The sequence below is a fragment of the Sceloporus occidentalis genome, unplaced genomic scaffold (genome assembly GCF_023333645.1).
Source record: "Sceloporus occidentalis isolate IW3139 unplaced genomic scaffold, rSceOcc1.0.p SCAF_6, whole genome shotgun sequence".
NCBI lineage: Eukaryota > Metazoa > Chordata > Lepidosauria > Squamata > Phrynosomatidae > Sceloporus > Sceloporus occidentalis.
Genome location: NW_028316986.1, coordinates 80,033,906 through 80,178,084, shown reverse-complemented (window position 1 = coordinate 80,178,084; position 144,179 = coordinate 80,033,906). Strand labels below are relative to the sequence as shown.

Sequence of the window (144,179 nt, the reverse complement as noted above, 5' to 3'; positions counted from 1 at the left end):
GACTTGCCCAAAGTTACCCAATGGGTTTGCATGGCCAAGGCAGGATTCAAACCCTGGTCTCTAGAGTCATAGTCTAATGCTCAAACCATGAGCCCATGCTGGAATCTAGCAGTGGCCAATTAAGCTGGTCTGCCTTGAGTTACACTGGGTAAAATCTATCCTCTTTCCCACAACACAGATTTACAAGGTCCCCAAATCCTCTTTCCCACAACACAGATTTACAAGGTCCCCAAAGGAAGAAACTGACAAAACTACTACTAGGTATTCCTTGCTTAAGAGAGCCCAATGATACATGTGGCTTGAAGAAACTAATTCTGGAGGCCAAGGTTTGATTCCTGACTCAGCCATGAAACTCACTGGATGACCTTGGGCAAGTCACATGTTTTCAGCCTCAAGAAAAGGCAATGGCAAACTCCCTTTGAACCAATCTTAGAAAACCTCAATTCTTTTATCTTAGAGTGGCCATAAGTTGGAAACTACTTGAAGGCAAACAACAACAACAACAAACACACATCAATATTCCAGAGCAGACGACAGGAGAGGGGAACAGGGGGATCACCCCCTTCTCGTTCCATTGAATTTGTTCCATTAGAGGGAGATTAACTATTCCCATTAAAAAAATACAACTAGTCTATTTATTAAGTGAATAAATTCCTAATTTAAAAGGTGATGGGGGGTGGGGGGGGAGAAGCTGGATGCTGTTTGGGGCAGCCAAGTACAGTTGTCCCTCTGTTTATTTATTTATTTAGATATTTATATCGCGCCCTTCAGCCCTAATGGCTCTCAGGGCGGCTTACAATATTATTTTTAATCAGACAGTTCCCTGCCCTCAGGCTTACAATCTAAAAGACACGAAACAAAAGGAAAAGGGAATGATGGAGGAAAAGGGGATGAGGTCCAGTGGTTCTTCTCTCCCTCTAAGGCCTGGACCAAGTCAGATGGATTGGAGGGAGGGCTCTTCCTTCTTCCAGGCTAGTCCTGATGGAACTGGACTTGCCTGGTGAACTCCCTCTCAGGCCAGCAGATGAAAGTCTGTTTGCACTGACTTTGAATCTGCGTCTCATGCTTACTCGCAAGGGGCAAACAGAGGGACTTAAAAAGAGGTGTGCTGCTATTCAAGCCATTATCAGCGCATTTCTGTTTTCGCAGGGGAGTCCAGAATGGATTCCCCTCAAAAGCGGAGGGGCAACTTTACAAGGATTGAAAGGACTTGAACAGAACAAACATCTTCACTGAATGACCATACATATTAAGTTAGTAATGTTCAAAGATGCAAGGTGACCAGATGTCCCCACCACAAAGATGACAAGGCCTTGTAAAATAGACATTCAAGGAAATAAAATAAAGACCAAATAAAAACTAGAAACACCCATATAAATAAAAATCCATGCTTCTTAGTCCTGCTTGAAATGCAGGACATTTGGGAATTCCTCCTGGACAGAAGGTTGAAATGTAGGACATGTCCTGGAAAAGGAGGATGTCTGCTCACCCTGCCAAAGATGAGTTCTCAAGCATCTGCACGACTCTCAAACAGTCCAAAGGGAAAGTGGTTGAATGCAGCAAATCTGCTGAATATACACTGCTGAAATGTGAGCATACATCTTCAGGATTACTGAAAAGGCAAGTAGAAACTGGATGGACATCTAACAGTGGGTTTCCCAGTGTTCCCTTAATTTATAGATTGACCAGGGTTTCTTTCCCTCCATTACCCAACAATTGCAACAACAAAAAATTCTCTACCCCCAAAATTAAAGCGTTCAAAAAGAAAGTTGGATTTTTTTGTGAAAGGCCAGCTTCGGCCCAAATATGGTAAATCTGCCATATTTACTGCCACATTGAAACTTATTAAGTTGTTCCTTCTATCTTTAAAACTATCTTCAGGTTGGTATTTTCACAAGTCTTGTATTTATGTAGGATAAAAAACTTAGCAATGATTCCAACCCAGATAATGATCACCCCTTAATGGGCAAACCATGTGCTCAGATAGACAGGTTTATTAAGCTTCTCTGCTCCAGCCAGCAACGTGGCTCCTGCTGGTGGATCTCAAGCAGCACAAGAAAAGAGGAAATCCCACAAACCATCTGCTGTAAATGGAGAAGAGCAGAGGCTCCTGCAAAACAGCACCACTGCCTCAGTACAAATAGTATCGCTCTCTCCCCAGCCATCCCCATATAACAAATATATGGGTTGTAGCTGTGGGAGAGATACTACTACTACAAACACACCATATACTACACTATTATATATATATATATATATATATATATATGGGGATGGGTGGGTAGGTGGGAGAGTGATCCTATTAACCAGAGAATGTATACCACACACAGATGCATACAGTATATATGAGAAATGGGTGGATGGGTTGGTGGGTGAGAGATCCTATTAATCCCATATATATATATATATACATACATACATATATGGAGAGAGAGAGAATGTATGCTCTCTATACCTATCTATATATGGGGATAGGTGGCTTGGTGGGGGAGAGATACTATTATCTCCAGAGAGAGAGATCCTGGTGCGCTATATATAGATAGATAGATAGCACTCTGGGGTTAATAGAATCTCTCCCGATCAAGCCATCCATCTCTACACACACACACACACACACAGAGAAAGAGAGCATATATTTTCTCTCTCTCTCTCTCTATATATATATATATGGAGTTAGTAGGATCTCTCATCCACCAATTCACATATTGTGTGTGCATGAGAGGGTGGGTGGGTACGTGGGAGAGCATCCTATTAACCATATATATATATATATATATATATGTGTGTGTGTGTGTGTATAATATATACAGACTATATGTCTCCCTGCAAGTGTATCCCCCATCTCTCTCTCTCTCTATATATATATATACACACACATGCACATACACACAACCTTAAGGTGCCCTTTTCAAAAGAAGCGCGGGAGAGAAGGGAAGGAGGAAGGGGACAGGCAGGGAAGCCCGCGCATTTGCCACCAGGCCACACAGACAGACAGACAGACGGACGGGGGGGGGGGAGAGAACATTTTAAAAAAGCTAACGCATGCCTGTCTTGTGTAAGCATTAAAACTCGACCAAGCCCCCTCCCCGCCTGGATCAGCCAGTGAGGGGCCAAAGAGGACCCCCTTCTTCCTCACATACAATAAGCTCAGGAGAAAGAGGGAACCCACAACCTGACAGAGACATACACACAATTCGTGGGGACCCCAATTGGTGGTGGTTTACACACACACACACACACACACCCCAATATATATATCCAACACAATTCGTGGGGATCCCACCTAATACATGCACACAATTCATAGGGACCCCAGTCCAAATACAAGACACACATTTCAGGGGACTCCCTTCCAAAAACACACAACTCCCTCCACAATATATATATATATACACACACACACACACACACACACACAATTCAGGGGGACTCCTCCACATACACACAATTGGTGGCCCCCTACAAACACACAATTGAGCACCCCCCCCCTTTATCCATCCTTAAAATGCCATTACAAGGAAAGAGGGGGAACCCCTCAAAGCCTTTCTTTTGGGGGGGGGATATTGGGAGGCTTCACCCCCAAATACACACACACACACACACTGCTGTCCTTCCTTCCTTCCTTCCTTTTCCCTCTTCTTCCTCTCCTTCCTTCAGGCGGGAGAGCAGAGCAGCAAGGTTTTCTCCCGCCGGCGGGACAGGCGTCCAGCCTCACCTTCCCGCTGCTTCCCTTTACTTAGAACAATAAAAAATAGTACAATAAACGGGGGGAGGGGCTCCCTTGAGATTCCCCTGCACTTTCCCTCCAAAAATCCCCACAACGCTTTCTTGGCGCCCCCAAAACCCCAAAACCTTGCTCACAGGAGAGCCTCCTCTCCAGATACCTGGAAGCACTGCGGATGGGTGGGTGGGTCGGTCGTTCTTATCTGCCCCGGCTTCTTCCTCTCCTTTTTTCCCCTCCCGCCTCCCAACGTGGTCCGCTGCTCCCTGACCGACTACCACCAGTCCCTCTTTCTCCCTTCCTTCTGGGAGAGGGAAAAAAAAACCCTTTTTTGAATTTGGTATCCAAAACCCAGGCGCCCAATTGGAGGGAGCTGTTAAAACCCCTCGGCCAATGAGTAAAGAGACGGAGGGGCGGCGGCCAATGAGGGCTCGCGGGGGCGCGGCTGCCGTTGAGGAGGGTGGCTGCCAGCCTTCCCCTCTTTCCTTTCCTTGCCGCCCTCCCATCCTCCTCGAGGGCAGAGAAATTTAAAAGGGCGAGTGGGAGGGGCAAGCTTGGCGCGCGCGCGCTTGTCTCGCGAGCCTCATCCTCGGAGGAGACGTGTTTCGTTGGAACGCGCGGGAGGCGCTGAGGCAAGGGGCCGCGCGCTGTCCCTCTCTTTCTCTCATTCTATTGGACCGGAGCGCTGAATGGTGCCTCCTCGCGCCCTTCCGCTAGAGGGCGCGCGCTCCCTCTTCTTATTCACCTGAGTTTAGAGAATCATAGAGCTGGAAGAGACCAGAAGGGCCATCCAGTCCAACCCCATTCCGCCATGCAGCAACTCTCAATCAAAACACTCCCTAGATGGCCATCCAGCCTCTGCTTGAAGACCTCCAAGGAAGGAGACTCCACTACACTCTGAGGGAGTGTGTTCCACTGTCAAACAGCCCTTACTGTCAGGAAGTTCCTCCTAATGTTGAGGTGGAATCTCTTTTCCTGGAGCTTGCATCCATTGCTCCGGGTCTTAGTCTCTGGAGCAGCTGAAAACAAGTCAGCTCACTCCTCAGTATGACATCCCTTCAAGTATTTAAACAGGGCTATCATATCACCTCTTAACCTTCTTTTCTCCAGGCTAAACATCCCCAGCTCCCTAAGTCTTTCCTCATAGGACATGGTTTCCAGACCCTTCACCATTTTAGTCGCCCTCCTTTGGACACATGGCTCCAGTTTCTCAACATCCTTTTTGAATTGTGTTGCCCAGAACTGGACACAGTATTCCAGGTGGGGCCTGACCAAGCAGAAAAGAGTGGCACTATTACGTCTCTTGATCTAGACACTATACAGTACTTCTACTGATGCAGGGAAGGAAGAAACCATGCCCTATTGTCAGTGGTTCCCAAACTGTGCCCTTTGAGAGATTTTTGGACTCCAGCTCCCAGAAGCCTCAGCCATTTTGGCCAATAGTCTAGGATTCTGGGAGCTGAAGTACGAAAAAATCCCTTAAAGAGCACAGTTTGGTGAGCCTCTGCCCTCTATGAAGAGTGGCTGAGGGAGCTGGGTATGTTTAGACTTGGGGCGGGGAGGAGGAAGGAGAAGGGGTGTCATGATAGCCCTGTTTAAATATTTGAAGGGATGCAGGGTGACCACATCTCACCGCAAAGGAGGACAACAAGCAGAATGTAGGACGTCAAAGAATGATGCAGGGACATGACCAAAAGCTGGACAAAACACTCAACAGTAATGTAAACTATGCTTTGATTGAGAGTTCCTGCATGGCAGAATGGGGTTGGACTGGATGTCCCTTGTGGTCTCTTTCAACTCTATGATTCTATGACATTGACAATTCTTAGGTCCAACTGACGCTGCAGAAATAATCCAGTTTCAGACCTGCCCTGGCTCAATGCTATGGTTTGTGAGGCATTTAGCCTTCTCTGTCAGAGTTCTGGTGCCGCAATAAACTACAATTCCCAGGATTCCTGAGCACTGAGACAAGACAGTTAATGGGGTCTCACACTGGATTTATTTATTTATTTTTTGCAATGTGCAGTGGACCAATGTCGTGTTCTAAATTCAGAGCATTTTGGAATTCCTCCTGGACAAAAGCTGAAATGGAGGACAAGTCCTGGAAAAGGAGGGTGTCAGATCATCCTTGAAGGGGTGTATTGAGGATGGAGCAAGCTTGTTTTGCTGTTCCAGAGAATAGGACCTGGAATAATGGATTCATACTACAGGAAAAGAGATTCCACCTGAACATCATTATTATTATTATTATTATTATTATTATCATCATCATCATCTTTTATTTATAAGTTTATAATTTTTATTTATTTATTTATAAAAGTTATTTATACATTAGGACGATCTTCCTGACATTATGTGCTGTTTGACAGTGGAATATGCTGCCTCAGAGGGTGGTGGAGTCTCCTTCTTTGGATGTTTTTAAACAGAGACTGGCTGTGGCCATTTGTTGGGGGTACTATGTGAGTTTCTGAATGGCAGGGGGTTGGACTGGATGGCCCTTGCGCCTCTATGATTCTATGAAACCTTGCATCCCCTTGACCACTTAAACTGGGACACTGCAGCCAGAATCCCTTTTCCCCTGCCTGGCTTCACCCCAAGGTTCATGGTGGGTTTTTTTTGGGGGGGGGGGGGGATTGTGAGTGTTAAGTCCAATAGTTGAGCTGTGTTCTTGCTTGAAAAGAGATCCTAACTTGAACACACCCGTCAAATTAATCTATGTATAGTGATCATTGATCACTAAGGCTGCATCTGCACTACAAAAATAATCCGGGTTGACACCACTTTTAACTGTCATGATTTGTAGTTTGGTGGGGGACCAGAGCTCTGTGACACAAAACTAAATGGCTTTCAAAATGGCAGCCCAGCTGCTATTTTCTGTCTCCATGTACCTTACATAAACAGATTTATGAAGAATTCCATAGCGCTGAGCCATGCTAGTCGTATCACTTTATTTCTGCAGTGGGGAGGCAGCCTATATTATCAATAGTAAAATTATAAAAATAAAAACAGGAAAAAAGACCATCAATATTTTTTTTTAAAAATGGCACTGAATAGAAATCATTCCACTTGTGAAATCATCAGAGAGAAAGGAAAAGAAAAAACCTTCAACCATAGAACCAGTGTGATGAGATGGTTTGATGTTGGACTATGACTCAGGAATGATGTTTGATTCCTCACTCACCAATGGCAAGGCACTGGATGAGCTTGGGCAAGTCACACTCTCTCAGCCTCAAGAAGGAAATGACAAATCTGCTCTGGACAAATCTTGCCAAGAAACCCCTGGAATTAGGTTGTCATAAGTCCAAAATGTCAAAGGAGCACACACAAAAGACCAACCTATCATAAATCTATGCTGCAATCCTACAGGGTCTTAATTAAAATAAATTCCACTGAAATGAGAGCTGTTTTCAGAGGTCTCTACAATGAAGATCTGTGTCTTCTAAACTTTTTACCCAAAGCAGTGTTGGCTAAAAACATGAAGCTTATACCAGCGTGTGGGCTTGAAGCCCAGCTGCCATTTTTTGTCTCCATATACCTTACATAAACAGATTTATGAAAATTTTCTATCAGACTAATAAAACAATTTTCACATTACAGTAATAAGGTGAAATGAACCTCCCACTTGAAATAAATACCATATCATATGTTTCCAGGGGTGGCTGAATAAGATTAAGCCCAACTATTAAATAAGCATTGACTTATCACCAACGCATATGTACATTCCATTGATTCAATGGAAGACTAAATTCCTCTGGCAGAAACAAATCGTGGAGGGCATTAAAGATTTAAGAAATTTTATTTAGCACAAGATTTTGTAGACTACAAAACATTTCTTCACACAAACATTCTGCACTGGTGAGCTGATTAAAACATTCAGTGTGAGAAAAAGCCTTTGTGTCTATTCAGTACAAAGAAGATAACACTGGAACATCTTAATGAATTCTTATTCACCTCCTTTGCATTGGAATCTTGTTTTTAATGTTCTTTTGTTCAAGATGGAGCAGGATGTCCTGAGAGACAGGAGTGTTTTCTCCCTTAGGCTTCTACATGTATTGCTATTACTCATATCAGATATGCATTCTTTTTTCTTTTTCACATACTGGCCTCTTTTTCCAAAGCAAAAGACAGTGGGGCACTGCTGGCAGCTAATGGCATATACACCATCAGAACAAGCTGTATGCACCATGGACTTGTGTGCCTTAAGTTATTAGGGCAGACCTAAGGCCAACTTTCAAGAGATTTAGCATGATTTATTCAGTGGAGGTTTATGGTTGCCTTTCTCTAATTCTGAGACCTTGTGACTTTTCCAAAGTCACCTAGTATATTTCCATTCAAACACTCAAACCAATATACCACACTGGTTTTGACCATTTGGTGACTGTCAATGGAAACTGCTAAGGTAATGATCATTTGAAAACCAGCCTGGTGTAATGGTTTGAGCATAGAGCTATGACTCTAGAGACCAGGATTTGAATCCATTCTTAAGCATGGACACCCAGTGGATGACTTTGAGAAAGTCACACTTTCTTAGCCTTAAGAGGAAGGCAAAGGCAATCCCTTTGGTTCAAATCTTGCCAAGGAAAGTCCACGAGTTTGCCTTACAGGCACCATAAATCAGAAACAACCCCAAGGTACACAACAACAAATGACCACTTTGTACATTTTAATTCTCTTTCATTCTACTGAGTACAGTCCTCATGAATTTAACCGTCAAAGCATATGTACTAATACAGTTGAGTATGTCCTCAACTGAGGAAATATTCCATGAATCTGAGAAAACAGATTACAGTCCACAAGATAACAACAAACGTTTTCATTTATAAGGTAAGATGACTTTGTTTCTGCCACAACTTGCATTAATTTCTGGAAGCAAATCTAAACCTGTTGTCCAAGGTTCCTTTCAGACTGACTGCCTACATACAGTGGATAGTGCTGTAGCAGATGATTCCACTTGCTACATTTATTAAAATATTATTTTCCCAGTACAGTTGGCCCTCTGTTTTTCCGGGGAATCTGTTCCGGACGCGCACACACACACCCTGCGAAAAGGGAGGCTCGTGCATATTCATGCCTGTGTGTGCAGGCTTGAATGGGGTGTGTGCTTGTGTGCGCAGGGGCGCGCCCCATTAAGAATAGTGGAAATCGCCCCTAAGAACTATTACTGAGATCTTAGCCATCTTTAGAATACACAAGGTAAGATTCAAACACAGCTGCTGTAAAACAGGGACTCAGGATCTATTTAATGTTTCACAGCAAAAGAACCAATTAAATAAATTATCACAAAATTGTTTTACACGAGTACATGATCTTCCTGTTAGTTTGTTAAATTATAATTTAAAGTTTCAACTCTTTCATTCTTCCAGTAATTTCCACCTAGCACTGCTTTTGTCACATCCTGATAGTTTTCCACAGAACTCATCTGTTTAGCAGGAATGGAAACGTGGCTTTCATGTATTTTAGACTATAGCTCCCACAGCTCTTACCACTGGTCATGCTGACTGGGGCTTATGTAACTTGTAATCAAAACCATCTGGAGGACCTTAATTTTCTTCATGAAGTGCAGGATAAAAGTATTTTCATAGCATCTGTTTAGAAACATTTATCAACTTTGGGACATTCAAATTATACCATCACTTTACTTCCACTAACAGAAAAGGGCTTTTGCCAGTTCCTCTCCCCTACCTCCTTGCTGTGCACCTTCAAATCCATTTCTGACATGACAACCCTACCACAGGTGTTGTTGGGTTTTTTTTTGCAAGATTTGTTCAGAAGTGGTTTGCCTTTCTCTGAGGCTGAGAGAGAGTGAGATGCCCACAGTCACTCATTGCATTTCCATGGCTGAGCATAGATTCACACCTTGATCTCCAGTCAAACGCCAATGCTCAAACCACTCTGGAAATCTCTGGAGATGTGTATCCCAGCTGGAACAATAGGAAAAGCCTGGGAATGACCCAGTATCTCCAAATCAATTGATTTCATTTGCCTTCAGATAGCAGGATAACAATTTCCCTTTGCAAACGTCAGCCATATTTGCCAGTCCATAGTTTTGTTGTGCCCCCTAGTTGGGCAAATTAAAAGTTATCACCTTATATCTACCATCCCATGTTCTAACTTTGTCTCATTAAAATATATATATATATATATATATATATATATATATATATATATATATGCCAAGATCAATACAGAAATATTATGCATCTCTTAATGCCTTTATGAAAGAAACAACATTTGATTTAATGTGTTGTTTCTTGAAAACAGAGAGGCAGTTGCTTTCACTTCCCTTTTCTAAACATGAATTATTTGGAAGAGCCTCCCATATATTTATTGTCTGAAAGCTTATATTAAAAAATATACATCTAAATATGAATAAATATTGTGGTACATTGTGAAAAACGTAAAATGCTCAAGTTGTGTACATAATCATGTTAGCAGCTATACAACTCAGTTTTTCTAAATAAATCACTAAACAAGAGTTTTCAAACTGTTGATAAAATTTTGTACAGCTCTTTGGACAGCTACTAAATACTGCAAGATGACTTCAGTCTAAAACACAGAGGATAAAATCCTATTGTATTACACTCTTCTGAATCAGTTATTATTCAAGGAGGAACAAAATAGCGTGGAGAATGAGTTAGGTACATTAACACAGCTGTCCTTAACATTTAGAAGTCTGCAGAATATTTCCATTTTAAGTTTTTGAACAGTAGGACACTTGAACTGTCACTTACTGATGGAGTAATATGTAAAATGAGAGTTCATATTTTAGGACTTTTTATTCTAAATCAGGCATGCATCTATAATCATACAAAGCTCTCATTTTTCCATATGTTTAAGTTAGGAGAGATCAGAGATTGTCTCTTTCTGCAGAATGTGTTTTAAAGGTGGTAACAAAACTCTGAATGCGTTCTCTGTATATGGCAGACAGATGGGCTGGGAGAGATGAAAAACAGCATATTATGAGGCAGACAAGTGTTTTTAGACAATATCATGGGTTACTGTATATAAAACTAATGCACATCAAGTAGAAATCCAAATGCATAACACTAAACTAAACAGAGCATGAAAAAACTTTTTATAGATGTAAACAGTGCTACAAAGATATTTTATCTGTCAGCATGCTAGACCTTAAAACCCATTAAAAACAACACTTTTACTCTGAATCTTTGGATTACATTATCAATAATGTAATAATTCAAAACATGCACTAACTTTGTTATAGCATGCATATGGGTGGAGCTGAACTTCTGCTCAGGGGACACTCTCCCTGATATATGGGAAAGGGTAAAATATGATTACCAATTTCTGCTTCCTCTTCAGTCCCTTTTGCTTTCTCAAAATTGGTTGTGTACAATCAGGAGACTACCCAGAACAGGGATGAGAGGATAGTAGGTAACAGCTCTTCCCACTTCTACCAGTAGCATCTCTTCACTACATCAACAGCCTTCTATAAACAGAAGGGGCTCTTTGATTCAGATACTGAAACCTAGATATGTTTTTAATTATAATACACACTTAAAATTGGTGAGTTTTCAATTTTCTACCTGTCTTTGAAAAAAAGCAATGAGATTGCTAATTCAGAAGTGGAAACTACAATCATTCTAAAGCTTGTTAACTTGTTTAATACTCTGTAGTTGAAGCTGTGTTTTTCTTAAGAAAAAACTTTCCCCTTCAAATAGTGGTTTGAGGACTTTTTCACAGGCAGAGAAGGACTTCTAAATCAGATAGGCCCAAACACTACATTGTAGCAAAGGTGTTTGGATGCACTTCCATACCTGTTATGCAGGATAAAATGAAGATCACCTTAGCTTGGTTGGGTTGCTTTCTGAAATCACTTCTATTAGTGCTTCAAAATCAGCATATTCTCTCAGGGCCTCTATCATTTCATCTAGCAGTTCTTCCCCCAACATGAATTGTTCGATATGATGCACCGATCTGCTTATTCTGTGGTCAGTGACCCGATCCTGGGGGAAGTTGTAGGTTCTGATTTTCTCAGATCTTCCTTTGGTGCCAGTCTAAGCAGCAGAAGGGAAAAAAAACCATGATGACTCTTACTTTCCACACAATATATAGGTTGAATGTTTAGGCACCACCATTTTCCCCTCACCCAAGAGAAGCTCGTGTTCTTTTTCATGGAAATGGTTTAATACAATGAAGGTATACACAGCACTTAACAAAGTTCACATAAGCAAAACCAAGAAGCCACCCTAAGTAGAAGGTACCACCTTCCTGTGTAGAACTAACAATCTAAAATGTTCAAGTAAAGAAAACAAACAGAAGAAAGAAAAATGTCACAGGAGAGGCTTACAGACCTATTCATTATTCTTGCTATTAAAAAGCAGCTACTGTAAATGAAAGTCACATATGAAATTGCTATCTCCTTACATTTCTGCCCTGCTCTGGTCTCCTGGACACTAACTAGATTATTGTGCAAATAGAGATCAAATCTCTGAACATCCCTCCACACTCACCCCAGTACTCCCTACACTTATAAAATTTGCAAGTCATGTAAATCGGTCCCTCAGGAATCCAAATCTGGTAAAACCCATCAAAAATACATTGTGAGGCTCCTGTCCTTCCATTTCCAATACAAAGATGACAATAATTTTACATCATTGTGATTTTGAGAAACCTATTTTCCTCATGATAAGGGATCTTGTAGTATCTTTGAGACTATCTGAAAGAAAGAAGCTGGTAGCATGAGCTTTTGTAGATTTGAGCCTACTTCCTCAGATGCATGCATCTGAGGAAGTAGGCTCAAGTTTACAAAAGCTCATGCTACCAGCTTATTTCTTTCAGATAGTCTCAAATGTGTTGCAAGATCCCTTTGCATACTGATTTTCCAGACTGACATGGCTATGTCTTTGAATATTTTCCTCATGTGCTTTTGTTCTTCTATTTATCATTCCCAGCTTCACTTCATGTACCTGTTTCGTAGGTCTCAACACATACACCTGCTCCCAGTTTCATCATATGCTGCTCATGCTTTTCACTATGCTATATATAGTTGTCATTAGAAATGTGGTGCTGGAAAAGAGTTCCAGGACTATTGTGAACTATGAAAAAGCCAGAACGAATGGCCCTAGAACAAATCAAGTCTGAACCCTCTAGAAGCCAGGATGACTATATGAAGCTGTCATACTTTGGCCACATTGTGAGAATGGAAGACATGATTCACTAGAAAAGGCTACTAGGTAAGACAGAAGGCAGTAAGAATGAGGAATACCGCATTCCTAATTGATAGACTCAATCAAGGAAGCTACAGCCCTGAATCTGCAAGATGACAGAGTGACTGGGATTTCTCTCAGTCATACTGTATGTTGAAGATGACTTGACAGCAGTTAACAACAACAGGTTGTTGTCACATTAGAATTCAAATTCATTTTTCAGTCATAAGAAATAATATTGGGAAAGAATAAAATTACTTGAATCTTTCTGGCAGTTTCTCTCTTCCTCAACTCTTCTTCAAGCTTCTTACTATACAGCCTGGCACGAAGGATCTGCATAGCCTTTTCTTTATTTCTTATTTGAGACCTTTCTTGTTGACATTCAGATACCACACCTAGAGCAGGTACAAGGCAAAAATAAAAATAGAGATAAGCAATGGTTAAAAACTAACAAAAAAATCAGGAACATATTGAGAAGCATTTAAGAAGCATGCTGGACAAATATATAACTTCAGTTGTGGGTGCTTAACTTGCATAGGATTGGAACCTTAACAAATGTTGTGGCTACAAGTCTTTATCAGTTCCCTCAGTGCAATCACTACTGAAGTACAGGGCTATACTATTAATTCTTTATACAGAAATATGAATGCTTCAGTTTTGCATGATATACAGACATTATACTTCTCAGATGCTTTAAATTCTTATGTACATAACAACATTCATACTAACAGTATTTCACTCTTTCTGAAAGAGAAAATATTTTAGTGAAGCTCCCATTCTCCCTCTTCTTTCTTTTCATTGGGGAAATAGCCCTTGGGGTGGAAGGAGCTTTCTTTCCTGGGTATTTTTTTTCCTGACTTTTGCACTGCTAATCACTTGGTTCTGTAGACATTCAAAGGTGGCCCAGCATTGTCACATAGAAAGATGCGGCCATGTTGTTTAAAGTGATTTTATTCTATGCCACCCTAAGATCACTGGATGTAGGATGAAACACTAATAAATAAATATTAGCACATTTTGGCAGAGATGACTAAAGACCTTGTAAAACTGTAAATCCCAAGATTTCATAGGATGCAGCTATATCACTTAATAGTGGTGTTGAGTTGCATTATTTCTACAGCAGAGATGTACCCTCAGGCAGCAAGATCCTTCAAGTGATGTTTCTTTCTCATTTTTAATGGTGATTCTATTGATATCTGGGACCTTCTGTGTATAAAAGCATTTGCCTCACTACTGAACAATACTCCCCTCATGAAACATTACAATATAGAGTCTTTAAGGGGAAAAAGATTTAAGTATAGGTGAAATAAAATGGAATTTACCTGTGGGAATATGGACTATACGTACAGCACTATCAGTGGTATTTACATGTTGACCACCAGCTCCACTGGCTCGTTTAGTTTCAATACGTAACTCTTTAGGATTAAGTGTCAGATTTATCTATAACCGGAAAGAAGCACACTTTGATTATTCTTTACATGCTGTAACAGCTCATTTAAGTTACCGATTGTTCTCAACTGCATAACATATTCACACTGAGCAATCATACACATTTTACAACACTCTGACACAATCAGCTTTCAATCTTTAAACTTGGTGAGGGCATATCTGGACCAGAAAGTCTGAGCAGCAACTTCTGTTTAACAACATTATACCTCATTTGGTTGTGGTAATATTGCTACAGTCATTGTGCTGGTATGAATGCGGCCTTGCTTCTCTGTTTTAGGTACTCGCTGTACACGATGAACTCCTCCTTCAAACTTCATTTGCCTATATGCCTCAGGGCCTGCTATTGTGGCAGAAGCATGTCTCAATCCACCTTAAAAACAAAGACAAGGGAAGACTCAAATAGCCACATGACACTTTTTTTCATACTGATTGGTATAAAATGTAGACTTTCTCCATTCGATTTGTTGCAAAGTGTCCAGTCTTTAAAGTAGCTATAATAGATTTGGACACTTTGCAACAATCATTTCAGTGAAAGGCTATCAATCAGTGCTACTCCACTGAGTAAGACACAAACTGCAAACATACAGTTTTGGTGTCATTAAACTATAAACAGTCACAGGGCATGGCTAGGGTTTATCCACGCACTGTACAGAGAATATGGAGAGAACAGTCTATCATCAGAAAGCTATTTGCTTAAAGTTCAGTAGCATGGTGCTAGACAACAATAAGCAACAATGTGAGAACAATCTTTCCATTCACAAGATGTTGCAACCATATCTCTCTTTAGTACCAGGGTACCAACAATCATAGTTGCAGGAAAAATGGTTTATCTGTAATGCCTGTATCTGACTAAGTGTCCTCTATCTTGACAAAGGAGGAGATGCTCAGGTTACCTACCTATATCACTGGAAGTATATTCCAAAATGTCAAAATTCCAGTTTTTATATGCAGCATACTGTTGATACATATCAAACACCTCTGCAGTGAATAGCATTGCTTCTTGCCCTCCAACTCCAGCAGTCACTTCCATTATAAGATCACTTTCATCTGTTTCTTCTGAAGGAATCAAATGCAATACTATCTGCAAAATACAAAAATAATGCCCTATTATTTTTCTTTTTAAAAAGTACTTCACTTAATCTCATTCTATCCCATATCTTTCTGGAAAAGCTTATACAGCAATATAAATTAGCAAATAAATTGGTGTGTTTTAGCCATTTTTCAATGCATTTTTGATATTTATATCTAAAGATATACAAAGTAAAATTCCCTATGGCCTGTTACAGACTGCCAAAATAAAGCTGCTTCAGGTCTCTTTGGAGGCATGCTATTTAAATGATGCATGGGTCCTAAGAGTCCGGAGGTTGCACCAAAGCCACACTCCATTCCTAAGCACTGGAGTGCAGCTTTTGGTGCAGCTTCCAGATTCTTAGGATGCATGCATCATTTAAATAGCATACCTCCAAAGAGACCCGAAGCAGCTTTATTCTGGCAGTCTGTAACAGGCCCATCTGTCTAGCATTTAAAGTAGATTTCATCCCATCATCTATCAGTCTTGGTGCTCCTAAATGTGTATTTTTTTGTTAATGTACTAATGACTGTACTGTCACATTCAATTCACAGATGGCTTAATGGTGGGAGAGAAGGGCACAATTTAAACCATCAGCTACAGAAGCATTTCCTATTTAAGTACAGAAACATCCAAAAATATAATTAAAACAACCTGCAGCTGGTGTCAATTCAAAGTAGTTCTCAAAAGAGACCTTAAGGACCAAATTTATTATAGCTACTTTAAAGACTGGACACTTTGCAACAAATCGAATGGAGAAAGTCTACATTTTATACCAATCAGTATGAAAAAAAATAAATAAATCCAGTTACCACATAGCAATTCCTATGTGGTGATGTTTAAGTTGAAAAAATACATGGACCTTCAATCTGTTCAATTTCTCTTCTCATACCATCACTGGATGTTCTTGGCAGTGGCATCAGTGCACTATGTCCTTTAGAAAGCCGCTCTTCATACTGGGGCAAGGAAGCATATTTTCATACTTTCAGTTATAATTTATCTCCTTTGCTTCAGTAGGCCCTGTAGTTTACAACCATGCCTTCAGAACTAACTCATGAAATACAGGTATACCTCAGTTAATGAGGCAGATGTGTTTCTGGGCATTCCTTCTTTAACAGAAAATATGATACCATAGGCAGAAATAATATTGATCGAACAGGGATAGGTTTCTACACCATAAAAAAGAAGAGCAATTCTAACATGTTTCAGCAATTATTATTTTTTAATCCAAAATTAACAAGATGTATGTCAGAAATGAAACAAGCAGGTCACTATATAAACAATCAATTTTACAAAAATAAACATTTCTCAGGGGCTAAACAGATGTGGCTAAGGAGTGGCCTGCCGCCTCCTCTTTGCTAGCTGGATTGGGGCTGAGGAAACTGCACGCCATGCCCCTAACCCAGTTGATTCCCAGCGCAAAAAGAAACAGCAGAAGACCACTCCTTTTGGTGCTGGGAAAAGGGTGCCCTTGCCCCAGTGGTGGGTTGTTGTTTGTTTGTTTGTTTTGGCATTTCTTCAGCACAGTGTGTGCAAATGTTGTGCTGCAGAAACACTGCAACACTTCCTGCTGTGTGGTCAGGCATGTGGTGTGACAGCACTCTGAGGGTGGAGTCGGGGCAAGTGGCATGCCCCCACTCCACCCCAACGCTGGCTCATAGGGCTGGTCTGTACAGCCTCTTAATTTTTTAAAAAAATTATCAAGGATTTCTCCCTCCCTGATCACAATTGTCAATTTATCAATTTCAGCAAGTTACACTGTCTTCATCAGCCAATTTTCTCCTGTTGGAGTAACATTTTCCTTCAGTCTCTGACCATAACAATTCTTGCCACCATTAGCATATTCTCCATTTGACCATACAACATTCCAAGTAAAAAAGTCTCTGGTTTCAGCTGTATTTTAATTTTAAAAATGTCTTCCAATATTTTATGAATCGAAGTCTAATACTTCTAAGCTTTATCACATGTCCACCCCATTTTAAAATGTAAAGTCTTTGAAGCTTCTAGACACCACTCAAAAGTATCTTTCTGTATGCACTGAGGGGGTATTTCTTTCTTTCTTTCTTTCTTTTGGTAGCCTCCATTTTTCTAATGATTTCCCATTTGGTGGCCAAACTTCTAGACTTAAGCTTTTTTAAAAACAGTCTGAGCTGGGGTGATCTGGTCAGACAGGCATATCTGCTCTCCCCTTTTCTCTCTGCATTGCTGTTCATGCATGCTCAATGAGATATTCTAAAGGCAGTTGCTATTCACTCTGTCTGTTGTAAGCAGGTACAGTGGAACCTCGGGATACGAAATACCCGGGTTACGAATTTTTCGGGACCCGAAAAAATCCAATTGGAAATTATTGATCCGGGTTACGAACGTTTTTTCGGGTCCCGAAAAAACTTTTGGTGCTTTTTGCCGCGATTTTACACCAAATCGCGGCTTTTCCCCATTAGCGGCTATGGGGATTCGGCTTGCGAAAGCCGTTCGGGTTACGAAAGCGGCCGCGGAACGGATTACTTTCGTAACCCGAGGCTCCACTGTATAGACAGCTACGGTAGGATGAGCTAGAGCAGGGGTTCCAAATCTTTTTGATTTGCGGAGTGCTTTTTAGAATCAGTTTCTATGGCAGAGCCCCTAAGAGGTCTACCCTATGTTCACGCTTTTTTTCCACTTTCTGTTTCTTATTCTTTAATTTCATTCAATTTTTATTTCTTTCACTTTCCTGGAGCAGCTGTGGAGCATCTGGGGAGTGGAAGTGAAGCCCTAAGGGCTCCCTAAAATACAGGTTGGGAACCCCTGAGCTAGAGTATTCCATTCTTTCACAGCTCAAGATTTAGTGCATTGTTTAATGCAGACAAACCGCTCGATTCTGACACCAAAACATCTATGTTTCTACAGCTTTCCATTACCTCGCAGTGCATATATTGCTGAAAGACTTCTAGCTAAAGAGAGAGCAAGAAAGAAAAGTTGAGGTCTGGGTGAAGATAAAGACTGTATTAAAAAAAAAAGGGGGGGGGTTCTTTATTAGAGGCTTTGTTAGTTGGGGTATGCCTGTAATGTAATAGTGGCGGGTTATAGACCGCCCATTTGGGGTGGTCTGGACCCGCCCCTTTCCCCGGAGTATTGGGGCCTCAGCGGCTAGAACGGCAGCCGCTGAGGCCACGATCCGTCGCTTTTCAGGCTGCGGGGAAGCAGCAAAACGCCGCTTCCCCACAGCCTGAAAAGGGGTGTCCCTGGGGCTTCAAGCCCCAAGGACACCCCGCGGCGGCGGGGAGAAGAGATCTCTTTTAGTCCGCTGGGAGCAGCCTTCAGACGGCTGCGCCCAGCGGACTAAACCAGGAAGGAGCTCCGAAACGGAGCTCCTTCCTGCTCCGTGTTCAGGGCTCACTAAGCGCCCTGGCGTGGAGCAAGGACGTCACATCCGCACCGCCCCGTCTAGAGGCGGCGCGGCCGTGACGTCCTCACGGCGGCGGCCGTATGGAAGGGCTGCCGCCGTTTAGTGCGTGACGAGCACGCACTAGGGTTAGGGCGGTGCGGAAGCACCGTCCTTTTGTAACCCTAGTGCGTGCTCGTCATGCACTAAAGTGCCGGTCTGTAACCGGCCAGTATTAGGAATTGTATGTGACAAAGGGGAAAGAAAATCTGTGGGGAGGGTATTTTCTATTCCAATTGACTGGCAGTAGTAGATAAAATAGGCTTAAAATTAAACCTTACATTTCAATGGTGACTAAATGAGTGTGATCTTCCAGTGTGCATATAGCATATACAGTGCGCCCGCACCATGTGCGGCCTTCAGCTTACACTGAAGCTGCAGCTGGGAGGAAACAATGGTGAGTGCACCCATTGTTTTTAATGGGGCTTAAGCATATGCATTTTTCCCTGCTGCGGGGGAGGGGGGGTCCAGAATGGATCCCCCATGAAAGGGAAGGGCCCACCGTACCACCATATTTGAAAGTATACTATTCAATACATCATACCTGACGTTTCAACTCTGCTAACTCTTCCTGACAGGAAATAATTTCTTTTTCTGCAAGTTTTCGCAAGTCTTCATTTTCATCTAAAACAATATATTATTAATTATTATGTGTCATATTTCAAGGGATTATAGATAAATGTAAATGCAACACAGGTTCTGTTTGTAGGCTCACAATTTGATAGACACAAAACAAACAGAAAAAGGGGAGAACATGAGAAGAGGCACATTCAAGTACTAAATTTTACAGAAAATTATATAGTAGCCAGGCAGATCGGTCAAGACATAGAAGACAGTCCCAAAACAAAACAAGCGGCAGCAGATCCCAGAAAACTGAAGACTTTAATACCTCACCCTGATGCAATCAAGCAAAACAGCACAGTCTATAAGACAGTGGGCCCACAAACAGAACCTGTGTTGTATTTATAGTTCTGGATGAAGGCATCTAAACCACATTTTGCCTCAGATGAGTTAATGGAGGGAGACTTGCTGGCTCATCTTTCTTTCATTACCCTTATTAATTTTTTGTCTGTCCTGAATCCTGCATCATTCAGCTTCATTAGATGACCCCAAGCACTAGTATTATTAAAGAGAGAAAATTTTTTCCACTCACTTTTCTTCCTACCACTTTCATGTTCTTCACTCTCCCCCCCTCTATTTACCTTTCCACCACAAAATTAAAAAACCCCAAACTTTGCAAACATTCATAGGGAACTCAAAGACACGGCCATGTTAGTATGCTAAATATGTTGGTACACTAATCAATATGCTAAGGGATCTTGCATCACCTCTGAGAATAATTGAAAGATAGCACTTGGTAGCATTAACTATCAAAGACTTGAGTCCACGTCCTGAGATGCATTCATAGGGAGGTTTATCAAATTTCCTAACTGGTATGTCTCTCTACCAAACAAGGATCTTTTGGGTGGAAGATCTTTTCTGGCCCTCACATGTGGATAATTGAATACATGTTTTTATCTTTTAGTGCCTTCAGGAAAAATACTTCTGCTTCTTGAATTCTTTATCAGAATGTACTTCAGCCACCTGCTTCCAATTCAGAAATTGTTTTCTCTCAGGAGAAAGTGCCCTAGATCAGTGGTTTCCAAACTCTGGTCCTCTTGAACTTCAACTCCCAGAAGCCCAAGACAGCTTGGTCAACAGTCAGGAATTCTGGGCGCTGAAGTCCAAAACATCCGGAGGCCAAAGTGTAGGAACCACTACCCTAGTTAGATTACTGTTTTGTCCTAAAAAGATAAATGGCTGATGTGTTTTCTGTCATCGTTCAGTGACACCTATTCTCTGCTGAGGATACAGAAGACCACACGCATCTATTAAGTCATGGATGAGGAACACCAGGTCTCAGGGCCAAACTGAAGACATTTTAAGCACACCTCAATCCAGCATTACCTGCTTCCCAGCATAATTTGACCACCCATTATTTAGTGGTTTTCCAGCTTTTGTAGTTCCCATTCCAAACTGGGAAAAGTTCAAGTTCTTCTCCTTGGTCTGAAGTTACTGGAAGTTAAAAAAAAAGCTGAAACGTTTACTCCTTCCCATTTCCCTTTGGTACACCCAGTGGCACTGTGGTCCTTGAAAACATCTCTGAGATTTAATCTGACCCTTGGGAAGAAACAAGTCCTCCACTCTTGGGAAGGTGGGCAGCAAAGGTTGGCCTGCAGCCTTTCTACCAGTGAAGATCCAGTGCCAGGAAGGTGCCCATCCACCGTGTGTGTGTGTGTGTGTGTGTGTGTTTGTAGCTTTCCAGCAGCTGCTGGAGCAGACATCAGAACACATGGCTAGAAACGAGTGTGTGCCTTCAAGCCACCTGTTGATGTGTGGCAACCCCATGAATTCCATAGGGCCTTATTAGGCAAGGAATACTCAGAGGTAGGTTTGCCAGTTCCTTCTTCTGAAATGCACTCTGCTGCACCTGGTATTCGCTGGTGGTCTCCCATCCAAGTGCTAACTAATGTTGACCCTGCTTAGCTTCTATAGGATCAGGTGCCCTGGGGTATTCAGGCCCTTCAGGAGTGCGCCACACCCTTTTTAAGAGCATGATTGGCCAAGGCATCTTTAACATAGATGCAAATCACACTGCAGAAATGATCCAGTTTGAGAGCGCTTTAACTGCCCTGGCAGGGAATCCTGGGAATTGTAGTTTGTTGTGGCACCAGAGCTCTCTGGCCTCAGAAAAATGTCAGTCCCCAGGATTCCCTCCCTCGCATTGAGCCAGGGCAGTTAAAGCGGTCTCCCATCAGCCAGGGCTGGCACGTCCCACTGCAGCTCCCATCCTCCCCGCCGCTTCACCTTCCCGGGCCAGGCGCTCCGTGTCGCGCAGCTCCCCTTCCTTGGCCCTCAGGAGGCGGGTCAGGGCTGCCACCTCCGGCGCGGAGCCTCGGCGGTGCTGCTGCCGGTCCAGGAACCGCTGGAAGGCCGGCGTGGCGAAGAGCTCGAGAGGCCCGGGCTGGCTGCTGAGGAGACGCCATCCCCGCGGAGGACGACGGGCCGCCCGCAGCAGAGCGGACACTAGGCCAAGCCACATGCCAATGACAGCCTCCTCCCCTGCACCGCCGAGAGGACCGCGACTTCCGCTTCCGGAAACAGAGAGCCCTAGGCATTCCCTTCTTCTCTCTCATAAGTCATAGAGGAAAAGAAGCTGAGTGGATACCCATCACTTCCGGTTTCCGTCTGAAGAGGGAGAAGTAAGGAGGCTGGGCGATCTCCCTTGAGTCCCTACGCAGCCCTTTTGTTTCAGGGTTCACTCAGGCGCTCAACTGGGAACCGGAAGTGGGAGAGTTCTGCAGGACTCCTGTAGTCTCTCATTGCTACTTCGGAGTCCGGCCTTTAGAAAAAAGACGAAAGCATTCGGCTCATGGCGGCCCTTGATCGCTGCGCATGCGCTGTTCTGCTTTTGAAGCCTTTTAAATCTTTGATGATGGGGTTTTTTGTGTAACTGCCCTCAAGAGTTCTCAGAGGCCCTCCTTTGCCAGGGTTTGCCCTACATTTCAGCCTTCTGTCTGTCAGTCCAAGGAAACCCAGAATGTCCTCCATTTTGAGCATGACAGAAAATGTTTACATTCCTATCAGTGGGTTTTAGCTTTTGTTTTGGCTATGCAGAAAGAATAGAGGGCATGCTTAGCAAATTTGCAGATGGCACCAAACTAGGAGGAGTAGCTATTACCCCTGAGGACAGGATCAACATTCAAAATGACCTGAATAGACTAGAAAGCTGGGCCACAGCTAACAAAATGAAATTCAACAGGGAGAAATGTACGGTACTACACTTAAGGTGGAAAAATGAAATGCACAGATATAGGATGGGGGACACTTGGCTGAATGAGACTACATGTGAAAGGGATCTAGGAGTCCAAGTAGACCACAAGTTGAACGTGAGTCAACAGTGAGATGCGGCAGCTAACAAGGCCAATGTGATTTTAGGCCGCATCAGTAAAAGTATAGTATGTAGATCAAGGGAAGTAATGTGCCACTCTATTCTGCTTTGGTCAGGCCCCACCTGGAATATTGTGTCCAGTTTGGGCACCACAATTTAAAAAGGATGTTGAGAAACGAGCGTGTCCAAAGGAGGGTGACTAAAATGGTGAAAGGTCTGGAAACCATGTCCTATGAGGAACGACTTAAGGAGCTGGGGATGTTTAGCCTGGAGAAGAGAAGGTTAAGAGGTGATATGATAGCCTTGTTTAAATACTTGAAGGGATGTCATACTGAGGAGTGAGCTGACTTGTTTTCAGCTGCTCCAGAAACTAGGACCCAGAGCAATGGATGCAAGCTCCAGGAAAAGAGATTCCACCTCAACATTAGGAAGAACTTCCTGACAGTAAGGGCTGTTTGACAGTGGAACACACTCCCTTGGAGTGTAGTGGAGTCTCCTTCCTTGGAGGTTTTTAAGCAGAGGCTGGATGGCCATCTGTCTTAGGGGATGCTTCAATTTGGATTTCCTGCATGGCAGGGGGTTGGACTGGATGGCCCTTGCAGTCTCTTCCAACTCTATTATTCCACGATTCAATGACTCTATCACAGAATACAGTCATTCTGTCTGTGCTATGGGCCAGTTTTGGAGGCATTCAGATTATTTGCCTGTGTGCAATTTCATTCTTTCATCCCAGATATTTGTGGGAGAGGTGTGTACTAGGATCATGACATACTGGGAAGGGGATCAAATCTTTCTCTCCCACTGTGGCCCTGATTTGGACCAAGCCTTCCCTGCTTGTTGGTTTGTATCCAAGAAAAGTCTCCATTTGCTCCAATCTATGATGCTATCCATCTATTCTGCAGTCTTCCTCTTTCCCTCATGCCCTCCACCTTCCCAAGCCTTATGGCCTTTTCTAGGGAGTCAAGTTATGAAATGGCCAAAGTACCACAGTCTGTGATTTGTATTTATTTATTTAAGAGTATTTATACCCTGCTCTTCAGTCACAAAGGCTCTCAGAGCATTTTACAGATTGTTTATTTGACAGTTCTCAGCCCTCGGGTTTACAGTCTAAAGGGAAACCTCTGGGGCCGTGGGCACCTACTCAAACCCTCATTTCTTGCTTCACCCTTTCTCCTCTGCTTAAAAAAGAATTCTAAAATAGAAAGATATTAACCTTGGCAGACAGTGCAGACTATTTGTTGTTAACTGCTCTCCAGTCAACTTTGACTTATGAAGACTCCATGAACGGGAGGCCTCCAAGTTCCTCTACATGATCAACAGTCAGGCCTTGCAGGTTGTGGCTTCCTTGATGGAGTCTATCCACCTGCAATGTGATCTTCCTCTTTTCCTACTGCCCTCTACTGTTGCCAAGAATTAGTGCCTTTTCTAGACAGTCATGTCTTCTCATGGCCAGAGTATGGCAATCTCTGTTTTGTCATATTGGCTTCTAGTTTGTCAGTATTAAGGCTTCTCTTCTTCTGAATATACCCAAAGAATCTCATACCTCTGTCTTTCCACCTTGCCCTTTATTCAGCAATTATCAGAAGAAGCTTCAGTGGCAGCCAGAGAGAGGAATGGATTAATGATCTGATATCTAATGCAGGGTTGAGTAACTTGTGGTGCTCAGATTTGGTGTGTACCTACTATGAGGGCATTCCCACTCCAAATAAGAATTCTGCCCCCCAAATGGAATATTCCCTCAGTTCCCAAATTTCTAACCCTAGAGGTGAACCAGTGAAAACCATTCACACTTAGCGCTCTTCTGTTTGGGAAGTTTGCCTCTCTTTCTTTGGATACCAAACTGTATTTCCAAATACTCAGTTGATATTTCAAGCTACTCCAGTACTCAAAATCTGGGGACTCAAGTGAACTGTCATATGGGGGACAGAATTCTTATTTGATAAGTAATATTCTCATTTTATCCCCCCACCTGTAGCTGCAAAAAGTTATCGTTCTTTGCACTGCAACTTCCATTGGCCATGTTGGCTGGGAGTTTCCGGAAGTTATAATCCAAAGCAATGATCTTTGATACCATTAAATTCCAACTTCCATTGGCCTTAGCCAGCTTAGTCAATGATAAGAAACTGGGATGATGAGGTTACAATCTAGCCATATCTGGAGGACTACATGTTCCCCATCCATCCCTGCTGTACTGGCAATGGTGGATGCAGTTATTTTTAAGGATTCAAGCTGTGGGGTGGAAGAAAAAAATCTGATGTGAGCCTTTAAATATTTAGATCTACTCAAGTGTTCATGGTCTTTGGGTGTAAATGCTTCCCTCACTCCACATACTATTCCACTCCTAATCTTGATGAAGACTGGAAACCTAAAGTAATGAAACCAATTTTGGGAACATCTTGGGTAAGAGAGACAACAGATTTTTTCTAGAAATAAATCCTGGCACTTGTTTTTATGGAAACCTGAGGCAGGAGGCTAGTTGAAACATTATACAGGGCCTCAAACATCTGGTGCTCTGGGTAGTGAATGGATAAAGCAGTGGGATGACTGAGAAAACTTCTTATTTTTTTCTAATGTTTGGAAATAAACGAGAGCCAGTGTGGTGTTGTGGTTTCAGTATTGGACTAGAGCATTGGAAGACCATGCTTTGAATTCCTTCTTGGCCATGGGAATCTACTGGGTGATCTTAGGCAAGTTATTCTCTCTCAGCCTCAGAGGAAGATAGTGGCAAACCCTTCTGACAAATTCTGCCAAGAAAACCCCATGATAGGTTCAGCCTAGATTAATGGGTCAGAAATGACTTAAAGGCACACAACAACAATAAAAAAGAACATGGCAGTAGATAGTTGGGTAATTCGATCCAGCAATGTATCCTATATAGAGCTGAGGCAAGACTCCCCTTCCTCGGTGTTCAAGATAAATGTTATAGCTACAAGCTACAGTGGTACCCCGGGATACGAATTGACCGCGTTACGAAATTTCCGGGGTACGAAAAAGTTAGATTTAAAAAAACTGTTCTGGGTAACGAAAGATTTTTCGGGTTACGAAATTAATTTCGGCGCGAAATTCAAATCGGAAGCCGCGGCTAGCAGCTTTCCAGCGCCTTTTCGGGTTGCGAAATGTATCGGGTTACGAGCGGCGCCACGGAACGAATTAATTTCATAACCCGAGGTAGCACTGTATACTGACAAGTGTGTGTGTGCTGCCCTTAGCCACTGATTCAGTTTTTTGCTTCTCCTTTTTCTGTTACATCAGATCTAAATCTCAGAACCCTTTTAAATAGTAGTTAATTTTAGCAACAGCACCACAGCAAAAAAGGGATTTGATTGTTAGCCATGGTTTTGAAAACCAATTCTCCTTTTAAAAAAACTTTTAAAAAGTGTATGTTTAAAAATTATGGTAACTTTTGTAGCGTAACTATTAAAGTATCTGTTATCTGTTGAAGTTACACTGCAAAGAGTCAGGTTACTCCTTGTTACATTACTGTAAAAAAAAACCTTGTTATACAAGGTGTTGTTCTGTTTTCTTAAACAGTAATGTAACAAGGAGTAACCTGGGCTGTGGGTGACCATAGCTATTGGCTCCAGCCTTGCTCCAGTTACCCTGACTAATGAATTCCAGTCTGCATGGAAACAGACAGTGATGACTTCAATTTCTTCACTGAGCTTATTTCCAGATCTTTTGCTCAGTATGGGATATGAAAAGGCTAAAGCAACTACCAAGCAATGGGTGATAGATATGGAGCAACAGCTAGACCTAACTAGTGCCCCAACTTTTATTGTTAGTGACTCCAGCAGATACCTGGCATCACCTATGGCATGTTTAGCAAAACTCTAAGTACCGAAACACTGGAGAACTTTTACTTTGGCATGATGCCATGCCCTTCCCTCAGGTTCTTGAAGGCTGATACAAGAAGATCCCCTTCAGACAGATTATTCCCCCAAATGCGGGAAACTTGAATGCATAATTTGTGGTAAACAGATTATGTCCCTGTGACCCTGACCAAATAGAGACAACAGAGCATGTATTACTCCAGTACTCATACTACAGGGACATCTGCCTCAGTCTTATTTCACCTCTATTGTATAAACAACTAAGGCCTGTTACAGACGGGCATAAAGTACGCACTCTGCATGTGCTAGGGTTAGGAAGGGGTGCCCCAACCCTAATACGTGTGGAGCGCGTAGAAAATGGCGGTGCCCTATACACATGGGTGCCATGACTACATCACGACCGTGCCGCCTCCAAATGGGGCGGCGCAGAAGTGACGTAATGGGTCTGCGTGAGGGTGCCTGGGGCGCCCTTTCCATGGCCCCAGAAGGAGCTCCATTTCGGAGCTCCTTCCACCTTTGCGTCTCTGGGCGCAGCCTTTACATGGCTGCGCCAGCAATACAGAGCAGAAAGGGGCCAAGCGGACCCTTTCTCCTCCTCCCCGCCATCGCCGGGTGTCCTTGGGGCTTGAAGCCCCAAGGACACCCCTTTCCAGGCCGCGGGGAAGTGGCCTTTTGCTGCTTCCCCACAGCCTGGAAAGCGGCGGATCGGGGCCTCAGAGGCTTCCACTGTGGCAGCTGAGGCCCCGATCTGGCGGGGAAAGGGCCAGTTACAGGCCGCCCCAAAGACACACCAGCCAATGTTATACTTCTTTGTTGCTTTTGAACACTAACCATGACATAGCATATAATGTTGCCAGATTCTGTGCAGCTGCGGTTAAAATCTGCCAGGCAATTGACCTGTGCAGTAGGCTAGCACCAATCTTGCCCTGTCCCAATGGATTTTAATTTTGATTTTAAATGGATTTTAAAACCATCTTTAAATACTGTTTTTACCTTGTTTTTACCTTGCTTTTATCTTCTTTTACTCTGTATCCTTTTATTGATTTTTTTATTTAATTGCATTTTTTACCTGTGTTGGTCTATGACCAGAATAGAGTTGAAGTTGAACACATTGTTATATTAATATTGATAATATTGGCTGGAGTTCATGATTGCAGTTAAGAACACGTAACCTAGATTTAAACATTTGTAACTGATTGATATTCTATAATGTAGGGAATACAAAAGGATCATAAAAGTCCCCTAATCCTGATTACTAGGCATCAGATCCTGAGAGCAATGTGTTTATTAGGAATCAGCAGACTGATTTTTCTACTCCCCTTCCCTCCAGCAATCTCCAATGTGAAGAAAAATTGTGACAGGGATCCTGCTTCTGATTGTCACACCAAAGATTGCTGGCAGAAGGGTGTGGAAACACCTGTTTGCTGCACCCTGCTCAACAGAACAGATCCTCATCATTTGCAGGGGCTGATGTCTGGAAAGTCAGGATTGCAGCAAGTCAGGCCAGGAGACACTATGCGTAACTAAGTAGCTGATCTGGAATCTTGGTCAATAATAATTACAGAGAAAAACAGAGGTATTTAAAATATTCTTTAAAAAATGGTTACTGTTCATAGTATATGGGTACAACCATACAGAGATAGTATCTACTCTTTGTAACCACCAGATATAAACACATGGGGATGGGCTCAATCACATACGTTTTCTTCACTGATGCACCGAAAACCTCAAAAAAATGTGAATAAAAAACTTTGATTCTGTCTCCTCTTAACTGCTGCATCGATAAAATAGTTACATTAAATGAGAGTTTTGCCAAGCTGAAGCTATATCATTCTCTCTCTCATCATTAAAATTTGGATATACAATCTCCCCTCCGTTTTCACGGACCTGAAGTCTGCGTCCCTCGCCCGTTCATAGGGGGCAAAAGGAGGGGCACAAAATGGGGTGTACACCATGATTCAAGCAAATGGGGCTTGAGTATAGGTGAATTTCCATTTGGGGGGAGGTCTGGAATGGATCCTCTGTGAAAACAGAGGGACAATTGTATAGGAAAGCTTGAAAAAAAATTTTTAAAGCCTTACCTCACACCTACATACCTACAGAAGTCTGGGAGTGGAGAATCAACAGAGAATAAAAGTGGTGCAAGTGAAGCAAGGAAGGACTACATTTTAGATCCTAATCTCAGTGAACAGACTTCTATTTATGGCTTCTAGACTCTGAATTTCTGAAATGCCAATTCTGCAGGTTGGGGGGACCCTCTAAAATGGGGAGGTTTCCCAAGGGGTGAATGAGACAGACAGATATATAAATAGGTAGGTTGATAGAATGACAGAGTAAGATCAAAGCCCTTCTGAACCAAATGCAAACTCACTGCTAATCTGTTGCAGGCACCTTTGGAGCCAAGCTTGTGATCACAAATGTACAGTATAAGAGGGTTAAGTTTATGTCACAAGTCATAGTTCTTAGAGCATCCTTATGAATATGAAAGGATGAAAGGATAACTGGGGTTCAGAAGCACCAAGAATGCTTTGATGAAGTGGAGAAATGTATGACTGTGTGACTGACTTGTATATATAATTTAGTCACATTTTTATAATGAAACAAATTATATTTATTTTGAATATGCGAGATCTCATGAAAATCCAAAACTGAGAAATAAATACATTTTAATCTGTTTTTGCCTGTAAGTAATAATTATAGATAGGCATTTCTTTGTTTTAAAGTTACTGTATATAGCGCATGCACGATAATCTTTCTAGAAGTTTTATCATTGGCTGCTCACATTTCGCAGATATACTGAGTGCAATGAGATTATGTTATGTGCTGAAAGGGTGCCAATATCCATTTCAGAAAACAAATTTGTTTGATGTATGCAAAATTGGCATGAAACAAATCTGTGTTTTCTTGTCATAGAAGATTGATACTAACAATCTCTATTTTCCTGTTTTTTTAATGGTACAAGGGAAATAGCCTATTAATTAAAAATATAAATCCATATCAAATATGGATATCAAATGTAGAGTGTCATATGGTCAGTCTGCAAATCCTTTAGACTGAAATGTTAACATAGTCTCATTGCAATATCATGTTAACAAATTTCTGAACTGGTTCCAATGCTATATTCCCCCTTCCCACAAATACAGATAAAAGGAAGTCCTATACTAGAATTCAAGGTGATAGTTTTTGGCCCTTGAATTGAGATTTTTAATTAAGTTTCTTCAGAAAAGATATTCTGTCAAATTGACAACTCACTTACTGTATTAAAAGTATCTTATAAAGATCGCTTCTGGTTAACAGGTCACCATCAAATAGTAACATCAAAAATATGAAGTCTACATATTGAAAGTTGAATACATGCAATATTTTCTAATTAAATAGTACCTAGTTGTGTGCACCAGAGATAATTGTGTCCCAAACATGGTTAACAAACCCAAATCCACACCATATAAATATATACAGACTGAGTGCTATATATGCAGAGTACCATAGTAAATATGAATTTCACTGTGGTGCTATAGATACACAATACCACAGTAATACAATTCAGATTAGGAAAAAAACACAAATATTAAATTTATTTCATTATGAGAATTTCACAGTTGGTGGAGGCAATTCTTTGCTGATCTTTTCCCCCTACCACCTCCTCTAGGGAAAAAAGTCTAGCTCTGTAAACATCTTCAAAAGTATTAGTCTATCAATATATTTTTAACATTTATTCATAATGGTAAATAAACCAACCAACATGAATAAAGTATATCATAACACAATAACACTTTTCAGACAAAGCAGGTATTTATTAAAAGAATGTCCTTTATAAATAATTTTGTCTTGCATTTTTTTAAACTACATTTTCATAAACAACAAGATTTAAAAGTGCTGAGTATGGTAGGATAGTCAGCAACACCAGTGTAAACAGACCTTTTATGTTTCCTGCTTTGCAGAATTTTCTCTCCCTTTTTTTCTTTTTTAAACCCCATTTTGTCACACACTACAATAGTTAAAAGAGTTGCATAGGGAATAAAGAATAGCCCTTGTAAGTCATTGTCTCCTGAATTCTCTATAAATTACAAAAGAACTAAATGAGCTTAAGAAATAGTTAGCTAAATTGTCCACATCTCCCTCCCTCCCCACCTAAAAGCATATAGATTTCAAGTATAATGTGTAAAATAATAAGTAAAACTTTCCCACATCTGCCCTTTAACATGTGTTCAATAAATTAAATCTGAAGAGGTAGTGAAAGAAAGAAGAAAAGAATGCATGAATGAATCTTTCCTATAACTTATAAATAGTCTAATCACCAGCAAGTAAATACTGAAGTAGGGAGCATTCACATCTCTGTACAGGATCATGACAGCGATCTGGATATTATGCTGGCACGGGGGGCAGGGGATGCTGGCACAGATGTTTAGGACTCACGTGGGATGCTCCAGTTATAAAACTTATTCTGTACCAACAAACAGCTACTCTGGTACAGAATCTTTTTGGCCACTGCAACAGAGTCTTGGAGGACAAGCTGCTCAACACCGCTCCAGCAGAAATCCCAGCTAAGTTTAAGGGGAGGCAGTGTGCCCCATTGGCATGCTTAGTGGTTTATGTCTATGTAGCAATGAGCTCAGGAGCGGCCCTTCAGAAATCAGTTGCAGACAATGGGCTAACACTTGCAGACAGTGGGCTAGCACTAACCAAATTCTACTGAGATAACACCACAGCAATATTTGGTTTTCTTTTCCAAAATGAGTTTTCTCCAATCAACAGGTTCATGTACAAGAGAAGACTCAGGCTCACAGAAATCTCGCCATGCATAAGATCCAGTGTCCTCAGCAAGAAAAAAAGAGGAGGAAAAAAAAAACAAAAACAAAAATGGCACATCCTTTCACATCCATCTTTTTCTGTGGCCTGTTTTTTAAATAGTAATATTTAGGTTTGAAGAAGTTTTAAGACAACATGTCTTTGTTTAAAAATTTGATATTTATTTTAAAGACAATGTAGATCTTAAAATCAGGATTTATTCAATTATTTTTTTAAAGTGTTCAGCAGCTACCTACAAAACTAAACTAGCAGCAAAGGGTGCATACATACCCCCCAAAAATCACTCAGTTGCACATTTACAATGAATGGGATTTCCACAAGAGTGTCAGTGGCTTTTGCCAAAATCCACATTCATTTGGAGATGGCCTGTGCAAAAGATGCCTCTAGGATATCAAGCTCAATGTGACTGTTAGAGGTCTAGGTTCCCTTCTTCAGGACAGCACTTAGAAAGAAATCTTACATCAACTAAAAAAGAAGGGGGAACAAAATCTGCAACCAATGGCATTATTCTTGGACTCATATGTTTGCATTTTAACACCAACTATGTAATTTCTTTTAAGCCTACAACATCTCCTTCAAAATTACATGGGCCAGAATATACTACTCTCTTTTCTAAGTGTTTATGTTTGTGCTAAACACACAAACCTTCCCTTTCAAATATCACTTTTAAGAAAAATTAATTTACAGACAAATGCTAGTCCTCAGTGTGGACTGAAATGCTACATGTAGGCATCTGTTTAATTTAAAAAAAACATTAAATTATCAAACTTGGTTATGTATTCATATGGATATTTTTGTATCTTTTTTCTGAATTACATAACATTACACAAAAGTGTTAGATAACTGGATAACCAGTGTTTAATAAATCCATTACATTATCTGACATCTGAAATGTACATTATCTCTTCTTAATAACAATTAAAAACAATGTCAACACATAGACTGTGCCACCCTTTGTGGATATCATCATATAGTTTGTGCTTTTTGTTGTTTGTTTTCATTTTTCAAACTCTGTAACAAAAATGCCACAGTTTTGGCAGTCAACAACTGGAGGAATCCCTTGCTTTGAAGTTTAAATAAATGATGATAAATAACACAAAGTCTTACTCTCTTTCTTATATAGAAAGGTTGTCTGTCTTACATAGCAGTGTTTCTTTTCTTTCTCTTCATAGAGCATTTGGAATAAAATTGCCACACTTTAGGACTAATTTCTTTCAGTGTGAGCATTTTTAAAAAAATGCAAGTTAGTTTCCGGCTCGCTCCAATGATGTTTCTGTGTACTGTAAGACCATATTGCACGAAATGTTCTTTCTTAAAGAGAGATACAATTTATGTTGTTGTATTAAATATTGCAACAACTAAGTGGTAAGTGAAGCAATTTTGCTTTGCACATGCAGTGTGAGGATACACAAGGAAACTCTCCATAAATGGACAAGTACATCATTGCAGTCTTAACTGCAGTTGTGAAAGCTGTGTGAAACAAATATGATTTGGCAAATCTACTTCTCCCCTTCCAAACTCAAGCATGAAGGACCTTGTAGACAAAACCATTGTGTGTATTTGTTTTCTTCACAGTAGCCTGAGTAGTGCTAAACTGTAGTTCTCCAGGAACTCAGTTCCAGATGTTATTAAACTACTAAGGTGAAGACAGATGTAATATAAAAAGAGAGTTCACAGCACATCCCCTGGCCATGGGGTGAACCCAGTTCCTCTCAGCTTTGTAAATGAAATGTCAGCCAAACATACCAGTAGCTCAGTCTTCAGCCCTATCTCTTTCCCCATTTCCGCTGCTTCAGGTTGCCTGTACGCCCTTTACCAAAAACAGTGCTGCATGAACATAACATGCATTTATTTGTTCATGCATCACCTTATTCATTTAAAAAGCAACATTTTCTTAAAGTGCAAAATTGCTCCAGCTATTATGGGACAGGTTTCTTGATGAAATAGGGAGGGGGGGTGTCCTCAGGAAATCAGCACCGTGCACATCTGGCTTCTGCATCAAAGGACCAGAACCAGTTTTTTCCCCGGGCTCGACCCTGGAGTGGAAAGGTACATTTTGGACAACGTAGTGAGGGTGCTTCCAGAACGGCTCCCCTGTTTTTAAAATGTTACGTCTGTCTTCATCCTAATAGTCCTTCCCCCACCCACCCCCAGAAAGCTAAACCAATATTTTAGTTCCCCAAACTAGATCTAAGTTTCAGAAGTAGAGCCTGTAGTACTTTCAAGAAGAGACTTATAAATCTGAGAGTTCAAAAACCTAGGGAAAGAGTCTCTGTGCATTAAAGTGTAGATCTGAAGTTGGGCATCTTCATACATATGAGAATTGGGATCCAACAAATTTCTGTTGATCACTTCTCGCACCCGTGAGTCTAAACTAACCTAAAAAGAAGAAGCAGAGATGGCAATTAAACCTCCACCAGAAAAGGTTATCAAAATCTATACATATTACATGAAGACTACAATCATATGCATACCTACTTGGTTTTAGGTACCATTGCATTTAGCGGGACCTTGCCTATATGTAAGTATATTCAGAAACCTATACAACATTTTAATGAGTCTTATGATAGAAAAAAACTTGTGCTTCTTTGTATCAGTACACATCAAAATTAACAATACAAAAATATTGCAGTCTTTTTCTTCTGTAGGAGGACAAACATGGTACTATCAGGTATAAATATATTTATTATACAACTCTTCTTCAGGCACTGATTCACTGAGGATAAAGAGTGAGACTGTGTGTGAAGCTCTCCAAAGCCCTGCAAGAGACCAGTGTGGCAAGTTAAAATGAAACAAACTGAGGATAAAGAGTGTGACTGTGTGTGCAATTCTCCAAGGCCTGAGGAAGACCAGTGTGGCCCACCAACCCTGACAGCTGCTCACACCTGGTCAAGAGTGAGGAGAACAGAGGTTCAAAGCCCCATGTCTTTCTATAGTCTGCTGCCCACATTGACATTAGAGATGTTGTTTGTCCATGTTTTATTTTCTCTGTGCATACAAGCAGCTAGGGTAGCATCATTCAATAAGTTGATTTTGGTTCAGGTCTACCAGCTATTTAAACTAAGGAATATAAGGAAGAGTCTTAAGCCAAGTCAAATTCCTGCTCCCTCTAGCCCAATACTGCCAACACTAACTGGTAGTGGTTCTCCTGTGTTCTACATAGGAGTCTTTCTCTCTGTCTTAGGTGGAGATTCCAGGGACTGAATATTGGGCCTTTTTCATGCAAAGTATGTTTACCACCACTGAACTGCAGCCGTTCCTCATAGCTGTAACAGTCTTCCCCAACTTGGTGCCCCCCCCAGATGTATTGGACTATAACTGCTATCCTGTCAGGGGCAGTGAAAACTGTATTCAACACATTTGGAAGGCATCAATTTGGAGAAGTCTGTCCTGGCAGAAAATACTGAGCCTTATCGGACAGCATCCTGAACTGTGAACATCTGCCAAATCTAATGTATGCCAGTCTGAGATTGTGAGCATCACCTCTTTTGGTGAAAGTATAGAAATGTAGTCCTCATATATAAGCCTTGCTTTTTCTTCAATAGCTTCCTTGTTCTGTTCTTTCTTTAGGTCTTCACATGCTAGCCAGAAGAGCAGGTTCTCCTCACTGTATTCTGTTCGAAGAAACTCTCTGAAGATATTTCTACCGGCTGGTGTTTTCATCATCTTGTCGAAATTTTGAGCCCAAGATAGAATTTCTTCTGCAGGAGGGGTTTGGCTGAAAAGCAAACAACAAAAACAACCACCCAAAGTGATGATTTCATACAAATATTTTCCGATGATGATTGGTTCCTATGAGGTACCTCATAGAATTGAGCTCTCATCTAGAGAAGGTTGCACACAATGCATCCCCAGGCTTATATTTTCAAAAGTAAGACCTGCTAAGCTTAGACTTTATGGTTACTAGGTACAGTATTTCTGCTTGAATCCCACAAAAATCTACAGGGCTTAAATCAGTGACAACTAACTTGTTCTAGTGGGGCAAAGATGACTTTGGATATGATATAAATACCTTTTATGTGTGTAATTGCCAGGCTCTGTTTAGTCTTGAGAATAACTCCTGTCCTGTTCTATTTTTCATGCTCATGCTCAGAGTGTCATGGTTTGTGTGTTGGACTAGGAATCTGTGAAACCAGGGTTCACATTCACACTAAGCCATGGAAATCACCTTTGGGCAGATCACATTTTCTTAGCCTTAGAGGAAGGCTAAGGCCCACTAGAAGGCCCATGGTGGGGCAATGGATGCAGCAAAGAATTACACTTCTCTGCTACCATTGCATTTGCACAGTGTCATCCAGCAGAGCTGTTTTGAGTGGTCATGGGCCTTTTACACTTTGGCCCCTAAGAAGAAAACAAAGACCATTCGACAGCTCACTGTGAAGAATTTGCAACAGTTTGCAGACAAAATCATTCAGATTCGCTCTGACTTGGATGCTGTAGTTGACACAGGTCCAGTGAATGTAATCTTGGCACCTGCTTGTCCTGTTTTATTGGATAAGTTTTGATCTGTGCAGGCTGATGTATGGATAGGATACTTGGAGAAGTGAGGGTCACTATGTGCATACTGGATCCTTGCCTTTCCTGGCTCCTGAAAGCAGCTAGAGGGAGACTGGCTGAGTGGGTAAGGTGAGTGGTGAATGCTTCACTACAGCGATGTAGATTGCCATCCTGCCTAAAAGAGACTGTGGTGAGGCCATTACTGAAAAAGACCTCCCTGAATCCCACCATCTTGAATAACTATCAGCCAATCTCTAATATTCCATTTTTGGGCAAGGTTCTGGAGCGAGTGGTGGCCTCCCAGCTCCAGAAGTTTCTGGATGAACTGGATTTTCTAGATCCAATTCAATCTGGCTTCAGACACAGCTATGGGATGGAGACAGCTTTGGTAGCCTTGGTGGATGACCTCCACAGGGAAATGGACAGGGGGAGTGTGTCTCTGCTGGTCCTGCTAGATCTCTCAACAGCTTTCAATACCATTGACCTTCTGAGCTGCCTCTCTGGGATGAAACTTAGGGGCACTATTATGCAGTGGTTCCGGTCCTCCTTGGAGGGGTGGACCCAAAAGGTGGTGTTGGGGAATTGCTGTTCGACTCCTTGGCTGCTGCTCTGTGAAGTCCCAGGGTTCTGTGTTGTCCCCCATGTTATTCAACATCTACACGAAACCACTGGGAGAGGTCATCTGGAGTTTTGGGGTGAGGTGTCACTAGTATACAGGTGACACCCAATTCTATCTCTCCTTTCCATCTGATTCCAAGGAAGCTATTTCTGCACTGAATCAGTGTATGTGGTCAGTAATAGACTGGATGAGAGCAAACAAATTGAAACTTATTCGAGACAAGACAGAGGTTTCCTGGTCAGTCGTAAGGCAGATCAGAGAATAGGGACATTGCCTGTGCTGGATGTGGTTACACTCCTCCTGATATCTCAAGCTCGCAGTTTGGGTGTGCTCCTGGACTTCACTCAGATCCTGAATGCCCAGGTTTCAGCAGTGACCAGGAGTGCATTTGCATAGTTAAAACTTGTGCACCAGCTGCGCCCATTCCTTGAGACATCAAATCTGGCTAAGGTGACACATGCCTTGATTACATCCCATTTGAACTACTGCAATGCACTCTACATGAGGCTTTATTTGGAAACTGTTGGGAAATTTCAGACTGGGACCAGTTATAGGGACCACATTAACTTCCTTGCTGAAACAGCTTCACTGGCTACCAGTTCATTTCCAGGCACAATTCATAGTGCTGGTTATGACTTATAAAGCCCTACACAGTTTAGGTCCAGATTATTTGAGAGACCGTATCTCCCCATACAAACCTGCTAGAGCCCTAAGATCTTTCGGGGAAGGCTTTCTCTCTGTCCCTCCACCATCACAGGCTCGCCTGGTGAGGAGATGAAAGAGAGCCTTTTCGGTGGCTGTTCCTGCCCTCTGGACTGCCCTTCCACAAGAAGCAAGGCTAGTCCCCTCTTTGCTTGCCTTTCGTTGGAAGGTAAAAACAGCACTGTTCAAGCAGACTTTTAATGTCTAGATATGGGATGGGTTTTATATGGGATGAGTATTGTGGTGATTTTACTGTGGTTTTAATGTTTGTAATTTTATATTGTTTTTAGCTGATGTTTTAATTGTTTTATGGAAATATGTTTTTAGAATTGTTATTGTGAGTCACCTTGGGTCCCTTCGAGGAGAAAGGCGGGATAGAAAATAAGTACATAAATGAATGAATGAATGAATGAATGAATGTATAATGTGACTCTCATTTTGTTAATAAATATGGTCTCCACCCCTTCACTAATGCAAGTCATGACAACCTTTATAGCATGCTGAACAGAATGGAATAGTACTGGAGACAGGAGATTTACATTTCAGCTTTACAAATATGGTATTAGCTTAATTTAATGCTTTTAATAAGGGGAAGTGGGAGAGAACAAGAGGTTTTAAGTAGAGAAGGAATAGTGAAGAAAGAAGATGAGAAAATGTGAGAAGGTTTAAGAAGAGTAATTGATAGAAATAAAAGCAGAAGTGCTGAAGACTAGAAGATTTTTTGGGGGAAGGTCTAAGCATTATATGCTTAATTTGTTACTTTGTACAAATGTATGTAGGATTATATGTTATTATGTATGTATGTTTAATGTATGTTTTTTTCTAAGTTAATAAAACTTCATAATTTTTTTTAATTCTTTTCATTTTCTGTGGAATGCACATTTAGTTGTCATGAAGACCATCAAGATAACTTTGCACAGAGTCAATATAATGCAGAATGCCGCTTCTAGTCTTGCATAGATGAGTTTTTTCAAGCCTAATAACAGACTCTTTTGAGATGAAATCTTATGTGGCAGCTTGCATTGGATGACATTTGGACTCAGATGTTACTTTTTCAGAAAGAGTGTGTGCTGGAAGAAACTGCATGGTAGCCAAAAAAGCATCGTAATGAGACATGGGGAAATACTAATGAGAAGATCTGAATATTCACATGTTTTCTTTCCCATATTATCCCGAGTTGCCAAGGTTTTCTTTGTTTGGTGCTATTGAACTGAATGATTCTCAATTAGAATTGGGTTTATTGAGAAACACTTGATGTTACTAGGAAAGAAAAGAGGGGATGTTGTGTGTGTGTGTGTGTGTGAGTGAAAACCACTCATTTCCAGTTTAAGAAGAACACTACCTCTAGTTTTTGCTCGTTTTGAAGTATGAGGTAATATGCAAACAAAATATTTAAGCCCATTTAAATGTTTCTTTAAACATGTGCAGAAGAGTTGGGGCGTGTGACAAAAGTCTGTCAGTGTCTCATTTATGCTTGAGGCAAGCTGTTAAGGTTTCCCCAACCAAGATGAACATTCTCACCTCCATCAAAAGAAGGGGGGGGCACCAAGTGGATTTCCCCCCACTGTGCTTTGTACAGTTTGCATTAAAATCTTTTCTCTGTCAGAAACTAACATATAGACAGCATGTTGAAAAGCCATGATCTAATTTTGGAAACAGCAAAGGCAAAACTCTACCTCCAGTTTTTTCTAGCCTAAGCACTGCCGTCTTTCTTCTTCACATAATGTGCATTTTTGATGTTCCCATTTTTAAAGACTAGCATTTAAATACAGAGGCCAAAGAACAATAGATAGTGGCAACTGGACTAAGATATAGGGATCAGGTGTGGCTTCTGAGGTGGGAGAAAGGTAAATCTACTGAAATTCTAGGAGATCTCCAAACAAAGCATATGCTGCTATTGGCTGCTGTATTTGCTGCTCTAGTTTTCATTTTTTTTCAACATAGCCAGACAATGTTCCTTAAATCCCAGAGCCTTCTCTGGGAATTCCAAGCACAAACAACATTTTATTCCCATGCAGAGGATGGGTGGCTGTTGTTGTTTTTATTTATTCTAGAAAGCCTGGAGCAAAACAAAAGAAAAAAGAACAAAAGGAATTATTTGGTTCTGTATTTGCAACTAACCCAGGTTCCTTGGGCATTCCTTCCTCATTCTCCTTGCTGGATGAGCCCCCCTTTTGGGAGGGGGGGGGAGGGCTATAGGTTCTTTACATTTTACAGTACTGTAAAAATTTTGGTACCTTTAACAAAGAAAGGATGCTCACCCAGGTCTCCAGAGGCAATAATGAGGAAAGACACATACTGTAAGAGAACCGATGACTGGCCAATCGTCTACACACAGTGTTATAAATGCTGCATTATAATTGGCCTTGTCATATAGCTAATTTCATCTTTCACTCCTGGTGCCTTTTACAGACTGGAAGAGAATGCACAGGTGACACCAACAATCAATACCTGGTGTGAGAGCTCTCATTTATTTGCAACTAGTTTGGAATCACACTAATTCTTGTCATGTGCCTTCAAGTCATTTCCAAGTCATGGTGAACCTATTATGGAGATTTCTTGACAGCATTCCTTCATGGGAAGTTTGCCATTGCCTCTTCTCAGGCTAAGAGAATGACTTCTTTAAGATCACCCAGAGGGTTTCCATGGCTGAGCAGGGATTCCAACTTTAATTTCCTGGAATCCTAGTCCAACACTGAAACCACTGCACTATGCTGGCTCATGATGTACACCACTATACCATGAAAGTCTTATTCCTTTCCAAAAGCATAGTACAAATTACAAAACCACACTGATGGGCCAGCTGAACATAGGGAAAGTATGGTGTAGAGCAAAGAGGGAAACTATTATTATTATTATTATTATTATTATTATTATTATTATTAAGCTTTATTTATATAGCGCTGTAAATGTAAACTACTGTAAGTTTTTTGGGGTGTGTTGATATTCTGTTTTTGAAATTCTATGAAGGTCTAAGAGACTACCAAAAATGTACAAAACTGGACAAGGGTAACCCAAAGTGGCCAGCAGACCACTTCTAGTTTTGAAAAAACTTTTTAAAAAATTATACAGTATAGGAGGCTCTGCAATCTAGATGAGTTGCCGCTCCAAGGGGCTTCTAGAAGAGACAACTTTTTTGGCCAGATAAAGAGTGTAGAAAAAGCAGATCAAGATTCCCCCCTTTCATAATAATAGAAGCCAGAGCAGTCCAATGAAACTAAATTGCAGGAAATTCCACATAGTAATCTCCACAAATTTAGGGGCTCTCCAGACTGCCTCGAAAGGAAGGCTGGAGGCGTCCAGTTTTTCTCCAGAGGGAAGCCACAGCAGCCAAACCACGTGGCACCCCTCTGCCCCAAAAAGAACCCGGAAAAACTGGGTTCTTCTTGGGATGCTGCACAGACATCACAAGTGCACCATTGGCATGCTTGTGATGCAAGTGACGCACAGCGATGTCTATATGCTGCACATCAATTACATCACGATGGTGGCCCCTGTATGGATGGGAGGCCACCATGACGTGCTAGGATTAGGGAGTGTGTGGTTGGTGCGCACTCCCTAACCCTAGAATCGCCACCAAGATGCCGCTTCCTGCCAGTATGTACTAGACCTTAGTTACACAAATTACTGTGCAGTTGCCTACATTGTCTATGTTGAATTTGTGTAGTAATAACTACAGAAATTCAACATAAACAATGAAGGAAAAACTAGTTAGAATTCCTGTACCTTGGATCAAACAGTGGTCAAACTGGAGATTGCAGTCAAGAGATCAAAAGAAGACTGGGATGGGAAGGGCAGCCATGAAAGAACTAAACAAGATCCTAAAGATATACAACTGAACACTAAAGTTAGAATTGTCCATGCCATTGTATTCTCCATCACTATTTATTGATGTGAGAGTTGGAAAAATCTACTCTTTTGAGATCTGGTGCTGGAGAAGAGTGCTGAGGATATGATGGACAGCCAGAAAGACAAGTGAGTTATTGAGCAGATAAAGCCAGAAAATTCCCTGGAAGGCAAGATGATCACATTAAGGCTGTTGTACTTTGGCCACATGAGAAAGCATGACTCAGAAAAGAGAATTATGCTAGGCAAGGTGGAAAGCAGTAGGAAGAAAGGAAGACCACACATTCAATTAGGGGCTAGACTCAATTAGGGAGACCATGGGCATGAACCTACAAGACCTAAGCAGAGCGGAGGAGGGCAGGGGGTCTTGGAGATGTCTCATCCACAGGATCACCATGAGTCGGGGATGACTCAAGGGCAGTTAACAACAACAAACACAGCTGTGGTGGTTGGTGGTAAAATGGGTGCATTGCCCACTCAAGAATTTAATTGGAAGGCAGAATCCTTTTTGGAAGAGCAATTACTTCATTCTCCTCCCTCCCTATAGCTATACTCCTGCAGGTCTCCTGTTAGAACAGGTACACGGTCTTCTGGGGAGGGTTCTTTTTTATATAAAACCCTCTCTAGTTATACATTCATTTTATGATTTGAGGTATGTCATATTTCATGTATGTCAAATAACTGAAAACAGCTAATTAAACACTGTTTGTATGACTAAAACAATTATTAAATGAGTTATTATAATATTTTCCTAACACATGGACCAGAAATTTGAGTCTTTGAGCCTTAGATAACTGCTCCTTGAAACTAATGAATGTTGTGCTGTAGAAAATATCTTTCTCCACAAGATGGCAATGTCCTGAAGTGCAAAAGAAAGAAAAAACAGGATTGAAAATTGTAAAGACAAGAGTAGTAATACTTATCTCAGACCTTGGCCTGATAGCAACAACGGTTTAATGAGGAGCAACCACCACATTCAGAAATCTGCATAACTGAATATTTATAGCATGCAGTAATGTCAGATGATAACTAATATTAAAATGACAAGATTGTGGCAGTAAAGTGTTTTGAAAAGATAAGAACATTCATGTTCTTGTAAAGGCACCGGATCCTGTCTGATATTGGGAGCTAAGCAGGTTCAGCTCTGATTAGTACTTGGGTACTAGTGGGAGACCGCTAATGAACAGCAGGTGCCGCAGGCTACATTTCAGAGGAAGGAACTAGCAAAACCACCACTGAGTACTCCTTGCCTAAAAAAACCCTATGAAATTCAAGGCGTCAGCATGAATTAACAGGCAACTTGAATAATAATAATAATAATAATAATATTTATTTCTATACCGCCCGGTGGCAAAGCCAATCTGGGCAGTGAACAACATAAAAATTTACAGAATAAAATATATATAAATATTTATACTCCCTTCCCCCCCTTAAAAAATTATTAAACACTTAAATGTATTAAAATGGGACTATAACAATATATAATTATACTATGAAGGCACATGCACACACAATAATGAATAAAAAAAACTGCCTTGGTCCTATAACAACTGCTGGAGGTGCCTATGAGAGATATGTACTACATAGTACAAAATATATTCATGTCTTGTAACATGAATATGTTTTTGCTCCTAGAAAAAGTGGGGTCCTTCCTTATTTCACAAAACAACATCTGATTGATTCTATGAGTTTGATTTGCTGTGTGAATCCTCTATGAACAATGCCACTGACAAATCAAGTTCATTTGTAACAGTCATCTGAACAATGGTATAAATAGTCCCAAATTCAAATAAAATTAATAGCTTCATATGGAATCCCCCTCCACTTATTAACATACCTCCACATCCAGTTGTTGTTTTTTAACAAATGAGGCTATTAAGTCAAAGTTTGATTCTGGTAGGGTTGCCATAATTGTCCACTATTACCAGGGACAAAATGTAGGACAAATTCGAGACCAAACTGTAGGACAACTGCAGGACAAAACTCAGCCCAAAATGTAGGACATTTAAGGACCTCTGTTTTTCTTAAATGTCCTACATTTTGGGCTGAGTTTTGTCCTGCAGTTGTCCTAGTTTGGTCTCGAATTTGTTCCACATTTTGTCCCTGGTAATAGTGGACTCTGGGCTAACCAAATTAAGTTATAATAATCCAGTGATGCCTAAGTTCATATTCAACATAGAACAGTGCTTTGTTTTAAAGTGAGAGCAGAAGACTTTATCCTTCTTATCTCATTCAAAAAGGATGGGGAGGGCAATGAGTCAAAGGCTTGCTTTGGTTTGTTCATCAGCTAAAATGTGGCTATGCTTTGAGAACACAGAAAAAAGTACAAAATGTGAATCTACTCAAGACTCAGTTTCTAGACATTATGGTTGTGAAGATATGCTGACAAGTATGTGGATGGTTTTTACTGCACTCTCAGATTCCAGAAAAGAATGTCTAAATAAGAATTCCAACAGATGGTAAGAGAGCATCAGGACTCCACATAATCCTTCATTCTTCCTTATGACAAGCAAAACCAGAATACTTTAAATTATGCAAAAGAGAGATTTAAAAAAAAATCTACAAAATGACAGGCTAAAGAATTCAAATTTATTGACACAGAATTTGCATTGCAAGCACATGTATTTTTTATACATTGTTATTTTTGTATTTTTCATGCATAGTACTGAGCCTACTTGTTCTTGGAAAAGTATTTTTTCTGCCTAAGGCACAATATGATAAACCAGGAGAAGGTACGTTTTTAAAAAACTGAGTTTACTGTACCACAACCATATACATCCATCTATCACTTTATTTTTACTTCAGCTTTTCCCCGATCCCAATTCAAGGCAATTTACAAAAGCCAAAATATTACAACAAAGCCACATACAAGCCATTTTTCAGGGTTATTTTTTTTTAATGTTGCAATGTCCACTGCCTGTTAAATTTCACATCGTAGGAACAGCCAGCAGACTGAAACTTAGATTTAAGTTTGTAATTTTTGAATAATGAACACAGTTTCATCCATGTGCTGTTTCAGAACAGGGTCCTGTTGAACTCAGTGGGACTTAATCCTGGGTGAATGCAATACACATAGGATGGTACTTTGAATAGTGTACAGTTGTTCAATGTTAGCACAGCAAAGCAAACCAAAGCAAAGTTACTTTTTGAGGCCATTGCTCCCAGATGCCCTTAACCAGCATAGCTACCAGCAGGGTATTGTGGGAGATGTAGTCCAGAAAAGAAACTTCCCAAACTGTGGCTGTTAACAGCAATATTAGGCAACTTGAAGAAGGCAAATGTCAAACTTACCACTCTTCTATAACCTGGATGCTCTCCATTTTGGTTATGTGTGTTGGCCTTCCCGAATTGTCCCCTCTATCTTCATTCCTAACAGTGAGGCTGCAATGTAGTACAACACTTTATTTTGTCTAGAGAAAATTAATTTAAAATCATGAATATATGATACATAAAAACAACACCGAGGTTTAAAGTGAATCTGCATACTCAAGGTAACTTTTTCTTGTTAGTAAATGCAGCCATATATTTCAATACCAATAAAAAGAGATTTCTTTGACTGCGAAGACTTCTGTTTCCAGTACTCAAAGAGATTCAAGAAAATACTAAACATATTTTAATATCAAAAGATGAATTATAACATTTGTATACCCTTCAATTTTTTACAGATGGGAAGGCAGGACTAACATAGTCAAGCAACATCAGTGGCAAAAGTTATTAAGATGGAAGAACACACAAGCTAAGAGAAGCTGCAGTGCTTTGCTTTTGCCTGAGTCTACAGGAAAGGCCAAGGTTCTGTCCCATTCTCTCTTCCTTGCTGATTGACTACAAAATATTTTTCAACTTTAAACTCAGTTTGCAGCAAGTGAAGTAAGCCGAGGACAAAGCGGGAGGAATAGAAGGAAACTGGGACATTTTAGAAGTAGATACAAAAGTAGGACAGAGAGGATTAATCAGAACTTCCCTTGTCAAACTGGGACAGTTGGAAAGAATGCATTTATGGTTTGCATTTACTATGGTATTTAGGTCACAATAGTCAATTTGAATATTTAGTTCAGTATCAGGACTTTTTGTGAGGGAAAGCATTAAACAATTTAGGCCCTGTGCAGGCCAGCACTTTGGGCTGGCCTGGGGTGGAGTCGGGGCGTAGTGTCTACATGATGCACACCCAGCTCCGCCCCCAGGGCGCCATGACCCCACATGCCGTACCACACAGCACACGGCATCATGGCACTCTTACAGGGCTATGTCTGCATGACATTGTGCCAAAGGAGTGCTGCATGGCTGTAGCCCTGTGACTATCATGCCCTTTCCAAGGCACAAAAAGGAGCTGTGTTTTGCGGCTCCTTTTTATGCCCTGGAAAGGCCAGATCGGGGTCATGGCATGTGGTTACCGCGGCCCTGAACTGGCTGAAAAAGGGCTGCAGTTTGCACAGCCCCTTATTTAGTTAGCAAGTTGGGATTACCAAATGAAATGCCTAAATTTGGTAGCTATAGGGGCGGCTTTGTTCTCCCCGTGGGAAAAAAATCAACTCATGGTTTTGAAAGTGTCAAAATGTTAATACTGAGTTCACCATCCATGGTCTAAATTGTGTCCACTTCTGGTGCAACTTCACTCTATTTCAGCCTGAGTCATTAATATGCCAGTACATATATTTAAGGAATCAGCTTACTATTAACGAAGTAAAAAGGAGAAAATTGTATTTATAATAGAATCCCCTAGGACTACTAGGAGTTTGTCATATGATGATTGATGACATTGTCCTGAGAATTATTCCAAACTATAAATCATATTAAATGAATAAAACATATGCATCTAGTCACCAGGTACCCTTTCTTCTTTAATATTAAGGTGTGAGAATTCCTTGGCAGTGAGTTCAATATATACCACTGTGATAAATGACGCTTTGTCTAGTAATTGCTTCATACCAATGAAAACATGTTTGCTTTACAGAAAAACAACAACACACCTTACTTCCAATTACTACTTGCTCAGAACAATATGAATTTCTTCAGCCAGAGGCCTGTTGCTTTAATCAATAAAATCTAGTGAAGAGCAATGTCCCCCCACTAATCCACCTCTGTTTTTAAATACTGTTTGCTTACTGAAAGATTGTGTTAGGTTTCTATAGCTGCTTTTAAGTTTCTCTGATAGCAATGTAATTTATATCAGAACAATGGGTTTGTGGTAAATTTATTTATATGAACTGAAAATGTCTAGTCTTGCCAAAAGTCTGTTCACTTCCCTCTGAAATCCATGGATACCAAAACCCATGGATGATCAATTTCCATTATACTCAATGATGTAGTAAAATGGTGTCACATATATAAAAAATGCAAAAAGCAAGGTTCACTTTTTGGATTTTTTTAAAAAAAAGTTTGAAGCCACAGATGGTAGAATCTGTGGGTACAGAATCTGTGGATAATGAAGGCCAACTGTACTATTCTTCCTTCTGTGCATTTCACTAAGAGGTACTGTATTAAAGTGTTTGTGAAACTCAAGTCCACAGGGGTCCTTTCACACCATTCTATAGCACTAGGATTCCACTTTAACTACCATGGTAACATCCTGTGGAACCCTGGGGTTTGTAGTGTGAGGAGGCACTAAAACTCTCCAAATTACAAATCCCAGGATTCTATAGGATGGAACAATGACAGTTAACATGGAATACAGCACTATATTAAAGCCCAACCAATAGATAGAGGTGTGATACTTGTTGAAAAAGTATTTATTATTTTAGTACTGTCAACTCTCCATATCCATTGATTTTTTTTATCCATGGATTCAAGCATCCAGTTTGAAAATATTTTTTTAAAATATAAATTCTGAAAAGCAAACCTTGATTTCATCATTTTATATATAAGGGACACCATTTTGCTACATCATTGTATTTAATGGGACTTGCACATCCATGGATTTTGTTACCCACGAGGAGTTCTGGAACCAAACCCCAGCAGATACCAAGGGCCCACTGTACTTTTTCAGGGATGGGGTTACTGCTCTGTCTCAGGCAGAGGGGTGGCATGGACCTGAATTATTTATTAACATGTCCCCCATGTTTATGAGAAACTGAATAGTCACAAGTGTTTCTTTTTGCAGTCCATTTTTCCTTTGCTGGCACCATACCTTCTAGTGCTGTGTGACTTGTCTATGGCCAGGGACAGTGATTCAACAATGATTCAGAAATGCAGCAGCAACAACAAGAATTTCAACAGAAAAGCAGAAGTGGAGGAATGGGAGTGGGGAGTACTTATTTGCACCATTTTATCCTGAAACTTCTTCACATGGGGGAAAATACAATCAGAATAAATCTGATTTCACACAATTGGCTTTGGCAGGAAATTATTTTTTAAAAACTGAACATTATGCTCTAGTTGTGGGAGCAGTGCATCATTGTAACTGGATCATCCAGTGTGAACCAGGCAGACTTAGGCTTAGTCATAACTTAATCTGTTGGCCAGACTTATTAGTCATAAGCTCTCCTCCCAACAATTCTCAAGATATTTTTAAGATGCATTAATTAACCCATTGTTCATGGATTTTTGAGAATAAAAAGAGGAGTATCATATAGTATACCTGAGATGCTCAGAGGAGGGACAGGATACAAATAGGTTTACTAACAATGGCCCGTTCTGCACAGGCAAAAAGTACGTGCTCGGCACGTACTAGGATTAGAAAGGGGCATCCTTTCTGGACGCCCCTAACCCTAGTACGCATCGAGCACGTACAAAATGGCGGCACCCATTCTACATTGGTGCTGCTATCTTGACATAGTGAACGTTTAGCGTCTGCACGTCTCAGCGCCATTATGATGCCGCAAGTGCGCAAGTGTGGCAAGCTTTTTGCGGCTTCTTTTTGCTGTGTGGAGCAGTCGCGTGGTTTGGCCGCTGCGGCTGCTCCGCGCAGCAAACACTGGGACCGGCAGACCGCCCTTTTGGGCGGTCTGAAAAGCACCAATGATTATGAACAAAAATGCCTATGAATGTAAGAGACCCACCATTCCTGTTAGATTATATGAATTTGGTTGTGGAACAATGTACTTACTTCTGTATAACTGGTTTTGTTTATTTAGTACAGGGCAGGGGAATATGTGGCCCTTCAACCATTTAGGCTCATAGCACGGCACTCAGAGGAACAGTAACAGAACAGAATGGAAAGGAACAGAATGGGGGGAAAACATGTGTTAGCGCATGAGAGAACGGTGCCGATGATGCTGAGAGTCCCAAAACTATTTCCCAGCAGCCAGTTTTGAAGAACAGTTCAAACTCATCCTCCGGCAGCATCAGTGGCATTCTCCTGTGCAGTAACACAAGTTTCCTCCCTTTCGTTCTGTTCTTGTTCCCCCGCTTGCCGTGTGATAAGCCTAATTGTTAGACTGCAATTCCCATTAGCCCTCATCAGCATATCTCGTGCTCTAAAATGTCCAGAGTACCACATGTTCTCCATCACTGATTTTAGACTAAACACATTTGAGATCAGAAGCTATACAGCCATTGTTTTTTTGTAGGTTTTTCAGGCTATGTGGCCATGTTCTAGAAAAGTTTATTCCTGACGTTTCACCAGCATCTGTAGCTGGCATCTCATTCATTCTCTGACGATGCCAGCCAAAGATGCTGGCGAAATGTCAGGAATACACACTTGTAGAATATGGCCACATAGCCCGAAAAACCCACAAAAAACTATGGATGCTGGCCATAAAAGCCTTCAACTTATATGGCCATTCTTAAAATGTTTGACATCAATGTGTATGTAGCATGCAGCATGTATTCCACTGTGGCAGCCTCCTGTAACACAAATGTAACACAGATGTTGTGTGTTTAACAATACTCTCAGATAAACTTAATAATAATAATAAATAATAAAAACTTTATTTGTATACCGCCCTTCTAAAAACCAGGGCGGTGAACAACAATTCCGAACAATATAACAACAAATCATACAAAACATTAAAAACAGATTAATAAAAATAACAAAATGTCCATGCCGGCAAGACAGTGCTGACAAGGGGAGGAGGGGAGAGTAACTGGTCAGGGGTAAGCTTGTTCAAATAAGTGGGTCTTTAGCCCCTTCCTAAATTGGGCTAGGGAGGTGGCTGAGCGGAGCTCGAAGGGCAGCGCGTTCCAGAGGTTGGGGGCTGAGATGGAGAAAGCCCTCCTGATGGTAGAACTATATTTCGCCTCTGGAACGGTTAACAATAGCTGCCCTGATGATCTGAGTGTGCGGGGCGGATTGTACGGAGAGAGGCGGTCCTCCAGATACCCTGGGCCCAAGCCATTTAGGGCTTTATAGGTAATAACCAACACCTTGTATTGCGCCCGGAAGCGAATAGGCAGCCAATGTAAGTCTTTAAGGACTGGTGTTATATGACTGGCCCTGGCAGTGCCAGTAACCAGACGGGCTGCCATATTCTGCACAAGTTGCAGCTTCCGGGTATGGTACAAGGGTTGCCCCATGTAGAGCGCGTTGCAGAAATCCAAACGAGAGGTTACCAGGGCGTGTACAACCGTTTCAAGGTCTCCCCGGTCGAGGTAGGGACGCAGCTGGCGTATCAGCCGAAGCTGATAACAGGTGCTCCTGACCGTCGCATCCACCTGAGATGTAAGGTGAAGCGACGAGTCAAGGAGCACCCCCAGGCTGCGTACAGAGTCCTTCACGGAAAGCGTGATTCCGTTCAGGGCTGGTGGAACCACCGCCAACCCCGGACCGGGGGAACCTATCACGAGTACTTCCGTCTTCTCTGGATTCAGGCTGAGTCTGTTGTCCCTCATCCAGCCCATTACCGACTCCAGACAGGCCACGAGAGGAGAGACGCCAATCCCGGTCACTGCATCAGTCGGAGACATAGAGAAGACTATTTGGGTGTCATCAGCGTACTGATAACACCGCGCCCCATGTCTCCGGATAATCTCTCCCAGCGGTTTCATGTAAATGTTAAAAAGCATGGGAGACAGAATGGCTCCTTGAGGGACCCCAGATGTAAGGGCCCTCTCATCAGAGCGCACGTCTCCCAGCTGCACCATCTGGGACCTCCCGGAGAGGTAGGACCGGAACCACTGGAGCGCAGTGCCCCCGATTCCCACCTCCGCCAGGCGCCCCAGAAGGATACCATGGTCTATGGTATCGAAAGCCGCTGAGATGTCCAAGAGCACTAACAGGGACACGCTTCCCCTGTCCATGCCCAGACGGAGATCATCGACCAAGGCGACCATAGCAGTCTCAACCCCGTAACCCGCCCGAAAGCCGGTTTGAAATGGGTCTAGATATTCCGTTTCATCCAAGATCGATTGAAGTTGGATTGCAACCGCCCGCTCGATCACCTTCCCCAGAAATGGCAATAGTGAGATAGGCCGATAATTGTTATGCAACAGGGGGTCAAGGGAGGGCTTTTTTAATAGAGGTTTAACTACGGCCAATTTCAAATTTGTTGGAAATTGCCCATCCCTCAGTGAGGTGTTAATAATCCGCTGTAACAACAAGGTTACAGCTGGGCCCCCCTGTGCCGCTAGCCATGAGGGACAGGGATCGAGAGGGCATGTTGTCTTCCTAACACTTCCAAGGATCTTGTCCACATCCTCGGTACTGACAGACTCAAACTGATCCAGACTAACCAAGTTCACGGAAGCCCTGGATACCTCTACTCTAGGTTCTGCTCTAAGGCTGGCCTCAAGACCTTCGCTTATCCGAGAGATTTTATCCGCGAAGAAGTTGTTAAATTGGTCGCAGCAGGCCTTAGAAGGTTCAAGGATCTGGTTCGGGGCAGGAGGGAGCTGAGTTAGCTATAGCTTGGGCTATAGGCTGACACCCTGACAGAAGTGCTCAGAAAATGGTGTTCCTTCTGCATCTATTACAATTACAATGAATCAGAACAGAATTCGTGAATGGTTTAAAATTATCGGATTTTATCACATGCAGCTTTTAAACAATCATAAACATTCAATAACAGGGCCTTTGGCAATATCTATCATATGACACTATCTCCCTTTCATCACTGCCTTGTTCTCCAATTGTGGTTAGTCTGCACCTTGCCACTGATGAAGAAAACTCATCACATTTCGACAAAGATTTAATAATAAGCAATGAACACAACTCTCATTATACATCAAATGTTTGGGAGCTCCTACTCAAGTACCCATTGACCTCAGCAGTACCCCTAGCTTTCTCATGCTGTGCTGTGCTCCCCATATTACTTCAACTGGTCCATTTTTAATCTCCCTTTGATTACATTCACATACAACATGAAAAAATGATGTTGAGAGACACCAGCAGCATTGGTTAGGGCAGCATTGGGAAACAGGCAACAGGAGAATGCAGACTAGCAGAGGAAAGCACCAAGCTGAATTTGTAACCAAATGCTTCTAGAAATATGTGTAACACAATTGTGCCCTAGGACAGTGATGTGAGTCTCAGCTATTGATTTTTCCTGAGTGAATGCCTCCTTCTGGCACATTTAAGGAATAAATATTGAACATTAATACAATAGTGGGAAGGCATATGTAAATAAATCATTTGAATTTTCTATATTAAGACAGAGGATACTGCTATCAGTGGCTACCAATCATGATGCCTATATATTACCTCAGGAACAGAGGCAGTATGGAGCTAAATAGTACAGAAGCAGAAAAGTAATATTGGCCTGTTACAGACTGCCAAAATAAAGCTGCTTCGGGTCTCTTTGGAGGTATGCTATTTAAGTGATGCATGCATCCTAAGAATCCGGAAGCTGCACCAAAAGCTGCACTCCAGTGCTTAGGAATGGAGTGTGGCTTTGGCGCGACCTCCGGACTCTTAGGACCCATGCATCATTTAAATAGCATACTTCCAAAGAGACCTGAAGCAGCTTTATTTTGGCAGTCTGTAACAGGCCATTGTGTTCATGTTCTTCCTCTGGGCTTCTCATAGGCATTTCTTGACTGCTGTGGGAACAGAATGTCAGACCAGATAGGCCTTTGGTCACTCAGCTTTAGTTCTTATACACATTTTCTCTCTTTCACTGCCTATAGTCAGTGCTGCTTATTTATCCAATAAATGAGCTGATTGCCTGTTTGAGGGAAAGCAGAAGATTTTGTCTTGGCAAAAAAGACAGCCATGGTAATCTGCTTGACACTGTGCATGCATTTTCATCCAGCAAAGGGAAATGATGTGCAAGTCTGTGTGCTGAATATTAGAATTCAGCCAGAAGGGTCTCATGTCTTCCATCTATTTGGACAGTTCTTGATCCAGGCTGGAAGACAATCTGAATTCCTTTCCTTAGAAGCAGGCATGAGACGAGAGTGGGTCCCCCTACTTCTGCCCATGGAATGCTTAGTCAGGTAGCTGCCTCTTAGTGAAGCTTGAATGGCAATGCTTGGTGAGTGTGAGCATGCATTCTAGTAGCACAGCAGGGGCTCAGACAGATGGGAGGGCACCTGGGGCAAGCAAGTCAGCATAGCTCATGGTAGCTCATGGTTGGGCATGACCTAGTTCTAAAATGTGGACAGTGAAGAAAGCAGATAGGAAGAGACTCGACACTACTTGAAATGTACTGGAGAAGAGTTCTATGGATGCCATGGACAGTTAAAAAGACAAATAAATGGGTCACAGAGCAAATCAAGCCTGAACTCTATCTAGAAGCCAAGGTGACTTAACCAAGACTGTTGTACTTTGGCCATATCTTGAGAAGACATGAGTCACTAGAAAAGACAATAATACTTAGGAAGGGAGAAGTCAGTAGGAAAAGAGGAAGATCATATTACAGATGGATAGAGTCATCAAGGAAGCCATGGCCCTGAATCTGCAAGAACTGAGCAGGGCGGTTGAGGACAGAAGCAACATGAGGGGTGTGTGGGGAGTGCAGACCACACCAGGTGACACACTAAGGGGGTGATACCATTGCTCCCCAAACATCTGCCTTTGGGAAGAAACAGGCAGTGATGTTTGCTTGCACCACTTTAAAATGCTGGAGCTCAGCGGATGAGATGGTGTGGGTGGGGCAAGGCTCAGTGGGAAGAAAAAAAACTCAGTTTCTTAAGAAAATTAAATCTTAAAATTTAAAATGTAAATTTTTAAAAATGTTTAAAAAAATCTTTAACCATATGAAACTATGTACATGCAAATACATTTAGGCTGTGTGTATGATATTGGAGGTATAATTTTAATTTTGCTGGCTGTTTATGTCAGAACTATTGCTATCACATTCAGTGATATATGGGAATTACAATTTATAAGTAGCATTAGTACAAAATGCATTATTAAAGATTCTGTATGGTGTGGTATGGAAGGAGCTCAATGGAGGGGGTTGCACCATGAGTTACCACACTGGGTAACACCAGCTGTACTGATGCCACTGGCTGATACGGTGATTTGGAGGCTGCCATAGGTCTAAGTCCACTTGATGGCAGTTATCAAAAACAAAATGGGTGCCCACTGTATTTGTTCTGCCTAACTGTAAAATGGGTCATTTTATCTGGAAAGTTTTGTGCCTCATCACAGTGATGAACCATATTTTGGGGAGGCCACTTTGAAATCACAGGAGAAAAGGAAATGCAGATTGGGGGATGAATCTCTGTTTACAAATATATAGTGCAGAAAAAACTAGAATGAGAAGCAAATGGAATCTCATGTGTGTCGGGGGGGGGGGAGTAGAAAATGTAGAGAAAGGGTCAGTACATACATATTCTGTGAAAGCTCCCTTAAGCATACCAGTAGACCCTCCATATGGATAAGAATGTTCTACCAGATTTCTGAAGAGAATGAAGGCTGTTTTATCTTCTTTGCCTTCTGTCTTAAGAAAAAAAACAAAACATGGTTGCTTATAAATTGAAGGATTTCATTTCTACTTGGCATCAAGAAAGGAGACAGTCTTGAAAGACTTGCCTAATTCTAAAAGGTCCACAGATAGCACACTTGAGTTTAAAAATTGCAGACAGTTATTCCTGGTGTAACTGACATTTTAAGCCGATTTGGAATGATGCATTGCTGGAAGATAAAGTTCCTGCAAGTCAAGAATTATGCTGTGAGCTAATAAATCAGCCTGAAGTTACTTCTTTTATCCTCCACTTCTAAGGGATTGGATGAGAAGTTTTGGTAATTTAATTATGAAAAACAATGGAGGATGCTCAATCACTTATAATAATAATAATTATAAAAAACCCTAGCAGAACTATTACTGTTGCCTGGTCTTTGGGGGTCTGGCTGAAGTTTTCTAGTTCCCTGAGTCTTGAAGCAGAAGGACAAATTTCTGGATGAGTAGTACTACAGGAAGAAACAGCTAGGATTTTGTGTGTGAGATGGCTTTAAAGTCTTAGCACACATCTCCACTCATTCCCCAGGTGATGCCAGGGCTCATTTTGAAAATGTTTGTACAGTGGCATATTTGTCCAACATGGCATCCTACCAAGCCAAGAGGAAGGGAAGATGACTAGGAAGAGAGCAGGTACATACTTGGCCCTATTGTGCCATTTGGAGCAAGGCAAGATCTTCCATCCTTCTGAATAATGAGCTTTCTCATGGCAGAAACTCTGATACCAGCAGCTCAGGGTCTAGAAAAGACTCCCTGTGGGTCAGCATTAAGCCTTCCACAAAACCTACCAGTAGTGAAGAGCCTGGAACAACTTCCTGCATGTCATGGGTTCTGCAGATAAAGCTCTAGTAAGTATGCTGGCAAATGTTGCAGTTGCTGGGTCATGGAAAAACTGTTTGTTTGTACTTTCTCTAGGTTGCCATATTACATGGGGCTCATTCACATTACCCAATTATAGCTTTATGATTCCACTCTAGCTGCATCCTATAAAATCCTGGGGTTTGTGGTTTAGTGAGGCACTAGAATTCTCTGGTTAAGAATTCTTAATGCTTCTCCTTAAATTGCCATTCCCAGGATACCATAAGCATGGGACCATAACAGTTAAAGTGGAATAATATTGCTATAATTATCTAGTGTGAATAGGCCAGTAATCTGGCCTATTGCCTGGACTCTAGTCCTATATACCACTTGTATTCACTTCTGTAGCCTGCTGGCCTAGAAGCATTTTCAGGCACACTCTCAAGCCTTGACCACCTCACCCTTTTGACATCAAGAGGACCTGACCCTTCTTCTTAGGTTTTGGCTGACATTTGGAATGGGATGCTGCTTACCTGGCAACCATGCCCCCAGAAACAAGTGTTAATTTTGATCCTTAAAGGTGTAGCTTCTCTACCCTCCAAAATGATCAGTGTTGCTTTTTATTGATAGAACTTTGTCATTATGGACATTAATTCTGAGAACTAAAACCACTGAATAGGCTTCAGCTAGTGATATAGGCCCCATTCCCAGTGGGCATATAAAGCAACGTATTTCGCTGCGATTCTGACTCGGATTTTTTTTTCTGAGTCATAATTGAATCTGACCCATCATTCCCATTAAAAACGGGTGCAAACAGACCTGGATTTTTTTACCCCTGTTTTCGTTCTCATTGGTATTTTCCCTGTGGTAATTTGAAGTGAGTTATTTTGCTCCCTGTTCCCATTGCCCTTCCGAGACTTCTTTTTTTTAAAGCAGCTGTCAATCAAGCGCTTAAGTGCTTGATGTCACAGCCAATCAGTCTCTTAGGTCCTTTTCCCCTCCAGGAAAGGAAGAAGGAGCCTCTATTCCCCTCAAATCTATTCTCTGGAAGAGAGAAGGAGCCTCTATTCACCCCAAATCCCTTTGCATCCGAGGCTCTTCTGTGCCTTCCCATAGTTCCTCTGAAAGAGAGAAGGAGCCTCTATTTACCCCAAATCCCTTTGCCTCCCCCCATTGCTCCCTGGGCTGTCTGGGAGGCGATCAAGCAGGCATGTAATGCAAAGCCCATCTGCTGCTAAGGCAGAGGGAAAAAAAGAAAAAGAATAATTAAAATGGTGTTCAATGGATCTCCTCACACATTGGTCTATGAATGTGGAGCAGGGGGGAGATTGCAGGGGGCATAATGTGTTTACTGCATTTGGAGGTCAATGTAGCGCGATCGCCTTACCCTGCTTCCCACTCCACCGGGGGAAAGGCTTTGCAAGCGGGAGAAAATGGTGCCAGTAATGCAGGAAAGAGAACAAGCGGGTGACGCCCCCAGGCCAACCCCTTGAGCACTGCTCCTCCTATCCCCAAGTTCCCAAATTGGACACCCTTGTTGTTCCCATTCATATGCAACAAATCAGACTCGGGAGGCACAGGAAAACTTGCTGAAAATGTGCTGTTAAATTAAACCAGTTTATCAACCACCGATTCAGGTTTTTTCAGGATAATTTGATCACATGGGAGTCAGATTTGAATTCCAATGGAAATGATATCGGAACAATGCAGATCAAATGTGCGCTCAAATGGGAACGATGCACCCATGATTTGCATCCTGGTCCGTGTTATAAGCCAGTGGGAACACGGCCATAGTGTTTCAGAACATTTGGGGGATTTTTGGATTACAACCCCTTACAATCCTGCAACTAACAAGGCCAAGTTAGGAGGATTTGGGGATATGTTAAAAATAGCATTTCAGGCTCAGTCAACGAGAATATTATCCTTAGAAATCCGAAGGAGATGCTTAACAAATTATGCTATATAACTAAGGTTGCCATAATTCTCTACCACAAATGGGACAAAATGTAGGACAATTGTAGGATAAAATTTAGCCCAAAATGTAGGGCATTTAAGAAAAATGGAGGACCTTAAATGTCCTACATTCTGAGCTAAATTTTATCCTACAATTGTCCTACATTTTGCCCTGGTTTGTGGTAGTGAATTATGGCAACCCTATACATAACTTTTCTTTATTTGTGTGATTCATTTTAATCCCACCTCTCTCTTCTAAAAAAACCTCTCAAGTCAGTGCACACAAGACTGTCAGTAAATCACCCAACCAACCAGGTGTTGAGGAAATCTAGGCACAGTTAGCTTCAGCAAAGTCACTCCACCATGTGCCTTTCACACTACACATGTATAGTACCATGATTCTATTTTAATTGCCAGGGTTCCAATCCTGGAGCTTGAAGTTTGGTGGGGCTCTACAATCCTCTGGCTGAGAATTTTAAACTGCCAATCCCAGGGACGCATAGGATGGAACCATGGCAACTAAAGTGGAATCATCTACACTGCAGAATTAATGCAGTTTCCCTCTGCTTCAACCACCATGACTCACTGCTATGGAATTCTGTGATTTGGAGTTTTGTGCAATATGTAGCCTTCTTTGTTAGAGCACTCTGGTGCCACAACAAACTACAAACCCCAGGATTCAATAGCACTGAGCCACACTAGTTAAAGCAGTGACAACGTAGATTATTGCAGCATGGTAGCAGCGATAATCTGTGAAATCACCTCTATTGGCTGCAGCCAAAATAGTACCTGGCTTAGATACTCCAGGGACAGCGATAGGTTTATTTTTTAGACTACAACCCCCAGACCCCTCTGCCCATGCTACCTTGTCATCCTGGGAGTTGTAATCCAAGCTCTGCACAATCTTTATTTACCCTAGAGTCTGTTCCTAAACATAGCCAGGTCTCTCTTTAATGAAGCAGACACACTTGTTAAACTAAAATTTCAACTTAAAATCTGATTATCATGAAAGATCAAAATTTAACTGAAGAGATTAATATTTTCACTATTTTCAGTGGGCCTGGTTACTCCATTTCAACAGAGCTCCCTGGAAATAGTTTCTCAGCTGCAATCATTATATATTTGAAGAGTAAATATTTGATAGGAGGGGTGAGCTACGTCCCATCAATAAGTGAACCACACCCAGCTGCTGGTTGTTGTTCAACTGAAAGGAGATCTTCAGTTGGCTCAAAACACATAATTCACACCTGAAAAACCTCTCCGTATATACTCTTTGCACAATTTCTAAGTAAAGTTCAAAGGTTATGTTACCTCTGCCTGGTGACAGCAGTTTATTAACAAATTATATTTTGATCATCTTAGTTGACAATTCACATTGTAGTGTTAGCTCCTAGAAATGAAGCTACTATTATTAAAATATAGGCAAAAGTGTCACTGTTCTACCCCTTAAGGATTTTACTTTAATCACAGCATTCTGAATCAAAGGACATAAAATAAAGTGCAAGCATGCTTCTAATCACGTTTATATTATCTTCAAAACTGTAATTTTTAACAGTGTTTGTGTTCAAATGCACACAAAGCTTGAAAGAAGCTGGACACAAATAATGATTTAGTTGTCACTAATCCCCTTTTCAATACTGAAGGTTTAACTACATTACACTGTAATTTTAATTTAATGAGTAACATTTTCCAGACAGGTAAAATAAGTACGTAGTAGGCAAAAGGCATAGTCAGATTCCATGCAACAACTTACAAGATGTCTCAGTTCCGCGCAAAAGCTTGCAAAATGCACAGCTGTATTTTATGAAACAGCTTGCAAAGTACATCTCAGTTTCATGCAACGGCCTGCCAAATGTCTCTAAAGAGATGAAAATACCTTTAAATACTTTGTCATTTCCCTTCAATGATAATAGAAAATGGCAGGGAAGGGGAAAAAAGATAAAATGTAGAGCAGCACCAAGTTACCCTGGGGGGGGGTGGATTTGGGCATGCATCGTGAGGATGCTGCGCCCCGACTCTGCCCCCATGCCAGCCTTGATGGCCGGTCTGAAGAGAGCTCGTCTACTTTCCTTATATGTGTGAATGCACACCTAAAGCACTCCTGAGGCCACCCAACCTCTATTTAAAGACCTCCAAAGAAGTCCACTACATTCTGAGGGTAGTCCATTTTATTGTCAACAGCTCTTAACATTAGGTAGTTATTCCTAATGTTTTAGGATAATCTCTTTTCTAGCAATTTGAATCTACTGGTTTATGCCCTACTCTCAGGAATAACTGAAAACAGGCTTGCTCCATGGCATCCCTTCAGATGTTTAAAGATGACTGCCATATTGCTTACATATACTTATAGATGGCTACCATATTCCTACAGATATTTAAAGATGGCTACCATATCACCTCTCAGTGTAGACATATCGAGTTTCTGTAGCCAGTCCTTACAGGGCTGAGTTTCCAAACCTTTTACTATTTTGTTTCCCTTTCTTGGGACATACTCCCATCCTTGAATTTCTTTTGTTCTTTTTGTTGTATCTAGTCAAATAGATTTTACTATTTTTGAAACAGAAAATCAGTTGACAGGAGGCACATGTATAATGAGTGTGACTGTGCAGCGTGTCAATTCCTTTTCCAAACAGCTCTCTGAAAAATTCCTTCAGATATGTCTGATAACATAGTATGTACTGACCATCTTTATAAATAATGTGAGTGTCTCAAATTTAAAACTGACAGCTAAATTTGAATAAAGAAAAAAAAGGAGGAATCTGGCTTCTAACAAGGGATGGATCACAAAACTTGGGGATTTTTGAAAATATGGAGGCCTTTAAAATATGCATATAGCTGTCAGACATTTCACAGATTCACTGTGAAAATAATGACAAAAGCATGGATAATGTACCTTTTTATAACTCCTTTAGCTGTTCAAACCATACAAGGGAAATATTCTTTTAAAATAAAAATAAATGTTTGTGTAACGAGGTCAGAAGGAAAAGATTTCAGACTATTGTTAAAGTCTGAGGTAAATTACAAAACCAGAAAGAAGGGTTTTCTTGCCAGCAATGACGCTTGCTGAATCCAAACACTTAGTGAACATCCTGCAGGCTTTGGGGATCATCACCTGTTTCCAGCATTGGCCCCCTGCCACTTGGAGGCCAAAAATAATTCTGTTCCTGAGCAGAGCTTGGGAAAAATTAGTTTTTCATACTACAGCTCCCAGAATCCCTAGACAGCAGCAGCCTCACGGTAACTATCAATCATTTTGAAAGTAAGATGCCTACAACCAATTCTGAAAAACTAATGACTTCAAACTTTAGTTATCTCTATGAAAACAATGCAAAACTTTTGTGCAGAACTTCGGTTTTGTTCTCTTTCCCACTGGGAACAGTGGTGGAAATAAAGACTGTGTCCCTGGAATCCATCTGGCACACTTTTTACAATTCCTGTTTTTAAAGGAGGAAATTATGACTCCTCAACATTTTATTGTGGGTCAGGAAAAGAATATTGCTGAGTTTTGCCATAGCTTCAAGATGGATGGTGTTACTGTTGGGGGAACATCTTCAGTGAAGGGACTGTGATCCAGGCCTTTACATACATACATACATACATACATACATATGAAGTGAGGCAGAACATTCTGGTCCTACCTAGTGGAATTAGTGACTTGAAACTGCTATTGTTATCTTTATTTCACACTTCTAATTTCATCAGCTGGCTCCTGATCTTAATGAACTAATCTTTAGGAACATGGCAAATCTTCACATATTGGGCAGATAATTTGAGCATATGCCTTATGACTCCCCTGTTGCCAGCTCCAGGACTCACCATGCCACAGTGACAGCTCCCTCCCAATGGCCATTCATTCCACTCCTGGTGAAGAGGTGGGAGGATCACAGACATGGCTTGCTATTCTGTTCCCACAGCCAGGCACAGATAAAGGATATCTTCTACCAAGATCTGTTAGGGTTCACTGGAGATCTCAGTAGATGAGGTCATCAATTCGTATTTGGCTATGGGAACATGGTCAGATTCTCTCCAATCCCCTTTGCCCTCTACCAGCAATGGGATGGCTACTGAGGGCAGCTATTGCAGCTCAATGGTGAGTCCTGGGTGGAAGTTTTGGTCATTGTGGAGGGAAGAAGAGAATACCAATCTCTGCAGAAACAAAACATAATATGCAATCATAAATTGGAATTATGCCTGTATATGTCACTAACAGGAAGCTGGTGAGTGTCAGAAACATACCTTTCAGCTGCAGTTGTAATAACTGAATTAAAGGGCTTTGACTGTCTCAGAAAGGCCACCCCAACCAGGCATTGGTGTAGCTTTTAGAGCAGGAGATTTGTGGTCCTCTAGATGTTGTTGGACTACAACTCCCAATAAATTTAGCCAGCACAGCCAATGGTGAGGAATGCTGGGAGATGTAGACCAACACCTGAGGGGCACATAATTCTCATCCCTATGCTAGAGAGAATTACAAGCTGGTATGGAATTAGAATTAGAAATGACTACTCTTGATTCATTTGGGGGGGGAACCAGTTATCAAGGTAAAATTTATGCCAGCTGAAATCAGTAATTTTTCTTTTTAAAAAAGATATTGAGCAAAGAAATCTTGAGATTCCTTCTTCCTGTCAATTATTATTTCCTGAAACCAAGGCTGCATCAGAACTGCAGAAATAATCCAGTTTGACGTCACTTTAACTGCCATGGCTGAATGTTATGTAATTCTGGGAACTGTAGTTTGTTGTGGCACCAGAGCTCTTTGACAGAGAAGGCTAAAGCCTTCCATCCCTAATACAGATGGTAATTAGTTACATTAGCTCAATCCAATCTTTCCTTATTTGAAAAGGTTCACTATAATAAAATGTAACCATCTTGATTCAGCAGAGTGATTTACTTTTCCCAGCAGAAAGAAAGTTATTGAGAAAAGGTATTTGTCTTTTTAAGAAATTAAATTTTTGTTTAGTTCTTAAATTTTCATTACTAGGTCTACACTGCTGTTTAATAACTTTCCCAGAATTATGAGGTATTAAATTGCCTACAGTGTGCCCATGTCATACGCGGGTGTGCCTTTTATGCGGCTTTCAGCTTACGCTGAAAGCCGCACAATGGGAGAATGAATGGTGCGTGCTCCTGTGGCTGTGCTATGCATCATGCACAAGCCCTATTATATCCAATGGGGCTCGAGCATGCACGCTATTTACCTTATTAGGGGGCTCTGGAATGGATCCGCCACATAAGGCAAGGGTGCACTGTATTATTAAAGTGGTTTAAAAGACAGAAGCATCACAGGTTCGTTTAAACAAATAGCTGTTTGCATGTCAGAGCTAATGCTTGTACTGACATCATAAATTTACTGCCCACTAACCAAAGATATTTAACTGAGATGTTTAAATATCAGTTGCTATGTAAACAGAAGGTTTTATGTTCATTCACTGATTCAAATGGAGACAAGTATAAATGCAAAAATTAAGTGTCACATGATATTAAACATTCCCAATCAGGTAGCTGCAGCCTTAAGGAAGACTGATGTGATATGCTCAATACACAGCTGCTGGGAATGGAACCAAACTATCAACAAAAATAGATACAACCAGTAGAACTACACTGTGATTGAGTGTTCAACATGGGTTAGGTCTGCCAGGATTTAGGGCCTGACCTGAGTCTCCAGCTTTCATAGGTCATCTCCAGGCAGGGGTCAAGGCAACAAATTGTCCAGGAGGAAATGGCTGTGTGAAAATCTCTAACTCGGCTAGTAGAGAAACAACTTGCTACATTTTGCAAGGCTATATTGTTTTAATCTTTTAAACATTTTTAACTTTTTAATCTATTTGATATTTTAACATATAATTTGTTTTAACTATTGCAGTAATTTAATTCTATTTTAATGTACTATTTTTGTATGTTTTTAATTGTACTGTTTTTAATGAGGTAAGCTGGCCTGTGTCCCAGTCTTGGGAGAAGGGCATGATATAAATAAATATAATAATAATAATAATAATAATAATAATAATACACTGATTGCGTGCTGCAATTTTGAAAGAATTTACAATATTTACTTGGTTTGCTTCCTCTTTCCCACCATGGTTCTCTGGTGCCAAGGCTCAACCCCTGTTCTGCATCTTCTGGCAGAGAGCAAGTAGGCTAAATTAAGTGTTCCATGTCTTATCTCCCCAGATAAGTGAGAAAGATTTCCTACTTTCCTACCTCCTTGTAGGATTGTCAGATATCAGGGCCTATTTTTGTGGGTCATCTCTAGGCAGGAGATGAGGATGTGAATTCTCCAATTTTGGCGGGCTCAGTCCTGGGTTAGTGGAAAGGACCTTGTGTGAATCTCCAGAACAGCTAGTATAGCAGGTGCTAGCTACAATGTGAAAGATTTAATTAATTTCTTGCTGCAAAGACTCTCCATGGGGTCTGTGTATTTACTTAGGAAATTATTGCATCCAGAAATTCTGCTGGCATAGATGCGAGATTTAAAAGGCAAAAATGGGTGTTATCACACTTACCTGTTCCCATCCCCATCCCAGGCAACCCATCTACAACTGAGACTTTTTCTGCAGCTGGGATTTCCCTGTTCCTGAGAAAGGTCTGAGTTGCAGACTCAGAGTTGGGTATGGGCCACATGGGCCTGAGATAACAAGTGTGATAACACCCGTTTTTGACTTTTAAATTCTGCATCTATCCTGGTGGGATTTCTGGGTGTGATAATCTTCACAGTTGGCTTCCGCCTTCCCTCCCAGTGGTTATGGGGCCAGGTCTTACCCTCTCCTCTCCTCTGCTCTCCTCTTCTCTTTTTTGCTCTGCATCCACCTTCTGGCTATCTTAGGCCCTCAACAGATGGGCCTTTGCAGCGCCCTTGTTACATGCAAGGGTTGCCTGGTGGGTGGAGCGCCCACATGCCCGGCAACCCTTGCACGTAACAAGGCCGTAGCAGCTGTGCAGCACCACCCACACGGCGCGCACAGCTATGATGTCGCAGCTGTGCAGTGTCCAATCAGCCACTTTTTACTGTTCCGTTTTTGCTGCAAAGCAGCGTTGCACAATCTAGTTGCTGCAGCGCTGCTGTGCAGCAAAGAGAGGCGCCTCCCTGGCGCCTCTTTCTGGCGGTCTGTACCCCGCCATAGATTATTTTAAAATCATATAATCCTTGAGTTGGAAGAGATCCCAAGAGTTATCCAGTCCAACCCCATGCTACTTAGGAGTACACAATCAAAGCACCCTGCCCTGGTAGATGGCCATCCAGCTTCTCTTTAAAAACCTCCAAAGAAGGAAACTCCACTACAATCCAAAACATATTCCACTGTCGAACAGCTCTTACCATCAGGAATTTATTCCTAGTTTTTAGGTGGAATCTATTTACATGTTGCTTATTCCATTCACCCTGAATGAGAAGGAATAACCCCTTCATTTCACCTTGCTCTGGGAACAGCTCTCACATAAGATTTCTCTCTTAATTTCCAAACATGATGATAACCCCACCTCATCCCACCCCACAAGTAATCTCTCTCATTGTCTCTGTGTTTGAATGATAAGATGTAAGTAACTCTGTCAGGTACTTAACGCAAAATGCTTAATAACATCAAGGTCTCTAGGTCTCAGGTGTTGGCCCAGAAACATTAGGGCCCAAAACTATCCTGAACTGGTAAGTCTAACATGGAAGACAGATTCCAATGCCAGCTCTGTCATATTATTTTCTCTCTTTTAAGCCTTGTTTTCCTCTCTGTCTATAAAATAGCTGTCAAAATGACTGGCTCTGCGGGGTTTTCAGGTGGCATACAGCTGTTTGGAAACATTGTCCTATAATTGTCATTCCATTTGTGAGTTGCAAAAATGGGAGCTAGGCATGGAGACAATTTCAGTGATGGGGGAGGAGAGTTGTCAAGGCAAATTACCATGGGGTGGGGTGCTTACCACTAGCAGTGTCATCTTTTCTTTCTACTTTAAATTGAACAGCAAACTGTTAAAGTAGAAAGTGAGCTGTTCACTGTTAAAATGGTCAGCTGTTCAAATGCTATGCACATGGTTTTTAAATTCTCTAATCTTTTAAACCTACTTTAAATTGTTAATATTTTGGACTGTTTAATTTTTTTAAATTTTTTAAACCGGTAGCCATCAATTCCATGTGAATGCTACCATGATATTCTTTGATATAGAGTGGGATAATTTTTTTTTAAAAAAAAATCAAGATCATGATCATCTATATGGTAGCAGTGGCAATGGAAAGCCAAGTTGGCAGCAACTGACCACACATCTCTCCCTGATTTTGAATGTCATGCAATGGCACTTAGAATAATACTGAGTTAAGTAACACCAAATGGAAATGCAGAGAGGAAGCAACAGCCACCAGTAGGGATCACCATGTCCCTCCAATGTGCTATGTCACCACACCATCATTTCAGAAGCATTCTGGTGGTGGGAGAATACAGTGGCAGGCCCTTGTGGCAATGGTTAAAATATTAACAAAAGTTTTTGCCACAAACTTTGAGCTTATCCTGAAAGTCTCAAACTTTTGATATCCTATTGGCTTATTCATATCACGCCATTCTCCAGAAAAAAATGACTATTTAATTACAATGTTCTGACTGGATATATCCCTACCTCTACGATCTGATGTGGTCTTGTGGATTCCCATGATTGCAGTCCATCAGCTTTCTTACTTCCCTACTCCCACAGAGAAGTTCAGCATCTGTACTCTCCTCAAGGAGTGATGCCCCCACTTCATTACAAATTCCATATGTACAATAATCTAACCCATGTGGCACCATCTAACAAAAATGTAGAAATTATACAACTAATTGAAATATCTTCTGTGAAAGTCCTTTATCTAAATAACTAGAGTTGATAAATTATAAGTCTAAATAAACTAGAGCTTGGATGCAGATAGGAACACCATGTGAAATGAACTTTAGTTTAAAAAACAAAGAAGCTAGTAGTAAGCCAGTATGCTGGGCTAATAAATTGTAGAATGAGACCACATGACATTGAATCCAGAGACTGCACCTTCTCTAGGTCCTATACCATGAAATGAACCCAGATCCCAGCAACAACAGGAGGGGCTGTCATTAGAGCTTCAGACTTTACTTTTCTTCCCAGGATTTGCATACATTAAGGCAATTTCCATAGCATAGAGGGCAGAGCTTAGTAACTGTCCCACTTGGTTGTAATACGGAAACTGAAGCAGTCATTAGGACCATATTTTTCAGTTAATTTTGATGTTACTTATTAGACTGCAAGTCCCAGTATCCCACAGACAACATTATTCCTTGCTAAGGGATTATTAGATTTGCAACCCATAAAATATGTTCTTTAAACTCTGATGTTAATCAAAGCAGAGATCTGAGTTATATTATTCTCTGTCTGCTGTGTCTTTAAAACATTTTTTAAAAGAAAATCTCTTCAATCTCAAAAGTTAGAGATGGAAGAGAAAGTTATTAGACCATCCAATCTGTTTCTCTTTATATTCTTTTTCCATACTTTTGTCCAATCTGTTTCTAAGAATAATAAGCAATGGCATTTCCACAACCTTGAAGTTAACTTTGCTAACATCATTTTTTAAAAAAGCAGGCAGCTGTAACTTAACTAATTTTCACAAGCATGTTGCGTAACTAATTGTAAATTATCAGTGTTGAGGAACACTATTGCAATTTGCAAATACATAGATGAGCTGGGAAGTAATGAGTAATGCTCTGTAGATTCTGAATATTGAGAAGCTAATATATGGGCACTGTGTTGTTTTGGAGCCTTGCCAAGAGAAACATGTTTTAAAAAAAATCTGAGAACAACTATGGGCTTAAAAGTTTCCCAGAGAACTATTATTAATGTAAATAAACCTATCTTGCTTTCAAAGACCAGGGGAAAATTCTTTTAACTTATAATTCGAAGTACTTCTTGTGCAACATTTAATAGAAGTGCATATCTCTATCCAACTGTTCATTTACCTTTGAGTTCTTGTTCATCACACATAAAGATGATAAGAACAGAGGTGGCTTCATAAGTACCGATTTCCCTATACCCTTCCCAGAATTGCTGGGGAGCAATTCACATGACCCTAGAATGACACTTAAAAACGCAAGGAGATCAACACTCGACCAGAGCAAAGGCCTGTCTGGTCCAGCATTCTGCTCCAAGTGGCCAAAGAAATATGGGAAACTCACAAGAAGGCCATAATTGCAGCATTAACCTCTTAGTTATGTAACCTAACTGGGACTGCATACTCACTAACTGTCACAGATCAAAACCAGGCCACGTGTATCTAAGCAACATCAGGGTGTGTTCAAGTTGGCAAAAGTTATTAAAGAGGAAGAACTCACAAGCTATAGAAAGCTAAAGCAGTTTGCTTTTGCCTGAAACATCTGGGAAAGGCAAGATTCCACCCCTTCCTTTCTGCTCCCCCTGCTGAATTTATTGAATACAAATTATTTTTGTACTTTGAACTAGGTTTGCATCAATTGAAGTAAGCAGGAGGAAGGTGAGAGAAGGAGAGAGAAACTGAGATATTTTAATACTAATAAAAAAATGGAACAACATAAGTTTAATTGGGATTTTCCTTGCAAAATTGGGTCAGTTGGAAGGTATGGTTATTGAGAAGCATGCTGATTCTAGTACTAGAGGATACACACTCACACATAGCTCCATCCATCATGACTAACAGCAACCAACTAATAGATCTGTCCTCTAGTTAAATATGAGTTGATAGCCTGGATATGGACTAAGTCTGGCCATTGGGTGTGAAATGGTCATGTAGCTGCTTCACCACATAACCAGGTCCCATTTACACACATGTATAGTGGGTACAGGCAGCCCCTGGAAATGTAACCACACAGAGGCTGCAGCTTCCCAAAGGATTGCTTAGCAGGGTTTCTGAGAATTGGCAGAACAATCTGAGGACAGTACTTCACATAAAAAGGCTTGCCGTATGTATTTAAAATGATGTAGTGGCAACCACCTTTTTGCTCTCCAACCATGTACAAATGAATGGAAGATTGCAAGTGTGGGTCAACAGTGGGATGGGAAAAGAACTAGAAAAACTGGTATAAAGTAGTAATAAACTAGAATCAAATGTGGTAAACTATCAAGTGTTAAGATGAACTGAAATGTCACAGATGTGAATTTTGAAGTTCTGAACTCTTCATCAGACTAAGTGGTACCAAAAAGTAAAAGGGTAGTCTTCTTCACATCCCCCCCCCCCTTTGGTATGAAGTGTTTTGGACAACTCAAAAGCTTGCATATTTTTCTTTATCCTATAAATAAAGGTGTTTTATGCCATAACTGTAAATTTTGCTCTCCTCCTCCTCCTCCTCCTGAACTAACTATCTTTGTGGATTCTTCTTTTAAAAAAAATAGTACAACTGCTGACAGACGCACCAATATTCAGCTCACATGCCAGAAATCCATGTTTTAGGGTACCCCTGGGATTACATTATCTGAATGAGTGAAAGCCTTTGGTGATTCACTGTACAACTGTTTTCAGAACCTAAAGAAAAATGCTGCAACAGAAAGGTTTGCTTTACCCACGTTGCTCTTACCTTATATATATTTTAAAACACAAAGAGATTGTAAATGGAGTGCCTGTAGACTCATGCTCTCAGTCTAGTCGGGGACAGAGACAAGCTTTTATTCTTGTTTCAACTATATCTCCTCATGCAGCACTTTATTCTGTCCTAAACAAGACAGAAATACAGCTTGTTTCTTCCTGCACAGTCCTGCTCCTTCATCTATCTGTCTTCATTCTGGGCTCCCTTTTTCTTGGTAATAATAAGTCAGAGGTGTAAAAACATTTTTTCTACTGGGATCTCTTTCCACCATTGAGGAAGGTGAAGCGAACAGTAGGAGGGTCCACTCACATTTATGTCTTCCTCTGGACTGAAACAGACAGAACTTTGAGCACTGGATTTGGGTCACAGCAACCGCCCTGACCTGGCATTTTTCCAGTGCAAAAGATGCGGCAAAATGCCACTCCTTTTTGTGCTTTTTGGTGCTCCTACATAGCTGCAAATTTAGAAATTAGTACTATAATTTAAAGGGAAATAAACATCTCGCTAAAATGGGAGAAAATGCAACCAGATGACTTGTGTAATAGTTAAGCTCATACTATTTTTCAGGAGATGGGCATCTTCAGGCTCCTTTGTGTTCCCTGTTTCTCAGTTCTTTATCTGTAAATCTGTAAGATTGGGAAAGTCTTTCAAACAGAGTAGTGATATGCCCACCCTTGTAAGAGAAAGTAAAAGAATTTTACAGAAAGCACAGGTAGCCTCCTACAGAGTACAACAGGAAATAGACAGCTGTACAAATCCACCTGTACCCACAAATGTCATTTGACTGTTCATTTCCATATCATGCTACATTTAAAGGTTTAGAAGTAGGAACCCTGGACATGCCTGGGACAGAAAGATCCCAAGGTTGTCTGCGGTTATTTTAAAAACAGAAAATAAACACTGATTTCAGTCCCAAAATTCCTGACCTTACAATTCTTTTAGGAAGAGCTGAGTAGCAACAATTTCCTGGCATGATCACTGTTAAAATGATGGCTCTTTGCCTATTGAAGGATATTGGTGGAATCTGAATATGTCCAGACTACAGACACACACACACACACATTCTGCAGGTTATTCATCAAAGTATCAGAAAACAATAAACTGGATGGGTTTGCTCATATTAGTCATTTATTCAACATACACTGATCTAACCTCCTTTTCTCTTCAACCCCCAACCCTAGCCATAGATAAAACAAACTTAATTTTCGACACGTATTGGCTAGGATAGATTTTCATTATCTTTCTTTCTTTTTTGCATTTTGAATTTTTAAACAAATATTTTTCAAGAACATGTTATTTTAAGAGTCACAGATAATAAAATCTACCCCAAAGCCCACTTTGATTTGTTATTACAAATCCAGTTCCAGTATGACAGAAGTGCTAATTATTTGTAAAAGTGAATATACACACAGGTACTCTCTCTACCTAGCTATGAATGTGAATTACATGCTTCCCCAGGTGCACAATAATTGTTTTTTGATTGGTTTAGAAAGACATATTGTGAACACTGAATGCAGACATAAAGGTTCTGTGCTCAACAATGATTAAAAGAAAGATGATCACAGAGTTGGAAGGAATTCCAAGGACCATCTAACGCAACTCTGTGCCAGTGCAGGAATCCATAAGTAAACCACTCCAAGAGGGGGCCATCTAACCTCTGTTTAAAAACTTCCCATGAACAAGATTAATAACTATTGCTTTATTGCACACAAAAGACACCCAAAGTGGCTCATTTATATCTGCCAATGGATGACTTCTAATTGTCATTTACCTGTGCTGGATACTGTACCGAACAAGACTGCATGACATACCATGAGCAGCTGCAACAGCAACACCAACAGAAGCAACATGTGTTGTTGGGCCTTTGGTTTCCAGGTGCTTCAGACACAGCAGATGTTTCTTCATTTTGGGACTGCTGCCTTTTTCTCATTTCAGCTGCTTCAGTGCCCTGGTGGCTACAAATAAACAGACATAAAGAGAAAAATAAAGGAAACACAACAGTGTTAGCTGCAAAATGGCTTTGAGTCACTTTCAACCCCAAGCCACAAACCACAAACACATTGCCATAAGTAAAGAGGAGACTTGATGGTGTGTGCACATGCACATGCACGCATGCACACACACATGAGACCTCAGAATACTGGCCGGGGGAGCAGGACTGACAAGCAACACTGATTCCTTCCCCCTGTAAAAGTACTTTTGTTAGCAATGCAGGGAGAGACTTTTTTACCTTCTATAATGGTTTGAAAACATGAAGGCAGTAAGACTGGACTTTCATAGAATTGCAGAGTTGACCAACAAGTCCAACCCCCTACCCAGTACAGGAAATCCATCAAGATCGAGGCTGCACATGATGGGGTTTAAAAACCTAGAAGACTTCTATAGTTTCTCTTTTGTTATATTATTTTGATTAAGAAGCTTTTTTTGGTTATCCCTCAGAATTGATATGCCTCTCACAGTTTGTACAGCACATTAAGATGTCAATGGCAATGTGACTATCACAGCTTTTCTATTCTCTCTAAAGTGAAATGAAAGCATTGATGAAACACAAAATTATTCCCTGTTCACAATAAACGGAGAATTCTATTTTGTTGTTGTTGTTGTTAACTGCCCTCAAGTCCCCAACTCATGGCAACTCTGTGAAAAAGACATCTCCAAACCTCCCTATCCTGTGATCTCCCTAATTGACTCTCACCATCTGCCATGCGGTCCTCCTCCTCTTTCTACTTCTCTCTACCTTTCCTAGCATTATAGTCTTTTCCCATGAGTCATGCCTTCTCATGCTGTGCCCAAAGTATGACAGCTTCAGTTTAATCATCTTGGCTTTCAGGGAAATTTTAAGCTTGATCTATCCAAGGACCTACTCATACAGTCGGCCCGCAGTCAACATGTCAATGCCCATGATGGATTCTAACAGATCCTTGGTAGCATTATTGGTATTGATATTAAAGGTAGAAAATTACATTTGTCTAGGCCTAGTAGACTTCAGTATAAAGATGAAAGCTTAAATTAAGATGGATGGTTGACAAGATTTAATGCCCTCCAATGTTTCATTGATGAAAACTGGGACACGTGCCCAAGCAACATCAGTGTGGGCATGATGGCAAAGATTAAAAATGAAGAACAACATACAAGCTATGAGAGACTGGAGAAATTTTGTTTTGCCTGAACCTATTGGGAAGGGAAGACTTTGCACCCTCCTCTCCTCTCTTTTGTGCTGAGTTAACACAGTGAAAAACACTTTTGCATTTTTAATTCAGTCTAAAGCAATTGGAGTAGGCTGAAGACAAAGGAGGAACTAATGTACATAATGTGCACATTGTCACAAAAAACAAGTCCTATGGCATTAAACAAGATTGACACCTAAGTAATCACACATATGATTCCTGCCTCAGATGTGTAAGGTCTAAGACAAAGGTCAGCTACTTACTTAAATGTATTAATACTTAAAACTACTAAGTGCCTCTGTTGAGCAGAGAAACTCAAGCCTCATATCATTTATTCCGACAACCCCTGCTGTTAACTTGCAGTAAATACTTTTATGTCATTCTTGCTTAGAGAAGCAATCATTCAGCTGAACCACTGGTGGACACCACTAAATAGAAGCAAACCAGAGAAAAGTATTTTTTATTCATTGGCCAAGAGAGGGCCCTGTGGTCTTTCATAATTAAGCAACAAACTATCCCATGAGGGTTGCTTCACAGCAACCTGTGTAAGGCTGTGAAGTGCAGCAGAAACTTGCTGCCATATTTAGGATGAATTACTAGCATCCACACGCTACCCATAGAAGTAATCAACAGGAAAAAAATACCACTGTGTTTATGGGACAATGCCTTGGGATGGAACTTAGGACTCTTTCACATTGTGTAATTATAGCAGTTTTCCAGCACTTTAACTGGCATGGATACATCTTATTGAATGCTGGGGCTTGCCATTTTTGTGAGGCATGTAGAATTCTCTGGCAGCCAGTCTCATGTCTCACCAAACTACAGATCCTAGAATGCTACAGGATGCAGCCATGGCAGTAAAAGTGATATCAAAGTGCCATCATTGTGCAATGTGACAAAGACCATGAAGTCTCTTCCCCTTTTAACACATTATACACCCACTCTCTGTCTTTCTGATAAACATGGGAAGACTTGGAAAATATAAAAAGACTATGGCTGAAGGGTCCAGTTCCTGGATTACTTAACTGGATTACCCCACCAATTAGAATATAAGTCTGGGAATGGACTCTGCTTTATATTCACTTCATTATGACTTCAGGGTGAGTGATAAGATTCTGTCTACAAAATGTGCCTTTGTGTTGTATCTATGCACAGGAAGCCACATCTTTTCTTCTTCACTGATTGGCACAGTGGTTACAGTTGCTTATTGCATTAGAGCATTCCTGCTCCTCCAAAGATCTCAACACAATCTAACAGTGCAATCCTATGGATACATACCTAGAAGCAAGTCCCAATATTTTAAATGGGGCTTGCTCTCAGATATTTACAGGCTAAATTACCATTCAATATACTTCATTTCTAACTGTTTAATATACTTTATTTATACTGTTTAATTATCATTGGTTAACAGTGCAAGGTATTCCAGAGTTAACAAAGTAGATGTATGCATTACTTCTCTAACAACAAAAACAAAAAGTACCAAAAGCAGAAACAGCACAGAAAAAATAAGGAAATGTTCCTTAAAAACTTAAAAAGCAGTTCAGCAAGTTTCAGCAAAATTATTATCTAAAATTAGCAATATGAACATATCAAATGAAACAACCAAATCTTATGTAAGTAAACAAAAACATTTGGAATATTCAGAAACCACTTCAAGGCATCTTCCAAAATGTATCCAGGGATGGTTTTTACTTTTACCAGTCTCCACTTTTATTATGACTTCCATGTTGGTGGCCAAGCTTACAGCTTTATGCTTATTTGTTGGTTGTTGTATTTCTTTCTTTCTTTCTTTCTTTCTTTCATTCTTTTTTTAAAAGAACAAACATTCCCTTAGGTCTCTGGTGAGGCAGGCTTATTATCTCTTCTTCATTTCCCTCTGTTTTGCTATTCACACAAGCTCAGTAAGAGATTCTGGACCCAGCTGCTGTTTATCTTGCCTGTTATAGGCAGGCATATGCCACTATAGTAGGATTACTGAGAGGAAAATCCCATTCTTTCCTAGCTCAAACTTTACTGCATTGTTTACCAGAGACACGCTGCTGCTACTTTATTCTGAAAATTTTTCCAGCCCTCTTCATCCTCCTCCCAAATAGGGTTGTCATATCCCGCCGGGGGGCGGGACAATCCCGGTTTGGGCAGTGCCGTCCCGGTCCCGGTCCGGTTTGGCGCCCAAACCGGGACGGCCCCGCCCACCGCGGCCACCTCAGCCCCCACGGCGGCTCCAAGGCCTTGCTGAGGCCTGGGAGGGCTCTCCGCGGTTGGAGCTCCAGCCGCGGAGACGCTCCCTCCCGGGCCCCAGCGAAGCCTTGGAGGCGGCTCCGCGGTCGGAGCTCCGGCCGCGGGGTCCTCCAAGGCCTCTGCGAGGCCAGGGAAGAGGAGGAGGAGGCTGCTTCCCACTGCGGCGATCGCCACGATGAGGAGCGCCCCCCACCTCTTTCCCGGCCTGGGAGCCGGCCGAGGCTTCCTCCCAGACCCGGGAGGAGGAGGGGGAGGACATGGTTTAAAAATGTAGGATCTTTTTTTTAAATTTCCTAGCCAGGAAATTATAAAAAAGTCCTACATTTTCAAACCTTGTCCTACATTTGTCCCGGTTTGGAGGTCCTCAATTATGGCAACCCTACTCCCAAAGCTGATGCTACTAAAAGAAGTATTCAGATAGAGCCAAGGAAGAAAATGGGACTGGATGGGTATAAAAGAACTTTGTAAAAAGGAGTTTCTTTGTCAGAGGCTTTAACCATGGTATGCCTGTACATATATTAGTTACATTTATATTCTGTCTTTCTTTTCAAGGTGTTGTACATAGCATTTCTTCACTGGGTCCTCACACAATCTTGTAAATTAGATCAGGCTGAATGTGAGGCAGAGTCAAGGTTAGCAAGTGAGGTCCATGTCACAGAGGAACTTGACTTTGGATGCCCCAAGTTTCAGTCCAGTCTTCTAACCACTACACCATGTACATGTTGAGTAATTCTGAAGCATCCTTTGGGCTTGAGTGATGACACTTCCCTTTTAAACCAATCCAGCTTCGTCTTCTGTCATTTAGATTTTTTAAAACAAGTTTCTTAAAAAAATGTTTTGCCAAGACTGTGATAGGTGGGGGGAATAAATGTTTCTCATCCTTAGCCAAGTCCCCCCCCCCCCAAAAAAAACCCCACAGACCATTCTCTTTACTTCATCACACTGTGCAATCCATGACCAATTCAAGCCTTGGCTGATAATGTAAAATGTAATGACTGCTTCAGATTGAGTGTGTGTGTGTGTGTATTCCAAAATCAAAACTAGTGGGGAATGGAATTTTTACAGTGGAAAATATTCTAGGAGGAATGCATTTTCTCTGGGGGCTGGGTGTAGGAGGGCAAGGGGAAAACTCACTCTTGAAAGGGATTCAGATGTGAATGAGTACTTGCTTATGTCTATCCCAAATCTATTTTAAATCAATTTCTATGGGTAATCCTGACAGCTTTTTAGAAATGTGGACGTGTTTTTATTTTTTGCTCTTCTGCAAAACATATTACATGTTTAGAAATGTATGGAATTTCAGATGCACGTTGCATTGAGGTCTGTGTTTGCTTCAAGTAAGTGAAGACTGAAAACTCAGAACTGTTTATTACACTGGTGGATTCTGGGATGTTTGGTCACAGAACCTAACTTTTCCAAGTTCTGGGAATATTTGTATAATTAATGTTGGGTGGTACAAATTCCTCACTCCCTACTTCCTATCTGTTATGTTTTTTGAGATGTGGTGAATTGAACTGTGCAGAGTTCAGAAGGCAGTCATGTTATGGATATATATAAAATCATTATGATATTCTAGAGTAAGTAGAGTCTAGAATCTCTCCCCTGAGGCCCAACAACAACAGCATCCCAGGGTCCAGCATAGTCCACCAGTGCTGATGTTTGACCCAAACCCTCCTTACTGGGCCTCTAGTTTGGCAAGATTCTATTTTACATTCTCCTATATTTAGCAGAGTGACAGTAAATTGGACACTCCAAGGCATTATGAAGGATTAAAATGGCAGTTTCCAGGGAGTGCTACAGCTGCCACAACCACTGCCAGGGAATAATAGAATCATAGAATCACAGAATTGGAAGAGACCACAAGGGCCATCCAGTCCAACCCCCTGCCATGTAGGAACTCTCAGTCAAAGCATCCCCAACAGATGGCCATCCAGCCTCTGCTTAAAGACCTCCAAGGAGGGAGACTCCACTACACTGTCGAACAGCCCTTACTGTCAGGAAGTTCTTCCTAATGTTGAGGTGGAATCTCTTTTCCTGGAGCTTGCATCCATTGCTCCGGGTCCTAGTCTCTGGAGTAGCAGAAAACAAGTCAGCTCCCTCCTCAGTATGACATTCCTTCAAGTATTTAAACAGGGCTATCATATCACCTCTTAACCTGCTCTTCTCCAGGCTAAACATCCCCAGCTTCTTAAGTCGTTCCTCATAGAACATGGTTTCCAGACTTTTCACCATTTTAGTCACCCTCCTTTGGACACGCTCCAGTTTCTCAACGTCCTTTTTAAATTGTGGTGCCCAGAACTGGACACAATATTCCAGGTGGGCCTGACCAGAACAGAATAGAGTGGCTCTATTACTTCCCTTGATCTAGACACTATACTTCTATTGATGCAGCCTAAAATCACATTGGCCTCGTTACCTGCCACATCGCACTGTTGACTCATGTTCAATTTGTGGTCTACTTGGACTCCCAGATCCCTTTCAAACATAGTCTCATTCAGCCAGGTGTCACCCATCCTATATCTGTGCATTTCATTTTTGTGCCCTAAGTGCAGTACCTTACATTTCTCCCTGCTGAAGTTCATTTTGTTAGCTGTGGCCCAACTTTCTAGTTTATTCAGGTCATTTTGAATTTTGATCCTGTCCTCTGGGGTATTAGCTACTCCTCCTAGTTTGGTGTCATCTGCAAATTTGATAAGTATGCCCCAACAATTCTGTCATCCAAGTCATTGATAAAGATATTGAATAACACTGGGCCCAGGACAGAGCCCTGTGGGACTCCACTGGTCACTTCTCTCCAGGATGAAAAAGAGCCATTGTTGAGCACCCTTTGGCTTTGGTCAGTAAACCAGTTACAAATCCATGTAACAGTTATGTTGTCTAGCCCACATTTCACTAGCTTGTTTGCAAGAATATCATCGGGAACCCTGTCAACAGCCTTACTGAAATCAAGATATATTATATCCAAAGCATTCCCTTCATCTAACAAGCTAGTAATTTTATCAAAAAAAGAGATTAGATTTGTCTGGCATGACTTCTTTCTCTGAAACCCGTGTTGTCTTTTTGTGATTATGGCATTGCTTTCTAGATGTTCACAGACTCTCTGTTTAATGATCTGCTCTAGAATCTTTCCTGGTATAGATGTCAGACTAACTGGACAATAATTGTTGGGATCCTCTTTTTCCCCTTTTTGAAGATGGGGACAATGTTTGCCCTCCTCCAGTCTGCTGGGACTTTTCATGTTCTCCAGGAGTTCTCAAATATTATTGTCAATGGCTCTGATATTACTTTTGCCAGTTCTTTTAATACCCTTGGATGTAGTTCATCTGGTCCGGGAGATTTATATTTGTTTAGATTAACCAGATATTCCTGTACTATCTCTTTACTTATTCTGTGCTGAAATTCCCCAATTTTGTCCTCCACTCCATTATCCTTAGGTTGAGCACCCTTTTCCTTTTCTGAGAAGACTGAGGCAAAAAAAGTGTTGAGCAATTCTGCCTTTTCTCTGTCTCCTGTTAGCATTTTGCCATCTTCTCCACGCAGTGACCCTACCATTTCCTTCTTCTTACTTTTGCTGTGGACATATCCATAAAAGCCTTTTTTATTGTTTTTAACCTCTCTAGCAAGCCTGAGTTCATTCTGCGCTTTAGCTTTTCTGACTTTACCCCTACACATGCTCGCTATTTGTTTGAACTCCTCTTTGGTGATTTCCCCATTTTTCCATTTCTTATATATGTTCCGTTTAAAACTTAGCTCAGCTGAAATCTCCTTAGTCATCCATCCTGGTTTCTTGAGACATCTCCCATTTTTCTTCCTCATTGGAACTGTTTGAAATTGTGCCTTCAGTATCTCTCCTTTGAGAAACTGCCATCCGTCTTGAACTCCCTTCTGTTTTAGTATTCCTGATCATGGGATCACCCCCAGTATTTCTCTAAGTTTACTAAAATCAGCTTTCCTAAAGCCTAGAATGCGTGTCTGACTATGCCTGGCTTCTCCTTTCCATTGTATAACAAACTCCAGAAGTGCATGATCACAACCACCTAAGGATCCCACCACTTGCACTCCATTAACTAGGTCATCCTTGTTGGTTAGGATCAGATCCAAAATAGGTGATCCCCTTGTTGCCTCTTCCACCTTTTGGACAATGAAAGGCAAGTGAGGAATTTGCTAGACCTTGAGGATTTGGCTCAGTTTGACTTCCAGCAAACATCAGGATAGCTGGAGTCACCCATCACTGCTACATCTCTCTTTTCTGAATGTGTGGTCATCTGTTCTAGAAATACATCATCCAATCAGTCTGACTTGGGGGTCTGTAGTAGACTCCCACAATAACGTCCTTGTTGTTTCCCTCCCTTTTAATTTTTATCCAGATGCTCTCCACCTGGCTTCCAGTATTGACATCCTGGATCTCTTCACTGGTGTAAATGTCCCTGACTATAAGGCTATTTCTCCTCCTTTCCTGTTTGGCCTATTTCTCTTGAAAAGTTTATACACCTGTATTCCTACATTCCAATCATGAGACTCATCCCATCAGGTTTCAGTAATGCCTATTATATCATATTTGTTTTGTTGTACTAGGAGTTCGAGTTCATCTTGCTTGTTTCCCATGCTCTGTGCATTAGTGTAGAGACATCGAAGACCATGTGTCCCCTTGACTTGCTGCCTATGAAAGTTTTTTTGCCTCCCACTTTTAGGTCCTTGCTCTGTTTGTCTTGTTCCCTCTATGATAGTTTGCCTATTTTCTCCAGCCTTTTTGCCTTCCAGAATACTGCCTCCCTCCCCCACATAACTCAGTTTAAATCCCTCCTGATCGAATTTTTGAGACTATCAAAGGATACTCAACAACATAAGATGGAGTGGACCAAAGAGCATGTACCCAATACACCCTCAAAGCTGGAGCTAGACATAGCCCCAAATCATTCTGTTGTTGTTTTTTCTGATTCATTCTGTGCTGCAGACACATACTCTCCCACATCCTACAGATGAAAACAGGACATATGTGGTTAAGCACCATCAGAGTGTGTGTTATTAATGAGGAAGAACAAACATGCTAGAAGAGGCTGCAGCAGTGTGGTTTTGCCTGAACCCAGTAGGAAAGGCAAGGTTATGTCCCCTCCTCCCCTCCCCATCCTTCACATTTGTACTTTGAACTCACTTTGCAGCAATTGGAGCAAGCTGAGTAAAAAAGGAGAAAATGTGAGCAAGAAAATGAAACTGGGAATATTAAAAGCAGCTGAAAAAATGGAATGAGAGAGTATTAACTGATACAGTCCCTGCCAAATTGAGACAGTTGGGCTGTGTGTGTGTGTGACTCCCCACATCTGAGGAAAATACATTCCTAGACTTACCATGGATAGTAAAAATTGTGAATAATACTGAACCCTATATTTTCTGCAGATGTTGACCATAGATTTGCACTAGAGGACCTCCAGATGACTAGAGACATTTTTTTAATGCAGGTATGTGAAACTGTGGGTACCAGTCCCATGAATATGGGGGTCATACTCTTTGTGTGTATACACCTATGCATATTCCCATATACTTCTCACTTACCATGCCCAAAATTTCATTTACAATGTCTGACAAATTCAGCTTCAAGTCTACTAGCTATTCTCCCTGCCCCAGAAAACAATTTGAATTTTGAAATGAGGGCCACAAATAAAAAGAACCCCTTGATTTTGCATTCCTTTGAAGCTAATGAAGGAGTACAGAATTTGCTGTCATTATCTATTGCATAGATGTTTCCTATCTCTTCATGTTCAAAGCTTTTAGGGGAAAAATCAAAGGGAAGCACACCTATCACAGTTCCAGAGACTGCTCTGGGTAACCCACATGCACAATGTTTTAAATATATTTCTGGTTGTACATTTTATTATCAGAGCTTGGAAAACTTACCTTTAAAAGTGAGAACTCCCAGACTCTGTGAGTGCAATAAAGACAACTTTCCCTGACCTGAACATTAACAAATGAGGGTAGGCTACTCAGATTTCTTTCTGATGAGAACCAATGGCCCAGACATACTACAGAATTATAGCACTATGATTCCACTTTAACTGCGATAATTCCATCCTCTGGGATCCTGGGACATCCAATGCACTCCAATGCATCACAAACTACAAACCTCAGGACTCTGTAGGATGGAAGCCTGGCAGTTAAAGTGAATTAATAGCACTATAACTGTGTAATGTGAATGTGCCCCTGGTGCTATTACCAATATTTACTACACAGAAAAATGACAGACACAACAGATGAGTCCATGCTTGCTTTCCTTGTTTCCTCCCCTTGTGTGCTCACTTCACTACCTTGGTATTGGATTTCTTTAACCTAGAGTCTCCTGATAACACCCAAACTGGAAACCATGGTTTGGTCTTACTAACTAGGTTATTGAACCAGAACCATATTAAAATCATATAGACTCCTGTATAAATGAATGGATATGCAATATTTGTGAGCCAGCCTAGTGTAGTGGTTTGAGTGTTGGAGTACAACTGTGGAGACCAGGGTTCAAATCCCTGCTTGGCTATGGAAATGCACTGAGTGATCTTGGACAAATCACACTCTCAGCCTCAGAGGAAGGCAAAAGCAATCCCCCTGAAAAAATCCTGCCAAGAGGATACTGTGATAGGATTGCCTTAGTGTCAACGTAAGTTGGAAACACCTTGTAAGCACACAACAACAACATGCAATATTGTTGGCGAATAGGTTGAAAACAATATTGTCAGATTGGATTAATCAGGATCAAAACGGTTTTCTTCCAAATAGAAAGATTAAGGATAATATTAGGAATATAATCAATTTGGTTGAGATTCATGAAAAGAAAATTGCAAAGAAATTGGCTATGTTTTTCATCGATGCGGAGAAGGCCTTTGATAAAGTGTATTGGAAATTCATGGTTGGGGTAATAAAAGTTTTAAATCTAGGAGATGACTTTATTAAAATGATTGGAACAATTTACAGGAAACAAGAAACAAGGATTATAGTGAATGAAGCAAAATCGAAAGTTTGTCCAATACACAATGGAGTAAGACAGGGATGTCCCCTGTCACCCCTGCTGTTCCTTTGGTTTTAGAACCCCTCTTAATAAATATTCGAGCGAATCAACTAATTGAGGGGTACAAAAGTAAAGGGGAAGAGTATAAACTACGAGTGTTCGCCGATGATCTGGTCCTAACAATAGCAAATCCCTTAGAGTGTTGTGATCAATTGCTCAAAACTTTAAAGAAATTTGGCAAAGTGGCAGGTTACCAAACAAATACAGATAAAACAAAAATTCTGGCTATGAACTTATCAGAAGAGGAAAAAAAGGAGCTAGAACAAAAAACAGGATTTAAGATAGAAAAGAAAATTAAATATTTAGGGTGTATATTAACTACAAAAAATTTGGATTTGTTTAGGAATAACTACGAGAAAACGTGGGACCTGATCAAAAAAGACTTGCAAAGATGGGGGAAACTAAACTTATCATGGATGGGGAGGATTGCCACAATTAAGATGGCGGTTCTCCCTAAAATGATGTTCCTATTTCAGACACTACCAATAATAATGAACGACAAGCCCTTTATGAAATGGGAAAAAGACCTGAACAATTTTATCTGGAGTAATAGGAGATCAAGAGTCAAGGCTAAAACATTGCAGGATACCGTGGACAAAGGGGGTTTAGCATTACCGAATTTTAGATGGTATTATTACGCGGGGGTGTTGGACTGGTTGATAGACTGGATAAAACTAGATAACAATAGAGTGCTTAGTTTGGAAAAAACTGACCTCAAATTTGGACTGCATGGTTATCTGATATATGACAAAATTAAAATTGACAGAAACTTTAATGACCATATTATAAGGAAATCATTGAACAGGATTTGGATGAGATATAAAAAAAGATGGTGCCCACTGATCCCAATATGGACATCTCCAAATGAGGCTTTCTATAATAGAGTTGAATTAAAACAGAAGGAATTGGCTACATATGGGGACCTAATAAAGATTGTAGAAGGAGATAGAATTATGAAAACACAAGTAGAGTTAGAGAAGGAAGGATACAAGTGTGATTGGTTTTCTTACAGACAACTAAAAGAAAGATATCTAATGGATACCAAAATGATAGGTTTAGGCCCAGTGGATAAACAATTCGAAAAGATCATTATAAACCCAAATAAAAGAATTTCAAAGTTGTATGATATGATTAGGAATGTGGAATTGGAGTCGGAAGGTATTAAAGATTATATGATTAAGTGGGCCAAAGGTTTGAAGAAAACAATTGACTTAGAATGTTGGGAGAAGGTATGGACAAGAAAAATGAAAATATCACCTAGTGTAGAAATTAAGGAAGCTATTTATAAGTCTTTGGTAAGATGGTATTTCACACCATATAAACTATCAAAAATGTATAAGGAAAGCAATGTGCGCTGGAAATGTAAAACGCAGGTAGGTACATACCTCCACTGTTGGTGGTACTGCCCTAAAGTTAATAAATTTTGGCTACAGGTACATAATGAAATAAGGAAAATGTTAGGGATTAAAGAAAGACCAGAACCTACAATGTACCTTCTTAACATGACAGACACTCTGAAGGAAGTTTTTGAAAAAGAAAAGCGAATGCTTTATTTATCGGTGGCGGCAAGATCAGTGACTGCACGAAAATGGAAATTAGAAGAAGTTCCCTCAATAGAAGACTGGAAGTTAAAAATCGCGGAAATATATGAAATGGATAAATTCACAACGTTGATGGGGAAGAATACATTAGATGATTTCTATAGAGATTGGTTCCCTTGGTTGAATTATTTACAAATAGAAGGGGAAGGTTGGAGAGGTTAAATGGAAAAGATGTTTGTGGAACTGATTAGCAGACCAGAATAATAATGAATTATTTTTGTAAGAATTTGTATTTACTTGCTGTTCTATTTGGGCGAATCTGTTTTAATTTTCAGTCTGACCTTAGATGTTATAACCTAAATTAGAGAATACAGAAGGATGATTAAGAGCTAGTTTATAGTTGAAGGGAATGGAGTTATGAACGGTAGAATACTTAGTCTGTTGGAAGTCAAGGGAGGGGTGGGTGGGGGGACGATTCTAGATATTCTATAATTATATGGACGACGAGATTTTGAGAATGTAAAATTGTTTTTATTTGATGTGAATAAAGTATTAATAAAATAAATAAACAAATAAATAAATACAATGGCATAGCAAAAAAAAGAAAAAAAGAAAAAGAAAAAGAAAAACGGCAGTAAAGGTAGTGTCGGAATTGAATATTCTAAGTGCCCAAAGTCATGGCATAAGACTTCATTACAAAGAAACCATTGACATTGCTTAATTTATACAGTGTGCCCGCATCATATGCGGGCGCGCTTTACGCGGCTTTCAGTGTATGCCAAAAGCTGCGCAGGGAGAAGGGGCAGTGCGTACCTCCGTGTGCATGAGCCCCATTCATTTAAATGGGCTCGAGCATAGGCGGTATTTGATTTACGTGGGGGAGTCCAGAACGGATCCCCCGCATAAAGCAAGGGCGCACTGTATTACAAAAGAGACTTTATCCTATCATAGTGGTAGTAACTCTGTAAGACACATATATTACATATATCCATGGAATAAGTGACTCTGTATCTACTGCTGAAACTAGACAAAAATCAGCAGGAAACTAAGCCTCAGTTCAGCTGCTACTCAAAATTACAGTAAATCCACTACATCAATTGTTGTCAGATATGTAGTTTTCATTGTTTCAATTCATCTGCTTTAATGAGTTGGATTTTGGCCCTAGTTTAGGTGTGGGAGTCATGTAGCCCTTCAAATGTTATTGGATTACAACTTTCAGCATTCATCACCATTGGCTATGTTGGCTACAATGGTAGTTGAATATCTGGCTAGATGATTCCCACAGCTAGGACCTAAATCCAAATAGTAGTTGGATTACATGTTTCTCAACACATGCAATTTGGATTGCCATGTTGTCATATTTCTACCCTAGTCTACTTCCATGCTCCAATGGTTTTCCCCAAACCTTTTCTTCAGTACCTATGGCTAAGTCAGCCTTCCTTCTTGTCCTCCTCCTCTTCTTTATAATTCAGTACCCATTTATAAACGACTAAGTCAAACTGAACTCAAGAGGGCTCTCTTCTGAGACTTGCATTTTTTTGACCTAATGTGGTGATATGCCAGGACAGATAGAACCCAGGAGAAAGAGAAACTATATTAATCATGTGACAACCCTATTCTAAGATTCCCTTCTTGTAGGGTTATAGGGTTGCCAGATCTTAGGGCCTTGCCCTGAGAGTCCAGTTTTTGTGGTCATCTCCCAGCAGATGACGGTACAAATTCTCCAGTTTTAGTGGACTCAGCTCTAGGCAAGATGAAAAGGCCCTGTGCAAATCTCCAGCACAGCTAGTACAGCAGGAGCTAGCTATAATATTCAAGGTTAATTGATCTGTTGCTGCAACTTGCAAAGACTCTCCTGGGGGCAGGGAGGTCCTAGATATTTACTTGGTTGTCTTCTTCCTTCCCTCCCAGTGGTTGTGGTCCCAGGGATTATCTTCTTCTATCCTCAGCACCCACCTTCTGGCTAGATTAGATTAAATGTTACTTATCCTATTCTCCCTTAAGTAAGTAAAATGGAATAATCCCCTCAATGAGCTGGAAACAGACCTTTTAACAATGATTTATATCTTAATTTCCAAATAGTTAAATATCTTCTCCGTGTGTGTGTGTGTGTGTGTGTGTGTGTGTGTGTTTAAATAAAAGTTGCAATTAACAGTACTTGATATAATATATAACACTTAATGGCATCACCAGGGGCTGTGCCCATGTCTCAGGATCTGGTTTGGGACAACCCTTAACTGGCAACCCTAAAAATTAGGTAGGTGGTGACCAAAGAAAGGGTCTTCTCAGTCACTGATCACTGCTTTTTAAGCCCATCACCATCTAGAAGCACCAAGTGAAGATCTTTCTCTTTATTTAGCTCTTCCAGTATCTTCCAGTTTATATCCTATTTCAGTCTGCTGCTTTTGTTATTGTTATGGGCTTACAGAATCTTGGCTGCTACATTTATTTATGAGTAAACACCCTGTGTTTTGTAGCACTTTAATTTTACATTAGCTACTCAGAGAGGCTGTGTGAAGACAGGCATATAAATTCCAAAAGAAAAGATGAGAAAAGGAAAGAGTTGTGAATAAGATGAGATTGCCTTATTGTGTCAGATCCCTCAGCTTTATGTCATTCCCATTTCAGAACTAGAAGTCTGAGATTCCTGATCTGGCATGTGAAAGAATCTTTGCTTCATCTGAGAACATTGCTGGACTGACTGCCAAGCTGCTGTGAGGTGTATTATCACACAAATTTAGATCTTCTTAAACACTAAGGGATGTGGTGGCTTAGTGGTTAAGACGCCAATTCTGATGATCAGAAGATTGGGAGGGTGGCAGTTTGAGGCCCAAGTGCTGTATCATGGGATGAACTCCCATCACTAGTCCTAGCTACTGCAACCTAGTAGTTGGAAAGCATGCAAATGCAAGTAGATAATTAGGTACCACTTCTCAGTGGTAAGGTAACAGTGTTAGGTGCAGTCATTCTGGCCACATGACTACCAGAGCAGTCCTCGGACAGCAGTGGCTTTTCAGCTTAGAAATGGAGATGAGCACCACCCCTACAGTTGGTTACGACTAGACATTCATGTCAAGGGACTACCTTTACCATTTACCTTAAGCTCTAAATGGAGGTTTTTCATCCCTTCTCTCTCTCTCTCTCTCTCTCTCTCACACACACACACACACACGCACACACACACACATGCACACACACACACATGTTGTTGTTATGTGCCTTCAAGTTGTTTCTGCCATATGGTCACCCTAAAATGAACCTATCATAGGGATTTCTTGACAAGATTTGTTCAGAGGAGGTTTGCCATTGCCTTACCTGAAGCTAAGACTGTGTGACTTGCCCAAGGTCATCCAGTAGGTTTCATGACCCAGCAGGGAATTGAACCCTGGTCTCCAGAGTTGTAGTCCAACACTCAAACAACTATACCAAGCTGGCTCTCATGTATAATCTAGTGTAATCCTACACATATCTATTCAAAAACAAGTCCCACTGAGGTTAATGGTTTTTACTCCCAGGTAAGTGGTTATTGGACTATAGCCTTAATTATTTGCATGAGTTCAATACTGAAACAGAGTAATTCCTTGGCTATTGCAGATGCCTTTAGTCCTAGTTTTGAGACAAAGTCAGGGTATAAATGATGATGATGATGATGATGATGATGATGATGATGATGATGATATACCAATTCAATGTCCCCCAAACTGTCCAGATTAAAGTGTTCCACTTTTAGAAGAAAAGGGAGCTCTCCTTCCCAGTGTGAATATGTGTGCTACCACTTTCCTTTATTAATGTTTAAGGATCCTTCAAACATGCCTTTCAGTTATCTAATCCAATGACTAACTCTGTTTCAGTTGATTGCATCAGTACTAAGTAATCTCATATTCACAAGGTATATACAGTCGTGCTTCTGTTTTTGCGGGTGATCTGCTCCACACACCCCCTCCCGAAAACAGAAATCTGCTGATATTCAAGCCCTATTGGCTTGAATAGCGGTGTGCACCCGCAGGCACCCATGGGTGCGTGTCCCATTTTAAATCCCTCCATTTGCCCCTCACGAGTAAGCGAGGGATGCAGATTCAAAGTCCGTGCAAATGGAGCTGACTGTATTAAGAAAAATCTATCTAAACTCAGAACTTCATTCTTTAAATCCTGTGGGCACACTGAAAGCATGGCGCATAAATATTATGTCTTGTCAGATCTATGCAATTCCCACTTCTCTAATCTTATCCTGAGTATTAGAAAATCTACAATCCCCTAGCTGTGTTATTATTATACAGCAAGCTACTAAAAAGTTCCTCCAATTACATATGCAGGGAAGACAGTTGAGTCGGCTTAATTTTGACAAACAGGACTCTCAAGATGAGTAGATGAGGACTTTTAGAATGTGGTCTTCAGACATTGCTGAACAAACTATGACAAGTGTGTCACCTCGCAGACTTTCCTATAAATGAGATTCATGTGATTGACAAGTCTCAGATACATATAGCCAAACAAAATACAGGTTTCAAAGCATGATCAGAGGCACTAGATTGTGATTACAGTTCTGCATAGAAATTTCAATGTTTTAAAATATAGAACAATCCAGTTAAATATGGTGGAATTCTTTATGTGCCATTAGAATAATGTAACTGTAAGAGGGGATGAATTTGGGTATTTCATTGAATAGTAGTTATTGTGGCACCTAGAACTGATGATTTACCATCTTTCATTTTCCTTCCATGTCTTGGAAATCTTATTTTCTTCTTTATTGTTTTATAGGGTTTTAGCAAGTGTTATGTCCCACACTGTACTACTCAAGCCACAGAACACGTAGCAAATATAATAAAATCCCTCTCTGCACAGCAACATTCTCTCACTTCATTTAGAAGAAATTTTTTGCCTCTTCACTACTTCTCCATTCTACTGATAAAATGCATATCTTCCCAGCTAGGTGGTTGCTGTTTTTAAAAAGGTATAAAAAGAGCAGAAATTGCAAGTATGGCTCACTAGAGCCACCCACAATGATGATATGAGAACAGTAATGTGGTCAAAATGAAAATGAAGATCTTCCCCACTATTTATTCAGCTGCCCCTTGTCATCTGAAAATAGGAATAAATTCCTTTTGGGACCCCTACAAGTTAAAGATTTCTGGCCAGCAAGTCAAAAGATTAAATTTTTACTTTACAATAATGAGCCCATTATATATAGAAGTGACAACTTTTCTACTGGCCATGGCAAAGACATGGATCAGTCATTGTCAATCAAACAAGAAGACAGAATAGAAAGGCTTAGAATCTGACAGGAAGTTGCCTTAAATGACACAGAATGAACTATGTACTCTCAAAATGTCTGGCATGTTTGTATTACTCAAAAGAAAGAAGGTTTTGGAATTTAAAGTCATATCTAATGTGACATTTCACTGTCTTGTTTATTTATCATTTTTGTATTATACCTATACTTTTTTGTGATGACATATGGTCATGTACAATAAATATTTTAAGTTATAAATAAATAGCATACTTTAGTGCAAATCATCGCTAACGAGTATTGTTCAATACAGTTCCAGTTTCAATCTCTGGTATCCCCATTTAGTGACAGAGGACTAATCTGCACTGCAGAAATAATGCAGTTTGACACCACTTTAACAGCCATGGCTCAATGCTATGGAATTATGGGATTTATACTTTTGTGAAAGATTTAGCCTTCTCTTTCTGAGAGTTCTGGTGCCACAACAAACAACAAATCCCCAAATTCCATAACGTTGAGCTATAGGAGTTAAAGCGGTGTCTAAGAACACTATTTCTAAAATGCAGATTAGGCCAGAGTCAAGGATCTTCCTGTTTGGTCTAAAGAAGTGTGCGTTTTCATGCTATAGATCCTTAGGGTTTTTTTTTTTTTAGTTTCATTCATTGTTTTCACCCCTGCGTTCACCCATTGTATTGTTTGGGGGAGGCTGTTTGTAACCATTTCTTGGATCAGCAAGGTGGCTCTTTCATCTCTACCCCCCCCCAAAAAAAAAACAAAAAAACCCAGAGGTGTAATTTGCTGAGGTGGCCCTATGGTTTGAAGGGCAATAGTTCTCTTTTCTCTTTTTTTTTAATTTTATTTTTTTATAACATGCAGTGCTACATGACGTTTTCCAACAAAATTATAATTGCATAATTACATACATATTGTGATTGCTTATATAAAGAAGTTTTCCATTTTCTTTCTTCTATGTGGTGACTTCCTTTGTTCCTCTGTTTAGGGAGTCATTATTTCTTTTATATTCTACTCCTTCTTTCTAAAATATATGATTTCTCTGTTTTCTTCAGTCTTTCATGCTTTCTTAAGGTTTTTTTTTAGATTTTCAAATTTTTTAATTGTTGTCTTAAACTAAAAAAAAAAACTTTTTTCAGAATCTGATTTTCGTTTCAATAGCCTAATCGTTCTTGCAATAGTTTATTATGTTTTCCCATTTTTGTTCTACTTTTTCTGGAGATTTTTTGTTTATTACTTGTGTTAATTTATCCATTTGATAGTTTCCAACAAGTCTATCTGACATTCCTTTGTGTTGGGTGTTTCTTTATCTTTCCATTTCCTCGCCAGATTTATTCTTGCTATGGAGATCATATATAGTAATTGTTTCCATTTTTTCTTTGCTTGAACATTACTTAATTCATCTGTCATATTTAGGAGGTAAACTTCTGGGGAGATCTTAAAGCTAATTTTCAGCATCCTACAAATCTTGAAATGAATGTTCCTCCAGAATTCCTTCACTTTGGGGATCCACAATCCTTTATCCTTTCTGCATTTCCAACAGTTGTGTTGATTATTTTGTATATCTTAGCTATTTTCTCTGGAGTCAGATGCCAACAATAAGCCATCTTTATATAATTTTCTCGAAGTCTCTGACATTTAGTAAAGATAAATGTTTTTTTTTCTTGCTTGGTGCCAGCTCTGTAGTGCCATTTCCCCCCCCCCCCCCAATATCTAATGCCCAGGTTATCATAAAGTGTTTGATGGCATCTTTCTCCAGCGTTCGTTGTAGCAAGAGTTTATATAATTTTGAAATTGTTTTGTTTTCGCTTTCTTCCAGGATTTTGTCTAGTTTGTTTTGTATTTTTGTGATTTCTTCCTCTTTTAGATCTATTTTTTATTCTTTCTTGTAATTGAGTTTGAAGAAATCAATGATGTGTAGGGTTAAGTTGTTTAATTTTCTGAATTTTTCTGTTTTTTTTTAAGTTTTCTTATACTGCAAAAGTGCCATTTCACTAATGTACTACAGCATTATAACTCTAAAAGGATTTTTTTTTAAATAGAGAAAGGATGAGAAGATAAGGATTCTTCCCCCCACCACCCCCTGTATGACTCTGCATTGAAAAGAAACCCACTTAAGAGTGGAATAATGTGTTACGGCTGGTGCTGGAAATTGGCAGAAAATAGTCTTGGACAAGAGAAATGTTTGGATATTTAATCCGTGCACCCAACAACTACCACATCCTCTGGACACATTTTTCCTATTTGGAGAAGCACCTCAAGTAACAGAAAAGGAATATAGACTTCTTATTGGAAAATAGATGCCAATTAGAACTGGCAATTCTGGTTAAACTGGCAAATAAGTTGACCTAGTATAAGACATCTTCTTGTGTTTCAGCTTGGTTAGAACTTGGGAATGTTAGGTTCAAAGCTAACACTTCACTGTTGATGTTACTTCACAAATTAATTTATTGCTCTTAATTGTTTGAGTGAGCAACACAAAAGAAGCCCATTATATATAGAAGCACTGCAATCTATATTCAGTGTTCAATGATCTGATTTTTTAAAAAATTAAAAGTAGTTTTAAAAAATGGCCCAAATATCCTCCAACAAAGATTACCTACTAGAGGAATAAATAAAAGGGATAAAAATGTTAAGGCCATTGAGATTAAAATGATTAAAATAACAGGTTTTAAAATCATGCTCAAAAATTAAAATGAAATATGGGTTATGAATTAATTCTTAATTAATTCCAAGCTCTGTACTTGGCATTATGTTCCCTTACTAAGGTGAGCATACAGTTAAATGCTAAAGAAGTTGGTTGAGCTACAAAAGGGTGATAGCTCCAATCAAGACAAAAAGTAAAAGTAAGATTGCCAAATGTTCCTTCCTCTAATGGATTTTGCCTTTTTCTAAAGTATTTCCTGTTGTTCCAAGACATCACAGATATATAAAATCTGCTGCATGTCCTGTACTTTAGAATACCCACAGCTCAAATCTCTGTATGTCTACTCAAAAGAACGTATGTTTCTCCCAGGTAAGTATGTATAAAATTATAGGCTAAACCTTAATAGAACAAACACAGTAGGTCTATCATGTCCTTTTAAAAATGGTGTGTTTATTAGACATTTGTACTCACAGTTTTACTCCCATTTAACTCATCATGTTTTTATATGAAAATAGGACAATTTTAATTTTGATTATTGAAATACAAGATCTCTGTCCAAGTTTAGATGAATCTGACATTTTGGGATCAGTTGACATTCCACTGAAGGATATGACAATAGTCTCAAATAGTTTAGTGCTAAAGTTTCATGAGTTCAGCTATTTCATATGACAAGTGGCCTCTGAAGGCAAGGAAAACCACCCATACATATGTATAGTGGCCTTTTATATTTCTTTCCAAATTTCTTTCCAAACTCCATACACTTAAGTGACATTTTTAGGGTTTCTTTCCTCTCCAGTGCATGGTCGAAGCCCAAAAGAGATCATGTTCTGAACACGATGAGACAATAACCCCACAAAGGTAACCAGATAAGGTTTTATAATGACTTGACTATGGACAAGGTCCAACCACTGCCCTCATTCTAAATGGCAACATGAGTAAAATAGAACATTTTACCCAGCTGACTTTCCCATTCAGTTTATTGGTTATGTCTATTTCTTGACTCTCCTCTTATAAGCACAAGGTGGTGTGCAGGGCTCTCCTCCTTTCACTTCATTCTCACAATGATCCTGCAAGTAAGGTCAGCCTTTTCTTCTATGAATGGGGGATCTGGAGGCTTTTGAGAGACTTGGGGCCACCAAAAAGAAAGACTGTTCACATATCCTCCAACCCCAGACTCAGATCTCAACACTTAGAGTAGGGGAACTGTAGATGGATTTAACCCTTTCAACTAAATCTGCATTTTTTACCCAAAAGGCAAAGCTAGCAAATTTTTGGCAATAAAAGTGTCAGGTGTGGAGCTCCTTAAAGCTGGACCAGTCCCCCTGTGCTTACTATAAAGGAAGAAGTAGCATCTAGTTTGATCCAGGCACCCAGGCTATTGGCGTTCTGCTATGTACCCTTCTATACCCCACTGCTTTCTGGATCCATGTTAAGGATAATGTGTACCAAACCCATGATGATATAGCGACTTGAACTGCCTTTGAAATTATAACAATTTCTCTAAGATCACTGAACAAGTATAGCACAGCCTTGTAAATACCCAGCTCTAGAAAAGTTACGAATGGTAAAGCAAACATGCACACATGTACAATTTAGCCAGGCCCAAAGTACTTTGAGCTGCTACAGAGTTTTGAGAACAGCTTTCACTTTGAACTTCTTTAGGTATTGTAGCGACTTGGATTCCCTCAGCACCAGAAAGCTTTCAACACAGCAGCCAAATCCCAGTGGATAGCTATTAATATACAGACTTGATTATTAATAGTTTTCCCAGATTTATTTATTTATTTATTTATTTATTTGGTCTGCTGTATTAGACTTGTAGTGATGAAATTCAATAACCAGCACTACAGATGGTTTTAGAAAACCTTGAGGAATCCACTTTGTACAAGTTATAGGCTTCTTAAGCATTGGATTATCAACCTGCATCTTCATTTGTAGTGCTTGTAGAACGTAATGCAAATAAATGTAATGTAACGTAATATACAAGTTGAGTCTCCCTCATCTGAAATGCTTAGGATCAGAATGTTTTGGATTTTGGAGATTTTGGAATATTGAGATGCCTTGGAGATGGTACCCAAGTCTAAACATGAAATTCATTAATGTTTTGTACACACTTTATACACACAGCCTGAAGGTAATTTTAAACACAATAGTTGTTGTTGTTTTTTTAAAAAATTAATGAAACAAAGTTTGTGTACACTGAACCATCAGGAAAGCAAAGGACACCCATCTCAGCCACCCATGTCAACAATGTTGAATTTTGGAGTACTTTGGATTTTAAAATTCCAGATAAGGGAGGCTCAGCCTGTAATATAATATAATAAAAATAAAAATCAGCATAGATATCAGGTTGAATTCATCTTTGTATGAAAAGGTAATCTAATATGGTGTGCACTGTTTTCACTCTGTATGTTTTTGATTATGTTCAAAATGTATTTTTAAAATGTTTTAAAATGTGTTTTTAATAGAACTGATGTTTAATTGTTTTTAAAACTTTTGTATTGTACATCTTTTTGCAACATTTTTATTTTAAATTTTGAAAGCTGCCATGGATTCCTCAGCAGGAAACAGTGGGCTATATATTGAATAATAATAATAATAATAATAATAATAATAATAATAATAATTGAATAAAACTAACTAACAAACAAACAGGCTTTCACCCCTGTCCTCTCCATTCTGTCCCCATATCCCCAAAGTGCTCATACCTTCAAACTGTTCTGATATGATGGGATGGTCTTGATCAATCCTCTGTCATCTTATCTTTTCAACTACTTTAAAAATGTACCACTTTTCTCTCTCCTACTACTTCTTTCCCATTTTTGCTTTGACTTATTTATTAACCCTCCAATAAGAATTTGTACCACTCCCATGAAATTTTCCTTTCATTCTTTCTAGCATTTCAGAATGTGAGACACTGAAAATAGTATTTCATTGATATATCTAGGAACTGGTTTTTCATAACAGAATGCCAAGAAAAGTATAAATCACTTGGTAAACTGCTGGTGCTCAGTCTATCCATTTCAAGAGATCTTCTTCATATTTTGACTCAGCTTTGTCATCTGCTTACACACACGCATTGATGCTTCCTATTCCATGATCAAAGAAGAGGGAATCAAAGCAGCACTTGAATTTATAGGATGTGTGTCTTGTCATCTCTCCACACCTGCATATTTCTCTAAGGTTTTTGTTTACAGCGCTCATTCTCCTAAGTGCCATATTATACTGTCGGGAGTTCATGGTACCTTCCGATATTGTAGGTACAAAAGCCAAATGTCACTCTAGGTAAATCTCACTTCAACCTCTGAAAACAAGATAATATCATCTAGCACATCTAACAATAGCAGACTAATTTGGGGAACCTAGGACAGGGAATCTTGGAGAAGTCTCATCAGCAGATGCCATGAGTCGAGATTGACGTGAAGGCAGTTAATAAAAACAACAGGGCTGTTTATGGGGAAAACACTACTTTGTGCCTACTATTAGCTACTACTATCAGTGCTTGATACTGTTGCCTTCCTCTTCCTAATAACAGGGGCACACCAGCATATACATTTCCTACTGTCCTCAAGTACAAGCACCATGGCAAGAATATGCTCTATATGTTTTATCTTTACCAGACATTCTTTGTTTTCTAATACTAACCTATGACAAATCTTTGTTGCCATTTTGTCTTTTGGAAAGATTTTTGGGATGCCATTCCAAAAATACGTATTAGCATGATCTGGAAGAGTCTCCATTCTTTAGGTCTAGAGGCCTGAGGTAAGGCCTAAAGAAGATGACTTTTAAGTCATGCTGGGAAATTAACTTGGCTCCAGTGAGCAGGGTTTGAATGCACACACACACACAAATACAAGCTGCCACTGCACCTGCTTCCCATTCATCCCCCTCTCCTCATAAATATAAATCAATAAATGTCGCTGAGTGTATTTTAATTTCAGTTGGTCTATAGTGAGCACAACCACATCCATAAACATTCTACGAAACCTTGTAAACCATAAAAAAAGAAAAAATTCTGGTCCATTTAGTAACACTCTGCATCTGAGCAGATCTACTATTTATGATGTTGTGTAAGGAGGTATTCAACATCTACTTATACAAGAAGTTTGCTTGGCAGTTTAATGGCTGCTGAAGTGTACCCAGACAGCTTCACTCCCTGTAATCCCAAAAGTCACTGACGGTCCATGGGAAAACACTGGGAAAGCCCCCTGATATCACCACTATTCTGGCTACCTCCGTCCTACTTTCGCCAGCATTATACAGGACTTTGTACATAGTCAATAGCAGAATTTGGTAGCCTTAATTTGGGGGACTATGGTGCTTTAATTTGGGGGACTATAGCTGCCCGTGTTTGCTGCACGAAGGAGCCACAGCGAACAAACTGCGTGGCTTCTCTGCGCAGCAAAAAGAACCCACAAAAAGCAGGTTCTTCTTGCGGCGCCATTGTGATGTCGCAAGGCGCCAACGGTGCCCTCCAGGCATCACAAGGGTGCCGAGACATGTGGACGCTAGGCGTCTGTCACGTCAAAATGGCGGCACCCATCTGTATAGGGAGGCGCCATTTTGATGCCCTCTTTACGTGTGAAGGGCAAGGTGTGTCAGAAAAATAAAATAATTTTCCAGGCTCTGGGGTAATGTCTTTGGTCCTGATTGCTTTGTGTTTATCTGGAAGATTCAAAATTCCACTGAGCTTTATTTTCGTTGTACTAATTCACAACTACACTTAAGGAAGTCCAGAGTTTGAAATATAAACTTGTCCATGCCATAAAACCTCTCAGCCTTGAATGTGCCATAAAATGCTCTGAGATCCTGCATAGACATGATCACCATTTAGCAAAACAAAACTTCATTGTTGTGTAGACAAATTTCTTTCACAGCAGGTTTCTTCTTCCCTGAACAACAGGTATGGTTTTGGGTTTAGGGTATCACCTCCTAGTTTTCCTCCTCCTCCTTCTTCTTCCCTGAAACTGATTTCTAGAAACTACATGAACTGCAAAATTTTGAGAGGATATATATGCATTTTCAGGCAGATACTACCAGACTAAACCCATATATTTTCATATATCACCTGACATCATTGTAGGCAACAGAATTAGAGAAAGAGCTCAGTGAAGATATTGCCACACCATGATAATGCTATAACACAATGGTGGGTGGTCCTCGGGCCAAAATTAGGGCTTGGGAGCACTCAGCGACCGCATGTTCTTGAACCCTAGTTCATAATGGCGACGCTATCATGGTGGCCTCCCATCCGCACAGGGGCTGCCATGATTATGCAAGCACCAGGCAGCATCCAGACGTCACTGGCAGGAAGTGGCGTCATGGCGGCGCCCTTTCCCGCTTGCGTCACTGCAAAAAAGAAGCCGCTCTAGGCAGCTTCTTTTTGGCAGTACATCATTGCCATGCCATCTGTCGAGCCCCAATGTTTACTTATTTGGTGCAAAGTACCATGTTAGTGTATTCTGCACCCATCTTATTTTGCAAATAAGTTTTGGAATTCCATAACACAATAGCAAACTGCATGACCTCACTTAAAGACTAAACAGAAGGGTTTATACAGTAAAGAACTTGCGTCATGTGGATGCTACACCCCGACTCTGCCCCCCAAACTGGCCTTTAAGACTGGTCTGCACAGGGCCTTATGATCCAAACTATTATTTCTAGGCAGAAAGTCCCTGCTTCAGTCCTCGTGAAATAATCACAGAATCATAGAGTTGGAAGTGACCACAAGGCCCATCCAGTCCAACCCCCCTGCCATGCAGGAACTCACAATCAAAACATTCCCTCCCTGCTCTCCTGTGTCCAGCAGTCAAAAACTGTTCTTCTCTAGCAGGCTTTTAATACATAATTGCACCTAAGGAAGCTTCTTATTAGGATGTTTGTTTTAATTTGTTTTTAATGGTTTTATATTTTTCACCTAGTATTTTAAAGGATTTTACATTTTGACTTATATGAATGTGACGTTTTAATTGTGTTTAAAAATTGTACTGTTTTATTATCACTGTTGTTTTTGAACATCTTTTGTGAGCTGCCTTGGGTCCAATTTGGGGAAAAGGTGGCATATAAAATAAAATAAAATAACATATGCAGTAATTATAATAATATCAACAATGCATGTCTGAGAAAAGAAACACCTGGGGTTGGGGAATACAGCTATGATTCTACTAGTGATAGGTGCTCTGGGATAATTCCAAAAGGACTGACAAACCATCAGAATGAATTTGCCATAGAGGGGATCACAATAACACAATTTCAAAAGACAACACTGCTGGGAACATGCCACATTATCTGACAATATCTTACTGCTTCCTAAACTGTTGGATAGAATTTATCACTGATGCTTAAATTTCCAGTCAGTAACACCTGGTAGGCTGCAAAACTGATGATAACAACGATGATGGTGATGTGTAGCAAGCAGATATAATGCATCCCATTTATATTATAATTTGGAACATCAAATACTGATCCCACATGAAAAATGTGCCAGCCATATGAAAAATGAAGACAGTGTAGTGAAGTGGTTTGAATGTTGGACTAGTATTCTAGGAGACAAGTGTTCAAATCCCCAATGAGTCACCAAAACCTACTGGGTGGCCTTTAGCAAGTAACACTCACTCGTCCTTAGAAGAAGGAAATGTCAAACCTCCTCTGAATAAATCATGTCATTAAAATCTTATGAAAGGGTTTCCACCATAAATTGGAATTGACTTGAATGAACACAAGAACAACCAACATAAAACTGCTTAAGTGTTGAGTCTAAGCTATAGCCAAAAGTGACTTGAAATGAAGGGAGGGGTCTGAGTGAAGCCACCTCACCCTCCATGAAATTAATTGAGTAACCATAGGCAAGTCATTGTCTGAGCCTAAGTTATCCCACATGATTCTTCTGAGGAAGAAGTGTGCCATGTCCACCTATTTACTCCACTCTGACCTAAATGGATAAAGGGTAGGATACAAGTAATAGGCCAATAAAGTACCAGAAAGGGCATAATACCAGCTGGTCCACTGTTTCATATGCTGGTAAAACTCCTTTTATAACAAATTATAGCACAATTGTGTTATGTGCGTACTTTTATTATAAAGAATAGATGTGCCTTGTAGAATAAGGTTCTTGCCAGGAAAAGCTTTTACCCTGGAATTCTGGCAGAATATATCATCATCCCTCTTTCCAACACCAATAGTTGTCTATCACATTTAGGTCTCATGTCGGAAAAATTGAGAATAGGTATCTGTTGTGAGGCATTCACACAATTTGACAAGATTTGGCATCATTCATATGTAAATATTAATATTTATCACATATTCACTGTAACATACATTTAGGAAGTTAGAAAACATATACAAATGCACATGGATGAAATTTAAGCCCATTCCTGGCATAGAAAAGTTGCACAATTTAGACTTTAAAAGTACTTTTTGGAATCACACAATTCTCTTGCAGGAATAGTAGCCACAAGAACCACAAGAAGAACTAGCCAAATACTTGTTATGAATAACCCCACTTGTAAAAATTCATACTTTTCCAGTAAGTGGCAAGATTTTGATATCTGTAAACCATATTTAACTGATTATTAAGTATTCTTCCCAATTGGAGATTTAATGGTTTGCTCAGTACTTCACTACTTGTTGTGCAATTGGTTCCCTTCTTTAACTAAGAGCAAATGACTGCATTTTCTTCTCCCATCATCATCTTCTTCATGAGAAGGAAGAAAAAGAAGGTAGTCGGATATTCACAAATGATCCACAACTGTTTAAACAGGCAGAAACTATGCTTCCTCTAGCAGAGACAGAAAACATTTCTGAGTGCGCTTACCCATGCTAATTAAGTCTTTTCTAGCCTAGGACTGCACCTCTGAAGGTGGCCAACAAAATGGCCTACAGAAGCACCTAATACAGCAAGATCCAATGTATTTGGAAGCATATTTACTTCTCATGTGGTAAATAGATTTTAAAGTGCTTAACAGTTCTGCCTGTTTTTCTGTTAATTTATTAAATAGGCAGCTAAAACAAATGAGCAGCTCCATAATCCCAGATAAGGAAAATGTAACATTCAACATATGTCGTTCATCTATATGCCTTTCCCACTTTTAGTACAATAATCAGATTTCTTCATGAGTGTGTGGATTTTTAAAATAAACGTAAACCTGTGCTTGATATGTTATGAAGTAAAAGTGTGTATCCCTGGAAAGCCTGGAACACCAAACAATATGAAGTGAAAGTTGATGTTGGGCTGGATAAACCAAAAACTAGCAAACAGTCATAATTAAATATATAGGGCAGCCCTCCAGAAGCCATTGGACTGCACCTGTCAACACCAGCATATCCATTGGTGAGGGATAGTAGGAGTTGCAGTCCTATAACATCTTGAGGGTATCACTTTCCTCACCTTCATTATAGACAAATGATTTAATGACCCAGAATCATTTCACCTTTACATAAATTTGGTCAATTTCAGTTTGGTTCACAAACAAGCATATTTTCAGTCACTATCTCAGTTATACTGTCTGTTTCATTTTCTACATTGTTTTGAAATGGTTGTGTAAAAAACAAAAACAAAAACAAAAATTCCAAAATCTCAAAACATGATTAGAGAAAACCATCTTATTGGTAATGGCTGTTTGGCTTTTTGTGCAATAACTGTTTTAAAATTTAAATTGCTTAATTATTTTTAATTTTATATTTATAAATTTTAATGCTTTTGTACTGTTTTTAAATTGTATTGTTTTAAATTTGTTGTTTGTCACCTTGAGTCCCTATATTGGGAGAAAGGTGGGGTATAAGTAAATAAAATAATAAATAGTAATTACATTTTGAATAGCCTATACATGGCTATTCAAAAATCCCCACTGAGTTTCCAGGTAAGTGGTTATAAAATTGTATCCTGAATGAATTTCCCAGGAAGAGGAGAAAGTAAAACTGCTGGTTGTAGGTGGCAATTTGACCAAACACTTCTATTGGTCTGAGGGCAAGCTCTTCACCATGAGTGGGAAAACTCTTATGCAGTCCTTAATCTGATTTTAAGCAGGTAGAGGAAATAATACAGTGAAAGTTGTAGGGTGAGAGGTTGATGAATGGATGAAATTATAGAAAGATAGAGGGGACCCACTGTAAATGATCATATTTCTGTGCAATCTGGTCTTCCTGCAATGGCTGGCTGGCCATGAAGGAAGACATCAAAAGAAGTGTGTGGGGGAAGAAAATAGAGACAGGAATACCTCCACCTAGATCTGGTTCCCACCCCATCCAGCATCAGCATATGCTCTCATTGTTATTGTTGTTGTTGCTGTGTGCCTTTGAGTAGGGTTGCCATAAACCAGGACCTCCAAACCGGGACAAATGTAGGACAAATGTAGGACAAAATTTTCAAATGTAGGACATGCGAAAAAATTTGATGCTTTTTAAAAAATGTTAATCTAAATGCATGTTTCTAAGGCATGATCAAAATGGAGGACATTTTGGCATTATTCCTAGACAGATGGCAGAAATGGACTTCCCCTTCTGGCCATATTTATATATTTAATAATAAAAATAATGAAAAATAAATAAAAACAAGACAGGGGTGTATATATTTAATAATAAAAAATAATGAGAAAAAAATAAAAAGCAATAATAAAAATTAATAAAAAAATAAGAAATAATAAAAATTAATAAAATAAAAACAAGAAATAATTACAATTAATGAAATAAAATATAAAACAAGCAATAATAAAAATTAATGAAATAAAAAATAATTATTTTATTTTTAAAAAAATTAATTAAAAAAACAAAAAACCCAAGGCAGACCTAATGGCCACTGACTCACCTTTCCTTCTGCTCCCCCCTCCTCTTCCTCCTCCTCTTGCTACTCTTTAGGCTCACGCGCATGCGTGCGCAGGGAAGCGGGGCAGGCACGCGCAGAGGAGCCTGTCCCCTTTGGCCAGCAGGCCAATGGCTGGCTGGCAACAATGCAGGGGATGAGCTCCTGCTTTAGAGCCCCCCTGCGCGCACGTGCGGGAGGGAAAGCCCTGGCCCTGGTGCGGGAGGCGCAACGGCAGAGGTGGCGGTGCTGCTGCCGCCGAGAAGGAGGAGGAAGGCTGAGCCGGAGGAGGAGGAGGGTTGGCGCCACGGCCAGCTGCATTAGCGGCAGCGGCAATGGCCGCAGGAGCGGGCCCCGGACCGGGACAAATGCATGGGTGGGGGCCAAACTGGGCCGTGACCGGGAGGGGGGCCCAAAAGCGGGATTTTCCCAGTGGCAACCGGGATATGGCATCCCTACCTTTGAGTCATTTCTGACTTATGGTGACCCTAATGTGAATCTATAACAGGGTTTTCATGGTAAGATTTGTTCAGAGGGCGGTTGCCTTTGCCTTCTTTGGAGGCTGGCAGAATGTGACTTGCCAAAGGCCACTCAGTGAGTTTCCATGGCTCAGTGGGGATTGAAACCCTAATTACAACACTCAGACCACTATATCACACACTGCAAAACAATGTTTCCAATTCCTTTAACTGCCAAATGGCCCAGAAGGATACTATGATCAGTGGTGTTAAATGCTGCTGTGAGTTGCAGCAGAACTAATAGGGATGCACTGTCACATGCAATTCCCAGAACAGACTGTCCACCAAACTAGCCAAGTTTTTTTTTTCTGTCCCATAATCAGATTGAAAAGGATCTAAATAATCAGTTCCATCCAGAAAAGCCTACAGCTCTGCTGCTACCTTTTCCTCAAGACTTGGCTTTAAAAAGGAAGAACAGAGGCTGGATAAAAGTTATCTAAGGTAGAGAGGTTTAGTAAATACTTCAAAAGAAGTCTTATAAATGCTTCTTTCAGGAATAAAATCCTCTTTCAAAAGAAGCATTCACACTCAACAAGCCAGTCCTTCTCAGACAGCTCAGATTAGCTACAGCAGACATAGGTCTAACAAACAAGTGGTTTGATTTACCTTTCTAAATAATTTCTCCACATCATGAAATTGAATAAATTGAAACTCATCCATCAAAACAGCTATGTTGTCTCAGTCATCTCACCCAAAATCTGCCCTCAGTATGACATCAATGTCATAAAAGATCTGAGCAATTTTCTTTACAACATGATTTGTAAAAACAGCAGTGGGTTTCTAAAATCATAGAATCACAGAATTATAGAGTTGGAAGAGACCTCAAGGGCCATCAAGTACAACCTCCTGCCATGCAGGAATACACAATAAAAGCAGCCCCAACAGATGGCCATCCAACCTCTGTTTAAAGACCTCCAAAGAAGGAGACTCTACCACACTCCGAGGGAGTGTTTTCCACTGTCGAACAGCTCTTACTGTTAGGAAGTTCCTCCTAATGTTGAGGTGGAATTTCTTTTTCTGTACAGGTAATTTGAATCCATTGCTCCATGTCTTATTCTCTGGAGCACCAAAAAACAAGCTTGCTCCATTCTCAATATGACATGCCTCCAAATATTTAAACTATCATATCGCCTCTTAATCTTACCTTCTCCAGGCTAAACACACCCAGTTCCCCAAGCCACTCCTCATAGGGCATGGTTTCCAGACCTTTTACCATTTTGGTAGCCTTCCGCTGGATACATTCCAGCTTCTCAACATCCTCCTTCAATTGTGGTGCTCAAAACTGGGCATAGTATTCCAGGTGAGGCCTGACCAAAGCAGAATAGCAGAATACTATTACTTCCCTCAATCCAGACACTATATTTTGTTTGATGCAGCCTAGAATTGCATTAGCTTTTCAGTTGCTGCATTACACCGCAATGCACTGAGCACCTTTCAGTATTCTGAGGTCCAGAATAGTCCCATGAATTAGCCTGAACTATCCAAAACACCTCAGCTGGATGAGATTGTGCTGATACCATGGAGGTAGTAAAAACCAACCTCTTCACTGCCCTCGGCACTGCAAAATAAATAGACCTTAACCAGTATCTGATTGAATTTGAGTCTTTCTCCACCACCACTCTAGCTATTTATCCCAATCAGGTATCCAGGCACTACTCAGAGATATAACTTAAAAGCAACCTTTTCCAACTCAGCATGCTCTAGATGTGTTGAACTATATTTCTCATCACTCTAACCATGCTATCTGGATGACAGAGCTGTAGTCTGTCTGGAGGGCACCCAGTTCAGGATGGCTGCTAAATAACTGGGGAGGATGCTGAAAGGCATTTTTAACAATTCACATCAACAAAATGGTAATAATGCATTCCAAAAAGGCCAAGAAAGAGAGAGCAATTTTCAAGGGATCATTCTTTGTAAATAGGAACATTTCAAGCATATCTATTCAGGAATATCAAGTGCAGAAGTAAAAACAAAACAAAACAGGAATAACCAAAAAGAGTATCTCTCTCTCTCTCTCTTGTTCTCTCTCTCTCTCTCCTTCCCCCATCCATCCATCCATCCATCCATCCATGATAACAAAGAGCACAGTCCACCAAAAATTCTCTTGCACAAGTCTTATTGAAATGCACTGAAGAAGGAAGAATATTATTAATCACTTAAAGAAGGCCTTACATATTTTTGAGAAATAACATCAGTGCAGTCAAATGACACAGTTTTTGATGTTTCTCTTGCTTTTCATGCTAGACTGTCTATACTGCATCTTTAAAGACAGACCTGGATTTAAAAATGCAAAGGCCATTCTTCTCTAAAAAAATCTTGCCAAAAAAAAATCACATGGAAACCAAAGAAAACCCCTTAGGATCACCATAAGTCAGAAATGGCTTGATGGCATACAACAAAAAGACAAGCAAAACAAGTGTCAGCAGCAGGGAGGGTGTTCCAGATCTGAGGTACCATGACTGAAAAGTTCCAGCCTTTTGTGTGCTCCTGCAATACACCATATGGCAGAGGGATCTGGGAAATTGAACAAAGTAAAATCAAAGTCAAAGTCATGTTGTTTGCCTTCAACCTAACTCCAAAGGTCACCCAGTGGGTTTGCATGGCTGAGTAGAGATTTGAGCCCTTATTTCTCAGAGTCCTGGTTCAATATTCAAACCATTGCAGCATGAGGAAGAGCATTCATAAGGTTCTCCAGTCCCACCTTGCTCAGGGCTTTAAAGTCTAACACAACCTCAGAAGCTCAGAAACAAATTAGTAACTAGTGTAGCTGTTAAAGGAGAAATATGATCAAATTTACCACTTACAGTCCAGATTCTGACAACTATATTCTGAATGTACTGAAGCTCAAGCTTCCAAGCAATTTTCAGGAGAAAGTACAATATAGAATGCATTAGAATAATATAAACTGGAAAATCTTATTTCCCTTGGGAAATGATTTGTCAGATAAAGCGGGTAAAAGCTATGCTTGATCAGTACTCATGTCTGCATATTAAGAACAAGGCCATATCCTGTACCTTCCCCTAAGATGTAAATTGGTTCATTCAAGGGGAGTACAGTAAACCCATCTACATTAGTAAATCTACTCAAGGGTGACTAAAACCACTGACTAGAAGTATCTCAGCCTTGTTTGGATTAAGCTTCAGATGTGTTCAACCTTGTCCAATCCAAAATAGCTGCCAGAAATCAGTTCAAGATTTCTAACTGCTAATCTTGAATTGTGATCTGGAAATGAAAGAAGAAGTGGAATAGAACTCACATGCTAGTGGCACCCAAGCCCAAATATTCCCAGGAAATTTCATGAAGATTGGGATATGCAAAGTGCTGCCCTGAGGCTGAATGTGGGACTCAGTGTCACTAGCACCAAAGCTACCAAGGCAGTTTTAGCTCAAAAACCAGACAGGAAACTAGACTGGAAAGATTTTTAAAAATCAGTTTCACTCAAGAAGATTCATCATGGATATGCTATCATGTATTCAAGCGAAAACTGTAGGTGGAGGACTCCCTGCTAGAAGGCATATCTGATATTTTGATTTGAAAGTAGATGTATATACTTTTCTCACATTGTTATTCCACCTTGTTTATATTGCACCAAGGAGAGGATACGTGAAGTTATCTGAATGTTCAAAATTGCTACTGAGATGTTAGGTAGTATTATGACTTAAAATCATTGTATGAAACAGGTGAACAACAGCATGCATGACTTTTTAGTGACCTACTAAAATTTGCAAGTCATTGCCAGTTAATATTGTGTTTTCCCATTTTTGAAACAAGTCAAACAGCTGATTTTCCACAGCAACAATGCTCATAATATGTGTGCTAAACTGAGCTAAATTTGTGCCCTTGCTTATTGTTTGTGCTTGTTAATTGAGAAAAACAATGTGTAGTGAACTTACTCTTCAAAATGAGGCAAATTAGCATCCATCCAATGTCTACTTGCCTTGCTTGAGCTTTAGCATGGCGTGAATTAAAGGGGAGCAGTGTGAAACTTCTTGCCATGAAGAAAAATTTATATAAATCAAACTATTTTTGAGTGAAAAGGCAATACCACCAAAAAAATCTTCACCATTGAATTTTTCATTCACTTGGTGAACCCCATCCTCTTGCCCAGATATTACTTTACTTGTCAAGGCATGCACTAAAAGCACCAGAATTGTGTAGCTCGAATCTTCTCATCTCAACCTTGGTACTTTTCTCTTCAAATAAGAGAGCAGATCTGATGCCAGAATGTTCTGTGTTTTGAGATCCCCTGCTAAGAAGTGCAAAACAGGGAGGCACAGCATGCCACATTAAGGATAGTGTTGTGACCTAGGTCTAGAATTTCTGAGACTTGTTTGCTTTTTGTGGAAGTCTGAGCTTCAATATTTGCCCTAGGTGCACAAAGCTCTTGACAAATGTATGCCCTTGCACTGGTAGGACATTTTTAGGGGTGGACAGCTAGCTGCACTGAATATCCAGTTCAGCACTGCAGTAGCTGCAACACTAGTTGGAACAGGGAATAGGTTGGGGAAAATCCAGAGTATCTCTGAAAAGCACATTACAGGCATACCTCGGTTAACAAGGCTTCTGACAATGGAAGGTTTCTTTATGTTGGGACATCCCTTTTGCTTCTTGTCCTCTGTCTATACTGATTTTTTAGCAGCCTTGCCATAGGAAGAATAGAGAAACACAGGTTTTTTTGTGTTGGGCTGCAGCATTATAGAAGCTACGGAATGCTCTTAAACACATGAGTGGCACTACATTGGAGACTTCTGATGACAAATCTGTACTTGGGTCAAGAAGCAACTGTTAGAACATAATATGGAGAAATAGAATGGTTTTCAATTGGCAAGGGGATTAGGCAAGGCTACATTCTATCATGCTACTTGTACAACTTGTATGCATAAAACATATGAAGAGCAACAGGAAAAGGAGGGGTAAAAAGAAGAGGAAGGAACATCAACAATCTGAAATATGCTGATGATACCATGCTACTAGCAGAAATCATCACAGACTTAGAATATCTATTAAATAAGGCCAAAGAAGAAAATGCAAAGGTAGGCTGAATGCTGAACATAAAGAAAACAAAAATAATGGTCATGTAGTATCTACACAGATTAAACCTAGACTATGAAATAGTAATTCCTGCACCTTGGATCAAACATTGACCAGAATGAAGACTGCCATCAAGAAATCGAAAGAAAATTAGGAATCGGAAGGAAAAAATTCTAAAGAGTAATGATGTACAACTGAGCGCTAAAGTTAGAATCATCCAAGCTATTGCATTCCCCATTACAACATACAGGTGCGAGAGCTGGAGAGTAAAAAAAGTGGATAAGAAGAAAATTAATTCATTTGAATTGTGCTGCTGGAGAAGAGTACTAAGAATACTTTGGGCAGCCAAAAAGACAAGGAAATGGGTCCTTGAACAAATCAAGTCTGAGATCTCCCCGGAAGCCAAGCTGATCAAACTGAGGCTGTCGTACTTCAGCCACATAATGAGAAAGCACAACTCATTAGAAAAGACAATAATGCTAGGGAAGGTGGAAATAAGTTGAAAAAGAGAAGGACTGCAAGTTAGATGGACAGACCTTGTTAAGGAGGTCACAAGTATGAATTTGCAGGACCTAAGCAGAGCAGTGGAGGACAGGGGGGCTTGGAGGTATTTTATTCACAGGGTCACCATGCCTCAGAGTCAACTCAAGGGCATTTAACAACAGCAATGATGAAGTAAAAGCTTGAGTTAGGAATGAATGAGATTCTTTTCTGGCCAACCTGAGTTTGCTTGCTTACAACAGACAAGGTAAATAAACAGTAGTTGCCTCTAGAATCCCTTACTGAGCAACATATAAAGAGCAGATAACTCTACTTCCTCAGATACCCCCTCTTAGCACATTAAAATAGCATAGATCTATACATGTGGCCACCAAGATAATTGAATTCATATGGAAGCTGGATGCTAGGGAAAGAAAAAGTCATCCCTGTATGTATTTTGAAAGAAACTTTTGAATGATTTCTTCAAGCTTCACAATGTTTTTGTTTACTTATGCAAGCTTTATTTTACCTGGTTGTTTTATTTTACATTTGCATATTGTTAGTTTTTGATTAAAGGTTTGCTGAAATATGTCAAACTGCTCTTCATTTTTGTGGTGCATGCACTTATGCATATTCCTTACATGTTATTTCTACCTCTGATACCAAATTTTCTATTAAAGAAATAAGGTGCAGGAAGACATCTACTTTATTAACTGATGTATACTTGCACATATTTGCAGTGAGTAAAAAGAGATATGAATGGCAAAGGAGGGCTACCTCAGGGCTTGGAGCTGAATGTGACTCTTCTTGGGGACCCAAATCCAGCTCTCTGGGGTTCCCCAGAAGACTATTCTTCCAGCTTTTGTATGGGCTTTCCCTCATTCTAAAAGCTTTGTTAGTGGCAGTAAGAGCTTGAAGCTCAGCTATCCTGATATTTTTTTATCACCTTCTTTTGTCTATGGCTCACTGTTGGAATGTGTCCCTCCAGAGCCTGTCTTACATTGAATTACTTATCTTTGAGACAATGAAATATCTAGTTATTTTAAAGCATTGTAACTAAAATAGTAACTAATTACTCTTCGAAGTACCTTTTCAAGCTCTGGAGTAGCTGTGAACCATTGTCTCTCTTGTGATTTAGACAGCCTATCTAGGCAACATGACAGTCTTTTAAATTCCAAAAAGCATATTGTGGTAGTACCTTTATTTTGGCAACTGAAAAGGGCACAAAATTATTCAATTTTTAAGACCTTTTACTCTCCCAAAAAAGCAAGCAAGCAGGGAGAAGGACTTGTTCTTGAAGCCATGTTGTCTTGAGATGTCATTTCCAGATGGAAGGTTTTTCAAGTGTGAAGCAAATACATTAAACATAACAGCACTAAAGCTTCAAGCATTGACTCCTTGTTTCAGCAAGAGCTATAACATAAAAACTTAATGATCATTAAAAAAACTCTCCTTCAGAAAAAAAAACCTGACAAATTAGGAAGCTCCTTCCTTCATAAGTACTAATGTTATCTAACTAGTTTTATTTCAGCCAGGCCAGAGTTTTATTATAACATGTTTCTTGTTAACTCTTCAACATCAGTATTCGGAAATGGGCTTTACATTTCCATACAGTTGTACAAAGGATTATAATGAGGTGCATGAGTGCAGAAGCAGACAAATGTGTTTTTTTCATACTTTATTCATGATGATTTTATGGAGTGATTCCTGATTGTGTGTATACACAGCCATTTCACCTGCGGCTCTGGTAGACAGGTTTGCCTGGGTCTTGCATTTATTTGAAACAACTGCAAAGCCTGTTTAACCACACAGGACAGTGGACAAACATATATTTCTTGTAGAAGCCATGCCTTTTGCAGGGCCAAACTAGACAGGGTGCTAGTCATGCAATTAGCAATGTGGACTTGGACCCAGTATAGATTAGAAGAGCTCCAGTGTACAGAGTTGAAAGGGTATCAATACTTTCCTCTACACTGTGGCCCCATACAGACAGGCCAAAATAAAGCTGCTTAGAGTCACTTTGGAGGTATGCTGTTTAAATGATTCAGGTGTACTAAGAGTCCAGAGGTTGCTCCAAAGCTGCTCTCCAGTCCTTAGGACCGGATCGTGGCTTTGGCTGGGCTTCCGGACTCTTAGTATGTATGTATAATTTAAACAGCATACCTTCAAAGTGACCCGAAGCAGCTTTATTTTGGCCTGTCTGTATGGGGCCTGTGTTTCCAATCCAGAGTTCTTCCTCTGCCTCTTTGAATCATAGAGTTGCATGAGACCACAAGGGCCATCCACTCAAACTCCATGCCGTACAGGAACACAGAATCAAAGCACTCCTGGCAGATGGCCATCCTACTTCTTTTTAAAGACCTCCAAACAAGGAGATTCCACCACTCTCCAAGGGAATGTGTTCCACTGTCGAACAGCTCTCACTGTTAGGGAAGTTCCTCCTAATGTTGAGGTGGAATCTTTTTTCCTGTAGCTTCATCCATTGTTCTGTGTTCTAGTCTTTGGAGCAGCAGAAAACAAATTTGCTCCATCCTCAATGTGACACCCCTACAAATACTTAAACAAGATTATCATATCACCTCTTAACTGTCTCTTCTCCAGACTAAACATAACCAGCTCTGTCAGTCTTTCCTCATAAGGCATAGCTTCCAGACCCTTCACCATTTTGATGGCCTTCTTCTGGACACGCTCCAACTTGTCAACATCCTTTTTGAATTGTGGTGCCCAGAACTGGACACAGTATCCTTGGTGAGGCCTGACCTAAGCAGAATTAAGTGGCACTATTACTTCCCTTGACCTAGCCACTATATTTCTTTTGATGCAGTCTAAAATTGCATTGGCCTTTTTAGCTACCACATCACATTGTTGATTCGTATTCAACTTGTGGTCTACTAGGACTCCTAGATCCCTTTCACATGTAGTCTTATTAAGCCAGGTGTCCCTATCCTATATCTATGCATTTCATTTATCCATCCTAGGTGCAGTACAGTCAGCCCTTCTTATACACTGATTTTTTAAACATGGATTCAAGCATCCACGGTTTGAAAATGTTCAAAAAAAGTATAAATTTACCTTGATTTTCCATTTTTTAAAAGGGACACCATTTTGCTATGTCATTATATTTAATGCGATTTGAGCATACACGGTTTTTGTTATACATGGGGGATCTTGGAACCAAACCTCAGCATATAACAAGGGTCCACTGTACCTTGCATTTCTCAATGTTGAAATTAATTTTGTTAGCTTTGGCTCAGCTTTTTAATCTATTAAGGTCATTTTGAGTTTCGGTCCTGTACTCTGAGTGACCCCTCCTAATTTGGTGTCATCTGCAAATGTGATAAGCATGCCCTGTATTCTTTCATCCAAGTCACTGATAAAGATGTTGAATAGTTCTGGGCCCAGGGCATAACCATGTGGGTCCCTACTAGTCACTTTGGTGGGAATCCTTTGGGTTCGGCTAGTCAACCAGTTACAAATCACACTGTCTAGTCCACATTTTACTAGCTTGTCTGCAAGAATATTGTTGGGGACCTTGTCAGGGACCTTACTGAAATCAAGATATGCTATATCTACAGCATTCTCTTCATCTACCAAGCTGGTAATTTTATATAACAAAAGGAGATCAGATGACTTGTTTCTCAGAAACCCATGTTGACTTTTTTTTAATAATGGCATTGCTTTCTAAATGTTTACAGACTCACTGTTTAATTATCTGCTATAGAATCTTTCCTAGTATTGATGTCAGACCAACTCGGCAATCATTGCTGGGATCCTCTTTTTTCCCTTTTTGAAGATGGGGACAATGTTTGCCCTCCTCCAGTCTGCTTGGGACTACTCTTGTTCTCCAAGAATTCTAAAAAAATTATTGCCAATGGCTCTGAGATTACATTCGTTAGTTCATTTAATACCCCTGGATGTAGATCATCTGGTCCTGGAGACTTAAATTCATTTAGATTAACCGAGTATTCCTGTACTTCCTCTTTACTTATTCTGTGCTGCATTTCTGCTTTGCGTCTACTGTTTTCATTGGAAGAAATGCTTCCATTAGCACCAATCTGGATTTGTCTTCCAATGTAGAGAGTAAATCAATCTGGATTTCTCTTCTCTAGCAAAGAATAAGAGGGGGGAAATTCAGATTTGGGACCACAGTAAGAGGGACCAAACCTCTGTTAACCCAGAGAGGGTCCCAACTGGGCCCTAGTAATAGTGGTTTGAGCATAGGACTAAGACTCTAGAGATCAGGGTTTGATTCCATGCTCAGCCATGGAAACCCACTGGGTGACGTTGGGTGAGTCACACTCTCTTATCCTCAGAAAACCCCATTATAGGTTTGCCTTAGGGTCACCATAAATAAAAAAATGGCTTCAAGGTATACAACAACAAAACCTACACTTTTTTTTAAAATCCAACTATATAATTACTTTTACATGAGTTGTATCTTGTTTAGTCTGTCCCTCAAAACATTCAACACAATTAAAAAGAAATATTATCGCCATTCATATTCTCCAATTGCTCTTGGTATGAAACAGCCATAGGAATATATTTGGCAAAGCTAGTTTGAACTGGGAACACTCTAAATGGGTGTCAGCAAAATGTTACAATCTGCTGCCTGTCATAATTAGCAGTTTTGTGGTTATTGAGAATGCTGAACTGAACAAACTCAGTGACATCTGTTGAACCGGCTGCCTCCCCTTAGACCCAGACTGAGATTATTTCTCTCTCTTTCTCTGTTGGTGTTTTAAAGATGGTAGCAACTGAGTGTGGAAATCAGACTGCATACTTTGTTCACTGGATAAATCTGGACAGTTTATTGGAGAGTTCTGTCAAAAGACAAACATATATGGAAGAACAGGACCATTTTGCTGGTTAAGTCATGAAGAGAGTGATGATATGGTGGGGTTTGTCAAACAAATGAATGATCTACTACTTCCATTCCAAAATTTGCAGTAAGGCTTGAGGCATTACCATACAAATACAATACCAGTTTTAAATATCTATAAAAGTCCATTACTAGATTTCATAATTTATATTCTATTACTATGCTACACCTCTCTGTACATTCAGGATAGAAAGTTGAGTTGTTGTTGTTTTAAAATTACATATAGGAGAAACCAAAAGCTTCTCCGTTTAAGCTGAGTGTTTTGAATGTTTAACTCTTTAGACATGTAGGTTTGAATTCCTGTGTATTCAGTTATGTTAATATTCAAACAGGATTGTCAACCCACACCCCTTTTTTTAATTGAGACACTTCTCACCTTTAATATCTATATGGCAGGCAAGTGCCACATAACATTGCATTGGAAATAGCTGTGCCTATTGAATGCAGGTAGGGCACATAAAGGAGGAGTGTGTTTTCATTTGCTTTTGAAGACTTCAATTGTTGCAGATTTTTTTTCATGTTTGAGGTGGAAAGAATCAAAGGTTTTAAAAACATAGAATGTACATGAAAGTCAAACTGATATGTTTTTCACTATGTGAGTGTTTGATAGTGAGCTATGTTTAGCTATGAGAAAAATCTAACAACCACATACCTTCCAACTGTCTTGATTGTTAGGGACAATCCGAATTATTCTTGTCATCCCACTTTTTTCAGCGGCTTTTGCAAATGTATCTCTCTCTCTCTATTTCCACTCTGGCAGCTTTCAAGAAAGCGCTCAAGACGGATCTCTTCCGGCAGGCCTTTCCAACTTAGTTACCCTCCCCAGATATAGAGATATTTGTCCCCTCATCTGTCTATTTTCCCCCACCAATGTTCTGCCTATTTTTTGTTTGTTCAATGTTTTTAATGTTTTTAATGTTTTAATATTATTACTGTTTAATTCTGTTTTAGTATTGGGAATGGGGTTGGTGGTAGGTCTAGGGTTTGATTTTTTTAACTCTATTGTAATTTGTTGTATTTTATTGTTGTAACCCGCCCAGATTCTTTGTGATTGGGCGGGCTAGAAATAAATCTATTATTATTATTATTATTATTATTATTATTATTTCTTCCACTTTCCCCTTTTATCCCCAACTTACTTGCATTGTTATGAAATGAGCTCAAAGTGTAAACGTAGTTCACACTCAGCTAACACAGCAGTGGGAAGAGGAGATGCAAGGTGCAATCTTGCCCTTCCCAGTAGGCTTAGGCAAAAGCAAATTGCTTTAGCCTCTCCTAGCTGGTGTATTTTTCCTTGTTAATACCTTTTGCCATCTTGATCACACTTGATGTTGTTTAATGACATACATTTCATTTTTTCACCTGTGAAATGTTGCAGTGTATGCAACCACCCTTCCAAGGCAACCAAAGCCATCTCTGTGCCACAAACGAGGTTTAAAACCAGATTGAAATGGATCAAGACAATCAGATTAACTCAGCACCTGCTGGAGCGCAGAGGCTACCAGACATTCTAATACCTCCACTTCACCATGGGACTTTGGATACTTGTTCTAGGAAGCCCTTTTAACCAAGTCCTAACAACTGACTCCTTTAAGCTGGTAGACTCCTTTATGCACTGACCAATCCATTCCTCCTCCATTTCTGACCCAAGAAGGGTAAGAATTTAGAACACATGCAGTGGCTCTTCCTTCTCAAAGGATCCTGTCCACATTCTTGGGCTACACAAATTGAAAATAATCCATTACTGTTGGGCAAGCACAAATCTAAGTTGCATTTATTTGAATTGTATCAACTGTTGAGTCCAACGTGGAGCAGATCTGAGTGCTTTTTGCAAAATGTAGTGCAAATTTTTTATAATGGGCTTTTTGCTGGTCAGAATGTAATATACCTATGACCACTTCAAACAGTTCTTCCAGATGGCTCCTTGCAGGTAACAATGATGGCACAAAATTACCACTAGCAATTTTCTCATTCCAGAGATCAACAGGACTTTGACAAAATCACCTGCTGAAATAAAAAGAAAATCCCCCAAAGCCATCAGAATACCATTTGGATCAATCAGCTTTCTAGGGTCCCACATTCAAAGTTAGAGGTCTCTAGAGCACCCTAGTCTAGAATGGAGATAACCAAGGCACTAAGCAGACCAAGGACATTTCAGACTACTATTTTTGAAATACAAGGTTCCTGAATCTTCTTCACGTATCATCAAATCATAGGACTTTATCAGACTGGCAAAAAAGACAGGAGCATAGCGATATGCTCCCATCAATATCGCGCAACAACCCAAGATTATCACACAATATCACGATTATCACACAATTATCCTGTGAATAAAGAAGGATTCTAGCATCGCTTTTTATTCATGGATTTTCCAGTGAATAAAAAGCGGTGCTAGAATGCTTCTTAATTCAGGGGGTAATCATGACATCGTGCAGCACTGTGTGATGATCTTCACGTCTTTTTTACCAGTCTGATAAAGTCCACTGACTCACAGAATCAGAAGGGGCCCTATGAGCTATCAGGCCCAGCCCTCTGTTCAGTGCAGAATTTCTGAATAGAAAATCCCCAACAGGTAGCTGTTTAGCCTCTTTCTGAAGACATCCAGAGAAGGAAACCTCACCACCCCTCTAGGCAATTGGTTCTATTGCTGAACCACTCTGATATTCTAGATATTGTTGTCTTGATAATATCTTTTGCTGCTTGCTCCTCTATTTCCCATTTCTTCAAATGCATCCCAGCCTCAAAGGCAGAATATACCAAGAGACTGAAGACAGGACTTTGGCCTTTTTGCTGACATACTGCTTAGCTCTTCCTGTTGGAATTCTAGCAGTCCCTGGAGAAAGCCATCTTCATTAGCCAAAACTGAAGCAGGACAAAGTAACTTGCTTATAACTTCCCAAGTCCAGGGTTCCAACCAAGAAGAAATGGGAATTGGGTTCTAACAACTGCCCTCTACTCATGGGATCACCATATGCTGGCAGGCAACTTGAAGCCACGCACACACACACACACACCAGGAAGGAGTAAACAGTTGGTCATTTTCTTTCCTACTGTTCTTCCCTGTCTTCTCTGATAGTTAGAAGTATGGTCTGGTCTGTAAACCAGATACCAGGGTCACAGAAAGCAGCTTTGGAACCTGATGAAAAATCCCCCCCCCCCCCCAACAACAAAGCTGGACTGGCTAAAAATGTTTAGAGAGCATTTTTGGTTGATGACACAAATTTGTAATCCATTATTCAGAACTGTGTGTTCACCATACATACAATATATACATATTTAGAAAGAGAAAGAGCACAAAAGAGAGAATGCATTGAGAACAGAATTATATTCTGTTCAAGAGTTGCTTGTTCCCAGTAAAGAGAAATGTAGCCAAGTCATCTCTTCATGCTTATTTAGCATCTAGTATTGGTATTGAGATATCAGAGAATTCACATGCTTGTACCATGACTCTGTTAGTGATTAAATATGTCAATCATGCAAAAATTAAAATAGGCAAGAAAGTACATTTAATTTATTATTAGTCTGTTCAACAAAATTGATTCCTAGGACTGTGAAAATGTCTGTAATCTCTCTAATATGATGCATTTAAAAGTATTTTTATGCATTAACATTTTTATATAATTTCTTTCAACAAAGTTTTCAAGGCAGTTTGAAGAGTTCACTGTATATATTCTGCACTGAAGGACACAAGATACAGAAACCAGAAAGAACTTGTGAGCAGGCTAATGAGAGTGAACAAGAAAATCATTTTGCTTGAATTTTCACTGTCTCCTGACACTCATGGCATTTTGATTGAGAAGGACAGGGTTTAGTGTGAGACTGGCCTCAGGAAGATTCAGTTCCAAACCTATTTTCAGAACCAGGATTTGATATAAGTTTACCTCTAAACATGTAGAGCACATTTTTGTCACTGCTGGACTAGCATAGCTTGCCCAACCATGGCTACTGTCACACTGCAGAATTAAAGAAGTTTGACATTGCTTTAACTATTGTGGCTCCATACAGATTTGAAATGAAATCCAAACAGGATGGAATAAATGTCATAGCTGGTGCTGCCATAAAATAATCTTGGACAATAGAAATATTTGGATATTTAAAAGCCTAAATCTAATTGCTAATCTGACCTAGAGTAAACCCACTGAAATCAATTGCTGATTGGTATGTCAACACATATGTATGTCTCGTTGATTATACTGTAATTGGGACTAGCAATTAGATTTAGGCCCTTGTTACTCTTGTTGCTGTTGTTGAAATTAAGCTGGGAATTCTATGTCTAATAATTTAAGTGTAACTCCTCGCTAAGATCAAGGCTTTCTTTTTCCTCTTTCTTTCTTTTGACAGTAACTACAGAAGAAGACATTAGTTTTCAAGTCCAGAATTCAGGCTGCATTTGTCTGCACACATAGTGTGAAATAAATTTCACTGAACACAAAGAGGCTTACTTCTGAGTAAATAAGCATAAGGATCTTGTAGGGCCTTTGAGACTAAGGGGCTAAACAGACCGGCATTATACACTGGCATGGAGTGTGATGTATACCCAGCCACCACTATGCCAGCATCACGCTGCATGACAAACGCACAGCGGGGGGTATCATGGCACTCTGTTGGAACAGCGTTTAAACAAGGTGTGCCAAAAGAGCGCCAAAAAGCCACTGCCACAACAGCAAACATACCTTTTTGTCTGCACTAAAGTGAGCGGCATTCAGTGCCAGCAAAGCCTGGATTGGGGCCATGTTGTGCGGTTGCTGTGGTCCCAATCCGGTGCTGAAAAGGGCAGCAGGATGCCACTCCAAAGGAGTGGTCTGTCAATCCCCTAACGGAAAGAAAGAAATTGGCAGTATGGTCCACCAAATGCATCTGAGGAAGTAGAATGAAGTCTACAAAAGCTCATGCTGCCAATTTTTTGCTTTTAGTTAGTCTCAAAGGTGGTACAATGGACCCTTGCTATGTGCTGGGGTTTGGTTCCAAGATCCCCTATGGATAACAAAATCCATGGATGCTCAAGTCCCATTAAATATAATAACATAGCAAAATGGTGTCCCTTATAAAAAATGGAAAATCAAGGTTTGATATTTGAAATTTATACTTTTTAAAAACATTTTTAAACCGTGTATGCTTGAATCCGTGTATAACAAATCCGTGTATAAGAAGGGCCGACTGTACAAGATCTCTCTTAAGTACTGATTCTATAGACTAACACAGCTATATTTTTGAATTCTAAGCATAAGGATGTTGCTATAAATGATAAGAAAAATGAGGTTAGAAAACAGAAGCAATGTAAAACTTAGGTAAGGAAGAATGCTGTAATCACAACCCTATGGCAACAATTTTCTACTAAATTCCATTTTAATGTATATGGGGTGGATTATACACAGAGAATACATAGCAGTACAGTTATTAAAATGAATAAAAAATTTCTGAGCAGACTAGATATTTGCCAGGGGCAAATCCAGAAACAACCATTGTTAGGGATTTTGCCATGCATATTACTAACAAACTCAAAATTGGGTTTAACAGGCAATTTTTGTGTGTGGGAGAAGGGCTTAATACCCTGTGGAGACTTCCCTGAGACATTAATTTAAAATAGTGCCATAAGGGAAACTAAGAAGATAAGTTTGCAACTCCTTTGATCATTATGAAATGCCATTTTTTTTTGTCTTAAAAAACAACAACAGGCATTTCATTCCAATTTATAAAATTGCAAAAGTAGTGGTTCTGCCTAAATAACCAGTGGCCTAAAATGACCCACAGATCCAGAGGATCAGACATGGGGAAGGAATACAGAAGCTAAGCAGATTCTTCTATACAGAAAGGAATGTTGATTCTCCATCAGGCCTTATTCTTTTCTGGAAGGGAAGATGGAGACAGAACAGACACCTCAAGGATGATCCCTTCCATTGAAAGCAGCTATCCCCAAATATACCTGTCAATAACTTTGTTGCTGTTGTTATGTGCCCTCACATCCTTTGACCTATGGGGACTCTATACCCTGGTCTCCAGAGTCTTAGTCCAAAACTCAAACCACCAGGCCATGCTGGCTCTCATCTGCTAAAAGTCAGCAATTCTGCCAGAAAGGAGAAAACGGAAGGTTTCCCTCCTTCTGTTGCTCAGTCGCAATTTAGGATGAATTGCAGCTGATTGGGCAGCTACCTGGCTAGTCATTTTACACTTTACTGTCCTTCCATCCCAGGAAGGCAGGCAGATGCTCTCTTGGCTCACTTCCTAGCTGTCAGTTTTCTCCCTTTGCCACTCTTTCTCTTTCCTCCAACCTCAACAATTTGCAAAGTACAAGAAGCACCAGGGCAAAAACCCAAGCCAAACCCAGATGTCCAGCTGATACTGCAGAATCCAAGGAGAGCAGCTTGGGGAGGGAAATGTATCCTTGGCTCCCCCTCAGAAAGGCAAGGGGAATGTTCCCCCCCCCCCCTCAAACCTCCTCCTCATGTGTGGCTCCCAAGCTGCATCCACACTTCAGGCAGTCAAAGTGGGCCCAGACTGGACGATTTCTGAAGTGTGGCTACAGCCATGTTGGGGATGGGGAGGCTGCTTTCCCTGGCGCCCACCTGACATCCCTCGCCTTTGTCAAAAGGGCTGCTGCCCAAGAAGGCAACATTGATGTCTCCTTTCATGAGGGAGGGCTTGGGAAAGAAAGAAGTGAAAATCCAGCAGGCTGCAGGGAGGAATAAGGGACGAGGTTGGTGGGTGAGAAGAAGCCCAGCAGGTAAGGGCCAAGCAGAGAAGGAGGGGAAAGGAGAGAGAGGGAAGCCCTTTCTCCTCACCTCTCTCAGAGTCAGGGGCCATTTCAAGGGGGCTGTACTTCCTCCTGGACATCTATGTGCCCTCCTCACCTCTCTCAAGGGCCATTTGGGAGGGTTTATTTCCTCTTGGATATCTATATGCCCTCCTCGTTGCTGTGAAGGGCCATTTTGGGGAGTTTATTTCCTAATGGGCATTTTGTGCCCTCCTTAACTCTCTCAAGGGCCATTTTCGTGTGTGTGTGTGTGTGGGGGGGGGTGTTCTTTCGTCCTGGACATATGTGTGCCCCACTCATCTCTCTCAAGGGCCATTTCAGTGTGTGTGTGTGTGTGTGTTTCCTCCCGGGCATTGTGGGTGCCCTCCTCGTCTCTCTCTCAAGGGCCATTTGGGGAGGGGATTTTTCCTCTGGGCATCGGCCTGCCTCCCTCTTCCATCTCAGTCAGGCAATACCCCCCTCCCTCCTTCTACAGAGAGAGAGCCCTACTTCTGCCTCTCCTGCCTGGATGAGTTTGGCATCTTTGGCTCCCCCGCCCTCCAGTATCGCTCTGGCGGAGGAACCCGGGAGACACACACACACAACACACACACATGACACACACACTCCCTGGGCATGGAGCGGTGGGGAAGCCAGCGCCCCTCCAAGCCTCCTCTCCTCCCTCTGCCTTTCCTCTCCATCCCTGAAGGGAAGCAGCGGCATCCCCCTCCTCCCCGGGGCTGGGGCCCAGGGCTCCCGGGGTGGGTCTCCCCCAGCCCCGCCCTGCCTGCCTGCCTGTCTCCCTCGCCCTTGGCTTCCCCATCCCTCTCTCCGCCTCTCCTTCTCCCTTCCTTCCCTCGTCCATCTTCTGCCTTCTCCTCCATCCATCTGCCTCTGATTTCTTCCCAGCAGACATTTTCCTGTCCGAGGCTGAGGTTGGAGGAGATGCGAAAGGGGAAGGAGGCAAATAACAATAACCACAACAACAATAATAAAGAAGGATAGAAAGAAAAGAAAGGGGGGGGGGGGTGATGAGCCTTACCGGCCCCGCCTGGCTGTCTCTGGGCGCTTCTTGGAGGATCCCCGCCGGGAGCGAAGCCAAGCAAGGCTGCTGGTCCCTTAGCGGAGCTGCTTCCCTGCCATCCGCCCAACTTCAGCACCCAGAGAGCGAGGGAAGGAGGGAGGGAGGGAAGGAAGGAAGGAAGGAAGGAAGGAAGGAAAGGAAGAGAGGGGGAAAGCGAGGGAAGGAGGGAGGGAGCGAGGGGAGGGAGGCCGCTGCGCATGCGTCTCCGGAGCAGCGCTGGCCCCGGCGGAGCAGCTGGAGTTTCCCCGCTTTTTCCAAGCCTGACTCACGGCTACAAGGCAAAGGGAGGGGGACTGGGCTGGGTCCTCCTTTCCCCGGACCTAGCCTTCTCCCCGGGAGGGAGGGAGGGAGGGATTCCCCCGCCTCCTCCGTTTGGAGCAGGACTAAGGAGCAGGGATGCCCACCAGGGTTCAGAGCCTTTCTTTGGTCATGATGACACCCGCCCCCCCCCCCCCCCCAGTTTTTCTTGAAGGTCCTCCATTTGAGAGTCTCCCTCTGCGGGGAAGAGCAGGCTCCGTTGTTCTCCAGCACCTGCCTTCCCTTTCAACCTCTTTCTCTCCCAAAAACGTCCTCCATTTGCAGCAGGACTAAGGAGCCTGCATGAACGTTTATACCAGCGTTTCTAGCTTCGAGTGGGGAGCGCCCTCCATTTTGGACCAATGTCCTCCCTTTGAAGCAGGACTCAGGGGCATGCATTTCCATTTGCTTAAGTGTTTCGAGCTTCTAGCGGGCAATGCTCTGCATTTTTCGCGAATGTCCTCCACTTTTGTTTGTCCTCCCTTTGAAGCAGGACTAAGGAGCATTTGCATTCCCATTTACAGAAGTGTTTCTAGCTTTTAGTGGGGAATGCCCTCCGTTTTTGCTGTATGTTCCCTCTTGGGCGTCCTCGCCCTCCATTTTTGGTGAAGGTCCTCCACTCTTGAACGTCAGGACGAGGGAGCATTTGCATTTCCCTTTGCCTTGCGGAGGTCATGTTCCCTCCATCTATTTCTTGAGCGCCCTCCCCGTGGCGGTGCCTTGGCGGCGAGGAGGCCATCTCCTCCCCTTGGTGCCACCACCTGTGCCCACTCCAGGCCCCCTGCTGCCCGGGGAGACTCCCAGGAGGAGGAGGAGGGGGGTCTGGGCAGCATCTGCTTGGCATCAGCCCCTGAGGGGAGGAGGAGGAGGAGGAGGCGGCAGCAGCAGCAGCCCTCCTTGGCGCGGGAGGGAGGGAGGGAGGGAGTGCGGGGCCACGTGCGCAACAGGCGGGGGGCGCGTGGGGTCCCTCTGGCGGCCAGGTGAGGGGCGGGCCCTGCCTCTGACAGACAGAGCGAGGGATGCTCAGGGAGGGAGAGAGAAGACAGCCACCTGCTCCTGATTGGCTTGTTTTCATTGGGGAGAAAGGGCGGGAGGGATGCAGCAATAGCAATAGCAAGTAGATTTCTGTACCGCTTATCAGTGCACTTAAGCACTCCCTAAGCAGTTTACAAAGAGTGAGCTAATTGCCCCCAATGATCTGGGTCCTCATTTTAGCAACCTCCTCAGAAGGATGCAATCCTGAGTCGAGCTTGAGCCCTTTCTCAGGTTTGAACTCGCAACCTTATGGTTTGATAGTGAGTGGCTGCAGTGCAGGCAGTACAGTACAATATAGGAGTTTATCACACGGGAGGCATTTCTCTTAATTTCAAATGAAAAGAAAGTGGGGCCAGAATTTACATGAATTCAAATTGCATTCGAACTGACTTCCCATTGCCCGAAAATAGCTTGGCATTGCCCGAAATTGCATGCCATCACCTCTCACGCAATAAAGTGAAACCCCATGATTGCGTTCGGATTGCCATTGGATTATACTTCCAATTTCCCTTGTCTGATAACGTCCATAGTTTCAGTGAAAGCCTCTGTTGTGTTAGGCCCATAAGGATGTGAAATGGCATCAATGCTCCTCCACCACTCTTTCTCCTACTGAGGAGAGGGCTCTGTAAAGAAGGAGAAGAAAGGACAAGTGCTCATCCTGCAAGGCTACTCCACTGTTTGTCTTTCTCCCAAAGAGAAAGACAGGTGAAGGAGGAGGAGAAAGAGAAGCAAATGCTCACCCCTTAAGGCTCTTCCAACACTTGGCCTTCTCCCAAGGAGAAGCCTGGCAGGAGGAGGAGGACGGGCAAGGCTTCTCTGCCACTTGGCTTTTTCCTGAGGAGAGGGCCGGGCAAATAAGAAGGAGGATGGAATTAATATTAATTAGTATTAATTAATATTATTAATTGATATTTAATTAAACCCTAATTAAACTTCTGCGGCCCAAGTAAGTTTAGCCTATTTTAACTTTGGCCCCTACCTACTGTCAAGTTGTGCAGGTCTGCTATATGTAGAGGGATCTTGTAGCACCTTTACGACTTTATCACACGGGGGAAATCAGGGAAAAGCGGGGGTTTAAACAGACATTTTAAATATAAATCCATGTGAATGATTTGTTGCTGGTTATTGCTAGGGTAAGTCCTCTTTAATCACAATGTGTGTGAAAATCTTCACTGCGATCATGTGATTTTCATGGGATAATATCCATTTAAACCCCTGCTTTTCCTCTTATTTTCCTCCATGTGATGAAGTCCTAACTGAAAGAAAGAAGTTGACAGCACGAGTTTTCGTAGACTAAAGCCTACTTTCTCAGATGCATTTGAACAGGAAGTAGACTTAGGGGCAAAGCAGACCGCCCCTTTGCGCCAGCTTGGGGGTGGTGTCTGAGCACAGTGTTTAGATGCCGCAGGCTCTGATGCCACCCCCAAGCCAGCGTCATGCCACCCACCCATCCACCCAACCACACAGCGGGCAGCTTTGCAGTGCTCTGATGGTGCAGCATTTATACACCTCAAGCCACAGGAGCACCTCAAAGCCATGGCAGCACCGGAAAAGCCACCTTTTTTTTAGCTTCAAAAGGAGTGGCATTGGGGGGGGGGGGGTGATGCCAGCCACAGTGATGCCATTCATTTGGGCCAGCTTAGTTTTTTGGGGGCAAGGGGATTCCACAGCCAAGAAGGCCCTCATACATATCCTCACCAGATGGGCCTGTGAGAGTGATGGGACTGAGAGAAAGCCTTCCCTGAAGATTTTAAGTAAGCTAATACTGAAAAACAGTCTGTTTTAGTGTAGATCTAAGCTATATGTGACTTTCTAGGTGAAACCCAGCACTTTTAAATTGTGCCCAGAAACAAACTGGCAGTCAATAAAATTTTAACAAAACTGTTCCCTATAACTCTGTATAGTGCCAGAATTTTTTTACTAGCATGGTCACCAAGTGTTGTATTAAAAAATACCACTTCAAAGCTCTGATTTTACTCTTGACAAAGCTCTGAAGTTCCTAAAACAAGAACCTAGGCCCCCTTGGCACATCAAGTGTCTCTCTGTAAAGTGGCCAAGATAGAAGAACAGAAGGGGGCTTGAAATGTCATTCTAATGACCTTGCTGATCATCTTCTGGGTGATCAAAGGACTAAAGCACACAGATTTTCTACAATGGCAGCTTTCCTTTCAGACTGTGAAAGGTATACATGCTCATCATGCTGAAAGCACTGTGGAACCACATGATATGGCCTGGTGGGTTTGAATATGTGGTCTTCCTAACCTGTTCATTGAGAAGCTGAGGTCAACATGAAGAAGACCCATGGGAAAAGCTGACATGAAAGTCTTTATTAGTTATTAGTAGTTAGAACTCTGCTAAAAAAAAGCCCTCCTTAGACCCCCTGATACGAAATAACTATCGACCCGTCTCGTTGTTGCCTTTTTTGGGGAAGGTGATCGAGAGAGCAGTTGCTTTCCAGCTTCAAGCAATCTTGGATGAAACAGATTTTCTAGACCCATTTCAAACTGGCTTCCGGGCGGGCTATGGAGTTGAGACTGCCATGGTGGCCTTAGTCGATGATCTCCGTCTGGGCATGGACAGGGGAAGTGTTTCCCTGTTAGTGCTTTTGGACATCTCAGCGGCTTTCGATACCATCGACCATGGTATCCTTCTGGAACGCCTGAGGGAGTTAGGTATCGGGGGCACTGCGCACCAGTGGTTCCGTTCTTACCTCTCGGGTAGATTCCAGATGGTGCAGCTGGGGGACTCTTGCTCCGATAGGAGGGAACTCACATCTGGTGTCCCTCAAGGAGCCATTTTGTCCCCCATGCTATTTAACATTTACATGAAACCGCTGGGAGAGATCATCCGGAGATACGGGACGCGGTGTTATCAATACGCTGATGACACTCAAATATGCTTCTCTGTGTCTCCGACTGATGCAGTGACTAGGGATGGCATCTCTCCTCTAAATGCCTGCTTGGAGTCAGTAATGGGCTGGATGAGGGAAAACAGACTCAGTCTGAATCCAGAGAAAATGGAGACCAGGGTTTGAGTCCAGGCTCAGCCATAAAAACCCATTGGGTGACGTTAGGCAAGGCATACCCTCTCAGCTTCAGAGGATAGCAATGCCAAGCCCTTTCTGAAGAAACTTGCCAAGAAAACCCTGTGATAGGTTCACCTTAGTGTTGTCATAAATTGGAAATGATGAGAAGGCACACAACAACAACAACAAAGAAAGCAGTGTGTGTGTGTGTGTATGTGTTTGGAGTTTATCAGATGTGAGTTTTTGGCGATTTTTCCTGCCTATCGTGCAATGTTAGCATCACCAACGTTGCGCAATAAAGTGATAGTGCAATGTTCTTCCAGAGGCCATTCATTTCTATGGGAGCCCATTGCGCAATGCTCCCGTAGTTTAAGCATCATTCCTCCTCTTTTGAGGCATTGCGGGCAAAAGTGGAAGCCAGGCCATGGTCTCCCGTTATCTTGCGAAATGTGTTGCGAAATGGTTTGGAGTGGTAGGCAGCAGCGTGACCCAATGCTAAAGTTACTGATTGCAAAGTTCCCATGATGCTGGGCTGCTTTTTGACCCCATTCCTTTCTGGTGGCCTTCCTTTTCCAAGACAACCCCCGGGGAGGGGGGGTGGCTCTGTCTTGCATGAACACCTAGGAGGCTTCCAATGTAAGGAACCCCCAGGGGTCATCCATTCCAGCCCCATTCCTCTTTCCAGCATGGACACCAAGGAGGCTGCCCCATTCCTCTGTCCTGCATGGACACCTAGTAGACTGTAAATGAAAGGGTCCCCTGGGGGTCATCCATCCCAGCCCCATTCCTCTGTCCTGCGTGGACACCTAGGAGGCTGAAAATGAAAGGGACCCTTGGGGGTCATCCATCCCAGCCACATTCCTCTGTCCTGCATGGACACCTGGGAGGCTGTAAATGCAAGGGGTCCCTAGTGGTCATCTATCCCAGCCCGATTCCTCTGTCCTGCATGGACACCTAGGAAACTGCAAATGAAAGGGGTCCCTAGTGGTCATCCATCCCAGCCCCATTCCTCTGTCCTGCATGGACACCTGGGAGGCTGCAAATGCAAAGGGTCCCTAGTGGTCATCCATCCCAGACCCATTCCTCTGTCCTGCCTGGACACCTAGGAGGCTGCAAGTGACAGGGGTCCCTAGGGGTCATCCATCCCAGCCCCATTCCTCTGTCCTGCATGGACACCTAGGAAACTGCAAATGAAAGGGGTCCCTAGTGGTCATCCATCCCAGCCCCATTCCTCTGTCCTGCATGGACACCTGGGAGGCTGAAAATGCAAGGGGCCCCTAGTGGTCATCCATCCCAGCCCCATTCCTCTGTCCTGCATGGACACCTAGGAGGCTGCAAATGCAAAGGGTCCCTAGTGGTCATCCATTCCAGCCCCATTCCTCAGTCCTGCATGAACACCTAGGAGGCTGTAAATGTAAGGGGTACCTGGGGGGTCATCCATCCCAGCCCCATTCCTCTGTCCTGCATGGACACCTACGAGGCTGCAAGTGACAGGGGTCCCTAGTTGTCATCCATCCCAGCCCCATTCCTCTGTCCTGCATGGACACCTGGGAGGCTGCAAATGCAAGGGGTCCCTAGGGGTCATGCATCCCAGCCCCATTCCTCTGTCCTTCATGGACACCTAGGAGGCTGTAAGTGCCACCCCAGAATGCCTCTTGCACATGTAATAATAATAATAATAATAATAATAAATCCGTCACCTCGTAAATGCCAGAAAAGGATGCAATTGTCATGCATTCTTTTATGACTTTAAAAGCAATTCAGAGCTATCCCTGCATTCCTTGCAAAAGCATGTATCGTTTTGCCAATTGCCTAATTGACAAGAGCAACAAACGTAACATTCGATTGTAACATTTGCATTTTAGCATGGATTCTCCAAGGAAAAAAGTGCCCTTTCATTGTTCCCTTTCCCTTTCATTAGCTGACTTCCAGCAAAAGGATACTGTTGCAAAGGACATATATATATATATATATATATATATATTCCTCAGGAAAAAACACAACAAAACATGCGCTCATTTTGCCAAAAATAGTTTATTTAAAAAGGGAGGAAAGTGCCTGATGGGAGCTCTGTTCATGCCCTGCCTTTGACCTGACCTGAACTGCCCCCTTTCCTCCTGCTTACACTTTGCCATTGCCTTCCACTGAGGCTGAGACAGAGTGACCTGTCAATTCCAACTGACCCATGGAATCAGTTGGGAATAAAATAGAAATGCAGCGCAGGCATTCTGACTGTAGCACCCGCACATAACACAAATAATAATAATAATAATAACAACAATAATAACAATGGTGCTTAAGTTCCAGGAGCTAGAAGAAAGCAAGCACCCCAAAAATCATGTGCATAAATTGTCAAAAGAGGCTGCTCCTGCTGCATCCATTTCCCCACATCCCCAGCTTCTCTCCACAGCCCTATTTCCCTGGGCAATCCTCCTCCTCCTCTTCCTTCCTTCCAACCCTCACCTCCCTCTGAGCTGTCTTGGGTCCTTCATCCTCCTCCTCCTGCTCCATTATAGGATGCCCTCCGAGGCTCCCTTCTTCCCACGGCTCCTTCCTCCTCCTCCTCCTCTTCCTCCTTCTCCATCACTTTCTCCACCCCATCCCCCACCAAAAGCCACCCTGATTTCCCCTTTTGGCTTATGTCACTCTTTGCATTCAGATTCCCCTTTTTCCTTCAGCTCTTTTCTTCTCCCCCTCCCCTCCACTAAATAGGACCCTAAAGATGGGGGGGAAACCCCTCGCTCCCCCGGAAGCACAAAGGTCATGATGCCACCAAAGCCTCCAAAGGGCATGCACAAGGATTTTGATGCAAAATGCTCGACAGAAATGGAAGGCACTGGTGTAGTAGACAGTTCCGCTATGCATGGTTTCGTATCACGCAAATCGCAACTTTTGCGCAATTGTAGCGCTAACATAATGTTACGGGAGAATGATGGAAAAGCAAGCAATGTGGTAAGACATCGCGTGAAACAGTCATTTCGCAACATTCTTTACATTTCCTTAGCGCAATTGCAAGGTCCAAAACTTGAGTCTGATAAACTCCTTTGTGTGTTTGGTGAGGGGAAGACGACATTACAGGTGGATAGACACAACCAAGAGAGTCATGGTTCCGAAACTGTAAGATCTGAGCAGGACTGTTGATAAAAGGGTGACTTGGAGGTCTCTCATTCATAAGGTTATCATACACTGAAAGGCAACTTGATGACACTAACAACAACAAAAACTGGACTTCTGGTTTAAGGGATTTTTTTTTAATGTCTTGTGTGATTTCCACCCCCATCCTGCACATTCATATATAGATTTGGTTTCTGATATGATATCCTTTGTCATTTGTACATATCTCAAAATAGTGTGTGTGTGTGTGTGTGTGTGTGTGTGTGTACATATCCATGCAAATGTGTGAATGGCATGAGCAACATAAAAGGCATACAGGATGCAAAAGTGACTAAGAATAAATAACTGTGGCTTTATACATTGTTCTTCTATAGGGAAGTATTCCATGTCATGAGTATATGCAGATTGGTGTTAAGTTCCAGTACAAATCATTCTAGATTAAAAATCTTTATAAGGCTGTTGCAGCATCCTTACACGCACACACATAGCGCAGTGGCATGAAAACCCAGGAGAGTCATCAAAGAAAGAAGGTTAAACATAAAAGGAACACAAATACTTAAACTCAAAGTAAACAGGGAAATAGCTCTGTTTGCAGTTTGGCAGAAGAAAACAGATAGAACATTAAGTTTGGCTGGAGTAAAGTAAGAAAATAAATTTTATTAAAAGGTCTGTGGGAGAGGAATAATAAAGATGCTTATTTGGATAATGAAGTTTTTAAAGTTTTAAAAGGTACCTAAGCATTCTGTTCCATAATGAACTGTCTTGCTGCTTATTTTAAAATATGCAACAGGAGAACAGCATCTGTTGATATTATCTGCATCTGAACCAAGTTGTCAGTTAAGACTTTGCACAGACATCCCAAGGTCTGTGCAAGGTAGTCCAAGAGTGTTAAATTAAAAATTGCATTAAAAATTGACCCACCCACCTCAAATGCATGTAAAAATAGAGTTTATGAATCAGAAGATCAGAAAATACCATATGGTATGAGTCCCAGCTAGTTCCTAGAAATTCTGAGAGCATTTCTTCCTTCTCTTCCTATATTACAGGGGTGTGTGGGGTGGAAGTTCAAAGCCCTGTTCCCAGCTGAAGCTTCAGAAGAAGTAAAAATCTGCCCAGTGCTTTTGTTGGGAAACTGATGACACTGGGGGCAGCTTGACAACACATGCTGATGTCCACCAGCCCAAGGAAGACCCCAGTGGAGGAAATCTCATTCCCTCACTCTGAAATCCTTGTCCACCCTGTTTAAGCCCTATTGTATCCTCCACAGAATATCTCTCCACTCTCTTGGATGACTCTGCTGGGATTGGGAACATGGTGTGACACAGGAGAGGGCATGATTCTCATTGTGGCACACAGAGATTGGAGGTGTTTCCTTTCTTTGGTGCTACAGTTCCTAAAATCCCACAGTCAGCATGGCCATAGTTATGTTGCCTAGGGGATTTTTGCAACCTGGGGGAAGGAATATTATGAAACTCTGATGATAGATGCATACACTCCATGAAGAAGGTACCCTAGGAACACTGTTATGGTAACAGAAGGTGCCCAAGAAACGCTGTTGTTTTATCACTGCAGTTTCGCAGAAGAGTAATGAATGAAATGCTGAAAGGCTGCAGACAGGAAAATGAAAGGAATATATTGCTACTCCTTATGGTAGCACTGTGCCACCTCCACTGTCAGCAGTTGTATACTCATCACCAAGTATTATGATGTGCTATGTTGCACACAGGTCCTGCTGGTGAACTTTCTGTAAGCATCTTGTAGGTCACTGCTGGCATAAAATGCTGGACCAGGTAGGCCATGGATATCTAGCACAGCTCTACTTAGATTTTTACATTCTTAAGGACTTGTAACCATTATCCAAATGTCTCCTGTATCTTTCTGTTAAATACTCACCCTGGTTATTGTGGAAAGCACAAAAACAGCAGTGCTGTAATAGACATTAAAAGTCTGTTGTGAGTACAGGATTGTAGACAAATTAATTACAGCTATTTCTGGTAGTGAAAATTCCTGAACCAGGATTTCCAACAGAACATCCATTTAAATTTTTTAAATGACATTCTGAAAATAATGAAATCATGTTTTCTGTCTCACACCAAAGCAAATATTCAACAGACTATGATTCAGATACAGAATAGATTTTTATTGTCCCAGCCAAAATGCCATGGCAACTGAAGTAAAAAAAAAAAAAATACACAGCACGCCATGTAATCACAGGAAAATAAAAATAATGCAATATACTATAATGCGAGATGAGACATTGATATAAACAGATAAAAAAAATGCTGACTTCAACATTCTTCTGATCAGTCACTCATTTTTGTATAAAATCCTGCCTAGTTCTTGGTAGCACAGACAACAAAGCCATCTGATCCATCCAGAAAATGGTCGATTTTAGAAATCATATTCCAAAATACAACCTGTAATACCAATATGAACTATTCATTTCTGTGCCCAGTTCTGGACACTATAGTTCAAGATGGGTATTGCCAAGATGGAACAAATCCAGAGGAGTGTGACCCAGATGGTAAAAGATCCGAGAAACAAGCCCTATGAGAAATGTCTAAGGAAGCTGGGTATGTTTACCTTGGAGAAGAGAAAACTGAGAGGCAATATGGTTGGCATATTTCAATACTTGACTGGATGTCATGTAGATGATGGTGTGAGCTGGTTTTCTTTTGCTCCAGAGACTGGGATACAATCAATGGATTCAAACTGCAAGACAAAGGACCCACCCAAACATTGGGAAGAATGTTCTGATGATAAGGGCTGGGGAACAGACTCCTTTGAAAAGTGGTGGATTTTCCCTCTTTGGAACTCTTTACCCACAGGTTAAAACAGAGGTTGGATGAGGATTTTTCAGGAGTGCTTTAGCAGTGTATTCTTGCATGACTGTGGGTTGAATTAGTTGGCTTATGAGGTCCCTTCCATCTCCATGAATCTATGATTCTTCATTAAACAAACATGTTAAACAAAATTCTATATTTTTTATTTAGTGAAAGAGGGATGCAGGATAACAAATCATTGATGCAGTTGGAACTACAATGCAGACAGGAAGTAAAAGAAATAGTTGCTTGCCTAATTGATTGACTGATTAAATTTATATTCTGCCTTTCTACTAAAAATAGTGTTCAGCAGTTAATCGCTGAAAATAAAGTAAAAACACATCAATTAGAATTAATTAATAAATGTATACACAGGTCCTGTGATCACTGTCAAACAACAAATAACAATGAATCATGCATCCAGTCTATAAAATTATGAACATGATGATAGTTTCATAAAATACAAAACATTCTTATATAAAATGTGAGCATTACTCCCTTGATGACTTAAGCTGGCCATTTAGGATCATCTGTTTTTGATTTTATAAAACTGTTATATCCATAAGATTCCATAAACCTATAAACTATACAGAAAGGCAGAATGATGTAGTGCTTTAAGTATTAGACTAAAACTGCAGGAGACCTGGGTTTGAACCCCTGCTCAGCCAGAGAAACCCCCTGGGTGGCCTTGGGCTAGCAACACTCTTTCAAGAAATCTTGCCCAGAAAATTCAGGGAAAGGGCCACCATAAATTGGAGTAAACTTGAAGGCACACAACAACAAATGAACTCTATGTATGATTAATGGCTCATGTCATTCAGAAGTACAGTTACATAAAAGTAAAGAATTCCCCTTTACCAAGGTTGTCCGACTGTAGGGTGTGTGTGTGTGCTCATCTCTGTTACTAAGCTGAGGGAGCCAGCGTTGTCAAAGACAACTCTGTGATCATGTGGCCAGCATGACTACACAGAACACTGTTACCTTACCATTGAAGTGGTATGTATTTATCTACTTGCACTTTTACATGCCTTTGAACTGCTAGGTTGACAGAAGCTGGGACTCACTCCGTTACATGGTGCTTGAGCCTCGAACTGCCAACCTGCCAATCTTGCAGTCATCACAGTCAGTGTCTTAACCACTGAGCTGTTTTGGTTACATAGTTGTTCTGTTTTAATATAACAAATTGCTTAATTATATATTATATTTTATATTTTAAAGTTATAATCCAAGCTCTCCAAATTGCTAAACTGTTTCCACAAACAGATTCAGCACCTTGAACAGTTCCTTTAAAGCCATCCAAAACATGGAGTGGATTCAGCACCCCACTGATATGGGAGCCACCAGTTGCTACAGCATTCTGCTCTTGAGGAGGATGCCATAACCATTTTTTCAGTGCTGAATTAAGATTCATCTGCCTTCCAGTTGTCTTCTGTGCATGGGATGAGGTATTGAGGCAGCAGGGGCTTAGATGGTAGTATGATTCCTGAAAGCCTCTGTCATTTGGCAGCATGGCAGTAGACCTTTCCAGTGAGAAGGCTATATAATGAGTATGTAAAATATGCATGGATATTGCTGATTCTTCCATTACATATGACTTTGTAAACAATACATGTTAAGTAGGGTCCTTAAGGGTCTGATAAACCTGCATTTTTGAATTTTTTAATCACTTGAATTTTTCTCTCTCTACACCTTCCTATTCAAAATTATTTGAATGAATTAACAAAGAAATTATGTGTGTTGAAAAGTTTTTTGTGAATTTTCCTGACAGAGATTCACTATCTGCAGAAAGTGAACCCAGGCACAGAATGGTTGTGGGGTGGGGTGGGCAGAGACAAAATGAATCTAGCTAGATTTTTTTTCTTACTTTTTTTAAAGCTCCTTGAGACCAGTAAGGAGTTGCTTTTTATTTTTGTTAATGTCAGACAATGTATGGAAAACTAGTACTCACCAGAGGAATTCTACTTGCCTGCTCATATTTCCCTGGCCTCATTAAAAAAAGTGGGCCAGCTGCTTGCCTCAGTAAAAGCCTTTGCAGGGGGGGATAGCCAGGAAGCCAACAAAAGAATACAGACATACTCAAAAGGAGATGACATGGAAGGCAGAGGTGGCACAAATACGTGGAAAAGCAGGGTGCACAGACTTCTCCTCTGCATTTGAGCTGGAAATATATGAAGGCTGTAAGCTTGTACTCAACAGCGGGTGCTGTAGAAATAACACAGTTTGACACCACTGTAATGACCATAGTTTCATCCTACAGAACCCTGAGATGTATAGTTTTGTGAGGCAGTAGCACTCTTTGGCAGAGAAGGCTAAATACCTTGTAAAATTACAGATCCCAGGATTCTATAGGATGGAGCTACAACACTTAAAGTAGTAATATCCCTACCTGCATGGCATATCTGGTTCTAGATCCACCAAGCACACAGGTGGAGCATACATAATAAAAGGGGCTTGTTTTCCCCCCTTTTCCTACCAGTGTGCAGGAGAAGCCAGCAGTCTTCCAGGCATGGTTCTGTTCTCCTGGCCACTGATCAGATGCAGGACTGTGTCTAGATGCTTTTTGGTTGTTCTTAGAATCATAGCATTGGAAGAGATCACAACAGCCATCCAATCCAACCACCAATCAAAGCACCCTGGATAGATGGTCATCCAACTCTGCTTCTAAACCTCCAAAGAAAGAGACTCCACTACTCTCCAATGGAGTGTGTTCCACTGTTGAACAGCTCTTACTGTCAGGAAGTTCCTTTTAATGTTGAGGTAGAATCTCTTTTCCTCTCGTTTGAATCCATTGTTCCAGGTCCTAGTCTCTGGAGCTACAGAAAACAAGCTTGCTCCATCTTCAATATGACATCATTTCAAATATTTAAACATGGCTATCATGTCAGCCTTTAACCTTCTCTTGTTCAGGCTATCCATCATGGCTAACCCCTCACCCTGCAGGAATACACAACTAAAGTACTCTGAATAATGTCCCTCCAACCTCTTTTTAAAGACTTCCAGTGTTGGAGAGTCCACCACCTTCAAGCTAGACTATTCCACTGACAAACATTTCTTAACCATTAAGATGTTCTTCCTAATGGTTAGGTGGAATGAGGAGTCTCTTTTCTTGTAATTGAACCCACTGGCTCTTGTCCTAGCCATCTTCTACATGTCATCCCTTCAGATGTATCCCCCAGTTCCAGACCACAGCTAAGACGTGTACATTCTTTTTATACAATATTGCCAAAATCCAACCTTTTCTCTCTGCCTCTCCTGCCAAGATTCTTGTCCATGCCATAGTGCTCTCGCAACTTGATTTCTGTAACATCCTTCTAGCAGGGCTTCCTCTTTCTCACTTCCATCCTTCAATTTCTGTCTGGCATTCAGCTGCATGCATTACTGCATCCACCCACCTCTCTGACCATATCTCTCCTTTATTATGATCCCTTCACTGGCTCCCCCTCCCCTTCCGTATTCAGTATAAGCTCCTGTTGTTGACTTTTAAAGCCCTGCACGGGCTGGCCCCTCCTTATTTATCTAACCTTTTTTCTCCTCACCTTCCCACTCATGCCCTCCGTTCTGGTAGTCAAGGTCTGCTATCTCAGCCTAGGATTTACACTGCCCCGTCCCGGATTTGTCCTTTTTCACTTGCTGCCCCTCACTCCTGGAATCTTCTTCCCCCACAAGAAGCACGGGTCATCACTTCTTTAACCAGTTTCAAAACTGAGTTGAAGACCTTCTTGTTCAGAGAAGCGTTCCCACGCATTGCGTGACTATTATTTGTTATTTGACGTTTTTAATTTGTTGCCTACTTTACTTTATTGTACCCTTTCCTGTATTTATTATTTATATATATTATGCTATTATTTCTTAGATTGTATGCCATGGGCAGGTTTACTTTATCTATTTTATTGTTTGTATATACAGCGCTGTGTAAATTTACAGCACTATATAAATAAAGCATAACAACAACAACAACAACAACAACAGGCTAAACATACCCAGTTCTCTAAGCTGCTTTTCACAGGACATGGTTTCCAGGCTTTTCACCATTTTGATTGCTCTCATCTTCGCATGCTACAGCTTCTCAACATCCATTTTGAATTGTGATGTCCAATACTGGACACAGTATTCCAGGTGAGGCCTGACCAAAGCAGAATAGAGTGGCACTATTACTTCCCTTGATCTACATACTATACTCCTATTGATGCAGCCTAGAATTTCTTAGCTGCTGCATCACATTGCTTATTCTTGTTCAACCTGTGGTCCACTAAGCCTCTTAGATCTCTTTTACATGTACTGCTGTCAAGCCATCCTGTTCTCTCAGAGGGGAAGAAAAGCCTCCAGTGTAAGACTGCTCTTTCTTTGGCTAAGTGCTTGAGGGCATCTGGAATGCACCTAAGCTCAGCTATATGTCCAATCAGAAGAATGGATCCATGCATGTACCCTTCCTACCCAACTGCTCCTGTGTGCTGAAGCTGAAGATATTGCACTAGAAGGTGCAGGATATCTCCCTGCACAATGTCATTCAAAATACCTATGCTGGTATACCTGTGGCTTCTGTTAGCCTCAGAGTTTTGCTTACATAGTTATTGGGGGTTGCATATGGAAAGCTGAAACGGTTGTCAAGCTTGGATGTGAAAGATATCAAGACTCAGTGCCCCCTCCCCCCCCCCCCAATTTAGCCTCAAGGATTGTCACATGTCTTTGTATTAGTTCAACTGGCCGGTCTATTGCTATGGATAGTAGCATGCATGCACATACAATACAAATGTTTTGTGTCCTGGTTTTCCTATGATTTTATTTGGGATCATTGTGGAGAACATGGAGAAGACAGGAAGTGCAACTGGGGAAGGGGTAGTTTTTTCCCTATCCATGGGTGGCTCATGAATTAAGGAGGGGGGCATCTTCCCCTACTTTTTCAGGAGGAGACGCCCCACTCCTTGGAACATAAACCAATTTCCCCACAGTTTTTCTTCTTAATAATGTGAAGCATAGAAATAGATTTCATATCATTTCAGTTACATTAATTTTATGTATCAAAATGGAATGCCATATAAACTAATTTCCTTTGCAGAGCTGTTGTGAGGCTAACACATGGCTGTAAAATACTGCAGAAGAAGGTCATCTTCTCCTTTCTTTTAGAACAAATACTGCAGATAAATTCATTAATAATGGCACAAACACATTCCCTATAAAAGACCCATCCAGGTGTGACCCACAAAGTCAGAATATAATGTCCCTCTTTTTTGGAAAAAAAAAATATTTTGGCTTGTTTTTCTGGACTGTTTTTCCATGTCTCTATTGATGTTTATCATTTTTGCTTTTTTACTCACACGTGTTTTTATGTTTATTTTATTTTTGCTATGGTTTCTGGTTTTTCTCCTCCTGTAATGATATTGCTTTTTGCTTATTTGTTTTCTGTTTTCTTTTAGAGCAGACGGCTGTTGGATGGAAGATAACATAAAACCATCTCTTTTGTTCTTTGTAGGGGAAATGGTTGTGCTTTTAACCCTCACAAATTATTTCGAAAGTCATATTTTGTTAAATTTCAAGAAATACGAACACAATTTGGTCTTGACTGTGTTTTTATAAAACACACTTTGGCGATAAGACAGGGGCATTTTGATTTTTACAAGAGGGTAGCCCATTGCTGAAAGAAGAAGAAAAGAACAAACAGTTTCTGCAAAACAGCTTAAGTAAGGACTTATTTGTGCAATCTTTTATGACCAAACAAGGCCTCCATGGGTTGATCTTCACCAGTCCTTTCCTTGGATGATATAATCTTGGAAGGTGCTCCATTGTGCAGTTCTGATGTTTCAAGCTACTTTCAAGAACAGTCGATTATAAAATACTTGTTTGAACCTACTGGTGGCACCTGCAGAAGAAAGCTTCACCACACAGCATACTTTAGCTTCATAAAAGCATCTCCATCCTATAATAATTTGAGTTTTTGCTAGATAGTGTACTATGCTAGTTGCAAAATAAATAGAAAGCCATGGTCCTGATTTTGGAAGACCAGGGGTCTTAAGAGATCTCTTCATAGGGCAGCCATAAATGGAAATTGACTTGACCGCAAACAACAATAACAATAACAGAAGGAAAACTTTTGGTTTACAACCTGATATCAGAATCATATCAGGTAATTTCCTCTGAAGAGGACATTCCTCTTCTGCAGTGCTAAGGTTCACAAGATTATGTCTTTGGCCACCATCCCCCTAACACCAGATGGTAGGACAGACAGGAGAAGTGCCTCCAATGAAGAATAGATGGTTGATGCAACCTTCTGTAGAGTAAGTTAAACACTATCATATCTTTCAATCAACATTTTAAATATGTTTTTGATTTCCTTGTTCCTGATATGCTCTTCTTGAAACAGTATTGTAAGCATTCTGGATTTTGGCAAACAACCAACATCCATTTGCAGATAACCAGCAGTGGTTCATCTGTACCCAGCTGATGAATAAATAGTCCTCTAGTTCACTTGGAGCACATTCCCTTTGTTACCAAGTCCTCTTCTATAGAAGCAGAATTAGGCATGGAGGGCATGGGGGGGGGGGAGGGCTTTGCACATGCCAAATGCTTCTCATGTTCCCAGGCATTGTCATGTCACTAAAACCAGGAGCCCTGGTCTCATTGAAAAGAAAAAACTCATCTTGGCCTGAAACTCAGCCCGCTCGGAATGGAGGAAAATATTAAAAACTATGAATAAATTATCATTTGAACAAACACAAGTTGATAGAAGTGTCGGAGCTGCTTTTGTTTCATACAATCCCCTCCCTTTTTTGATTTTTTAAAAAAATAACCTGTTTTTCATCTATAATCAAAAGGAATTATTTTTTGAGGCAACAAGGTGGAGACAGCTCCACACTATTTGTGGTACCCGTACTTTACAATTAGAGGGTTTTGAACCTTCGGTCAACCAAGCCTTTAAACTGGCTGAACACTCTGAACTGTTTTAGTTATGTTCTTTTCAAGGGTTAGAAAAGATACTAGGAAGTGAACCAAGGTTCCAGTGGAGTGGGGCCAAAATGTTCATAATTGTTGCTCCTTTTATTTTGTCACTGTGTCCGTACACTGGCTATTTGCTGGAAATTCCAAAATTAGAAACTTGAAAGAACTAATTAAAAATCCAATTACTAACATTAGAAAGCTCTGACCTGTAAAAAAAACACAGCGGCTCCTGTATGCTAAAAATAGCTCCTAAATCTGTTGCATTCTTGTGAGAATTATGACAATGTGACAGCAGGTTTTGGGGAACATTGAAAGGCTGCATGTGAATAACATAAACACACACTCCAGATTTACATGCAACCTTTTCAATATGTTGTTTCACACAGCAAAACTGACCTGCGACTTATTATCAAGCAAAAAGCATATCCAAATCTTATGCAAAAGGATGACTGTTAATTTGAATCTCTGCAGATGTGCAAAAATTCTTGCTTTTCCAAACTCCTGCTTCTAACATTTGATAGTCTAAAGCCCAATATGAGCACAACAGTCAAAAGTGTTTGTCTAGAAGTATTCTATAGTGGTGCAATCTTGTTGCAACAGTGCTGCTTCAGAATGCAGAAGAGTGTCGGTATTATGGCCCTCTGTGTCTCCCTGGACTAAAGAAGTCCATTTGCCAGCATGAAAGATTAATAAAAATTAAAAACAAAGACTGGACTCCTATTGTGGCTTTATGTTGGCATTTATTATTGTTGTTGTTACTTGCCATCAGGTCAGCTTTCACTTAAGGCAGTCCTATGAATAAGATATCCTGTAGAGTCCTGGTCATCGACAGTATTATTATTATTATTATTATTATTATTATTATTATTATTTTGAGGGGGAGAAGACTAGTGTGATGCAATCTCCCTTCCACACAGGGGCCGCCATGATGATGTACGTGCAGTGCAGGCTCCAAACGGCGCTGTGTCATGCATACATCATCAATGCACATGAGAGCACCAATGGCACCCTGGGCAAGTCCCAGAAAGTACCCGCTAAAAGCGGGTTCTTTTTATGCCTCCGATTTATTATGTTTGTCAGTGCCTATATGGTTTTGATTTCACTCAGGCAGAGGCTTCTGTTATAACAAATAAACGTTAACTTTATTGAATAACATGTAGCAAGAAAGTAGTTTTGGTAGATTAGTTCAAACGTGATATGGGCCCAATACACATGGGCATGAAAGCGCTGTGCTGGCGCTGTAGTAGGGTTAGGAAGTGCACAGCAACTGCACAGTCCCTCTTTTCCCTCTCTTCTTTTCTTTGGATGTTTAAACTTTATCTTTAAATTCTTAATTGAGGTTTTGAGTTACCCAAATGCTAAAAATTGTGGGTGGCTGGGAATTCTTATGTCTTCTTCCCTCCATCTGCCCCATAGCTATTCACCACAGTGTTGCCTACTTTGGTTTCACTATCATGGCAGGGGCTACCTTCATTCCAATTCATTCCTCTTCCCTAACTTGGTGTTTGAGTAACACTGTGTGTTGTATTTTCTCTCTACATTTTTGCATTCCACAAGGTCATGTAACAACAGGACACTGGGGGAAATTAAATTGGAAGTTAGACTTAGCTGTTGTTGCTTGGCACCGCAGAGAGGTAAGTCCAGGACTTACTGAAAGAGGAATAGACCAACAAAAAGAACATTTGCCAGATCCCCCTTAAACTGGAAGATGGCTATGTGCAAGGTAAGGGCTTGACCTTTTGCCAAGTGATATTTTCGCCTTTTCAACCCAGCATCAGGATTCACATCATTAGCATACCCAATTATCCCAGTTTAGATAGACAGTCTCAATTAATTCTTTGTCACCCACTTTATGAATTTCTTTTAAAATGCTCAAGCTCCTTTGTCCTTATCACACTTTTCCCTTTTGTCCTCTGCAATTGCTGTAATCTGAGTTCAAAGAACAAAATCAGTTTGTACATAGTTGACTTCACAAGGTGGAGAGAAAGGGCAGAGTCTTCCTAGTTGGCACAGGCAAAAGCGAGCTGCTAGAGCCTCTCTTAGCTTGTCATTAATAACTTTGCCTCTTGATCATGCTGTGACATCGCTCGGCTAGATATGTCCCATTTTCATCTGTGCAATGTTGGAGGGTATGCCTGGGGACGGAGTGTCCGCACTCCCTCCAACCTAGTATGTGGTGGCCTCCCATCTACATGGGGGTTGCCATGATGCCAGCACTGCTGCTGAGCACCCAAATGTGGTGCACAGGAAGTGACATCATGACAGTGCCACTTACTGGTTGCGGTACCGCAACAAAGGAGCTGTTCTAGGCAGTTCCTTTTTGTTGCAGCGCCGCAAGCTTCATTCCCATGGCAACCAGATGGCTGAGGGAATGAAGCCGTGGGAACGAAGCCGGGCAGCCCCTTTCTCCCATGGCTGTGTCCACTGGGGTGTCCTGGGGCATAAAGCCCCAAGAACACCCCTTTTCAGGACCACAGAGAAGCAGCATTTTGCTGCTTCTCCATGGTCCCGAAAAGCACCGGCTGCCCTTCCCCCAACCCGGCAACAAAAGGGGTGGGTGCAGGCCACCCATGAACGGGTGGTCTGTACCATGCCTGAGAGAGAAAGGGGGGGGGGAGTGAGGGAGCATGCAATTAAGAGTTCCAGCCAGACGTTAGGAAACAGTACATTCCTTCTGGAGAAGTACCATGAGCCACCAAATTAAGAACCAGGAATGCTGACATGTATGGGTTGCTGAGCTTGTGTTGATCCATCAGAACCTCAGGTCATAGGTCAGGACTCATCAGACCTAGACAAAATTATAGGCCACACTGGAACTCTGTTTGAGCATCAGGACCTAGGAGATGGCTGCAAAACTTTACTTCTGGCTCCTGAAGGTAGACTGCCTATGAGGTGCTCACATGAAAACAAGTGCTGCAAATGAAATTTCTCTCTTTTCAATCCAGTCACTAAGATTATATTTGTGAGACACTGTTGGAAAACTGATGTCCAGGCTTAGCTGTTAGAGTGCAAAGAGACTAGGGGTTCTGTAAAAATAATGCAGTTTGACACCACTTTGACTGCCATGGCACGATCCTACAGACTCAGAGGATTTGGAGTTTTGTGAGGTACCAGCACTCTTTGGCAGTGAAGGCTAAAGACCTTGTAAAACTACAACTCTTATGATCCCATAGGATGGAACTACCACACTCAATGGTGTCAAACTTCATTATCTCTGCAGTGTAGAAGCAGCCTTGGTTAGTGAACTCACCAAACTTTTCAACAACCGGGTAAGGTATACAAATTTGGCAAACTTCTGAAGGAGTGCAGGAGTAGATTAGACTGGGTAATCCTCCTCACCTCAATAGTTCTTGGAATACTACCTTGAAGAGTCCATTATGTATATTATTTATATATCTGCATCTGAAAGCACCTCACAATCAGGTAATGGAGGCAAATCTCATTTAAAACAATAACAGTAATTTAAAGAACAAGTTTGTAACAGCATGCTCAAAACAATTACAAAACTAAGCAGCAATGGTTGAATATACAATCTAGCAAAGCACTTTCATAAAAAGCAAATTAAAGTAAAACCAGCAGTAACATAAATGCAGCATATCACTTTAATTAAAAGCAGATTGTAATAGAATTTTTTTGAAAGCACATTGAAAGGATAATTAAGACAGAGCCATCTGTATATACACCTTGGGAGTTCAGCCCCCACACTGAAAATGCCATTGTTTCTAACATCTCATAATCTAATAGATCTGTGACGGTGGGCCTAGAACCTGGATAGGTTTGCATACATGTATGTGTTTTGTATGACTGTATATGTTCTTCACAACTCTGTCAACCTGGGGGGTGATTGGTAACATGGATGCAAAAACATAAATACAAGACAATGAGAAAATACTCTGAATCAATCCATCAGGCTCCTATAGAATGTGATCCTTGAAATCATTTGAATGTGTGATATATATATATGCTTGCTGTTAGTTCTAAGTGGCAGACTTATATCCATGTACCTGGATATCTGTCCTACCAACCACAGTGAAATCTACGTACGATGTATCAAACCACATTATAAATTATTAAATCACCAAACAGATGTAGAGAAAAAAAAACAGAGCTTAGAAAATGTGCATTTTCAGACTACAGGTTCCAGAAGAGGACTACTCGTATTGGAAAATAATTACAACCCAAAGATATAGCCTTGTTAGTCTGTAAAATCAGTATGTAGAGAGATCTTGTAGCATCTTTGAGACTAACTGAAAGACAGAATGCATCTGAGGAAGTATACTGAAGTCTATGAAAGTTCATGCTGCCAACTTCTTTCTTTCAGTTAGTCTCAAAGGTTCTACAAGATCTCTAAATAATTAGACCTGTAATTCACAAAGTCACTTTTACAAACTATGTAAGCAACACATACAATTTTCATGGACAGTAGGGCTAATTTATTTTCTTACACAAAGCAAAAGAGAGCGATCTGACCCTTCTTTAAAGTTTTCAACACAACATTGTCACTCATATGACCAGGGTGGACCCCCAAAGAATTAAAGAAAATCTGATTTTTGCAGGTAGAAAAAATTATCTTCAAATCTTCAGCATTCAAATGTTTGTATTTTCTTTACAATAAGGTAGTCTCTGTGTGGAATTTTTCTCCCCATCTCATTTCCCCATCATTACAACAAAATTGTAGAATAAAACCTTTTTCTACTTAGCTATCCAGGTGATTAATTTGGTATTATTATTATTATTATTATTATTATTATTATTAACCTTTATTTATGAAGCGCTGTAAATTTATACAGCGCTGTACATGCAATCTTTTTAGTTAGACGGTTCCCTGCCCTCAGGCTTACAATCTAAAAAGACATGACACAGAAGGAGAAGGGAGTGGTGACGGGAAAGGGTAAGAGGTCCAGCAGTTCCTCTCAACCTCCGAGGCCTGGACCAAGGCAGATGGACAGGAGGGAGGGCTTGGCTTCAAAATGGAAGGTTAATCATTATCCAGGGAAAATACATACTCACAAGTAGAATAATACATATACAGTACATAGCAATACAGGAAATGGATCGATAAACAGTCAACAACAGAACATCAGATAGTAAGCGACAATTATGCGATGCCTGGGAAGGCTTCTCTGAACAGGATGGTTTTCAACTCCGTTTTGAAGCTGGTTAAAGAAGTGATGACTCTTGCTTGTGGAGGAAGAAGGTTCCAGGAGTGAGGGGCAGCAAGTGAAAAGGGGCGAATCTGGGATGGGGCAGAGGAAATCCTGGGCTGGGACAGGAACCCTTGACTACCAGAACGGAGGGCCCTGGTGGGAAGGTGAGGAGAAAGAAGGTCTGATAAGTAAGGAGGGGCCAGTCCATGGAGGGCTTTGACTGTCGACAGCAGGAGCTTATACTGAATGCGGAAAGGGAGAGGGAGCCAGTGAAGGGATGCCAACACAGGAGAGATGTGGTCAGAGCGGTGGGTGGAAGTGATAATGCGTGCAGCTGAATGCTGGACAGAGATTAAAGGACGGAGGTGAGAAAGAGGAAGCCCAGCCAGGAGGACATTACAGTAATCAAGTCGTGAGATCACTAGGGCATGGACCAGGATCTTGGCAGTAGAGGCGGAGAGATATGGTCGGATTTTGGCAATATTGTACAAAAAGAATCTACAAGCCTTCGCTGTGGTCTGGATCTGAGGGATACACGACAGAGAAGAGTCAAAGATAAAGCCAAAACTGCGGGCTTGCTGGACTGGTTGAATGGAAATGTTGTCCACAGAGACAGAAAAGGAGTGTTGAAGGTTGGGCTTAGGAGGAAAGACAAGAAGCTCCATCTTGGACATGTTGAGCTTCAAACGCCGATGGCGCATCCACTGTGAGACAGCTGTAAGGCAAGACGAGACTTGCTGTTCAAGTCTTGGAGAAAGGTCAGGGGCAGAAAGATACAGCTGGGTGTCATCGGCATAGAGATGGTAGGAAAAACCAAAAGAGCTGATGAGTTTTCCTAAGGACAGTGTGTAGAGAGAAAACAGAAGGGGACCCAGAACAGAGCCCTGGTATGACATGTTGCATAATATGCTAGTGCAGGAATATCCTCCTACTCTGCTACATGGGACAAGTTGAAAAGCCAGGAGGAAAATGTACAGCAATTTCTTGTGAGAGCTGTGTTTCAAGCTATTTGTTATACTATTGATATAAGATTCCTCCCATGTGATACAGCAAGTTGGTGCAAGATAAGTTTTTAAAAAAAAAACACTTTCTGAGAGGTGCCACATTATTAAGGTTTATTTGTTGGTCTAAATATGAAAAAGCTTAATTCCATTGGAAGCTTGAAAAGGTTACTTTTTTAGACTGTGGTTCCCAGAAACCGCAACTACTAGGGGATTCTTGGATCCACAGCCCCCCAAAAGTAACCTTTCCAAGCTCTTGACAACAATAGGGTTGTCAATTCAGGAGCGTCCTAGGCCCTTAGCTTTCAGGGTCAAAGCCTGAGAACAAGGAATGGCTGCTGCATTAAGCATGATGATGATGATGATGATGATGATAATAATAATAATAACAACAATTTATTTGTATCCCACCCCTCTGAGAACAATCAGGGTGGCTAACAAGTTAAAAATATACAACATATCAAATCCCTGGTACCCTCCCCCCCTTAAAAAGGTATTAAATCTAACAAAGAATTAAAACCATACAGGTTAAACCTGACCGAAGGGTCAAACAACAAGACAATACAACAAAACAACAGAACAATAATCAATACAACAGTGATCAATGGGAGCAGCAGTATCTCTTTATGGGAGTTTCCTGAGGTCAGGTTGGCTACAGCCAGCATCAACCATGGTTGCACAGAACATGTAATTCAAATAATAAACACCAAGTCTAACAAATGGGACAATATTTATCTGCTTGGATTTATGTTTCCAAGCACTGCATTGAACACAAAAATAATGCCTTAACACTATTGCAAATGCCGCTTTTAATAAAGCTATAGTCTAAACAGTATTTTAAAGCCCTGCTTTGAACAGAAAACAGTCTACAGCACCAGTTCCAAACAGCCTCCATCAAGCACTAACAGTACATGTAATTTTCAAGGAAAGGCTGTTCCCTAACATTACACACACACCAAATACTAAAGACCTGGGCTAGAAATGCAAGAACTCCAAATGTAGCTGAGAGACAAAGATTTATCGGCACAAAGCTGTTATCATCATTTAAAGTAATCATAATCATCAATGGCTGGTATCATCTGTTAAAAAGCAACTGGAAGTTCCTTCTTTTTTGGACGGTACACACAGAATGTTTTCTTGAGACCCAAGAATGCAGTTGCCACTCACAGTACATAATACTATGCTATATATACTGTAGAGTGGATTGCTAGGACTCTAATAGACAGGCCCAAGTAGGGACGCTTGCTGCTTTTTTTCAGTCCTCATTTTTAAAGCAAATCAACCTCATCCAGACTCTCTGGGCTAACAGCTGGGTCAAAAGCGTGTTATCCTTTGAATTTTGCACTTATGAGGTTTGTAATGATTTACCTCAAAAAATAATTCAAAATGACCTGAATAGACTAGAAAGCTGGGCCAAAGCTAACAAAATGAAATTCAACACGGAGAAATGTAAGGTACTGCATTTAGGGTGGAAAATGAAATCCACAGATATAGGATGGGGGACACCTGGCTGAATGAGACTACATGTGAAAGGGATCTGGGAGTCCAAGTAGACCACAAGTTGAACATGAGTCAACAGTGCGATGTGCCAGCTAAAAAGGCCAATGCAACTTTAGGCTGCATCAATAGAAATATAGTGTCTAGATCAAGGGAAGTAATAGCACCACTCTATTCTGCTTTGGACAGGCCCCACCTGGAATACTGTGTCCAGTTCTGGGCACCACGATTCAAAAGGGATGTTGACAAATTGGAACATGTCCAAAGGAGGGCGACTAAAACAGTGAAGGGTCATTCTGAGGATGGAGCAAGCTTGTTTTCTGCTGCTCCAGAGAACAGGACCCAGAACAATAGATGCAAGCTACAGGAACAGAGACTGCACCTCAACATTAGGAGGAACTTTCTGACAGTTTGACAGTGGAACACACTCCCTCAAAGTGTGGTGGAATCTCTCTCCTTGGAAGTCTTTAGACAGAGGCTGGATGGTCATCCATCAGGGATGCTTTGACTGAGAGTTTCTGCATGGCAGGAGGTTGGACTGAATGGCCCTTGTGGTCTCTTCCAACTCTATGATTTTATGATTCTATGATAATATCAATGTGTATATAATGAGATATTAAAATACTGAAGTTCATATTGAAGATATTAAAATGTATATTTAAATAAATGCTTAAACACACACACACAGTAATGTAGAAATCGGAAATAATGGATTTAACAAGTATAAAATTAGCACAGAACAGTAATAGATTGGTTCATTCATCCAGCTTCACCCTCAAGGAAGTAATTAGAAT

General features: G+C 41.0%; 3 protein-coding genes across 7 annotated transcripts in view; all 3 read right to left on the bottom strand.

Annotated features, from left to right (window-relative positions):
* Nucleotides 1-2,174, bottom strand: part of FBXO5 (F-box protein 5) — a 7,592-nt gene extending 5,418 nt beyond the window's left edge. The window contains exon 1 of the mRNA XM_089530175.1: nt 1,490-2,174. The gene's annotated coding sequence lies outside the window, so the exon portion shown is untranslated. The remainder of the gene's footprint in view (nt 1-1,489) is intronic.
* The window catches only part of MTRF1L (mitochondrial translation release factor 1 like), a 22,816-nt gene extending 827 nt beyond the window's left edge, over nt 1-21,989 (bottom strand). The window contains exons 1-8 of one of the 4 annotated variants that reach the window (XM_089530171.1): nt 21,675-21,989; nt 19,372-19,451; nt 15,235-15,418; nt 14,544-14,707; nt 14,211-14,328; nt 13,147-13,283; nt 11,525-11,736; nt 8,368-10,654 (exon numbers count right to left, since the gene is read on the bottom strand). In XM_089530171.1, the coding sequence (XP_089386297.1) occupies nt 10,600-10,654; nt 11,525-11,736; nt 13,147-13,283; nt 14,211-14,328; nt 14,544-14,707; nt 15,235-15,418; nt 19,372-19,451; nt 21,675-21,909 (1,185 nt within the window). In that variant the 5' untranslated portion in view covers nt 21,910-21,989 and the 3' untranslated portion in view covers nt 8,368-10,599. Of the gene's footprint in view, nt 1-8,367; nt 10,655-11,496; nt 11,737-13,146; nt 13,284-14,210; nt 14,329-14,543; nt 14,708-15,234; nt 15,419-19,371; nt 19,452-21,674 lie in introns of those variants that run through there. The other 3 variants (XM_089530174.1, XM_089530172.1, XM_089530173.1) reach the window with 3 other exon arrangements.
* A 9,449-nt stretch (nt 21,990-31,438) lies between these two features.
* RGS17 (regulator of G protein signaling 17) lies at nt 31,439-118,639 on the bottom strand. 2 transcript variants are annotated; one of them, XM_089530169.1, is made up of 5 exons: nt 118,473-118,639; nt 69,928-70,071; nt 44,353-44,442; nt 34,881-35,115; nt 31,439-33,776 (listed from the first exon to the last, which is right to left on the bottom strand). In XM_089530169.1, the coding sequence occupies exons 2-5, from the start codon at nt 70,044-70,046 to the stop codon at nt 33,588-33,590; spliced, it is 633 nt and encodes a 210-aa protein (XP_089386295.1). In that variant the 5' UTR covers nt 70,047-70,071; nt 118,473-118,639; the 3' UTR covers nt 31,439-33,587. The 2 variants fall into 2 exon arrangements, with proteins under 2 accessions (XP_089386295.1, XP_089386296.1); XM_089530170.1 differs by having other exon boundaries at nt 44,353-44,430.
* Nucleotides 118,640-144,179: the final 25,540 nt, after the last annotated feature.

Bases quoted from the DNA above. Each gene is read 5' to 3' on its own strand.
- RGS17 (XM_089530169.1), bottom strand. From the start codon at position 70,046: ATGAGAAAAAGGCAGCAGTCCCAAAATGAAGAAACATCTGCTGTGTCT. The intron at 44,443-69,927 runs GTATGTCATGCA...ACTACATTGCAG, and splicing joins TGCTGTTGCAGCTGCTCATG to CCTCACTGTTAGGAATGAAG. The intron at 33,777-34,880 runs GTGATGCTCACA...TCTTCTTTTTAG, and splicing joins CTATACTTTCACCAAAAGAG to GTTAGTTTAGACTCACGGGT.